This window comes from Hemicordylus capensis, chromosome 1, assembly GCF_027244095.1.
Source record: "Hemicordylus capensis ecotype Gifberg chromosome 1, rHemCap1.1.pri, whole genome shotgun sequence".
Classification (NCBI taxonomy): domain Eukaryota; kingdom Metazoa; phylum Chordata; class Lepidosauria; order Squamata; family Cordylidae; genus Hemicordylus; species Hemicordylus capensis.
The window spans coordinates 97,467,188-97,584,094 of NC_069657.1; the positions used below are offsets into that span (position 1 = coordinate 97,467,188).

At 42.0% G+C, this 116,907-nt stretch overlaps 2 protein-coding genes across 2 annotated transcripts; both read left to right on the top strand.

The window, feature by feature from the left end:
* The first annotated feature begins 1,679 nt into the window (after positions 1–1,679).
* LOC128327795 (guanylyl cyclase-activating protein 2-like) lies at positions 1,680–11,036 on the top strand. Its single transcript, XM_053257053.1, has 4 exons — positions 1,680–5,358; positions 5,533–5,682; positions 7,227–7,335; positions 10,766–11,036. Exons 1-4 carry the CDS (start codon positions 5,164–5,166, stop codon positions 10,924–10,926), a joined length of 615 nt encoding a protein of 204 aa, XP_053113028.1. The 5' UTR covers positions 1,680–5,163; the 3' UTR covers positions 10,927–11,036.
* A 3,365-nt stretch (positions 11,037–14,401) lies between these two features.
* LOC128327785 (golgin subfamily B member 1-like) lies at positions 14,402–113,031 on the top strand. Its single transcript, XM_053257042.1, is given in 30 exon segments — positions 14,402–14,540; positions 21,220–21,277; positions 22,820–22,963; positions 23,425–23,571; positions 23,960–24,082; positions 27,164–27,331; positions 27,589–27,774; positions 28,301–28,423; positions 29,591–29,704; positions 30,767–31,088; positions 31,193–31,302; positions 32,530–32,647; positions 34,163–34,254; positions 34,972–35,123; positions 45,346–45,499; positions 45,746–45,869; positions 47,162–47,292; positions 55,176–55,285; positions 57,151–57,319; positions 74,613–74,717; positions 75,157–83,524; positions 83,527–86,072; positions 86,299–86,450; positions 93,956–94,109; positions 94,724–94,876; positions 96,614–96,778; positions 97,900–97,997; positions 98,602–98,736; positions 107,448–107,562; positions 112,342–113,031. Coding segments are annotated over 29 exon segments (14,682 nt in total). The 5' UTR covers positions 14,402–14,540; positions 21,220–21,232; the 3' UTR covers positions 112,501–113,031.
* The last annotated feature ends 3,876 nt before the right edge of the window (positions 113,032–116,907 follow it).

Below are 116,907 nucleotides of genomic sequence, written 5' to 3' on the forward strand. Positions count from 1 at the left end.
TGGCATGATCCCATCCAGAACAGGCAGGTCAAAATCATCTCCTGAGTTCCGACCCCACACAATAAGTACCTCGGATTGGCCTGATTTGAGCTCAAGTCGATTCGACTTGACTTGATTTGCACACCTCTAGTGACCTGGTATTTTTTTTGTCTGACTCAACATGCAAGGTAGATCACAAGAATTGCTTCAGATGCCTATAAGAACATAATGGGGTTCGACAACATATTCAAAAGTATTTTGCCAGAAGAGGATCACACAAAGAATACCTCACATTATATGTGCTGCCCTTCCAAAAAATCACGGCCATTGATCCTAGAAATGTTACAAAAACACCGATTTATTTATTTATTTATTTATTTAAAAATTCTTGTTTACCGCCTCCTCCAAAGACTCTAGATGGTGAACAATAACAATAGCAATAATTTAAATAAAAAAGGGCAAAAACCTGGTGAAAAGGGCCCTGAGAAGGACCTTAAAAACCACTAAGTAGAGAACTGAATGAATTGGGTGGGGAAGGGTATTCCAAAGAAGAGGGGCGGCCACAGAGCAGGCCCTCCTAGCACTACACCAGGGCCCAGAACACTAAGGAGGACCAACTGAGAAAACCTCACCGGACGGTATACAACTGGTCGAGAGAGGTCAATAAAAGGAGCGAAGTCAATAAAAGGAGTGAGGAGAGGGCTTGCTGGGAAGCTGGGGTCTGTTCTTTAACCAGTAGAAGTTCCCCTTGTTTGAGCTGAGAAGTTTGCAGAGCTGTCTCTCCCTCCTTCTGGCCTTGAGTAACAGAGTATCACCGTCTGCTGATCCTGTGCTGGCTGCAGCCATGGTCTGATTGCCCTGACAAGCTGCAGCTGTGTGGGGGCCATTCAACTGGTCTTGTGGTAGCAAGCATGACTTGTCCCCTTAGCTAAGCAGGATCCACCCTGGTTGCATATGAAAGGGAGACTAGAAGTATGAGCACTGTAAGATATTCCCCTCAGGGGATGGAGTCGCTTTGGGAAGAGCAGAAGGTTCCAAGTTCCCTCCCTGGCATCTCCAAGATAGGGCTGAGAGAGATTCCTGCCTGCAACCTTGGAGAAGCCGCTGCCAGTCTGTGAAGACAATACTGAGCTAGATAGACCAATGGTCTGACTCAGTATATGGCAGTTTCCTATGTTCCTATTCCAGCTGCCAGGCTTCAGAAGCCCTCTTGAGAGGTGGGGTCTGGGGGCTTTTTGGCTTTAAAAAGGACCAGGGCTACCTGGAGGCACAGCCTGCCTGCAGGCAGCCACTGAAGCCTGCTGCCAAAGTGGGGTGGCAGCTTTCAGGGGTGGGACTGAGGCCAACTTATTGTTTTGGATCATTGGAAGGAAGAGTCCTGCTCACTTCATTGTTGCTTAGTTTTTAGTTAGATTTGATACAGGTATGTGTCTTGGGTTGAACAGAGATGGGGAGGTGGGGACGACCTCCCCCACCACTATACTAGTGGTGGTGGGGAATCAACAAAGATATGGTGTTGGTAGGCCAGCGGGTTATTATAGAGGAAGGGAATTCAGAAATTTAATTGCTGTTGCCTCTTCTGGCAGGCCTACCACCTCTTTGACCTTGGAGAGCAATGCCAACCAATCACAGAACCTCACCTTATTACTCTGAAATGCCAGGCCGGTTCACAATAAATCTGAGGTAATGCATTACTTGATCATGGATGAAGGAGCTGACTTGGTATGTATCACAGAGACCTGGTTGGGAGAGGCTAGTGGTCCAGTTTGGTCCCAGTTTCCCCCAGAGGGTTACTCTATGGTGGAGCAGGTGAGAGGATGTGGGTAGGGAGGTGGGGTAGCTGTGGTCTATAAGAATACCATCTCCCTTACCAGGATCCCTGTCAGGGATTTGGGCTATATTGAATGTGTGTACCTAAGTCTAGGGACCAGGGATAAAATGGGACTTCTGCTGGTGTACCGATCACCCCGCTACCCAGTGGACTCCCTGACGGACCTGTTTGCTGAAATGGCATTGGAGTGGCCCAGGTTGTTGTTGGTGTTCAATGTTCAGTTTGGGCCTGGGTTGTTGGGAGTGGCCATGACAATTCTGGGCCTATCATAATTGGTCTCTGGACCAACAGATGATGCTGGTCATAAGCTCAGTTTGGTCTTTTGCTCTGATCAGGGCAGTGCTCCATGAGTGGGGACTCCTGTCATCTCCCCCATGTCATGGACGGATCACCATCTGGTTAAGGTAGAATTTACCTCTGCAGGGGTGACCTACCTCTGCAGGGGTGAAGGAGCTGTTAGATTGGTCCACCTGAGAAGGTTATTGGATCGGATAGGATTCCAAGAAGCCTTAGAAGGCTTAGGGTTGGCTCTGCTAGTGATTCTGTTGATGCTCTGGTGCAAACATGGAATAATGAACTGACTAGAGCAGTAGACGCAATTGCATCTAAGCATCCTCCAACTTGCTTTAAAGACAGCCCTGTGGTATTTGGATGAACTACGGGAGCTGAAGCGGCGAGGTAGATGACTAGAGCACAACTGGAGGAAGACTTGGCATGAGTCTGATCGGGTACAATACAGAGCACATTTGAAGACCTGTGCTCTGGCACTGTGGGCGGCAAAGAAGCAGTCCTTTTCTGTTCATATTGCTTCCACAAATTCATGTCCATCTGAGTTGTCTATGGTTGTGAGGGGGCTAGTATGTACCCCTCTCCCTTGAATTCAAACTTGGAACCATCGGTTACTCACTGTGACATTTTTAACAACTTCTTTGCAGATAAAATCTCTCACATTCGGGCCAAGCTGGATTCCACAGCTACTACAGAGTGTACGGTGGAGGTTTCCAGCAACTCCTTTTATGGGATTAGATTGGATCATTTTCAGTTTGTGACTCCTGAGGAAGTGAACAAACTGCATTGGACTGTGCGTCCTACAACCTGTTCTCTTGACCTTGCCCAACTTGGCTGATCTCATCTAATAATCATATTATCAGAGAGGGTCTGGTAAATATTATAAATGCTTCTTTGAAGGAAGGCAGGATGCCTCATCTTAAGGAGGCTATTATTAGATCACTTTTGAAGAAACCCTCGGAGTTAGCTAATTATAGACATGTTTCTAACTCTCCATGGTTGGGCAAGGTGATTTTGATTGATACAGATTATCTAGACCCATTTTAAACTGGCTTTCGTGTGGGCTATGGAGTTGAGACTGCCTTGGTAGGCCTAATGGATGATCTCCAACTGGCTAGCGACAGAGGAAGTGTGACTCTGATGGTTCTTTTGGATCTCTGTGGCTTTTGATACCATCAACCATGGTATCCTTCTGGATTGCCTAAGGGAGGTGGGATTGGGTGGCACTGTTATACAGTGGTTTTGCTTCTACCTCTCTGGTAGATTCCAGATGGTGTCACTTGGAGACTGTTGCTCTGCAAAGCAAGAACTAAAGTATGGAGTTCCACAAGGCTCCATACTGTCTCCAATGCTCTTTAACATCTACATGAAACCACTGGGAAAGATCATCAGGAGGTTTGGTGCTGGGTGTTATCAATATGCTGACGACACCTAGATTTACTTCTCCATGTCGACCTCATGAGGAAATGACATATCTTCCCTAAATGCCTGCCTAGAGGCAGTAATGAGCTGGATGAAGGATAACAAACTGAAGTTGCATCCAAATGAGATGGAGGTACTGACTGTGGGGGGTCAGGACCCAAGAGATGGTTTAGATCTGCCTATTACAGTCTCCCTGAAAGATCAGGTACATAGCTTGGGAGTGCTCCTGGACCCAAAGGTCTCCCTGGTTTCTCAGGTTCAGGCGGTGGCCAGGAGCACTTTTTATCATCTTTGGCTGATATGTCAGCTATGTCCATTTCTATAGGTAAATGACCTTAAAACAGTGGTACATATGCTGGTAACCTCCAGGCTTGACTACTGTAATGTGCTCTATGTGGGGCTGCCTTTGTACATAGTCCAGAAACTACTATTGGTACAGAATGTGGAAGCCAGATTGGTCTCTGGGATAACACAAAGTGATCATATAACACCAATTTTGAAAGAACTGCACTGGCTGCCAATATGTTTCTGGGTGAAATACACAGTGCTGGTTATAACCCTATAAAGCCCTTAATGGCTTGGGTCCAGGCTATTTAAGAGAGCACCTCCTTTGTCATGAAACCTGCCACCTTTTACGATCTTCTGGAGAGGTCTGGTTATGGTTGCCACCAGTTCGTCTGGTGGTGACCCAGGCTTTCTGTGTGGCTGACCCAGGGCTCTTATGCTCCCTGCTGAAATTAGAGCATCTCCTTCTCTGTTTGTTTTCAGAAAGACCCTCAAGTCTTTCCTGTTCTTGCAAGCTTTTAATTAGTATTAATTTTTAATAATTTTAATAATTTGTTTTATATCATTTGTATTGAGTTTTATGTATTTTAATCCATGATTTATAATAAAATTTGTACACCACCTAGAAATGTGTATATCAGGTGGTATAAAAATAATAAAACTCACATTTCTTTACCTTTTTTAACAATTAGTACATCCTTGTACTAAATCCTTGCACTGCGTAGACTAAGGAGACAACACTCTGTACAGTGGTTTTACAATAAAAATGGAGATATTTCCTGAAGATCTTTGATACAAACACTGGTCTCATTTATTTATTTCTCTATGTAAACCGCTTTGGTAACTTCTGTTGAAAAGTGATATATAAATGTTATTAATAGGTGTAGTTTTGTTACTGGGCTAGTCCTCTTACTGGTTTTGTTTGTTTACCTTTGCTCAGTTTACTTTCCATTTTTTCCAGTTGACAAGTAGTATAATTGAACAGACTTGTCCTGCTTTCCAGGTGTAGGACACAGAATAGCCAAATTGTTGCAAATGTTTGTGGTGCTGTGTTGCACTTCTCCACAGGACAAATATGTACGTAATGGGGTCGACATGAGTGTGTGTGATTACTAAAAGCTATTCTCATCAAAATGGTTTTGCAAGCTATTCTCATTAGAAAATGCTTTTGATTGTCTAGACACAATAAGACATCCATTGTGTTTGGATTACAGATGTGGCTCATTGTTCTTGTCTAAAGCTGAAGCAGTTCTTTGAGACAAATCCTTGTTGAATAACTTAGCCATGGGTGTGATGTTTTTATGGCAGAATATTTAAATGGCATTAGAAACCTCCTAAAGACATACAATTCTTAGATAATGGGGCAATATCTTACCTGTGACACGAAAGGAATTGAGGTAGCAGAATTACAGGAAATGTACAAGAAGTTTGTTCTAGAATGTCCCAGTGGATGTCTCTACTTGCATGAATTTAAGCAGTTTTTTGACATCACCAGCCAGAGCGAAGCATCTGAATATGCTGAGCGTGCATTTCGATCCTTTGACAGGAATGGGGTGAGTTTTATTTCAATATATAATTATAGGTAGTTCATGTGTGCATGCAATTAACTCTGTATAAAAGCTTATTGTCATTAGAAGTGCTATGCAAGAACTGTGTTGTTTGTTCTTCAGATTTTGGATCTGTTTTTAAAAGGCTATGCTTCTCATTGCTTTCTTTTAACATTTCAGGATAATGTGATAGACTTCTTGGAGTATGTAGCAGTTTTAAATCTGGTTTTAAGAGGGAAACTTGAGCACAAGCTGAAGTGGTCCTTTAAATTGTATGACACAGATGGGAATGGCTTTCTTGACAAGGCTGAACTAAGGAAAATGTTGAAGGTAAGAACTGATTGTTAAACAGGTGTTCCCAGTAATTTGCCATGGCAGACTTACATCAACAGATTGGTTGAGCTTCTTCAAATATAATTAAAAGAAATCAAAGCTAAATTAGCTGCTAGGCCATCTTTTTGCCCTAGGCCCAGGGTCAGATGAATAAATTATAAGAAAAAGAGAAGGACCTCATGACATGCTTTGAGATGCTAGATTGTTCCACAGGGGCCATAGAGAAGGGAGGAACATGAGAAAAATAGTTTTATTGACATTGTCAATGATACCTAAGTAGGAAGCCACACTTCTGCCCAGCTATGCTGACTGGGACATGGGAAGAAAGGCATTGATCCATGTTCTGCAACACAGTCCAAACTCTGTGTCGTGATATAGATATAAATATAAATTCTGGGCTGGAAAGTTAGCAAAAAGGAACTCCCATATCTTTTGGCACCTGACTGCAATTTCATAGACTGGCTGCCTGATTTTGAGAATTCTGATTGTAGAGAAGACCTTCAGAGTCACCATTTTTGGCCTGAACTTAATTGTCCCTTTAAAATTGTCCCCTGCTAACTTGGCAAAGAGGCACCTTTTAACATCGTGATTCTCTTTATTTAGCAGGGGGAGAGTAACTGGCCTTTTCCACCCCCAGCACAGTACCTCCAGTGATGGTTGCTGGTGTCTTATCTTAAGTTTCTTTTTAGATTGTGAGCCCTTTTGGGGACAGGGATCCATGTTGTTTATTTGTTATTTCTCTGTGTCAACTGCCTTGAGCCATTTTTGGAAGGGTGGTATAGAAATCAAATAAATAAATAAGAAATAAATAATTTAAAAAACCAAGGAGTATGTGAGATATATTGCTAAATTCTTCCCTTAGTTCATACTTGCTATTTATTATTATTTTTAAAACGGTGGATCTGTTATTTAGTATTATCTGAGCATCTAAAAGTCCCATTGAGGTCACTCAGAGTTTTTTAGAATGAGGTTGAAGAGAAAAATTAGTACCTTAACAGCTGTTCAAAAGATATTGATTTGTGGTTACTAAGATATGTGAGCATCATAAGCAGCTGTTTAGAATAATTACCTTTAATTTAAGGCTGCCCACAATGACACATACATCACATTGAATTCAGTGGATTTACTTGGGAGCCAGCATGGTGTAGTGGCTAGAGTGCTGGACTAGGACCGGGGAGACCTGGGTTCAAATCCCCATTCAGCCATGAAACTAGCTGGGTGACTCTGGGCCAGTCACTTCTCTCTCAGCCTAACCTACTTCACAGGGTGGTTGTGAAAGAGAAACTCAAGTATGTAGTACACCGCTCTGGGCTCCTTGGAGGAAGAGCGGGATATAAATGTAATAATAATAATAAACATCTTAGAATCATGCTGCATGTGCACAAATACACAAACGATTAGTCATAAAGCAAATCTATTTAAAATATTCTTTAATTTTGTGTAGTAAAATGAAGGAAGTTTGCAAACTAAACTGCATATAGCTAAAATTCTGGATGAACTAGTACTCCTTTAAGAAACAGAGATGACTGTCATGTTTTTAGTGTGTCTATACAGTCAAACAAGGATGGGCAAGAAATATGGATACTCTGATGTCAAACCCAGAGGAAGTGTGTGACCGAATATTTCAACGAATGGATGAAAACAATGATGGTAAATGTATTCATTGCATTCTCTGTGGATTTCTGAAAGTTCTTTAATATCTATGTCTGAATAAATATGTCACTGTACACTGACATCTATCTATGTTGCCAGCCAATCAGAAACAAATGACCTAGTGCCATAAAAGCAAAAGGCTTGGTGCCATAAAAGCAAAAGGCAAGGCCATTTCTGTGTTACTTGTGCTTTTTAGCTGTACATCTCAAGCAAAACAGAGTGCTTTTTAAAGAACAAATGGACACACAAAAGTTCTGACCATAATCACCCCAGGTCCTGCTCAGGTACCAAGAGTGGGCAACCTTGGCACTGTTTATGAAGACATATTTTTCCATACTGTACAGTAATAGTGGTTTTCAGACATAGCTCTTGAATGCTGCTCTTGCTGTGACACACAATAAGGTTGTTCACATGACCATTACTGGAGCGGAGGGGGAGGCAGGGGTGCACCTCTCGTCCACCTAGACAAGCATTCATTTTCTGTATGGTGCGCAGCTCACACACCCACACAATCCATGCTGCTTTGAGTGTGTGGATCTCTAGAGGCTGGTAAAATGAAGCCCAGCCTCCAGATATCCCTAAATGCACCACACGAGGAGCACAGTGCACTGAAGGATTTCCCCTCAAGCTGGACAATCTAGATGCCCACCTCTGTGTCCAGCAGCCTGAGCATACACATGACCACGGGCCTGGGTAAAAGGGCATACCTGCATCCTTTCCCCCAGATAAAAGTCTGGAGGAAGTTCCGTGGTTACCCAGGGAGGCAGCACTGGGATTGACCTCAATCCGTTGATCCTGGTGCTTCACATGAGCAGCACTACCCAGGTAGGGCTGCCCAGTTCTGGGTAGGGCTGCTCGGGTAAACAGCCTCAATATGATTTAAGTTCAACTGCTCGATATTTCAAGCAACATTTGTTCAGTTTACAGATAGTAAATTGTAACATTATTCGGCTTGCTTTTGTGTGCATAAGGATATGCTACCAGTCTCACAGGACTTAAACTAGCCAGGATAGAAGTCAGGAATTAGTGTTGCCACAACAGATAGAAGCCAGGGGGCTACTGTTTCCAAAAGCCCCTCTTTCCCCTGCAGCTTCCCATTTTAGCATAGCAGTTTAGAGAGAGCTGGTTTAGAGAGAGCTGTAACACTACGTCTCTGCTGGTGGAGAAATGTGCACCTTACTTTGCCTACTGCTAGATCTTCTCCCTCCCTGAAACTGTTCACCTCTGGCTGGAGGGACACACCACAGTTTGAGTGCCATTGGTGTAGCCCCATCCTGTGTTCCAGCTCTTGGTCACACTAGAGTGTGACAGAACCTTGGGAATTGGCTTTAGGTATATAAATAGTAGCTACTAGACTGGAATCAACCTGGAGTTAATGTGTCAGCATGAACTATATTTGGAGTGCGAAGGCAAGCAAAATCTGACCTTTGTATACAAACTACAAAATGCCTCCTTCATGGCTACATTATTTGATATTAGGTTAGAGTAAGCTCAGTTCTGTGTTCTTCCAGATCCAAAACGCTGAACAAATTTTGTACAAGTACAAAAATATCCTGCTTCCTAATGTCTGTGATTTGTCTTCACACCACTATGCAGAATGTAATTAATTCAGAGGATTATGATGGCTGATTTCCAGTCTTGTAAGACTGTTTTGACATTTAGGGAAGGATGGCCTGTCTGAGTCATGTGGAGAAGTCAGCTAAGCATTCCTGATAATACCTCAGCTGTTCGCCATGCTATATAAACAATAGAGCTTATCCAAAACAGACTTTTGCAGGAAATCTCCTTAGTTGCATAACTGCTTGTGGAGAAAGAACAACACAACTGCTAGTGCCTCACTGAATAGGCTCTTAGGAGCTTAAACATCAAAGCTGCAAGGAAAAAATTTTTTTCACTCAGATGCAAATAGTTGTTATGAAGTATAATGATTTTTTAAGGAAGTCAGTAGCCCTAGCATCAGGAAACTGCAAGTTCAGCATGTGTCTGTATACCTGCTGCTGTTCTTCCAGAGCCCTGCTCTTCTAGGACTGATAACCTGTTCAGTGGTCATGAGGGAAAAGTGGTGTAAAGAAAAAATATGCACCTGTTCCTCCCCTCCATTTCCATGCAATAGGGGGTCAGGCCTGTCAACCTGAGAACTGCATACATGTGCATTTTTTAAAATGGAGAAATGATGTATGGTTTCTTCAAACCACTAAATCTCATCTTATCTCCATCAATATGATGGAGACATATTGTCCACCATATGGGCATTATGCTGAATATACCATCATCATATTGTCAAAATCCAAATCAAAACACGTCAGGGTTCAATAAAACCAATCAACATAAAGCACCAAACTAAAATCTTTTATATAACTGATTATCATTGTCATTTAATGTGATAAAGTGTATATTAATATAAATCATTATCAATCCCTATTCTAATACAAATATACAAAATATTTAAAACCCACCATAAAAAGTACAAATACCCATGCATAATAAACATCTACATTCAATCGTATGCTAATAAAAATATGCATGCAATATGCTTGATGTAGTAAAAGCAGGAAAGCGCTACTGTATCTTCCTGTATACGTCTTCAGGAACCAATCTGCAAAATAAATAAGCAAGATACTATGAAAAGTACATATGTAGTGGGATCACAAGCCCAATCATTCATTTAAGATCTCAGTCTTGTATGTCAGATGTAATCTAGATGTTAGCTTCGTGAAACATCCTGTGCAGCTGAGTCAGTTTCTCCAAATGATGATCTGGGAGTTGCTGATGAAAGCCAAATGCATTTCAACCCTTCATTGGTCTTCTTCAGTGGCAGTAGTACAAAACTCCTTGTACTGCATCCAATAAAGACTGTATGTAAAAACACACCATATTGTTTGTTTCCAATATGTATCAATGCATATAAACCAAGCCTATAATAAAGAGACATTAGAAAAAACATCAATTTGAAACCAAACAAATATGTTATTCCTTTTGCTTTAGGAAGCTCTCTTTCTTTGAACATTTATAGCAACAGTAGGATAACAAATTGCTGCATCATAGAGAAAGTGTATTTCTTTCTGTACTGAATAACCCCAGCAAGAGCCAAGCCATCTGGGATTAGGTAGAAAGGTACAGCTCCCTGCCAAGTCTGCGTTCTCTTTAAAAGTTAACCATTTTGCAGTAGGTACAACTGCTGAATCAGCCTTTCTATCCTGCTAAGGGCATTGAGGAGGATGGTTCAGACCTTTGTGTGGAATGTGCCAGGAGTGCCGCAGTCTGTACTGGGATTCCTAAGAATCAATCCCCTGGCATGTGTTTGTTACCCCTGTTTTAAAGCAGGCTCATTGATTTTCTCTGAGGTATATGGTTTGATGACTGCAGTGGTAAACAGCTTCAGTATTTGGCAGAACCTCTAAACCATCAGTTTTCTTTATTTTTCCAGGAAAGCTCTCACTGAAGGAATTTCTTGATGGAGTGCAAAAAGATGACTGGATAAGGAAAATGCTACATCTAGACATAAATCCGACAGAATGGATTCTTGAACAGAAGAAGAAAAGGAAGGCAGATGTATCTGACAAAATACCAAAGAAAAAAGATACATGATCATGCCAACACTAGCACTGTAATGACATCAATTATTTTCTCAGAGAAGCAGTTTAGTTTCAGGAAATGAAAAGTTAAAAAAAATTAAAGCCTTTTTCTGAACCACATTATATTGATGAAAGATGGCAAGCCTTTGATTTACACAGAATTCTTTATTGGAGAATATTAGCTTGAGGTATTAGCCCTAGATTGGTAATGAGGTCATTCACACAATCGAAAACTGTGTTCAACCTGGGTTTGGGAGCTGTGTGTACTCCCAATTTTTGATTGTGTGGAAGCAAGGTTAGAGGAAAACCTGGGTAGCTTTTTCTCCTACCTTGCTTCCACACAATCACTTCTACCCAGGTTTTCCTCTAACCTTGCTTCCACACAATCAAAAATTGGGAGTACACACAGTTCCCAAACCCAGTTTGAACATAGTTTCTGATTGTGTGAATGACCTCACTGTCATTTACTAATGCAGATACTTCTGGTTACGTTTGATAAAAATTGGGATTACCCAGCTTTTGAGGTGCTGGTCATAATCTGTAAAGTCCTAAGCAGTTTGGACCCAGGTGTCTTCAGGACCGCCTGCTACAGGAGGGGCTCTGCTTTGCATGTTGACACTTCCAAGGTTTGCTTCATTGGTCTGCATGTGGAACAGGACATTTCTATGTTTGTACCCAGGCTTTAATGTTCCATCCTGTAAGCATCTTGGGCTGCCCCTTTCCTTCTGGCTTTTCAGCAACTGGTTACGATGTGGCTCTTCCACCAGACTTTTGAGACTGTATTATTTGGAGAGAACCTCTGTGCTGTTTGCAATACTTTATCAATTATGGTTTTATCGGTTGTAACTGTTTTTGCTGTAATGGTTTTGTTGTGAACTTTAGGGCATAGGTAAGAGGTGGCAAACCAATTTACAAATAAATACCAATCAAATTCTGCTTAGGATGAGATCTGGCTGGGGGTGGGGTGGCCATGGCATGGCTGCAGTTCCAAGTACCAAAGTAGTTTGTGAGGATTCACTCTTATGCCCTGCAGGCTGGGCTCTCTGGTCTAACCTTCTCCTTTGGTGCTGTAGCAGAGACTGACGAGCAGATTGCAGTTTAGAAGCTAGACCTGTTCCTAACGATTTTATCTACATCCTCTTGACTTCCTTGGCTTTGTGTATCCATCGAGGGTCCAGTTAGTCTCAACTTTGCACTTGTATCAGAATAAAGAGATAGCCTGGAACATTATATTGCTAGGGTTTCCAACTTAGACTGAAGCTATTCCTGATTCCCTCACCCCCAATATTATTTATTTATTTAATCACATTTATAAACCGCCCCATCCAGAGGCTCTAGGTGGTGTACAATAACTTTTAAAAAGACATAAAACCCACAATTAAAACGATGCTAAAACAATATAAAAACAATTCAAAAATGATTAAAACAATTTAAAAACAATTAAAATACTTTTAAAAACAACAACACTTTATAAGCCTTGGAAGGCAAAATAAATAGGTTTTTAGGGCCCTCTTAAAGGCCGACAGAGAGCCTAAACTGCGGATATCTGCCGGGAGTGCATTCCATAGACCAGGAGCAGCTGCAGAAAAGGCCCGGTTACAAGTTGCCACCAGATGTACCGATAGCAACTGGAGACGGACCTCTCCAGATGACCTCAACGAGCGATGGGGATCATACCGAAGAAGGCGCTCTCTAAGGTAACCCGGACTCAAGCCATTCAGGGCTTTAAAGGTAATAACCAGCACTTTGTATTTCGTCCAGAAACATATTGGCAGCCAGTGCGGCTGTTTTAAGACAGGCATAATATGGTCTCTCCGGATTACCCCAGAGACCAATCTGGCTGCCGCATTTTGGACTAACTGAAGTTTCCGAACTATGTACAAAGGCAGCCCCACGTAGAGCGCATTGCACTAGTCAAGCCCAGAGGTTACCAGCTGATGCACCACTGTTTTGAGATCGTTCTCTTCAAGGAATGGACGCTGCTGTCGAATCAGCCGAAGCTGATAGAAAGCGCTCCTGGCCATAGCCTCCACCTGAGATACCAGGGTGAGGCCTCGATCCAAGAGCGCTCCCAAGCTGCACACCTGTTCCTTCTGGGGGAGTATAACCCCATCCAGTACAGGAAGATCTAACTCATCCCTTAAATTCCAATCCCCAACAATGAGCACATAAATTATAATAAATAAATGAGCACATTTATTTTTCACATAAAGCCATTTAACTCTCCAAGATGGTTTTTCAGTATCAGTCTGGAGATTGATGCTGATTTCTGGAAACATCACCAGGTCAGTCCTGGATGGTCGGCAACCCTACGTTGAGGTAAAAATGAAACTAACTATTATTTCTCTCCTCCAACCTTAGACTTTTTGCATAGTGTAACACAGTGGTCCTAATGTTTATACAGTTAATTCCACACTATCCACCAAAAGGAGAAACATTGGCACTGCATTCCTAAGCTCACTTAGTAGGCCACAAGTCCCATGAACCCATTGGGCTGAGCAAACATGTTTAGTATTACAGTGTGGAACAACCTGTTATTCCAAGCTATTTTTAAAAGTGAGCTGTCAAGCAGCTACTATCTCCTCCTCCCCTAATTTGTACAGAACTTACCAGTGCTCAGTTCTGGAACATGTTTTCAATAGGATGGATAAAAATCAATGATTAAAAAACAAAAAAGTGTTCCACCACAGTGGAGAATCTCTAGTTTCCTCGGGCTTGCTTGCTTCATTTTTTTTTTAAACCTGAGAGGACCTCTAGTGGTAGTTCTATACAAATCCACGGCTCAAGAAGAAGAAAGCATGGCATGGAGATGGTAGGAGAATAATAATTTCTCAGTACAGTAGCATAGCTCAAGATGTGTGAAAAGATACACAGATCATCACGGAACATGTCAGATGCACAGGTTTAACTCCAGGCAACACTATAAATGGCCAAATCCTGTCAAATGGTGAGCACCTCCACCTTTATTCTAACAGCATTGTTCACCTGTCTATATGAATTGGGTGACACAGTCTCATAAGAACATACGAACAGCCCTGCTGGATCAGGCTTTTCCAGCTCAAAATGGTGCAAAGTAAGCGGGGTGTGGGGGAAGATATTTATAAAAGAAAAATAGTGTGAGCCTTTGTGGCAGGGACCTGTATGCTTACTCTGTGTAAAGAATCATATATATGGATAGTGCTGTATAAATGGGCGGATGAAGAGGTAGTAAACGAACTCAGATGAGGCATCTTTAAAAAGAAAGAAAGAAAAGAATAAGCCCCTCAAACTGCAATGAGCCCGCACGGCCGCAAGAGGTCGCTCGTTCAGCAGGTGGGTAGAGATGTTTGGCTACCTAAACGCCGAGAGAGAGGGGGCGGGTTTAATGGCCTCAGCGCCGCCTGTTCGCCCATTGGCTACGCTCTGAGTTGCACACGTGCTGACGTCTGCGAGGCTGCCGCACACCGCCGCCGCTACAGCGAAAGTCCTGGTGCGGGTGCCATGTCGCTGGTGAGGGGATGACGATACCGGCAGGCTTATGGGCTGCCTGGAGCGGGTCGAGGAGGAGCCGGCGACGCGGCCTGTAAGGAAAGGCCTCCACACATAAACCCCGCCCCTTACCGCTCCGGCCCCCCCTCGCCACGCCAGGTGAGTGCGGCACTCGCCGACCTCTCCCTTCCCCCAGCCCCGAGGCCTCCTTGCTCAGAGAAAGAGGGGCGCCCCTGGCCTCAACCGGAAGTGGTCTGCTTTCAGCCCCGCCCCTTAAGGGGGTGCGTCGGACCTGGCCTCTACCTGGCCCAGCCACCCTTTTCTTTTAAAGGGCGACAGTTCTAAAAATTTCCGGAGCGTAGAGGCTGCGCTGAAAAAGCAGCAGGTTTTCTTTTCCTCGCTTCGCACCCGATAACTCATAGAGCTTTATGGGGAGAGAGAGCTTTACAGAAGGTTGGCCCCTTGCATGTTTACTTGGAAGTTCCATAGAGCTGGGTGGAGCTTGCTCCCAAATGAGCATACATAGACCATTGCAACTTGGCCGGGGCGCCTCAAGCATACTTGAAAACAAGCCAACTCTGCCCCCAACCTCTTATTCGTAAAGTTCATGTCTGGATTCATGTCTGGAACAGGAGAGAAACACTTGCCGGTTGATCCTAAGTATGTCTGCTCAGAAGCAAGTCGCACTTGTTCCACAGTAAATGTGCTTAGGATTGCTAACAACTATCATACAAGATAGTTTCTCTCAAATCTGCTGTTGTAAGTCTTAATGGTGGCTGTTGCCTTACTCATTGTTTCAGGATAGTATGGCAGAAGGTGGATGGTGTGACTTTGAATTTGTCACACATGATGGGTATCCTTTGTTGGAAGGGAGCTAAAAACCAACTAGGAAGAAGTGCTGTAGGTGCACCTCCTGGTGCAGAATGTGTTCACCTAATGAGGCTGGGTAGCTGGATGAGAAATTCTGTGCCAGCTTGATGGAACAGTCATCAATGTTTCGTCTATGAGTGTGTTGCTGTTAGGACTGGGGCTATATAAATTGCCTATATACCCAGCTGCAATATAGAAGTAAAAGAGAAGTGGGACAGAAGATGCTAGTGTTTTTTTTAAATCACAGCAAAAATGTAAATAAATTAGAATATGCAGTTTGTTTTGGGAAATGATACCAAGACTTCTGTCTTGTGTAGGTTTTAACGTATACAGTGATCAAGTTGAGTTCATAGAGAGACATAGTAGAGCAGGCACATTTCTTTTTGGTTTTGTTTTGGTAGCAGAAGCAGAAGAGTTTAAAGAGGGGTTTCTACTTGGGAGGAGACAGTTGGCTTGCAGATTATGGAGTTCAGGGTAAAGCATTGCCCATCTGTGGCTTTAGTTTTCAAATACCATGCATGCGCTTGGGTATTATAAATAGTTCTGAGGCTTTGACATTGGTAATCTGAAGAGGAATCCATAATTGACAAAAAGTGACAAGTATTTCTCATCATGAGTTATTCTCCCCCACTCAGCCCCCCCCCCCTTTTTTAAGTTAAAGGAGCATTCCCATTGTCTGTTTCCTGTATAATGTTCAATTGAACTGACTGTGACTGTACAGTGTGGAAAAAGTTACTTTCCCCCATCTCCGCATTTTGGTTTATGTATATTAATAGATTAAAGTGGAGGGAATATTGTGAAGCTGTTGTCACGAGGCTGTTAGTTGCTCAAAACAACATCTCAAATGAATAACTGTTGCACTAGTAATAAGCTTAAATACAAACACAACTCTTAAATTGTCTTTTTTCTTCTCTACCAGATTTGCAAGTCTGGACCTTGATTCTTGCTTTTCAAAGCTGATGTAATCAGAACTTGTTTAGGACATTTTTAAGTAGTTAGAATTTAACATCTCTGAATCTTTATTCAGCTCTGTGCAGCCCAATCCTATTTATATTTACTTAGAAACAGGTCCCGCTTGCTGATATCCTGCCTATGGAAGCACTTGCAGAATGATATTGCACTAGAACAAAGCGATTGTCCTATCTACTTGAACTAAAATCTGGCCCTTGAATTCCAGATTAATGTTGTGCTACCTCAAGCATGCTACTTCTTTAAAAATTGCAAGCTTCATGTACAGATTTGCGCTGAACTGGTTTGGATGAGGTCTGAACTGGTTTGGTAGAGAGGAGAGTGGTGAATGGGATCTTTTAAAAAAAGGAGAGCAGATCCATGTGAATGCAGGTGCTGCATGCATGTACTTGGGACAAGTGCTGCCACAGCAGAAAGCTACATGCCTTGGTGGAGAGCAGGTAAGGACTTACTCTCCTTTTTTAAAAAGATCCCACTCGCTGCTCCCCTCCCCATGGTGCTGAACTGGTTCGAATCTCATCTGAACCAGTTTGCTGCTGAACCTCTGCACAAACCTCAGTGCACCTCAGTTCATGCACGTTCTTAACCACTATTTGATAATGGGCAGGTTTGGATAATACTTTCCCCCTAGAACCAACCCACATGATTAAAAGTTGGATGCACTGAGAATACACCCATCATGACATCTTTTACAGATGCTCCAATATTTTTCCAGCATGTTTCTTTATCACATGGGTCCCCCCCCCCCACCCACAACTGCCTCCTACATGCACTCATTGATGCGTATGTGGAACAGTGGTCTGGATAATTCCCCTTCCACCACACATTAAAGTAATGCACCAAGAGGATGTTGCAACATTCACAAAATATGCCACATGGGCTGGAAAAATATAGTCCAGAGTGGCCCAAATTCTGCTTTTCATGGTAAAATTGCATGCATCAGACTGAGTAACAAGAATATTATAAACTGTACATTGGAAGGGAAAATATGGCTATTTCTTTATATGTGGTTCAAAGAGATGTACAGTATGCACTTCACTCTGCTTGAGTGAAGCATTGGTGGACAACTGTTAACTCTTCCACTTGCAACAGATATTCTAATTATTAAATATACCTATCAATTATTAAATAAGCCTATCATGCAAAGTTGATATAATTGAATATTGTTGATTGCAGTGGTTAAAGTGTTGGACTAGGACCGGGGAGACTGGTCCATTTCCATTCAGCCATGAAACTCATTGGGTGACTCTGGGCCAGTTGCTTATCTCTCTGCCTAACCTATCTCACAGGGTTGTTGTGAGGATAAACATAACCATGTACACCACTCTGGGTTCTTCAGAAGAAAAAGTGGGGTATAAATTTTTAAAAATAAAAAGGCAGTTATCTATCCCTTTGGCACGAGATACCTGTTCCCCGTTGATGGTAAAGATAAAACTTCTTTAAAATAATTCCAGTAACATTGGGCGTATAGAGTTTCCTGCTTGTTTTGCAACAGTTGCCCATCCTGAAAAGTCAGTTTTATTATTAACATTTCTTGTCTAGCTAATAAGAGATACACAAGTGCTTGATTGGAGAGATTTTTCGGCTGGGAGATTCACTGAACCTGACTAAAGCTGGGTGTGGCAAGAGCTGTGCATTCTCTGGAGGTTTTAAGTTTCTTTTTCAGCAGCTCCTCACTGCTGCATAAAAAGCTGCTTCTGAAATTGTTGGAAGCAGCATTCCATGAAATATGGGAGAGCTGTTGTGTACAAAAGAAAGCTGAACGCGCTGCTGTATTCCTGTAAGCCTGTGTTCATCTTTAATGAGCCTCACAGGATTAGGGCCATTGTGAGAGAGTAAGCCATACTGGAATCATTGGAACATAATTTCATGTAATTGCATTTAGACGGAGTCTGAGGATTTGTACAGGCAAGCATGTAAACAGTAGTTGCTGTGGGGGGTTTTCTTTTGTGAGATGAGCTTTGCTTCCATCTGCCTTCATTCCTCAGATTACACATGTGTTTGACTCTGAATCCAACACTGAATCCAGTGTTGCTTGCCTCTGTATCCAACACTTTGCCTCTCTTGCTATGATTGAGAGGGGCTGTCCACTTTTCATTTTTTTAAAAAGTGCCTTACATATTGTGCATTTGGCAGTGTATTTATCTCCCATCCATTTTTAAAAAAACTGCTCTGGCAAAGAAGTGGCTTCTTGGTGTCACATGCACCAGCCAACCAGTGTTGAGCACAGTGAGCTTCTGCTAAAAACTAACAGAACCAGTTTCTCCTGAGGTTGATTGTGCAGGGAAGATTGCATGTCTGACCAGAATGGGATGAGTGCAGTTCCATAGCCAGTTCATCACCGTAGTTATATATGTTGCTCTCTGAGAGGGAAAAGTGTGATTTTTGCTGACATGGGGACAGCTAAGTATTTTGGGACAGATGAAGCTGGGTGCTTTACTCGTTCACCACCTTCCTCTTTTCCACATGAAACCTCCAGCCATTTTCTCTCCACGTCATAGCAAACGTGTCTGGAACCCCTGATGGAAAAGCAGCAAGGGGCAGGGTTTTGCAGGAAGAAAGACAGATGGAAGAAGGATTAAGCATTACATGATGCAGTGGGGAAATGACTTGAATAGCAAGCCAGAGGTTGCCGGTTTGAATCCCCACTGGTATGTTTCCCAGAACATAGGTAACACCTATATCGGGCAGCAGTGATATAGGAAGATGCTGAAAGGCATCATCTTAAACTGCGTGGGAGATGGCAAGGGTAGACCCCTTCTACCAAAGACAACACAGGGCTCTATGGTCAACACCGACTCGAGGGCACACTTTACCTTACCCACTAGTCACATCTCTTTCCCCGTTACTCCACCTCTTCAGTTATCAGCAGAGACTCAGGCCTCTGCACAGTGCTTAGTTCCAGCCTGTCCTGATTGATCATGACTTTCCAGCCCAACTCCTTGGTGAAATTTTTAACAAGATCCCCAGGCTTCAGTCTGGGGCATTAGATTGTTAAAACATATTTTCTGTTGCTGAGATGTTAAATAGTCTCCTTGACTAGATTCGACATATTTAACCAAGATAGTAACACTTTCTCTTTAAAATGGTTCTAAAAGCTATATATGGTTTTGTGATGCCGGAGGAAAGATACAAGATGGAGAGGAGAGCTGGTCTTGTGGTAGCAAGCATGAATTGTCTTCTTAGCTAAGCAGGGTCCACCCTGGTTGCATTTGAATAGGAGACTAGAAGTGTGAGCACTGTAAGATATTCCCCTCAGGGGATGGAGCCACTCTGGGAAGAGCAGAAGGTTCCGAGTTCCCTCCCTGGCTTCTCCAAGAAAGGGCTGAGAGAGATTCCTGCCTGCAACCTTGGAGAAGCTGCTGCCTTTCTGTGAAGACAATACTGAGCTAGATAGACCAATGGTCTCATTCAGTATATGGCAGCTTTCTATGTTCCTATGTTCCTAATGTAAGCCATATATACTCTCTGTGCCTGATTCTTAGACTGTTCAAGGCTTGAAGCAGGGCTTTACAAATCTGAGGTGCCAGGGAGCCATTGCACCTTGAAATTTAACTATGGCACCTGAATATTCAGAGGCTGAATTATTTAATAAAATCCTAATTTATCCCAGGCTGTTCTGTTTCTGTTCTAAGGATGTTTCTTGTAAATGAGATAAAGAAATGCCCATTTATCTTCTCCCTCCACCGTGTCATTAAGTCTGGTAATGTTGTTGCCTGTCCATTGTTTGGTTCCTAAATGTATGTTCTGCCTCCTAGATCAAAGAAAACTTGTAAAGATCTGAGCAAGGGTTATAACTGATGGAGATGCAGTGTTTCAGTTAATTTTGCTTCAAAGTGTAGGAATCTATTTTCTTCCTACCTGGCAGAATTAAGCTACATTATTTCAACAAAACAAAACAGCATTTTCCTAATCATATCAAATGGGCAGCTTCAGTTTTTTTGAGTTTGAAGTACAATTTCAGCACATTGAAGTTGATCGAGTCTGGGACTTCTTATTGGCAGCAGGTTATCTTGAGTCTAATTGTCAAAAGTACCCCTAGGTTTCTAAAAGGCTGTTGAGTTTTTGATTTCCTATGAATAACCAGTCAGTAATGCATTGCACTGAATTTTGACAGAAATGATCAGATTTTTTGAGATGCAGCATAAGTAACTGTGCTTTCTATAACTGTTCCGTTTGATCCTGTTTTGTTGTTCAATTCTCAGGAGATGGCAGTGGTAAGGACTGCATTTTCCAGCATGGCCTAATTAACCAGCTGTGCTCCTTTCTCTGCTTAAGATTTGGCTTCAGTTAGCAGTTCTGGAGTAATCTCCCATCTAGATTACTACAGTGCACTCTGCATATGGCTGCCTTTGAAGACTGCTCAGAAGCTGCAAGTGATGTTGAATGCAGAAGCCTGCTGGTTAATGGGAGTGGGACACAGAGAGCTTATGCCTCTGATCCTGGCTCTTCTACACTAGTTGCCTCTTTTGCTTCTGGGAATAGTTCAGAGTACTGTTCTTCACCTTTAAAGCCCAAACAGTCGAACACTATATACCTTCTATACTTGCTCCTATATGCCCTTCCTCATGGTTAGATCTTCAGGAGAGCTTTGTTCCATGTCCCATCCTTTGCAAACCTGAGGTCAGTGAGCTTACAGGTTCGGCTTTCTTGAGGAACATACTTCCTTGGTGTCTGTCTCCCTGCTCTATTGTCATTTGTCTCCCTTCTCTATTGTCAATTGCTCTATTGTCATTTGTTTCCCTGCTCTATTGTCATTTCCCTTCCCCATTCTTTAGGTCATTTCTCTTTTTCTGTCTGCTCCTTCATTTATCTAGCTGTGATATTTAAGCAGGGATTTTAGGTTATGTTGTTTTATGCATTTTTAATTACTGTTTTATATGGCTTCATTGCCTTGTTGTGTTCTTTTGGCAGAAAAATGTGGCTTAAAATGATTGAAATAAATAACTGACACTGAAATGACTGATGTAAAATAATACTTATATATACTCTTTTATAGCCATCTTAAAACTATGTGGAAATGGGGCAATGGTGATGATTTAACCCCTAGATCTGGAGTAAGTATCTTTTTGAAAAAAGCTTTCTTTTCAAATGTTATAAATTGCAATGTGCAGCTTTACAATAAACGCTTTTACTAGTTGTTTTGTAGACTATGACAAATGAAATGTTTCTGTGCAATTGGTATTTCATTCTCAGCATCAAAGGAAATAGCATTGGTCTGTTTAGATTGTCTTTGTATATTTTAAAGTAAAAAGCACAGTCTCCCTATCATATTTATATGGAAGCTGGCTTTCATCCATGTTTCCCTAGCTGAGTGGGTAGTTGTGTGCGTTAATTGGTGTTGCACACATGATTCCACTTCCTGATTCAACAACTGGGACAACACATGCATATTCCTCAAAAGAAAGCTGAAATATTGCCAAATGGCTGCTTGGGGCTGGATCTACATAACTGATTAGTAGAGTTTCAGCTTTCTAAAAGGTATGCATAGTCACCTTGAGCATTGCAAACTTTGTTGCACCAGACCCAGAAATAATTAATGTTGAATGTAGCTTTTTGAATAGTAGGTTGATGCAAAAAAATGTGTGTTGCATGTTTTGAGCTATATGCTTTTCATCAGAGGAAAATAATTAAGAATTAAGCAAGATACCAAGGCAAGAGGTATCTTTTGGAACACGATTATTTCTTAATTCTTTCCCCCCGATGAAGCTCATATAGTTTGAAATGCATTGGGATTCTGCAATAAATGCACATTTTTCTGCACCAATCCTACTATTCCTCCTTTTTTGACTCAGTTTTTGTTTTTCCTGTGTGACTTTTTGAATGCTAGCAAATTGCTTCAAGGTGCATCAAGAAAACTGTCCAAAATATTTAGACTTAAACTGTAGATTCTAGAAAGGGGAATGACTTAAGAATTGTCAGTGATATATTTTGCAGCGAAACACACATGGTAGAGCACCTGCCCACACTACTTTGTGTGTGTAACCACCACTGGGACTGCTGCAGAAAAGCACACTTCTGCTTTGATGTAAAGGTGCACAAATGCCGTTGTGTGACACACATAATTTCCAGTGGGCATTGTGTTGCTCAGCTGCGTTTGAGCAACTTTAAGTCAAAGCAGAATTGCTTTGTTCTGCAACAGCCCCGATGGCGCTTACACACACACACACACACACACACACACACACACACATATATATATATATATATATATATATATATATATATATATATACCAGCACAGGTGCATGCACCACTGCCTGCATTGTGCTGCTCAGTACATGAACCACTAAGTGTACTACTAGCTCTCATTTTTGTAGAGTAGGCAGATCTGTGAGCCCAAAGGAATGTGTGTGTATAGCTGTTTTCTCTATTGAAGTCAATAGGACAGCCCAGACTGGCAGTAGATCTTACTGTATATATTGCTCTTCCTTCAGAAAATTGCTGGATTGGGGCACTTACATTGAAGAATTGGGGAGGTTTATCCTGCAGTTCTCTTGTTATATTGAAAGTTGGGATATTTTATGTTCCAAGAATATATGAATATTGTTTTGCCTTCATTATTTTGGTTGTTGAGAAATGAACTCTCATATCTCTAGGCTCATGGGATTTCCCAAGCAGCAAGCATGTCAGTGGCCGATTTAACTGAACAGCTGGCTCAAACAGAACAGCTGGTAACACAGCTCAAGGAACTTGTCAAGGAAAAGGATAATGAGTTACGCAATAAACAGCAACAATTAAAGGTATTGTGTGTGTTCATCAAGATTGTGTCTTTACAAATGAAAATGAACTTCTCAGTTGCCCTGTGTGCTAGCTGCTTTTCCTGAATACTGGTTTCTAAAATTTATTTCAGAATAAGGCCTCAAACAGAAACTATAATTAACAGGTGCAGCTATCTTCTAGTTTATTTTAAGTTTCTGTAACTTGCCAGATTTGGTTGTCACTCAAAATGCAAATGTTTTTCAAGTATGGACAGATGCTGTTGATAAACCCAGGGTTAAAATTATACATTACATTCTGAACTGGTAACTGTAGCATACAACTCAGGCCCAAGGCCACCTGTCTTGGAATAATAGTCTTCTAATGCCAATTAGCTTTGTATTTGGATATTTTTATATACTTAGGTCTTGATATATTTTTAATAGTTATACATTTTATGTGTAGATTGCATTTTGGTTAAAAACAAACTCTAAATAATTTGTAGGAAGAAAAAGAAGCTTCTGAAACTAAGATTTCTAAATTAAAACTACAAAACAAAGCCAGAGTAACATCATTAACTTCACAATTAGAGGAACTTAAGAAGCAAATACCAGGAACTGGAACACAGGAAGGAAAATCTGAGCAAAAAAGAGTGAGTTCTATCCTTATGAATTCAAATGGTAAATTTCTTCAGAGCAAGTAAATAATATGTTTTAAAATTCTGCTCCTTTTACTTCCACAGGCCACATACCAGTATTATTCAAGGAGAAATTAGTGAATATTTTCAGGATTTTAAATGAACTGTTTTCCTGCCTACTATAGTATAGGACCAAACCATAACCTTTCATTTTGAATTGTTCTTGTTTATACTTAAGTCAAATTCTGCAACTCATTTATTTTATTGTCTTTTGGATGAATCCCTCAGGTCTTGAAAAGATCTCTAAAACACACATGGTTTCTCTGACTGGGAAACATAAAAAAAAAAAACCCAGCTATCCTATAGTATTGTCTGTCTCTGATTTTCAGGTTTTCATTTTTAGGTCTGTAAAGATGGTGATCGGGACAATGCTGCTGCAAATCGTGGAAAAATATTGGTACTTAAAAAGAAAGTTGAAGAACTAGAAATGCAGAATGCCCAAAAAAATGAAGAGCTACAGAAAAAGGTACAAAAGCATGTACTGTGATGATTTTTTGTTTATCTTTACTGTTGCAGACTGTCTGGTAATGTAATGGAGGGTTGACACATTCATTTTCTCTTTGTTAGAAATAGAGTGAAATAGAATGACCTTCTAATTTTTGTCCAAATGTTGCTTAATTTTTTTAATTTTCTGGACTTTTGCATGTATTCTACAATAGTACGTGGAAACGACAGTTGCTGATTTACAGCCGATTACGTAATATTTGGTAATAATTTATTTGGTAATACTTTACCAACTATTTGGTAATACAAGGGAGATATTTTTCACTCCCTTGGAACAGAAGTATGCATACAACTGGAGCATTATTAGTGTGTTTTTAGATATTCTGAGGCAAGACCTCAGATGTGCGTATTCTTACTGACTATAGAATATTAAGAACTTCTGAAGTGAAAGACCAGGTTCATAGCTTAGGGATGCTTCTGCACTCAACTCTGTCCTGGCACAGGTGGCAGCAGTGTGCAGGTGTGCCTTTTACCAGCTATAGCTGGTACAGCAGCAGAAACCCTACTTGGAGAAGTCAGACCTGACCTCAGTCACTTATGTACTGGTAACATCCAGATTGGATTACTGCGATGCACACAACGTGGGGCTGCTCTTGAGGATGGTTTGGAAGCTTCAGCTGGTCCAGAATGCTGCTGCAAGGATGCATGTGGGTGCTATTCACTCCTCAAGCATCACAGCCATCTTACATCAGCTTCACTGGCTGCCAGTTTGCTTCCAGGCTGGATTCAGTGTGCTGGCTTTGATCTTTAAAGCCCTACTTGGCTTTAGGCCAGGGTCTCTGTTGGGCATTCACCCATAAGAATCTGCCAGGGCCCCTAGCTTATCATTTTGAGTTCTGCTTGTGGCCCTGCTTTTGACTTAGATTTGGTTGGCAGTGACAAGAGGCAGGGCCTTTTTGGTTGTAGTCTCTCGGTTATAATACCCTCCCAGAAGAATTTCACCATGTTCTCTTCCTCAGGTTTTTAAAAAAAGTTCTTAAAACCCACCTATTTAGAGAGGCTTTTAAAAAGTCTTTTAACTATGTTCAGATTGATTTTTAATTGAATTTGTTTCAATTTATTCTGTGCTTTGTTTTATTGTTTTAAATTTTATGTCACTTCTATTGTGAGCCACCTCGAGCAGTATTGTACTGGAGGGTGGGATATAAATATTTAAATATTTTAAATAAATAAATAATAAATGAAGTGTTCATGGTATTGATATTCCAAGGAAGAAGTGTGGTATCAATTCCAAGGCAATCAATACCTGACTTATTTATACTAAATTGTGACCAGCCATAAACGTTATCTTATAGTTATCAAAACTGAAGACACAACTGTCACTTCCAGTTAACTGAAAATTATTCAGTCAACTCCTGATAGGGATATGCGAATGAATTCGGGTACAAATCTAACTGATTGGGGTGATTTAGAGACAGAACAAATCGCTCCTGTGGTCCATTGTCTAGATTCGAATCCAAATTGAATCCTGCCAGATTAGATTCAAATCGTTTTGAGATTTGGATTCCTCCTATTAATTTCCTCAGATTCCCAGCTTTCATTTAAAAAGAAAGAAAAAGAAAATAGCTAAGATCTAGCCCTTGTAGAAGTGAAGTTATGGAGCAAAATGTGTAGTCACTATTTTTCAAGTGTTTGGATTCTTTGGTGCAAAGAACCTTTCCTCAGTGAATGCCTATGAGGATTCATTACACACCTTGATTTCTTCTATTCATTTTGACTGTCTTTGGACAGTACCAACTGTCAACTGCCATGTGGCAACTACACCTGCCTCCCACCTGCAAGGCAGTGGGGTACTACTCAGTTTAAGTTCTAGGATTTTTTTCAATTTTTTCAAGACTCCTTGGCTTCCAATAACCTTTCCTTATAATGAATCATTATGAGGATTCATTACACACCAAAGAATCTAAACACCTCAAAAATTCCTAAAATATAAACTGAGTACCCCAGAGTGTGTGTGTGTGTGTGGGGGGGGGGGTGTAGTTGACACATGGCACTTGGCAGTTGGCACTGTCCAATGACAATAAACATGAATAGAAGAAATGAAGGCATATAATGAATCCTCATAGGGATTCAGTTGTGAGGAAAGTTTATTAGACACCAAAGAATCTAAATGCTTCAATATTCCTAAAAATTAAACTGAGTACCCCACTGCCTTGCAGGTGTGTGTGTGTGGAGGGGGTGTAGTTGCCACCTGGCAGTTGGCACTGTCCAATGACAGTCAAAATGAACAGAAGAAATGAAGATGTGCAATGAATCCTCATAGGGATTCATTATGAGGAAAAGTTATTATCCACCAAAGAATCCAAACACTTGAAAAATAGTGACCACACATTTTTCTAGATAAATCCACTTCTAGAAGGGCTAGAGCATAGCTTAAAAAAAATTAAAGCAGGGATCCATGTTAGGGTTAAGATATGATTTCTTTGAATCCCCATTATTTCCTATGGCAGAAATATACAAACTCAGTAAAAACTAAAATAAATCAACCAAGTGCCCCCCTGCCTTGAAATTTGGGTGGTAGGTGTCACCAATGGGTACTTACCCACCAACCAAATTTGGTGCCCTTAGGTCCTTTATAAGTGGTCTGAATAAATCCAAATCAAATCAAATCCAAATTGATCTGGGGTGATTCGGGGGGACAGATTTGGACACAAAACAAATCAGAGGTGATTCGATTTGTGCACAAATGGAATAAAAAAAATCAGTTCATGCACATCCCTACTTTCTGAAGTGATACCAGTAAGGTTGAGCCTTGTTAGTAAGACTCAAATACCTCACATAAGTGGTAAAAACAAGAGTTGCTCATCATATCCAAAGCAGCTGTCAGGTGAAAGGCACTCAGCCATTTTAGCTCACTGAAATTGGAAAAAGAAAACTCCTAAAAGGAGTTTGATGTCTTTACAGAATGGGGGGGAAAGGAAGACAATGGTGATAAATGAAGGAGGCTTTTGTGCATTAGTTACCTAGTGAGAGAACAATAAATAAAAGAGTAATCAAAGTTGTTGGTAAACGATTTCTGATGAAGGCTTGATTTTGTTTCCAGATTGCTGAATTAGATGCTGCACATCAGCGGGGAGCGGAAATGGATGCCATGCTTGCTGAGAAGCAAAAAAAACTAGCTGAAAAAGAAGCCTACATAATTGACTTACAGCTAGCCTGTGGATCAGCAAATGATGCCAAAGAAGTACTAGTCAGTAACAGTGAATTAAAGGTGTGCTTTGTGAGCCTATAGATACAAGTGCTATCTCTCCCTCCCCTAGAGTTGTTCATCTATGGATGTGGCAACTTCTGCAGCATGCTGAGCCGTGTGAACAAAAGTGCAAGCCTTTAATTGCTGCTGATAGTAAAGTAATACTTTTGCTGTTGCTTTTCCAGTAAACCTGATAAATATTTAGTTGTGCATGCCATTAATCCTAACTGCATGGTTCTCATGCTAGTCTTTTAATTGTCCTTTCATGAACTTCAAAGAATCAGCTTTCTGCAAAGGATACTTCATTGCAGAGCATGCAGATCCTAGTACAAAATCTTACGAAGAAAGTTGGGGACAGCGAAGAAAGATGTAGCCTTCTCCAAGAACAAATTGAAAATCTTAAAAGCATTCAGAGCAAAGAGAAGGACCATTTCCAGGAAAGAGAAGCCATGTATACACAAAATGTAAGTAAGTCTAACCTGCTTTTTGTCATTGATCCCTGAAGTGGCTTTTACAGTATTGGAGAAAAAAAGGAATAAACACATTAACCTTTCACTTAAACAAAACAAAGCACCACCATAATACCAGCTACCTCTCAGGACATTTGGTGTTGGATGGCTCTGTGGCCAGGAAGTGGACAGTCTAGCGGGAGTAGCCATCTAATGTGTCCACCCTTCCTCCCTTTCTGTTTCTTTCCTTTCCTTTTTTTTGCTTGCTTGCAAGACACTGTTAAAAATGTTACATACTTTCAAATGTAAAGTGGGCATTATTAAAATACTCTGTATTGTAGAGTTCTCTGGAGTAGATAGCAGTTTGTTTCCAACCAAAATGCCTGAAACTCAACTGGAACTTTACTGGCTGCCCATTGGTACAGTTTAGAATTCAGTCTTCGCATGATGTACAAGCATGTTCAGTCAAAGCAGCATAACTTTAATGGTGTTGCTATATATGGGGCAATTTTATGGAGTTTCTTTTTGTTTTGTTTTTTAGATCCGTATGTTTCAGAATATTATTCAGGAAAAAGAAAAAGAGCTGATGGGATTGGCCCAGAAACATGAACAAGAACTCTTTAAGCTGGCTGCCAAATCTGATGCTAGTGCTGATTTAGAACAGGTAAGGGGAAAAGCACTGTAGTTCATGAGATGATGGCTGACATGATATGCAGTGTACTGCGGGCAGTTCTTTACCACCTGTGCTGTTAGTGGCATCTAAAACAATGCCGTTGTGCAAGAGTGCTCTTGCACTAGTACGTAAAATTGCACAATTGTGCTTGTGTATTGCTAGGCCATTGGGGAAAATAGCCATAGTGTTGCATAAGTGGGTTTGTCCAATTTTAGGTTGCGCACAAGAACACTTGTGCACAACAACACAGGTAGTGTAGAACTGCCTGAAGGACTCTGCACATCATGTTAGCTACTGAGTTTGATTCCAAGCACCCCCATTTAAAGCATGCTGTATGCTGTTTGTTTTCATGCTGTGATTTAATTTGGCTAGGACTCTTGCAGTCTTTCAGATACATTTATGTGCATCCTCTGAGTTACACCAAGAGCCATAGAGGTATTTCTTCCTTCAGCAAAGTGGAGCAAGGAGCAGTTCCAGTTCTCTTTTCTGGAAAGACAAAATGGTGTGTGATGTGATAACACCTATATTCTTTTTTGCCCTCCTCACCCCACCCTCACCCCATTATCCCTAAGTGGCCATAGTAACTTCTAGGTTAATATTTAAATTCTGGTGGAGCTCTTTCCAGGGTCATCCTCCGAAAGCCTTCTGTCATCACCTGTGATGCTCTGCTGGCTACTAAGAGAAAAGCCCAGTCCAGGTTATCTCTGTTCCAAAGGACAGAGCAGGACAGGAATGATAGCAACATGGGGCAAAATTAATAGGGACATTGTAGGATGCATAGAGGGCTAAGTGGGAATAGGACAGGGTTATACAACTTTGGCCTTTCTACAGATGTTGGACTACAACTCCTATAGTCCCTGACTGTTGGCCTCTGTGGCTGGGGATGATGGGAACTGTAGTCCAAAAACAGTTGTAAGGCTGAAGTGCATTTCTGAAATAGGGAGATGGTCTTTTGTGGCTTGAGTGCTTGAGACTCCCCACCTCTGAGACTCTGTAAACGAATAGTGTTCATAATACATCTGAGCTAGATGAGTAATTCAGCTGAGTTAATATGAAGTTGCTCCTTATATCCTGCAGATGTGATATTATAGGGTAATGGAAATCCATAATTCTAGAGAGAAATATGTTCACAAAATGAAAATCTTACATTTTCAACAGTTACTGAAGGCCTTGAAACAGAAGCTACATGAAAAAGAGGAAGTCATGCTTGGAAGAACACAGGTGATTAATATGTTGCAGCAAGAACTGGATGGCAAAGACCAGCAGCTAAAAGTAAGGAACAGGATATAAGGACTAGTAACCTTTAATATGATGCCTATGCCATTTTGTTACTGTGCTTATTAGGCTGTTACAAAATAAAGCATTTGTTTACATAAAGCAAGTGCTGGTTAAGTGTGATTAAACAAAATGGTCTCCTGCCTCCCCATGTCATGTGAAATTTTAGATCATTTTATTTGTTGGAAATATTTAATTATTACAGAAAAATCTTTTATGGCTGAATGATCCCCTGCTGTGGTGCTCCTATATTCCTTTTAAAATAGTTGAAATGTCTGCAAATTCCTCTCCTCTCCGTTGTAGTGCCATTTTGTTAAACCATTTAAATGTTTCTGTATTTTTTACATTTGAATCTTGTGTTTTTCATCTCTCCAGTGCTGTTGGGCAGATCTCTCCTATTGTAACTGAAGTGTAACAATAGCAAAGAGGCTCTCTCTGTGCATCAGAATTTCTCTATTAGTCTCTGACATGGGGGCAGTATGTTACATCACTGGTGTTGGGGCTTAGTGTTACGATAGTGCTAAAAATTAGGCTTGGCAGCATTTTTTGGTCATCTGAAAATGACCCAAGTGGTACAGAATGATGCAGCATTGGAATGGTTCAGTTGCTCTCTTCATGAAAATTGAAGTTGATCCTGGAATCTGGAGTGTATTCCACAGTCCTCTCTGGGCTTGCACAAAGAGGTTTAGTATGCTTTTTTTACATGCTCCAGGGCCTCTGACCTAGGGAAGGGAAGGTGGTATCTCCATCAGAAGGCTCAGGATATATAAGGTGAGGATCTTCTGTGGCGTTGGGCTGGCCTTCAGTTATTTTTGGAATAGATTCACTACAGGCCCAGTTGGCTCTAGGATTTTGGCCTGAATGCTTGCTGGAATAGAATCTGGTGACATCTCTAAGTGCAATTCTTACCTGAGAGTATAGGACCTTGGGTATTTTCATGGCAGAGCTATTTGATACTGATGACTTCTGAGTGTGTGTGTCTGTTTGTAAGGGAAACCCTTTTCATGCAATAAAAAAGGGAATTGCATCTCTGTTTATTTGAAATATCATTTGATCCAGGAAATTGATGAACAATTGAAACGCCTTCAGTTGGAGAAAGATAACCTCCAGTCCAAACTGGATGCGGAAAAGCATGTAATGCGAGCTCAACTGAAAGACATGATGGAGAAACATGAGATCGAAATGAAAAAAGTCAAAGAGAAACATAATGCTGACATGCAAGAGATCCAAGAGAAACATGAAACTGAGCTTCAGGAAAAAGATCATACCCTGATTCAGCTTCAGAATAAAGTGGCAAAATTAAGTACCTATGGACAAAGTGATTTGGAGCAAACTGTTGATATAGATGCTGTAATTAAACAAAAGATGGAACAACTAGAAGGTATCCTACTAAAACTACCTATCCTGAGGCTAGCCTTCAATGCTTCTTATAAAAGCATTTTTGCAATAATTCTGAATGATAACCGAGATGCTTGTTTGTTTAAGCTCAAGCAAAACTGAAAACAGAAGAGGCCAGCAAATCAGAAGCTAGGTTCCTTAAGATAAAAGCTTGGTCCAAATCAAAAATCAAGCAGCTTGAAGATGAGCTAAAAAAAGTGCGTAAAACCTTTACAGTTCAGTTCTTTGCATCTATAAGCTTCTAGTTGGGAAGGGCTTCTTCAGATACATTCACAGGGAAGGCTCATGCTGATCTTAGAACTCCTGGTGCCTCCAGTTATTCTGTTTAGTGGAGGCGGGTGGGTGGTATATTCACCACAGCCTAATGTATCACCCCTGATTCCTCCTTGATTGCCCATCTTGCCTGCGCACTCAGTTGTGGGGTGGGAAGGAGGTTAGCTGCACTTGCTCCTCCTTCATTCCCTCAAGGCTAAGCCCTTGCTCTGCTCCCAGGGTGCTACTATCCTACTCTTGACTGTGTTGGCCTTTAAACAGGCAAACTGTGCACACTCTTTGGACTGGTTCTCATTATCAAAGTGTCCCTGAAATTTGGGAGAAGGGGGTGTGCACACTCTCTATACTCGATCATCTGGGTGGTGAAAATGTTGGGTGAAGGACTGAGAAGTGATCATGTGTGAGAAGTGAATCGTTGGTCAGTGCAGGCAACTGACATCGGTGATCTTAGATATGTTCTAGGGTGGCGGAGGTTAGCTGCCTGCGTTGACCAATGACAATTGCCCTTAGCACATGATCACTTCCCGGTCCACCGCCCAACATTTTCACTGCCCAGATAACTGAGTATCAAGAGCACGCGTGCCTTCTCTGCCCAACTTTTGGTGGGAGTTTGAGAGTGACAACCAGCCCTTTGTTCTTACGGGGAAGCTCCATGAGACATCTGGCCCTTCTTGGGCATGGCATTTTTCTGCTGTCATGGTGATGGAGCAGCACCAGCCCACTCTTTTGCTCTTTCCTGGGACAGCTGCCTCCTCCTTGGCTGCCATGGCTTGGTGCCCTCCAGATTAAACTTGTTGGGGCAGGGCTGAATCAGGGTATGGCATAATAGATGACCATCACTACCACATAGCATGTGGTTCTGTAATGCTGAAATGTGATGCCAAAGTGCCTACTTAAAATAGACACACAGAAATATATTTAAAATGTACTTGATATACTATAAGTAATTGAATGCTTTAGTGTAGTATAGTTTATTAAACTTGTGAAATGCCTAGCATAATTAACAGTATACCATTGCAATTTAGAAATGCTGTTACTCCAGAATGGTATATTGTATTAGACATTCTTAGATTTTTGGATTCAATTTGCCTTAATTGGCACACCTACAGTATCTATTGTAAAGAATTATCCATTCTTCTTTTTGTGTGTAGGTTACATCAAAGAATAATGATATAACTGCCTTACACAAACAGATTTCAGAATTGGAACAGGAAAAAGAAGACCTACAGTCTACATTGCAATCATTTTCTGAACTTAAGTCTCAGAATGGTAAATAGTGATAAGATTTCTCTGTCTTATTTGATTTTGAAGAGAGGGTGTATCCTGACATAATGTGGAAAAAGAAAATTCAGGGTTTCAATTTAATTGTTCATTTCTCCATGTAATAAGACTTCAAACAACAAGTTAGCACTACCAGTAAGCAAATAAAAGTGTGCAGGATATGTGAAATTCAATTTAAACAACTATCAGGTGGAAATCATGTGTTGAATGAGCTTTTGTTAGTTCATAAGGGTGTAAAATGGCTATTATATTTTTCTTTTGCCAACATGGAGGTCCTGTGTAGGAAATGGTGCCACACATTGATTCTGTGTATATAGCCCTATTCACACATTATTTTCCACACAAAATAGGATTCCGATGTTAAATTCTTATCCAATTTGCCCTCTGTACACTTCTCCATTGCCTTCCTTTTTGCTAGCTTACTACAGTGGTGGGAGGGAGTCTCATCAGGAGCTGCAGTAGGTCTCCCAGTGCAATGGGTACTACATTTATTCATACAACTATGGACACTGCAGGCTCATATTGGGTGCTGTGATAAGGTCTGGTGCATTCCAGACCCACGTTGGTTCTGAGAGATTGTTACTTGATTTCCCCTCATCCCACCCCAAACCATGCCATCCATAGTTTTCTTTCTCTCAAAACTAAGTTAAACTGAAGATGGCCTAGTATGATTAAGTTTACAAAGGAAGATGACAAGGAGAAAACAGTGTCAGTGATGTCTTATCTTGTGAAGCAGACACCTTCATTAAACATTCTTATTTGGCTTCATATGAATATAATGCTTTGGTATTTTTATTTGCCGTATGATCTGAACCATGTTTACATGAATATTAAGTTCAGTTTATTTTATTGGTACTTGTAAGTAAATTTGGCTAGGATACAAGTCTAATCTTTTTCTCTCCCTTTAATTCAAAGGTGCATACAAGACAATTATCTGAAGAAGCACCCAAGCAGGAGTGCTACACATATAACTGATGTTTAAACTTCCCCATGTTTACAAGCAGTTTGTGATGCAGTACATGGTGCTGTTTGGTCAGCAAAAGATTAAAAGTCCAGCTGTGCACATCTGTGTCCTTAATGAGGCCATTAAGGATTAGAGGACGCAACCAGTAATGCGAGGATCATGCTGAAAGTGACTGATGTACTGTGCAAGAGTACGTCAGCTTAGTAATGTTGTGTTCATGCATTTTGTGTAAGCTGCACAGATGGTGCCACACAAGAGTAAGCGCATGTGAAAGAATGGTCTTACTGCTGTTTAACACAAATTGCGCAAACACAACGTTGCCAGGCTGAAGTACTCTTGCACAGTATGTCAGCCACTATTTCTTGTGATACAGATAAATCTATTTGGATATACTTTTCTAGTGCTGAGTTGCATTGACTTCTGGAGAGCATGCTTACACCAAATATTTCTGTAATCGGAGTTTGAACTTAGATTTTCCCTACATTACACTTGTCGTACTGAATATTTTCTGGTAAACAACCAAGTAATTGCCTTTGCAGAAGAATTGCTGACTAAACTGGAAGTCTATGAAGAACAGCAGCGGAAATTGCAAGCTGATCTTGAACAAGTTACGAAGAGGGCAGCTTCACAGGTCTGGTGCTGTTGTGGTTAACTGAACTTTTATTAGCAGAAATACTTAAATTTAGTATAATACAGCACTGAGAAACCATTTAAAACGTGTTATGCTGAAAATTATTTGAAGAGTTTTGCTATTCTGTATCTAATATTATGCTGAGCCCTTGTTTGTCATGCCTAGTGCTGCTCAGCTTCCAAATCAGAAGAAAGCCTATTCTAAACAGTTCAATTTACACTCTCTTACAATTCATCTGAACCAATTAGCTGGAGTGTTTCAAGATGTGTGGGCTCCTGTATCTATCTTCAGTTCCTTTTTAATTTTTAAAACTTTAATTTTAATTTTTTAATTTTTAATTTTTAGTTTTTAAAAATGGATCACAAATGGATGTAGCAGATAATTACAAGTGGGTTTTTAAAGACAGACTGTGGTTACTACTGGGGACCATGTAGCATGAAACCATACTTCGTGGTGGTTTTTATCTGTCCATGATTGTTTGAAGACAAATTTGCCCTCAAATTGTAATAGATTTACAATTTAATTTTAGAATATCCTCTAATTTCAATTTTTCTTTCCTTCCTAAACTGAATATTTTATGTAAAATATATTTCTTGATCTTCTAAGTATGTATAAGAGAACTTCATTCAGACAGAGCTGCTGATTACCAGGTTACTCTGCTTTCAAAAGGCTTTAATAAATTATAGTATTTTCATGTCCCAACTTCACTTGTTTCAGACTAGTGAATCCGGCAGCGTGGATGAACTGCAGAGTCAGCTTTTGGAATGGCAAGATCTTATAACTGAATCTGAGGATACACACAATCAAATCAGAGAGGAGAAATCTGCTATGGCTCTCAGAATGGCACAAATTGAAGAGGAGAGAGAAGGTGAGCGAATGCATTTGAGATGACGCAAGACCATTTCCTTAGCTTGTCAAATACTGGAAACAAATTGACAATTTCATGCAAAAATTATATCCTCTATAACTTATTCTTACAATCAAGTGAGAGTCATGCACATGGATATCTAGCAGCACTTGATTGTTGCTGTTGCCTTATTCAGGAGTGGACATTAAGTAGTTCAAGACTATTGGTAGCTCCTGGACTTGTATGAAGTAGCTTTGCAGGTTTTAGAGCCTGCTTCTCCCTCCTTTCCTTTCCAGTCAGTACTGCAAATCTGATTGGAATGACAATACCATTTTAAATCTCTCTCTGTCTTCGAATTTTTAGGTTTGCCTTTACTTTCTCCCCCATTAATTTCTCTCCAATTTCTTCCCCCACAAAGCAATGTCTCTTGCTCCCCTCCTGCCCTGTAGCAAAGTTCTCCTGGAATTCAGGGGGCTGATGTGAAAATTCCACAGTCTGTAGATTTTTTGTACAAGCTGCCATTTTGTGACTGGCTCTGTCTCCCCAAGCCGCCATGTTATCTGGTAGCTCCCAAGGCCTCTGGGCACACACAAAAATAAATATAATTCTTCCCACCCCTGGCCTGCTTTATTGGACAATCTGATCCTAAGACTTAGATTTAACTCCGCTTTCTCCTAACTCTGCAGCTAAAATGACTTATGGTGGATGGTAAGTGGAGTGAGCTTTCAGTCTGCCTATAGGGCTACCAAAAAGAAGTTAAATTCCACTGCATTTTACAAATGTTGGGTGCAGGAGGTCCAGAGCCATTCCAGTCTTCCTTATGATCTAGTGCAAAGGATTTTTTTGCAGTCCCTGTGGCAGTTCCATTCTGAATTAGTCCATTATGCTTTGCTCTGAATAAGTCCACTGTGTAATGCTATGCAGGTGCTGGGAAGGGAGACTGCCACAAGGACACTATATCTATTTCATAATTAGAATGTAGGATTTAACCTCCTGGCATTAGGGATATGTTCAGGAATATCATATGAATTTCCATAATTATACATGGTTTTCAGACATCTGGCATATTATTTTGGACTAAATGCTCATGATTAGGATCATTATTTGGAATTATGTTAAAGGCTTTATTTGAACAGCTGAGTTGCAGTAGTGAGAACAGTAGCCTAGACCTTGAGCATACTGAAATTCTGAGTTGGTTATTTATATTTACTGATAGTTTGAAAGTGTTTGAAAAGCTGCAACATTGGACAGATGTTGTTAAAGGACAGGAAACGTTGCAGAGCAAGCTTTACATGCATTCTGGAGCTTCTCATTGAATGCTGCTGTTATCCAGACAGATTTATAGGTTTAAAATGAAATAAATGAAGTACATAACTCCCACATTTATCTTGTGAATATTCAAGGTTTTTCCACGTGAAAAATCTAAGCAAGGACTAATTATGTAATATATAGGGACACTGCAAACCCATAAACTTGTGAAGACATAGATTGCCATATTTCTGATCTCCATTCCTGATCATTAGATAAATGCTATTTAGCTATTTTTGCATTTTATTTCATGCTCATTAAATAGATCCAAAAACTCTCATCATATACAATTTATTTTCTTAGTGGGTGAGAATTTATATATATGGGGTCCAAATGGTTGGACTTCATGAGTATGCATTAATCTGCTGTATGCATATACTGTACTATATATTGCACCTTTGGCCAGAACTCATCTACATTCAGACTGTGATGGCCAACTAAGGGAGTTTGGATTCTGAAATGTTAGTAGGCATCCAGACTAAGTTGGTCATGACTAAGTTCCATTGAGATTAACAGTAGTTAAGTTACTCTTGATTTACTTTTCTAATTGACTTCAGTGTTATTTAGTCAAGACTGACTAGTTGGGATGTTGCCCTATATTCTGTTTGATCCCATATGCATTAATGTAGTCAAATGTTGAACTTCCTGTGAAGTCTGATCAGTATTTAATTTTGCATTTTTGACTTGGGTTCAGCATGACCTTTCTGTTTGTTTTCTCCCCCTTTTGCGGTTAAATCTGATGAGTACTTGTTGTCCCTTCCCCCTCCACTCCTAACCTACACTGCGATTTGGTCAGCCACTAAGAACATAGTTTCCCATCAGTTTTGTGCATGCAGGATTCTGCAGCCACAACAGCTCATAATGTACTGTTGCTGATTTTCCTCTATAAATGCTGTTTGGGGGGAATCTACAGCAGTATATCATAGCAGCTGTTTGGTGCTGTGTGGTTTTTGTTTTATTTTTTTAGATGCATATGTAACAAATGCTGTGTGTTAACTATTTTCTTCCTCTTTGCAATGCCTCTTTTTTCATTTGTCTTTACTTGAACCATTGTCTTCATCCTTTTTTGTACTAATAGCTGACTCCATATTTACCTGGCAACTGCAGTTTATAACCAGTCATATTTTCACTGTTAAAAATGAGATTATTCCCTTACTTTTTCTTTGGAGATTATTTTCTGAATGAAAAATAAATGGAGTTATTGAAGAAGCAAATTAACACTTGGGGAGCAGAAACTTGAATCAATATTAGGCTAAGGGCCAGTTCAGATGTCACACAGAACCATAGTCCCATGCAATATCTTTGAGCCTTGGGAGTGTGTGCCCCTTCATCCCCTGATCATGTGGGCATCTTCCAGTTTAGGTTACCAAAAGGTCATGATGTTGGAACTGACTGATCTTGGTTCATTCTAATCTAATTACTTGAAATAAATGGCAATTTATAATCAAGATTTAAAGTCAGTTACAGATCATAGTTTATTTCAAGTAAGTAATTGAGAATAAACCAAGATCTGTTGCTTTGGATGTCTCTTCTCATCTTGGTTTATTGTAACCAGTTGGAAATATACACTTGTGTAGGGATGGGGGTGGGAATATGTGCTCCTGAGGTTCGGGGATATCACACTTTAACCCTGGTTCCATGTGATGTCTGAACTGGCCCAATACATCTCAAAAAATCATTCATATTAAAAGGGTATCAGACATAATTTTTATTATTTTCTGAGAACAACTCAACCTGCCATTTTAGGATGTGGTCCTGCAATGAAAATTATTAATATGTACCCTTCTGCAAAGCTCTTAGAATAGGGCTTAATGTAAGTGTAAGGTCTGTGTCATTGGGTCTAGTAGCAAACTCGGGGCATTAATCCTATGAAAGTTGAGCATTTTTAGAATGCATTTTGTTCCAAAGCCAGAAACTTAACTCTGGAAACAATATTTAAAAGAGAGTTTAACATGTTTTGAAAAAGGGATTGCTGTTCATGGTATGTACACTCATGCTACTTTTGCCTCTGGCTTTGTGTTGTTTCCAAAATTTGCAGAAGCTGTGGGACAAAAGAAGTGAGTGTGTGCATGCACACACATGCACACGTATGTCCCATTGGAAGTGAAGTCTCTCCCAAACCACTTTCAACTCTCTTTTAAAATGTTGCATCTTGAACCTAGCTAAGCTTTCCCAATAAAATCAATGAAACAAAAGTGCTTAACCTTTACTGGATCATGCCCAGAGTTTGTTACAGTAGGGCACTATTTGATATAAACCAAGAGATCGCATGTTTCATCTATCACAGCTCTAAGTTTATATATCTTATATATCAGATATCTGTTGATAGATATCTGATGTGATAAAGGTTACATGCATAAGTGAAATGATTGATTCAAAACCTTAAAATGATCCGATCTGGATTGAGATCCATTGAGAGAGATCCGTGGTAGAATGCTGCAGCTCGTTGAGGCGACCGAGCCCCACCCCCATGCTTATAGCATGCTATTTAAAGGCAGACTGGGCGCCCTGTTCTTCAGTTCTTTTCCAACCGCTGTTGCGTTCAGTCCTTGGGCTGTCACTTGTCGGTAAAGTTCTTCCTTCTGAGTTCATATGTAAAATAAAATATAACAGACTGTTTGTCTGTTTTTTTACTTGTAAACGGCTTCTGGACTTCTCTGGTGTTTTTTCTAATTTGGAAACGGACTTTGACTATGATTTTGGATATCCCTAAAATAACTGCAGAGAAACGGAGCTTCAGGAGTTACACGGGCTGTAATACCAAGCTTCCCTCAAAAGATCTCCATGAACTATGCTTAATCTGCCTGGGAGATGAGCACAGAGTCTCATCTTGCAAGATATTCTTAACTTTTTCAAAGCAGACAAGAAAAAATGAGGCCTTGCAGCTTCGTGCTGCCATTTATGATGAAGTGTGAAGCCCTTCAACATCGGGGGAACCCCGCCCTGCAACCTCATCATCTACTTTGAAAGCTTCTATGTTGGCATCTAAGCCTCCTCCTTCAAGACCAAAGCCATCAACATCGAGCTTGACATTGACATTGTTTCAAATCCTAAAGATCTCTTCGAAGTCCGCTCCCCCTTCAACACTTTGGGCTTCAGGTCCATGTACTTTGGTTTCACCACAACTTTGGTTTCTATCGGTCTTCTGCCCGAATGTGGACTGCCAATGCCTGTGTTTAGTGCTCCCAGATTAGGTTCTACGCTCGCTTACCTGGTGATCGACTGGCATGAATTTGCTGGAAGGGGTTCCTTTTCAATCTGGTTAACCACAGACACTTCTCTTCTAGGCTGGGGGACTCACTGCGAGGAACATCAGATTCAGGGCAAGTGGACCCTTCAACAAGCACAATTTCATATCAGTTTTCTGGAACTGCTGGCTGTCTTCCAGGTGATGAAAGCCTTCCTACCACTTCTACAGGGGGAAGTTATACAAGTACAGTTAGACAATACCACTGCCCTAGCCTACACAAACTGTCAGGGAGGGACAGTTGCTCGGTCCTTTTGTGTGCTCAGCTTACAACTATGGCATTGGAACATCAGATCTACCCGATAGCCATCCATATAAAGGGCCTGGACAACATCCTGGCAGATGAATTAAGTCGAGTTTTACAACAACAACAACACGAATGAGAACTCAGGACAAAATACATTACACCTCTCTTCACAAGTTGGATAAGACTGATTATGGATCCCTTTGCCACCTCGGGGAACACAAAATGCACTCGTTTCTGCTCCAGGGCAGGTCATGATCCACTAAGGCGTCACTTGGGGACGCCTTCCAGCTGGACTGGCAGCAGGAGATCCTGTATATGTTTCTTCTATGACTGCTGATCAACCAAGTGGTTGCTCGTCTTCTGACTGCCCCAACATCGGGTATCCTGGTGACTCCATGGTGGTTAAGACAACCATGGTTTCCACAGGTACTCAAACTGTCAGGAAACTGCTACCAGAGGCTACCACAAAAGGTAGATCTCTTAACACTGGACAATGGCAGCATACTGCATCCAGATGTTCTCACACGTCACCTAACAGCATGGTGAATCGGCTTTTGAGTAAGATCCTTCTAAGCCAAAGGAAGTCATCCACCAGGTGTAACTATAAGGGCAAATGGCTCTGATTCAAATCCTACACAATGATGCATGGTTTCCATCCTATCTAGGCCACAATCAAGGAAGTGCTGCTCTACCTGACTGATCGCAAGGGCTGGCAAATGTATTTTTGAAGGTGCATCTAGCAGCGCGATCTTCAAAAGATCTGGCCTATGATGAAAAGACTCTCTCTTCACACATGGATAGTAAGGCTTTCCTAAAAGGCCTTGTGAATTTGTATCCACCCATCCGCACACCCATCAAACCATGGAGCATATCCGTGGTCCTTTAAACTTTGACGGAGGATCCATTTGAACCTATGGGTTCTGCCTCTAACAAGCTAGTAACTTTGAAAACTGCCTTCCTACTCGCCCTAAATATGGCTAAACGCATTAGTGAATTGACAGATTTGCAGATAGATTTGCCATACTCCAGAATTTATTCTGATAAAATGCTAATACGTATGGATCCGGACTTTCTACCCAAGGTGGTGTCTGACTTCCACCTCAGCCAGTACATTGTTCTCCCTATGTTCTTCAGGAGTCCATCTACCCCTTTAGAACGTGCAGTGCACTCCTTGGATGTGCGGAGGATGCTTTTATATTACCTGGATCGCACTGAGGACTTCAGAACCACCAATTGCTTGTTAGTAACCCATGAGGGCCCTGTGAGAGGCTCCTGCATTTCCAGACAAAGAATGTCTAGATGGCTAGTTTTGCTCATCATGCTGTCTACAAGATACAGAATAGACAACCACCTGAAGCAATCAAGGCACACTCTACTCGTGCCTACACTTCATCAGCTGCACACCTATCGGGGTAGCCTTCACAGACATCTGTAAAGCAGCAACATTATCTACTGAGTTAACTTTCGTCAGGCACTATGCCATAGATGTGTGCTCTGCTGTTGAGGCAAGCTTTGGGAGAAGTGTTTTGAAGTGGGTGTTACAATAGCTACTACTGCACCCTCCTCCTTTTGGGAGCTAGCTAAACACCCATTCTTATGGATCTCAACGGATTTCAATCCAGATAAACAGGTTGTTCACCTGTAACGTTTGATCTGGTAGATATCCGGTGACATCCATAAGACCTTCTCGGACCACCCCTCTGCAGTAGTGCTGCGCTATGTGCATACTGAATGTGCATGCTATTCCCCTGCGATGCTAATGAACTCACCTATTCTGAATGATTGTCTTCCACGGTGGTCGTCCAAGAACTGAAGAATAGGGTGCCTGGTCCGCCTATAAATAGCACGCTGTAGGCGTTGGGGCGGGCTCAGTCAACTTGACGAGCTGTGGCATTCTACCATGAGGGTCCTGCACAGGCACAGTACCCATTCTTATGGATGTCGACTGATCTCTACTAGATCAAAAGTTACAGGTGAGCAACCTTTTTTCCCCACCAGAAGATTTTGAAAGTGAAAGTTTAGAGCATGTAACAAAATAATCATAACTTGAGGAGGCAAATTCCTATCTCACACATTTTTTAAAATGCTGTAACGCTTGGCGAATAGTTATCTATTCTTCCAAATTGTTTTCTGTGGCCTATACCCAGTTATGCGCAGGGAAGGCTTCTGCATGCACAAAGAGAGGATGAATGATTTTTAGTGATCCTCCCTTCCCTCTGCAGCCACCTGTAAGGTAAAGTGTGCCGTCAAGTCCATTTCGACTCCTGGCGCCTACAGAGCCCTGTGATTTTCCTTGGTAGAAAACAGGAGGGATTTACCATTGTCTCCTCCCACGCAGTATGAGATGATGCCTTTCAGCATCTTCCTATATCACTGCTGCCAGATATAGTACCCGTGGGGATCCGAACCGGCAACCTTTTGCTTGTAAGTCAAGTATTGCCTCGCTGGAGCCACCTGTACCTCCTGAAAATATATCCCAGAGGAGGCACAGGGGGCTGTGTAAGAAAGGAGTGGTAACAACAACAACAGAAATTACTTCTCTCTGTGTGCTCCCCATATCCAGTTCTTAGTTGGAATGTAGACCAATAATTTCTAATAGAGCAGCTATTTCATTCACCTTTAGGCTGTGTGAACATGTTTAAATTTGCAAGTGCTGAAACATGAAAACATTTAGAAGACAACTAAAATCTGTATATGGGATACTTCATAAATATGAAAAGATTTTTAGAACTTGTTTACTTTTGAATAAGCCATCATAAAGCATCTTCTTATAAACTGGTGGTAATAGCAGGAATCTCTTAAAACTCATTCGTGAACAAAAGCTGTGATCACGCGATGAAGCACTGTGCATGCAAGTCATGCTTTCCAAGTGTCAGATATTAAAGCACTGGTACAGCTCTGTCTGCCATAATGGGAGCTCCAGCTCTGGGTTATTGCCAAGGACCTCATAGAATGTCCACGTTTGCAGCATTGGCTGCTTTGGTTCTTCCTCTTTTGTTTTTCTTTATTTGGAGGTATTTCTGTTTTGTTGTTGCTTTTATATTCTTGTTTTTCTGTATTTTTATGTGAGTTACCTTCAGCTGTGGAGAGGTAGCTTGTGCTGAATAGATGAGTTAAATATTTCCCTTCTGTGGTGAAGACATATCTGTGCATTCAAAGGACCGCATATGTTTCAGCACCTGCAGAGCAACCACAGACAACCTAAAGATGAATTAACCAACATCTTATTAGAGGCTGCAGTGACTGAAGAACAGATATGGCCATATGCCAATAAATTGCACTGGAGTGCCTGCGTGCCGAAAGGTGCTGGTTCAGGCTAAGGTATTCTAGAGCTACCCATTTAAAAATACTTAAAATTTGAAGCCATGTTAATGAATTAAAATCTTTCAGGCCCAGATGTTACTTTCCAGTTCCAGTATTTGTAAAGGCTGAGAAAACAATGTTGTGTTTCAGTTGACAGATGTAGAAAGAGGGTGTCCTGCAGTCTCGACAGAAACTGGCGGACATGATGTGCAGTCCCCTCTCGCTAGTAAGGAGCCACTGGGGTTGCTGTACAACTTCAAAGGCAGCCCCTACTGGATAGCAATGGGGCTGCTGCAGAATAACTTTAAGCCACTTCTAGGAAGCTTTGCAGTGCGTCTTTCCATTGTTTCAAGTGAAAAGGAGTGCTGCGCTGCTGCTCAGGAGCCCTTTAAAGTCATTCTGCAGCAGCCCCTTTGTTACGCCATTGGGGCTGCCTTTGAAGTTGCACAGCAGCCCCAGCAAGTTCTTACAGTCTAAGGGACACTTCACATCATCTTGGCTACTAATTTTAAGTATGGACAGTTTTTCAAATGTTGTGCAGCAGTAAACCAGTTTTGCCTCCATCTGTATAGATAACAAGCCATCACAGCCAGTCCTTATCTCTGAGGCCATTTCTACAAAATGCATTTTCAAACACCTCATTTGTCACATTCAGAACTTGCACTCTTAGGTGGACGCCTTAAAAATGTATGAGGAGACACTGACTGACACCCAGTGCAGCTTAACATGGACATGCCTCTAACAGGGAGCTGCTCCACACTCTACCTGAAACACAGGAGGGCTTAGTGTTTACGTTTACTTACTTTTGGGAGATTGCTTGCACTCCAGAAGTGCTCTGTTAGAGTGGAAGCATGTTGCTGATAGCCACATGTTTCCATTCTGACAGAGCACTCTGGAGCACAGGGGAGCTCTGAAGAGCAGCCAACATTCTGCGCAGTCCAAGCTTGTCATTTGCAGGCTACTGCCTATGTAAAAGGCTGCACTGGGAAACAATGGAAGCAGCACTAAGCAAGGGCCCATGTGCTGGTTTAAGGAGTTTTGCAACAGCCCCAGGGCTACCTTTTTACATGTGTGGGAGCTCGAGCAACTTGCTAATGCCGAGATTGAACTTCACAGAATGTTGCTCACAATTTGCACTATTGTGTAAGACTCTCTCCATGCTTTAGGAAGAGCGCAGAGTAGCACCGGGATCAGCAATGTAGTGCCTCTGTTAGGCTGCCCTGGATGTCAGTCACCAATCCCCTCATAAATATATGGAAGGTACACTGAACCTGCTCCATTCTTATCCACATTCTAGTGTAGTTAATGAAATTTAGATTGGGGCAGATTTGGTTTCCACCACACTAATTCAGGTGTTAAATCTGTTTTTGAATACAGAATGTTAATTTGTTGAAGGTGAACATTTGCAATTGGGTTAATTCTTTAGCAATTAATAAAGTATGGAGCCAACTTTGCCTTCATTTCTTCATGCTGACTTTTGTCTGCTTTACATGAAATATCTCGCATATACATGCTTTGTTGATCACAAAACAGATGGGAATGCCCTTTAAAATTAAAACAATAATAATCATGTCTTGCTGCAATTGTCTATATTCATTTTAAGCTGCTGTATTCTGAAAGTACTGTGTGTTATTGACAAATGAGTCTTTATTAATTAATACCAAATGATACGGCTTGATGCCAGTTTGCATCAAGCCTGTGATACAGGCTTGTGACTTCCTCGTATTACATGTAACATGATATCACTTTAATATTAAAAATATAAGCAAGGCTTGTTTCGTTTTCATAAAAATTTATGTTTAACCGAATAAGCTGAAGTGATGTATATCACACACATCAGCTGTATTTGAACATGATAAACTTAATTTTGGCTTAATTTGGTTATATAAGTGGCTGCCCTCTTTGTCAGTATCCATATAAAAATTATTTTTTATTTGAAAAATTGTGCCTTTTACCTTACATGGCTTCATGTTTCTGTATGCTCTAGAGGTGGAAATCACAAGGTGAATGATGATATGGAGTGCACCTCTAACTTTTATTCCTTCCAGTCCTTCATACTCTTGTCTGTATCACTGATCCCTATTGTGAATGTATACAATATGTTTGTCTGATTGTGTGATTGCTTTCCTGTGGCACAAAACTGATTGAGGATGACTGGTTCTTTCCTGGCTGCTCTGATCCAGCCATAGTCTCAGGGCAGCAGGAGCTGGAGGAGGAACTGGCCACAGGTCAAAGGACTGGAAGGATGCAGCCGGAAAGAAGGAAGAGTGTCCAGTCCAGCAGGAAGCTCCAGGTAGGTTGGTTGCATTAAGAATCCACATTTTAAGCATTATCATAAGCAGCAAGACTTCATATTGTATTCTATATATATGGTGTCTTAATGTGAGGAGAGGGGCACTGAAGGTAGCTATGGCAATTTTTGTCCTAATAGTATTGAAGACTTGTTTTCATTAATCTGAGGAGACTTCCAAGCATAGTGTGTTACTGGTCTTAGATCTTACAATGTGTTTTTTATGGGTTGTTAATTTCTCGCATATAGGGAGATTATGGCTTCGATGGAAAACCTTGCTATGAAGAGCTGAATGTCACCTTGGATAGCACTGATTCAGCTGAAGGAGAAAATATGGGAGGTTGGTGGCCAGAGTACACTTCGCCTAGTGCAGGTGTGGCAACCGCTAGACAGTTTATTAAAGCATGCACAGCATCTGTTTTGTCGTATTTTTGTTTTCCAAATTCAACTAACAAACCATGTTGTGTTGCTGTGTTTGTATCTATGTTGAATATTTTTTTCCCTTTGGCTTGTCTTTTTGTTTCATTTTGAAGCATGTGCGTGCTGAATGAACTGTCTAGTTTTGGTTCAAAACTAGAATTTGATCGTGGTATATATCTTGGGCTCTCCCATCTGAGTAGAGGTTATTGTCATTCATGGTAAGATTTATTTTTAAGTTTTATTAGTCCTGTCATTCCTGTGTAAGTACCTCCATGTCTTGTACCACAACCAACCATTGTTTTCCAATTCTGTTTTGTGTTTTGTTTATTAAGATAGTTTAGTTTATATCTGCAGAGAAGGCTGCACTTGTATCTCAAGGAGAGTGATGTAGTAAAAACTGTAAATTTTAGCTGCATAGCTGCTCATGAATACTGCTCATGAGTTCCTTGGAGGCTTGTGCAAACAAAGCAGTGGGGAAGCATGTGCTCCCAAGGTGTGGGGATGTCAGATGGAGCCAAGCTTTAACTGTGATTCTGCATGATGTATAAACTGGCTCTATATGTGAGATGTATAATGTTGGACAATAAAAGTTGGAGTTGAGGTATTCAGTTGATTAATTGGTTAGATTAACTGATTAAAAGGCTTTTAACCAAAGGAAAAACGTTGTCCTGATTAATCAGACAAATTTTATTAAAAATGTGTTCTTAATACAGTTGTTCACAAAAAGATACAGATAACAAGGCTCCACCTTTGAGATATTCATCATCCTGTTCCATACAGGAAGGAACATCTCTTTAAAGATGTGCCTGTGACATTCATGGTCACATATAAAAACAAAACACTTATTCAGAACTATTGCTTGCCCTATATGCACATTTGTGCAGATTTAATTTATTATTCCATTAAATCATATTGGCTGACATCCAGAGTAATGAAGTCTGCTGTAGTTAATGCTGTGTGCACACTTCAGGCAAGGAGCAATCTTTGTCAATCTGCCCTTCCCATTGAAGCTGATTGTGATTCCTGAAAATATGTCCCTGAAGGCTGCGCAACCCTCAGGGCATATTTTGGGATTCACAGTTGGCTTCAGAGGGAAAGGCAGATTGATGAAAACTGACCCTTTCTTGAAGCACGCACACAGTGTCACTGCACTAGAGCTTTCTTTCGAAGTCAGCCACTATTCATTGACTAATATTTTTATATTGGGTGATGTCCCTAATAAAACGTGTACTTTGAATTAAATAGGTTTAAGGACTGTAGTGGAAGAGTTGGAATTAGAAAGGAATCAGTTGCAAGAACAAATTCTCTTCTTGGAGGAACGTTGTCAGGACCTTGAAGATAGATTGCAGCTCCAGGGCAGAATGGAAGCTCTGCAGGTATGTGTTAGAACTGGAGGTAACACTGGGAAAAGACTTCAAATGTGCTGTAGTGTTATTGAGGAGGTTTTATACCAGGAAGATATGCAAAAAGGGCAGAATTTTAACTTGCTAAAAGCAAAAGGTTTGCGCTGTCTTATTGGATCTGCATAAAGCTGTATCAGTTTTGGTTTTCCAAAAGTAATTAATAATACTGCATGTTGTTTTTGTTGTTAAATCTTTAAAAGATAATGGATAACACTCACAGTTGACTTTAGTCTGGAACAGGTGTTCTTAACGCTGGAGCAAGGAGCCCTTATTCTGAAGCAAGCCCTCCTGTTCCAGACTAAGGACAGCTAAGTGTGGATGATATCGAATGGATATACTACATGAGTTGTAACAATGGGAGGAAAGTATTTGAAGTAGAGAATTTTTGACTTTGTGAAAACAATATGGAGTTTTGTCGCCAGGAACTTCTTGGCATGTACATGAATGTCTAGAGATTAGGTGTGTGGTGTTATCAATATGCTGATAATACCATTTCTCTTGGATCTGGGTCGAGATCCATAAAAAGTGGGTTCTGCGCCTGCACAGGGACCATGTGGTAGCTATGCTGAAGCTTGTCGAAGTGTCCTGACCACACCCCGTGCGTGCTATTTAAAGGCGGGCAGAACACACATTCCTCAGTTCTTCTACCACCTCAGCGCTTAGACCTTCGGTTTGCCACTAGTCGGGAAGTTCCTCTTAGTTTTTTCGTGAGCTTATATGGTTATCTGACTTGGACTGGCTGACGGACTACACTCTCCTTTGACCCGAACCGGCTGTCATGTTTTTCTCCTTCACTTTTGACCTTGGAACGACTGACGGACTACGTTAGAAATTAACTCGGACTGCCTGACTATCCTCTCTTTTTTTGTGATGGCTGAAGAAAAGAAATCCTTTAAGAGGTGCGAGCGCTGTAAAGCCAAACTCCCCTCTAAGGATTTACATGATCTTTGCCTTCTCTGCTTGGGCGAACAACATAATGTCACCACATGTAAGATCTGTTTATGGTTTTCCAAGCAGACTTGGAAAAACAGGGTGCTCCGCCTTCGCGTGGTGATCTATGATGACATGCTGAGCCCTTCGACTCTGGGCACGCCAGGTCCCTCAGTATCGAGGACAAAGACTCATCTGAGATCTTCCTCGACTCTGTCTTCTAACTTCGACTTCCCTTAAGTCGAGAACACAACTGAGGTCGAGATCTAGCACAGAGCATTCCTTGAAAGGCGGCTCGAAAAAGTCTGAGAAATGGGTCTCGACATCGACCGTGGCCTCCTCTGCAGCAGCGGACAAAGACGACACCTTGAAAAAGACTGAGAAGCAGTCCTCGATGTCAACCACGACCACTTCTTCGACATCAAGCCCGATACCATCAGGGAAGTCCCCATCAATGCCAATGCCTACGGCTGAGTCAACCTCAACACGTCGTGAAAAAGATCATTTGTCGACCTCGACATCGAAGCAGCTGCCTGCCACTGAATCCACGTCGACATGCAGGGAAAGGGCTCATTCGTTGACATTGACATCAAAGCCACTTCCATATTCAGGGGACTACGAGCGGTTTGTCAACGTCGACACCTCAGAAGCGCCACAGCTCGGATTGTCCTTCAACGCTGAGTTAGAAACGTCAACAACTCATTGACCTGACGGTGGATCGCACTCCTTCCCCGTCGGACATGCAGTTAATCTCTCCAGCTGCCCTCCCGGCTCCTGTGGCTATCGAGCTTTCAAAGTTGACTAGGATGTTGATGAACCTGCATTCGACATCCACCGTCATGGTGTCGAGGGCCCGCTCTTTGTCACTGGCCCAAACACCGATCTTGTCTTCCCCACCTTCCACACCGATGGTAACTGGCCAATCTCTTTCAGTGCTGCATACCCCAGTGATCTCCATTTCCAGGCAAGTTTCTCCTTGATGTCGACCACCACCTCCGTCCTTCGACATCGAGGATGGGGACAATGCTGATGCAGCTTCAATTCTTATTCCAGGGGAAACAGATGCACTCCTCAAGTTGCTGACTCACACTTGAGCACTCCATCGACGTCAACATTTTTGGGATTTCTCCCATCAGAAACAAGACCATAGACAGCCTCGTCGTCCTTTGTCCATCCATCTCCTGCTTTGTCAGCCGCCCATCTGCAGAACCCTCTTATGTGGCACACGTGTAACTTCTCCCACGCGGCATCAGCATGACCAGCGGGCTCTTCTCCACCATTAACAGCCTGCATTAATGAATCCAATAGGACATGGGAGCCGGTGTCTCAACACCCACCTGCACCATTACCCATTACACCACGTCCACAAGGTGTCACTGTTGCTACCCAGACCTTTTCTGCATCTCTGCAACACCAAGCATCCCAGACTAAGTCTGCCACAACACGTTCAGTTGCTACCCAAACTCAAACACCAACACAAGCACAAGGCGTAACGGCGGGGACTCAGACTACAGTTCCTCCTTCACTGTCTGCCTCATGCTCTGACCACTTTGGTTCATCCGACTTTGAGTCTGACCAGGAGGAGGAGGAGGAAGTCGTTGTGGAGCCACCAACTGATGTTGCCCCTACTACTTACATATCGCCTAACGAAGAGCTCAAGGCATACCATAAACATGTCCGGGCCATGGCTGCAGCACTGGGTTTGGAGCTCCGCTAGAGTTAGCAACCATAGACGATGGTTCCCTCTCTGGCTTCTCCAAGATAGGGCTGAGAGAGATTCCTGCCTGCAACCTTGGAGAAGCCGCTGCCAGTCTGTGAAAACAATACTGAACTAGATAGACCAATGGTCTGACTCAGTATGTGGCTGCTTCCTGTGTTCCTACAATCTGGTCTATAATTTCATGTTAAAGACCCAAACGACATCTCCAGTGACTTTGCTAATGTTGCCAGTTATTACACGAGCGGCCAAGTGCACCTGGGAGGTTCTCCACACTTCCACTCCGACGTCAAAGCACCTCGAGAGCCTATACCGTGTCCAAGACAAGGAGAATGCCTATCTTCTTAAACATCCTGTGCCAAACAGTCTGGTGATTGATTGCGCTTCCACATCGAAAGAAGGGAAGCATTACACAGTACCACCAGACAAAGAGAGTCGAAAGCTGGATTTCATAGGGAGAAAAGTGTATTCAACCTCGTGCCTCTCAATCAAGGTGGCTAACTACTCTGCCTGTACAGCAATGTACAGCTATAGTATCTGGGAAGACTTGCTGACAGACCTGGACACATTGCCTCCAGATGACTTTTGGAAAAGGTTCGCTCAGACACTTGAAAAGTCTGGCGACCTGACCAGACAACTACTTAGCATTGCCAAGCATTTGGCTAATAGTGAATCTCGCGCAATGACAGCGATGATCACCTTAGGTAGACACGCATGGTTGTGCTCTACTAATCTGCAACCCAACATGCGTGATAAGATAGAGGGTCTAGACGGCACTGGCCTGTTTAGTGAAGCAACAGACTCAACAATGGAACAGTTAAAGAAATCTAAATTTACAGCTAGGACTTTCACGAGTCAAACTTCCACATCATCGTCATACCAGCAGAAGTACTGTTCCACCTTTCAGAGGCAGCGACCACCATCCCGGCGTCAAGATCGTTGGGAATACCAGAAACTCTATTCCACATACCACAGGCGACCATATCAGGCCAAGTCAAAGTTGGGGTAGTCTCAATTCAAGGCCACCGACTCTCAAAAGCGTCCCTGAGACATCAGTCTGCTCACCGACACCATCCTTTTCCCCATTCCCGCCTGCGGGGGCTCTACTACCATCTCCGCCATCTCATTTCATCAGATTGTCCAGCCATGCTCCTGCATGGCACCATATAACATCAGACCATTGGGTCCTGAAGATCATATCAGTGGGATACGCCCTCGAATTCAGGACAGTACCACGATTCATCGGAATGAGATCCACTCCTTCAACAGATGCTCTACAATGAAGTGAAGGAGCTATTGGAGAAGGGGGCAATAGCTCCGGTGTCATGGGCAGACAGGTGGAATGGCTTCTACTCCTGCTACTTTCAAATCCCAAAGCCGGACAGGGGGATTCGCCCCATCATGGACTTCCGCCATTTGAACAAGTTTGTGAACGTCAGGAAGTTTCGAATGATGGCATTGCAACAAATTCTTCCACTTCTGCAAGGAGAAAAGTGGCTTGCGACACTGGACCTGAAAGACGCCTACTTTCATGTGAGCATCAGACCACAGCACCGAAAATACCTACGATTCACTGTAGGAAGCCAAGCATACCAATACAATGTATTGCCTGTTGGGTTGTCCACCGACCCAAGGGTCTTTACAAAGTGCATGGCTCCAGTGATTGCCCATCTAAGGATGCTGGGGATTACAGTTTACCCGCATTTACACGATTGGCTCTTGACTTCAAAGAACAAAAAAGAGTTACTTTCACATGTCCACTGTGTGTTGGACCTTCTGAAAGACTTGGGCATCCAGGTGAATTGGACAAAGTCGCACCTGGACCCAGTTCCAGTGACCACTTACATAGGGGCTGTCTTGGACACAGAGCACCAAAGGGCATACTTGCCAGAAAAGTGATTTCTCCACATTCAAGACCTAGTGAACTTCTGCCAACATTCTCCAGTCCAAACGGTGTATACAACCCAATGTCTTTTAGGCCTCATGGCCTCCTGCAATGCAGTCATCCGCTTTGCACGATTAAAAATGAGGAAGTTACAGCTGTGGTTTCTGACAGTTTTTCAACCAACCAGACACAGCCAAAGGAGGCTCCTGGAGATTCCACCACAGGTCCTGGACTCACTCTCCTGGTGGAAACAGCGAAACAACCTCCTCGAAGAGATCCCCTTTCAAGTTCAAATCCCGATGGTATGGCTAACAATGGACGCCTCCCTTCAAGGTTGGGGAGCTTATTGCGGCCGCCACCAAACTCAAGGCAGGTGAACGCCACAACAGGCCCAACTACAGATCAATTTCCTGGAATTACTGGCTGTTTTTCTTGCACTACAAGCTTTTCTGCCACTTATCCAGGGCTCATCCGTTCACATCCAACTGGACAACACAACAGCTCTGGTTTACATCAGCCGCCAGGGTACGACAATGTCTCACAGCCTTTTCGCCCTGGCAGTTCAGATATGGAATTGGTGCATTTGGCACCAAGTCTCGCTGATAGCTGTCCACATCAAGGGACCAGGGGTGGGGAACCTTGGCGCTCCAGCTGTTGTTGAACTACAACTCCCACCATCCCCAGCCATAATAATTGTGGCTGGGGATGATGGGAGTTGTAGTTCAACAACAGCTGGAGGGCCAAGGTTCCCCACCCCTGGACTAGACAGTGTCCTGGCGGACAACCTCAGCTGAGTCTTCCCCCAAGACAGGCATCACGAGTGGGACCTCAAGTCGGAGTATATCACTCCCTTTTTCAGTCAGTGGATTCAGCCAACAGTAGACCTGTTTGTGACCTCCTTGAACACCAAATGTGCCCGTTTCTGTTCCAGAGCAGAACACGACCCTCTATCCCTAGGGGATGCGTTCCAACTGGATTGGACCCAGGAAGTACCATACATGTCCCCCCCCACACACACACACAATCAATAATTGCCATATATCAGGTTCTACCAAGACAAGGTCCTTATGCGTATGGACCCAACCTTCCAACCTAAGATTGTGTCCAGCTTTCATCTGAACTAGGACATTGTCCTCCTGTCGTCCTTCAGGAACCCATCGTCAGCACTGGAAAGATCTTTGCACTCACTCGACATGCGCAGAGCACTCCTTTATTACCTGGCACGGACAAAAGACTTTCACATCACAGTGAGACTATTTGTGGCCTATGTGGGTTCTTCCAAGGGCACCTGCATCTCAAGCCAACGCATATCCAGGTGGTTAGTGGAACTCATATGCCTGGCATAACAGCTGCAGAACAAGACTCCACCAGAAGCCATCTAGGCCCATTCAACCAGGGCACACACTTCCTTGGCTGCACACCTCTCCGGGGTGACCTTTGCAGACATCTGCAAGGCAGCAACCTGGTCTTCCGAGGCCCTCTTTGTGAAACATTATGCCATAGACATACACTTTGCAGCAGAGGCTACCTTTGGGAGGAGTGTATTAAAGCGGGTGTTGCCCTAACTACTACTGCACCCTCCTCTATTTGGAGCTAGCTAAACACCCACTTCTTATGAATCTCGACGGATCTCGATCCAGATAAACAGGTTGATCACCTGTAACTTATGATCTGGTAGAGATCCATCGACATCCATAAGACCCTCCCTCCCTATCCCTTTGCAGTAGTGTGGTTCTATGGCTGTATGTTTAGGTGTGCAGGCCTTTTCACTGTGGTGTTGGTCTGCTCACTCGTCACTGTTTCAAGGAAAAAACTCACAGTCTTACCTGGGTGATCATCCTCCTCAGTGGTCATCCAAGAACTGAGGAATGCGTGTCTTGCCCACCTTTAAATAGCACTCACGGGGCATGGGGGCGTAGTCAGGACACCTTGACAAGCTTCGGCATAGCTACCGCATGGTCCCTGATCAGGCGCAGAACCCACTTCTTGTGGATGTCGATGGATCTCTACCAGATCATAAGTTACAGGTGAGCAACCTGTTTTTTTCCTATTTTGCATCAGATCCAAGTGCAGCACTGTCTAGGGTTGGGGTCATAATGGATTGTATGAGATCTAATAAAAATAAAGTTGGAGCCAGACATGACAGAGATTGTAGTTAGCATTATGTCTGATCTAGGGGGATGGGTTTACTCCGATCATACTCTCCTTGAAAAAATAAGTTTATAATCTGGGATTTGCTCCTTGGCCCTGTTTTTGTTCCCTTATCTGCTCCTCCCTGCCTGTGGGTTGCAAGAGCACTGGCTTCACCTTATGGAATTGAGCACTCCCTAGCCATTGGTTGAGCTATTGAGATGGTCATGAATGTTATTGTAATGTAGTTGAATTGACAGCACAGAAGTCCTGTGCTTAGAAGGGATGTATAATCTTGATGGGAGGGAATTCAAATAAGTGAGGAGGTAGCATTGTCACAGCAGTGATCAGTTGCTAGTGTGTGTGTTACTGTGAATAGAGACAATTTACTACAGCCCACATTGATGAATTTTGATGAGTTATCACTTAAGACAAGTGAGACACACAGTAAGCTTGGGTTTCTAAGCTGCATTTAAATGAAATGCAATTTTAAATACTGGTCTGCTAGTCTAAGTGTGTGACTAATAGTTCCCTTAACATACTAAAAATGCATGAGTGTAAAGATGGGCCATTTACAAACCTTTTCTCAAGCAGCAGCAGACAGCAACATGTCAATGTATATGTGAGTTATAACAAAGCCTTTCAATACAGGTGGCATTTGGTGTAGAGGAAGAAGGGCAGCTATTGAGGGCTATACAGGTGTGTCCTGCCCCTTTCCAAGTGATAGCTTATTTTTCTTAGAAGTGATACTTACTATGTTGTTTGACCTACCCAGCATCTGATGGCAACTTCATATGTTTTTATGAGCTGCTTCTGCTTATGATTGCTGTTGTTTGCAGTTTAACCTTGCATGCTAGTGCTATGAAGCTGGGTAGACTTAACATATTTAGACTGCATAACAAATTTGCTGTGTCAATGGAGCTTACTTCATTGGCTTTGGCATTGCATTCCTCAACCTCTCCAATAATCATTGGTTGATTTTTGACAAGTTCATAGGAAAACAAATTAATATGGCAGAATTCAATCTGAATCAGTTACTTTTGAATTAAGATTGTTGAACAAATACATTCTTGTGTTAGCCATTTCCTTTTGAGAAGTAAGCTGCTCCCACACAGTTTGTGTGTGCATGGTGTGTTTTGGTATGAAATTTTGTATGGCAGCCAAGTGACAATCATGTACACCATTTTTTTGCAGAATGAAAATGACCGTTTGCAGTCCCAGCTCACGCAGCTGCGCAATCAGCAGGCACGTGATGCAGAAAAACACCAAGATTTGGTTTCCAGTTTGAATGAACAACTTAAAGGGTAAACATCAAATGCTTTTAAAAATAAAAATAAAACAACCCTTCACCGAGATCTAGTTATTGCTGTATATATATTTAAACGTCTTTGAACATTTACATCTGCAGCAAATAATGGAGGGAGACAAAAAGTCTTCAAATTTTTGAAGGTTAGATTGTTAATATGAATTTATTAATATGAACCTGTTGGTTCTGCTGGACCTCTCGGCGGCGTTCGATACCATTGACCATGGTATCCTTCTGGGCCGCCTCTCGAGTATGGGAATCGGAGGTACTGCGTTGCAGTGGTTCCAGTCCTTTCTTGGAGGGAGGGTCCAGAAGGTGGTGCTGGGGGGACTACTGCTCGGCTCCATGGCCGTTGGCCTGTGGGGTCCCGCAGGGTTCGGTCTTGTCCCCCATGCTGTTCAACATTTACATGAAACCATTGGGAGAGGTCATCTGGAGACTTGGACTGAGTTGTCAGCAATATGCGGATGACACTCAGCTCTATCTCTCCTTGTCACCTGATCCTAGGGAGGCAGTGGATGTCCTGAATCGGGGGCTGGAGGCCGTGATGGGTTGGATGTGGGCTAATAAACTGAAATTGAATCCGGACAAGATGAAGGTAATGTTGGTCAGTAGGAGAGCCAATCGGGATGAGGAGATTTTACTGGTTCTGGATGGGGTTGCACTTTCCTTGAAGGAGCAAGTACGCAGCTTGGGGGTATTACTGGATCCGGCTCTGCTTTTGGAAGCTCAGGTGGAGGCGGTGGCCAGATGTACCTTTGCACGGCTTCGGCTAGTGCTCCAGCTGCGTCCCTTTCTTGAGAAGGCAGATCTGGCCACAGTTACCCATTCCTTAGTCACGTCAAGGCTGGATTACTGTAATGCGCTCTACGTGGGGCTGCCCTTGAAGAATATCTGGAAACTGCAGCTAGTGCAAAATGCGGCAGCTAGGGTTTTATCTGGAGCTGCCCGGTGGGAGCACATCACACTCATTTTGAAAGAGCTGCACTGGCTACCAGTTTGTTTCCAGGTCCAATTCAAGGTGCTGGTTTTGACCTTTAAAGCCCTTAACGGTTTTGGCCCGGGATACCTGAAGGACCGCCTGTTCCCAAGGGCTGCTGCCCACTTGACGCGGTCATCTGAGGGGGCTCTGCTCTGGGTGCCGACAATGAGGGAGGCTTGGCTGTCATGCACGTGGGACAGGGCCTTCTCTGTTGCTGCCCCCAGACTCTGGAATGCTCTCCCAGTGGCGATTCACTCCTTGGTCTCCATCACAACTTTTAGAAAAAGTGTAAAATCTTGGCTTTTTGCTCAGGCATTTATTTGATTCTCTGCTGCTGCTCTTTATAGTTTCTACTGCTTTTATGCCTTTGTTTTAAATTTTTAAATCAGATTTGTTTAATTTTTTTTTCTATTAATATTTTAATTGTGTCTTTTTTACCATCTTGTGTTTAATTTTTTTGCTGTAAACCGCCTTGGGATTGCTTTAATGAAAGGCAGTATATAAATAACAATAAAATAAATAAAATAAACTTCATTGGTGATTTCTAAGCAGGTTGCTTTCATCAGTTATTTTGATGGACATTTATAGAAATGTTTGTCTCACCTGGGTATATAGAGACAGCTTTTAATTCAACTTTTTCAGATATATCCTCATCTTCATCTCATCATCCTGTATGGGACAGGATGATTTTACAGGGCATTGTGCTGGAGGGGATGTTATGTGTGAGTGTATAGCATGGATAAAAGAAACAAAAACAGATGTAAAACAAAGCACAGGTACAACAAACACTCCAGAATCATATTTTTGAGGCAGATAGCATGTCTTTTGAATATTTTTTCCGAGACTACTTGAATCCAAATCTCAATTTGTTTTACTGGCAGATTGAATGAAAGAAATGGTTTGCTTGAAATTTTGCTTGGAGAGAAAGAACAAAAGCTTTCAAGTATAGAAGAAAAAGTAGAACGGATAGAAGACCTGAGAAATTTACTTCAAGAGAGAGACCTTCTCAACAAGGAACTCAGTGAAAAGCTTTTGCAAACTGAACAGAAGGTGAGTTGCAATGTGAACTGAGTCGGCCAAGTAGAAATAAACTTTTTGTTTAGACATGTTCAGACTTCTATAAGTCACATTTTAAAATAGCAATTTTTCACTGATTCCCATCCCTTTTTTCTGCAGCTCTTGTGTCTTCCAAACATATGTTCTCAAAGGTCCCCCTCACCTTCAGGTTTCCAAGGACATATTTTCAGGGGTTATTGGGTGCAGCACTAAGAAGGGGGTAGGTGAAAAATCACACAAACCCCTGCACGAACTGAATTTAGATTCCTAAACATTAGTCTGGGTGCTGCCCATCTAACAAGTTAGATAATAAGAACAGTTACAGTTAATAAGAATAGTTAGAATATTTCACACTAGCTGGCCTGGGCGCAGAGTATTTGCGCCTTTAGTTCTCCCCCCTCCTTCCCCCACTTCCTCTCGGCTCTCCCCCCATTCTCAGCCCCCACCGGCTGCCACCCATTCTCAGCTTTCTCTACCGCGGCCTCCATTTTCTCCCTCACAGCCACCGTTTTCTCCCCCCGCCACTGTTTTCTTTCTCCCGCTGCCTGCATGCCTGTCTGCTGCTGCTTTTCTCTGCCCCTCCTGGCAGCTTGCTCACGAACTCTTGTGAGAGCTGCCACACATGGGATTAGCGATAGGTACGTCTTAGAGAATTAGATAGATAGATAGATAGATAGATACTTCAACTTACTAATTCTTATGATAACTCTGTTGATCTGGATCGTGATCTGTTGCATTAATAAGGAATGGGTTCTGCACCTGCGCAGGGACCTCACGGGTAGACTGACTAGCTTGTCGTGACGACCACTCTGCCCTGCACATGCTCTGTGCTTTCATTGAAATTAGCAGTTGGGGGTGCTATTTTCTCCGTTTCTATTAGATCGCCATAGCTTCAAAACCTTGTTGCTGTCTCCTTGGATTATCTAGAAACAAACAGAAAAGAAAGAGGAAGACTGATATTTTGGGCTTCATTGACCATAGGATTGTTTTGAGACCATTCTTTGCTTAATGGATTGAATTTGTTAAACATTTTATTTTTGCTGTCACGGGGTGAAGGTCTCGGGTTATCCCTAGTCGACATGGAATCACAAAAAACTTAGAGATGTGTAGACTGCCGTAAAAGCTACCATCTATGGACTATCATGACTTGTATTTGCTGTGTTTGGGAGAACAGCACAACACTGCAGCATGTAAAATTTGCTGCTCATTTTCAAAACAAACAAGAACAGAGCACTCTGCCTTCATTCAGTGCTGTACAATGAGGAGTTCTGACCGCCAACACCGAGATCCCTTTGACATTGGGTTCGCAGTCAGGCTCAGTGTGGAGTGTGCAGGAATCAGCGGGTGTGCAGTCTAAAACCGCTGCTGAGGAAGTAGAGCCTGTTTTTAAAAGACCGGAGGTCTCGAAATCGGCTCACTGTCATAAAGACAAGCACAAATACTCTTCAGATAAGGAAAGTGAATCCCTGCCACATAAGAAGCACCGTAGCAAAGCAAAGGGTGGTACACCATCCCTGACTTCGATACAAGTGTACAGCCCACCTTCAGTGTAGGGAGTGACTCGATCAACATTGAGGTAACAACATTAGACAATGTGGTCTATTCCAAAGACTCCTACTTCGACATCCACCTCTACTGAAATCTCGGACCTAATGACGGCATCAACATCGACTTCGATGTCAATGTCGATATCGACTTCCATGTCAATGCAGCCTTCGGCATTGGCAACAAGAGCGATGGCTTCGCTTCTAGCAGCGGTACCACCTCGAAGACTACTCCTGTTGTCTCCAGCACAAACATGAGTACAATCCCCCATCTACTCCCCAACATGAGAATGTGGGGGGTGGGGGTGGATTTCTTGGATCTGGCAGTGGAGCATGAACAAGAGGATGATGTCTCCTTAGACCAGAACACTGCTGCTACTTTACTGGCAAAGTTGGATTCCTCGACAAACACCCCTTCGGGTTCAGCTTTTCATAGTTTCCTTAGTAGTGGCCTCGACATGAACAAGATTTCGAGGAGGTACTGGTGTCTCGTCCAGAAACTCCTTCAGTGTCACCACTACACATCACTAACTACATATGCAGTGCCATTCCAAATGATGTTGCTCCAGTTACGCGCACTGTCCCTGTATTATCGAGACTAATGGCGCCAGCTACGATACAAGCTTTTGTGCCCCTCACATGGAAGTCCCCTATGCAGTATGCAAGAACTCAGGGATTCCTGCAGCACAACATTCAAGGACTTCAAAGTCAAAGAGCTTACGTATTATTGTGGTTTGTAGCATTCAGCACCGCCTAATCTACCATGATTATGCAGAATATCTCCATTGGAAGGCATAACGCATAATTCAACAGTCTGTCATGATTGTTCCAGAAAGATTGAACCTCCAAACTACGGGAGATGTGTTTCAACATCAGTGGAACAAGGGCCTCCTATATCTGTTTCCACCACAACCGTTAGTCAATTGTGTGCTAGTGCAGATCAAGAGGGACAACTTAACCTGCATTCTGGTGATGCCATGTGGCCATGGCAACCCTGGTTTGCACCACTACTCAAACTCTTGAGGAGGAGTTATCAAAGGTTCCCACCTCGGCCAGACCTTCTGGTACAGGAAGGTGGAAAGGTGCACACTCAGATGTGAAGACTCTGTGAATGACAGCGTGGAGAATCGGGTTTTAAAAAACATTTTACTCAATAATCGAAGACTGTCAACAAGAAAAAATAAGAGCAAATGGAGAAAGTTAGCAATATATGCACATAAGCATGGTTACATCCCTAGAAGGGCCACTTTAAAACAGGTGTTGCTATACATGACCTCATTGAAGCTTAGTGGCTTAGCAAATGTATCCCTAAGGGTGGATCAACAGAATTCTCCCATCCTGACTGCAAAAGATTTTTAAAAGGAATTAACTATTTATATTCACCAATAAGGAAACCAATGGAACAATGGAGCTTGTCCTTGTTATTGTTGTCTTTAACTGAAGGCCCCTCTGAGCCAACGAAGGAGGTGACTCCCAAAATAGTCACTTGAAAAACCTCGTTCCTAATTGCCATCACTACTGCCAGGCGTGTGAGCGAGATGACAGTGTTTCGTACGGATAGCCCGTACACACAATTCTATCCTCATAAAGTGGTCATGAGACTGGACCCCAGTTGCCGACCAAAGGTAGTGATGGAGTTTCCTCTAAATCAAGAAATAACTCTACCAACCTTTTTTCAAAATCCAGAGACAACATTGGAGCATAAGCATTCTTTGGATGTACGTCGCTCACTGTTATATTACTTGGAAAAGACCAAAACAATAAGGAAGACAAAGAAACTTTTTGTAGCTTACAAAGGAAAAGGCAAGGGCCAACCAATCTTGAGACAGAGACTAGTGGATCGGTTGGTGGAGCTGATTGTGCAGACTTACAAACAACAGGGTGTGGATCCCCTACGCATGATAAGAGTGCATTCAACGAGAGCATATGCTGCTTTGGCAGCACATTTGTCGAGGATTAGAATGGCAGATATTTGTGTGGTTTCTCAGCAGCCATTTGTAAAAGCTTATGCCCTTGACCTGCGATTGATTGAGCAGGCCGGGTTTGGGAAGAGTGTGTTGAAAAGAGTGTTGCCATAGGCTTCTGGGTCTACTGTGCCCTCCACCATATTTAGAAGCTGGCTAATCAGCCATTCCTTATGAGTGCAACAGATCATGATCCATATAAACAGATTGCTCACCTCTAACTTATGATCTGGTAGTGATCCTTTGTATTCATAAGACCTTCCCAAACCTCCCCGCAACAGTACTTAAAAACCCAAACCAAAAACCTTGGAGGGTCACAAGATCGTCAGAATATGGCAATCTGCAAGAAACTGAGAAAATGACGCCCTCTTTGCCGGTTTCAATGGAAGCACAGAGCCCGTGCAGGGCAGAGTGGTTGTCATGAGGAGCTAGTGAGTATATCCGCGAGGTCCCTGCACAGGTGCAGAACACATTCCTTATGAATACAATGGATCACTACCAGATAATAATTTACAGCTGAGAAACCTGTTTTTACAATGATCCTGTGAGCTAAAAATAAGTTATATCTATATCCTCTGGGGGGTGCATATCATGGGGCTGAAAGACTCCCCAAATAGGAATGTTTCAAAAGGAAAGGAAAAATAACTAGAGGTGTACATGAAACAGATTTTGTGTTTTGTTTTGTGCTCAAAATGCAAAATCCTTGAAACATTTCATCAAAAAACTTGAAACGTTTTGAGTCCATTTAGAGTCTTTTGGCCATAGGGAACAATGGGGAACTCGAAACACTCCATTGTTCCCCATGGGTAGGTCCTAAGGAAACCAAAGTGGGTCAAAATTGGCAAGTGGGTGATTAAAAAAAAACCAAACCAAAATATCTGTCCCCTAAACCCCCATAGGATCCTAAGGGGAAAGACTAAACTTTGTTTAAAATCGTCCACTTGCCCATTTTTCTTGTGGATTGGCTGGTAGCTAGCACCCATCATGCCTTACTGCCCAACACACTTTGGTGTCCCCAGGGCCTAGCCATAGAGAACAATGGGTTGTTTTCGAGTTCCCCATTGTTTCCTACGGCCAATTTTGCAACCTTGCCTTGAAAAACACTGCAAGTAAACAGGAATCTGTCCCTCCCGACAAAGAATACATATTTCAAAGACAATCCAAAATGGCCAAAAAAGAATCACTTACCCAAAATCCACTGCTAGCCGCAGTGTCCTTACTGCAGTAACTTCATTGACACAAGTTTCTCTCTCACACACAATTATGATTCCTTATTTCCTAGCATTGCAACAGCTATCACAGCACAGCAGCACCCTTAGCAGCAGTAAGTGTAACCATAAGCTACATCAACTACTGCAATGTCTCAGCCACATTTTGACCGAGTACACCTTGTAATGCAGATTGCAGAGCAGACCAGAGCAGTGAGTTAAGCACAAGTTAGTATCAAGGCCAGAAATGGAATTTATCTCAGCAATCACCCAGAATATGTTACACACAGAGAGAACTGAGCTACCATTGTCCATTTCTCACCACAACACTATCTCACAAAAAAAACAAACCACAACTCAGCCAGACATCCAAGTTCGGCCTTTGTCAATCTGAGATCCAGCTAAACCAGATAGTTATAGCAGCAATATCACAACAAGCATATTATACTTATATAGGGAAAAGAGCTGGTCTTGTGGTACCAAGCATGACTTGTCTCCTTAGCTAAGCAGGGTCCACCCTGGTTGCATATGAATGGGAGACTACATGTGAGGACTGTAAGATATTCCCCTCAGGGGATGGAGCCACTCTGGGAAGAGCATCTAGGTTCCATGTTCCCTCCCTGGCATCTCCAGGATAGGGCTCGGAGAGATTCCTGCCTGCAACCTTGGAGAAGCCGCTGCCAGTCTGTGAAGACAATACTGAGCTAGATGGACCAATGGTCTGACTCAGTATATGGCAGCTTCCTATGTTCCTATGTTCCTACTGACTCGGTGCTGAAAAAACAAAAAAGACCCAAACCTTCCATCCTGCCTGTCACAGAAAGACAGGAGGATAGAGCCGTCATGACCTGCTGGAACAATGGTCTGACAAGAAACAAAGCTTCTATACTCTTACCATGAGAAGAACTCTTCTTTCTTCTCTTCTTTTCTCGCGTACATCCCTGCTACCTGTGTCTGCATAACACCATAACCTCAGATTGGTGCTGGGCCCTGACTGACAGCCCAACATATGGGTTAGGGATGTAGTCCATTTCATCATTGGTCATGGCAATGGTGTGTCTGCATGTGGCAGCAGCACTAATGGGCAGACACATCTGGATCTGTAACATGATTCATTGCCATTCATAAATCTGGGTTCTGTACCTGCACAGGGCCTTGCGGGTAGATTTTTAGGTACCTTGTGGCACTCATGCTCTGCCTCTCGCACTCAGCTCAACCGTTAGGGCACCACTTCAGTTCCTTTCTGAATGCCATAGCATACACCTTGTTCGGTTTATGCTCCTTGGTTTGTTTATTATTTATTATTTTTAACATTTCTATCCCGCTCTTCCTCTGAGGAGCTCAGAGTGGTGTACATGCTTGTTTTTATCTTCAGAACAACCCTGTGAGGTAGGCTAGGCTGAGAGATACATGACTGGCCCAGAGTCACCCAGTGAGTTTCATGGTTAAATGGTGATTCCAACTCGGGTCTTCCTGGTCCTAGTCCAACACTCTAACCACTACACTATGTTGGTTATTATGGTAGTTACGTTCTACAAGTAAGAGAAAAATGAATCATTATTGTATGATTGGCTTTGACTTGGACTGTTTCCTGACTACTCTTTGCTAACTGGATGTTGGAATTTAGGGGGTATTTTTGTTGCGTGCTGACTTGCACCGCAAATGAACATTAAAAAAACATTTAAGAAATGAACTGAGTCTGGCGGCAAATTACCATCTATGGACTGCCTCAACTCTTGCCTTTTGTCTCTGGGCGAGAAGCATAATAAAATGACCTGTAAATCTGTATGTTGTTTTGTCACCAAACTCTGAAAAATAGAGCTCTCAGGCTTCGCGCGGCACTCTTAGAGAATGTTCTACGAGAACGTTCTACGAGAACATTCTTCAACCACTGACGCCAATGCCTCTATCTCCATCTTTCTTGATGGTGATGTCAATGTTGGGGACTGCAGCAGCTGCTCAGTTGGCATCGAGTGGTGAACATGTCTTTAAGTGTTCTGCAAATATGTCTAAATGATCATCTTCATTGACACATCACCAAAAACATAAGGAGAAATGAAAGGCTTCGGAAGAGGAGTTATTTGGCTCTCCTTCTGCGAAAAGGCACAGGGATTGGAACACTGCCTCGCCCTTGATGTTGTGGGAAGGCACTTCATCTCTTACTGGTCTACAGGATCCAAGTGTTCCCTGCTTCAACATTGAGGTTGATCTCGACGCAGAAAGATTCTGCAGCCCTACAGTTGACAACAAAAGTGTGTGTTCCTGCTTCGACACTGAAGTTAACATTGATGCAGAAAGACTCTGCAGCCCTACAGTCGACAGCAAGGGTGCAGTATGAGAGTTCAACTTCTTTGTCAATCGAACCAGTGACACCTTGCCAGTCATCTTCAATGTCTGCAGTGGTACACCTCAGCAACCTTTGATGTCGAGGGAGGGCACTCCTCGACGCCCAAAGCCTGTGAGGTCTTGAGATCGAAGATCAGATAGCCGTTAGATTAGAAGGTTTAGATGCACTGCACTTTAGACCCAGTGGCAGCAAGATCCCTGATATCCCTGATTTGATGGAGAGGAGAGCTGGTCTTGTGATAGCAAGCATGACTTGTCCCTTAGCTAAGCAGGGTCCACCCTGGTTACATATGAATGGGAGACTTGATGTGTAAGCACTGTAAGATAGTCACCTTAGGGGATGGAGCCGCTCTAGGAAGAGCAGAAGGTTCCAGGTTCCCTCCCTGGCATCTGCAGGATAGAGAGATTGCTGCCCGCAACCTTGGAGAAGCCACTGCCAGTCTGTGTAGACAATACTGGATTAGATGGATCTATGGTCTGACTCAGTATTTGGCAGCTTCCTGTGTACTCCATCAGCTTCCACATTTAAAGGCTTTCTCAGTCAAGGACTTGGATGAGGAGGAGGTTGTATCAGTACCAAAGACACACTCTATGTCTTCTGCAAGATTTTACACTCCTAAACCAGGCACTCAAGCTAGAAGTGTGATTCAGGAAGGCAATACAGGGAGGGAATACTCCCAAACTCTGTCTCATTGTAAATGCTCCAGGCATTGGAGGTCACCAGTAAGATATGACTGCTCCCATGATCTGATGGCACCTAGAAGCTGGGGCGTTTGTAGGGAGTACTGCTGTATAACATCTCCGGGACTTCCATACGACTGTGAGGAATACTACTTGTGGAAGGTACAGCAGGTGTCATCTATGGAGAGAATGAGACACATACATTTCCAATCTGTGGACCAGTCACAGCACAGAGCCTCTCTCTCCTCAGAGCCTCGACTTCAATAGCAGGTTCCTCTAGTATGACTCGCACCAGCCGCAATGTTGGTCTCCTCACAGTTGACATTGGTGCCAGTGCTTGTGCTTGTGACTACACAGAAACATCTTGCTAATGTTGACACACTTGTCTCTACAGCCTCAGTAACTTCTACACAATCAGTGGAGGGGTGAGACAGGCCCTCATCAGAGGATGACTATGGCTCCTCATCAGACTCGGAGGCTGAGTCTGGGGGTACTTTATACCCTTTAGATTCCTCACCAGTGGAGAATGTACATCCTACACCATCCATATCTTTTAATGAGGAATCGAAGGTGCATCGTATACAAATAACAGAAATGGCTGAGGCTTTAGGTCTCAAAATTAAAAACAAACTATAGGACTACATGATTTCATGGCTACTCCCCTATCTGCACAGCCAGTAGTGCTACCAGTGTTGCCAGTGATATCCAGTGATATCCAAAGCAGCACAATCTGCATGGGACGTGCTCCAGAGCTCAATACCAACCTCTAAACAGATTGGAGATATCCTTTTGGAGCTCCTCACAAACTGGCAAATGCAGTTTAATGTAAGCAAGTGTAAAGTGATCCATATTGGGACAAAAATCCCCAACTTCACATATACATATATGGGGTCTGAGCTGTCAGTGACTGGCTAGAAGAGAGGATTGGGGTTGTAGTGAACAGCTAATTGAAAGTGTTCCACAACAGCTGTGAAAAAAGGCTAATTCTATGCTAGGGAATGTTAGGAAGAGGGTTGAAAATAAAAATGCTAATATTATAATGGTGTGGCCACATTTGGAGTACCACGTGCAGTTCTGGTCACTGTATCTTAAGAAGGACATTGTAAAATTGGAAAAGGTACAGAAGAGGGGAACCGAGATGATCTGGGGCCTTTTAGTTTAAAAAAGAGGTGACTACAGGGGGACATGATAGAGGTGTATAAAATTATGCATGGAGTAGACAGAGAGAGAGTAGACAGAGAATTTCCTCCTCTCCCTCACAACACTAGAACCAAGAGTCATCCCATGAAACTGAAGGCTAGGAAATGTAGGACCAGCAAGAGGAAGTACTTTTTCACACCGCATAATTTATGGAATTATCTGCCACAGGATGTGGTGATTGCCACTAGCTTGGATAGATTTAAAAGGGGCTTAGACAAATTCATGGAGGACAGGGCTATCAATGGCTACTCATCTGGTGGCTATAGGCCACCTCTTGGGCCTTATCCAGCAGGGCTGTTCTTATGAGCAAACCAATACAAAGAGCAGCCTGGCATCCAGAGGTTGTTGGGGCTTATGGCCTTGTGCAGTACTACAGTACAATATGCCCATTGGAGGATGTGCCTACTCCAAATGTGGTTCCTCTCTGTGTTCTGGCCCAACATAGACAGCCAACAGATGAACCTTCAAATTCCCATTTCAGTTCTGAACTCGCTAAATTGGTGGCCTATAGTCAAAAACCTGCAGGAGAAAATTCCATTCCAGGTTCTGTCTCCTACAGCATGGGTCACCACTGATGCATCTCTCTCAGGATGGGGTGCACACTGGGGGGAATGTCAGACACAAGGTTTATGGACAGTACAACAAAGACAGCTTCATATAAATTTCCTGGAGCTGTTGGCTGTATTTCAGGCTCTAAAATAGTTCCTGCCCACACTACAGGGGAGAGTAGTGCAGATAGAGCTTAACAATACCACAGCTATTGCCTACTTGAACAGACAAAGAGGGATGGTCTCATGGTCCCCATGTGCACTCAGTATCCAGTTGTGGAACTGGTGCATTGCTCATCCCATTTACCCAATTGCCCTGTACGTCAAAGTGACAGAGAATACTTTGGCGGATGATTTGAGCACATCAGCAGTGGGCAGCACTACCACGAATGGGAGGTCTATCCAAAATACATAACCAAGATATTTAGTTCCTGGGGGACTCCATCATTGGATATGTTTGCAACAGAAGAGAAAGAGCCCCAAGTACTGCTCCAGAGCAAGTCAAGGGAAACATTCCATGGGGGATGTGTTCCAGTGAAGTTGCAGAAACGGACTCCGGTACTATTCTCCATGCCCATTGTTGGGCAGAGTAGTAGCCAAGGTTCTCCAAGAGAACATCGCTTGCATTCTGCTGCCCCCCTGATGGTCATGCCAACCATGGTTTCCACTTCTCAGACAGACGAGACGTGGATACTGGCATCTATCACAATGCCCACGTCTTCTGTCACAGGACTGGGGGAAATATTACATTCCAATTTAGAGACTCTGAAGCTAACTACGTGGAGAGGTGTCTTCTAGATAAAAGACTATCAAATGAACTGAAAACTTCAGTAGGCATAATTATGCTTACAAATGGAAGCGCTTGTATGCAACTATATAGGGCTTTAATCCTGAGGATGCCACTATTAGACAAGTACTTATATATACTGGGCAACATTGAAAAGCTGTAGTTTAGCTAACGTTTTGCTAAATGTCCATTTAGCAGTGATCTCTTCAAAACACACAGGTTGGGGTGGCAGAACTGTATTTTCCCATCCTGGTTGCAAGAGATTTCTGAAGGGCATAAATAATCTGTACCCTCCAGTGAGATAAGCAGTTGAACAATGGAGTTTGTCTCTATTACTTTCCACTCTGACTGAGAAACCTTTTGAGCCAATGGCAACAGCCACTTTCAAGTTAGTTGCTCTGAAAACGGTTTTTCTTGTTGCCATAACTACAGCAAGAAGAGTTTGTGAGTTAACAGCTTTAAGAATAGACACACTTTATACTGTGTTCTACTCTGATAAGGTGCTCATGCAGATGGATCCATTGTTCTGTCCTAAAGTAGTATTCCATTTCTACCTGAATCAGGATATAGTGCTGCTTACTTTCTTTAGAAACTCAGCCATGCCTCTAAAGGTGTCTTTGCATGCGTTGGATGTAAGGAAATCAGTCCTGTTTTACTTAAAGAGAACTAAGGACTTCTGTAAATGCAAGCAACTATTTGTGGCTTATAAGGGTAAAGCCAAGGGCCAATCTGTCTCTAGACACATCTATCTCACTGGCTAGTGGAGTTAATTTCATTAGCTTACAAACTACAAAATATAGAACCTCTACGTACTATAAGAGCCCATTCCACCAGGGCTTATGCAGCATCAGCAGCACATCTATCAGACGACACAAGCGGAAGAAATCTGTAAGGTGGCCACTTGGTTGTCAGAGTTAGCATTTGTAAAGCACTATGCTATTGATCTTGGCTCTACTTTGGAGGTAAATTTTGGGAGGAGTGTCTGAAAGAGTGTCTTAAAATAACTGTGCCTTCCTCCTGGGAAAGTTCGCTGAATACCCAGGCTTATGAATGGCAATGGATCACTATACAGATAAACAGTTTGCTCACCTGCTGATGATCTGTAAGTAGTCTATTGACATTCATAAGACCCTCCCATCCTCCCCATAGCAGTAAGCTGAAAGTAAAAAAGAAACAACAAAAACAAAAAACCCAGAAAGCACTTACTTATTACAAGAACTTACGGGATGATCATCACTCAAGGGCAGTCGTCCAGGAACTGAAGAAGTGGCACCCTAACCACCAAAACAAACTTGCTCAGAACACAGGCTTATGCAACTGATCACTTACAGATCATCAGTTATAAGTGAGCAAGTAATTTTTTTTTGTGGGAGGAGGTTGGCCAGGGTTGGGCAAACTGCCAGTGCTGTTGCAGGGGATGGGGGTTACCATGAGTCATTTATCCTCCATGACCAGCTCTGGATAGCTCAGGGGGAGGTTGGCCTTTGGGAAGATCACCAAGTCAGCATCCCAGCATGCATGGTGGGGTTTCACCACGTCCCCGCCATGGAGAACATCCTCTCACTCTGGACACTGGTTGGTGGATACGAGATTAACCATTTGGCAACTGTCGCCAAGTCCAGTCAGACTCTTGGACCAGGAGGTCCATCCACCTGGGCAGCAATTCTGGAGTGACTGCTTTGCCCTTCATTTTTATGTCACAGGCAGTTCAAAACGTGCTGCCGCATGTTCCCAAGAGTTTCCTGAGCCGCTTCCCCACTCAAATTCTCAGCCGACCTGCCAAGGCGATTTCTTCCTAAGTGGAGCTCACCCATCGTCATCTTGAGGAGAAGAGCGGCGGGCAAAGCCTGGCTCAGCATTGCTGTCTCATCACACAGGTCATTCGTGGCAACAAAGAATGGCTTGAGTGCCAAGACTACCTTGGAAATGAGTACCCTTTTCTGGTTGAATAGGTTGCATATGTCCAAGCCATGCCTCCTTGCTAGGGTGTGGATGGCCAGCTCTTGCTCCTGCAGGCACTGGGACAAGAGAAAAGTGCTGTTCCACTGGGTCAGAATATCCTGATGGATCAGGTGTTCAGGTCAAGTTCAAGCTGCCTCTCCTTGAGCATCCACCTACCCTTTTTGCTCTGGTGGAAGAAAGCTGCTATCTTGCCATGACTGCTCTTGTGGGCAAATGCCACAACAGCAGAGTGGTGCCCAGCACCTCCAGCCTGGCTGCAGCCCCAGAAGGGCCAGGTGCATCCCGCATGATCAGGTTCAGCATGTGTGCCACACAACAGATGGACACAAACTGAAGCCGTGCAGCTGCCCTTCTTATATTCACAGCACTGTCTGTCACTGTGAACCCTTGGCAAAGGTTTGGCTGTCCGGACAGCCATCCCTCCACCTGGCAATCCATGGCTACTGTCAGCTCATCTCACGTATTATTAGTGCCCAGCACCTGCAGCACAGCCCACCTGTGATTTACTGCATGGGAGGGGCTTGCCGCGCCACCAGCAGCAGATGTCCCTTCACTCTCCTGCACCCACCAGTGCTCTGTAAGGGACAGGAAAGAAAAGTGCCTTCCACTATGGCTGGTCCACAGATCCACAGTGAAGTGTGCACTGGTGCCATGCGCTGCTGCATGCAGCAGCCCCGTCATGGCCTCCCTGCATGCCAGGTACAAGGAATGAAGGTGCTGAAGGTGGTGTATGAGGGGATTTTATAGTTGGGGCTAAGCAGTAGGAGCACCCGGCAGAAGCTGGCATTCTCCACCTCCTGGAATGGCTGGTCATCCAAAGCGATCATCTTGGCAATGGTCCAGGTGATGAGATGAGGCTCTGAGCAACCAGACCACTTGCCCACTGACCGCACCCACCACACAGGCAACTTCCCCTGCTTGGGTAGGAGCAGCTGCCTTGCTGCCACTAGTCTTTTCTTTCTTTTTCTTTTTTCCACTGGGGCATGATCTGTTATAAGTATAGGTGCAATTTCTCCTCGCTGAAATTGATTTTAAAAGCTTTTGGAAGCCCATATATAATCTGTCCTGGAATGAGATTGATGTCTGCCCGAAAAAAAAGTAAATCCTCTAGCTGAAGGATTCATAACTCCCCATGTATCTACTAGCTCATTCGATTGCATTAGTTTCTGGAGATTCTTATAAAGATTGTTTTTTGGAAATCATTTTGGTTCTCCCAGTTAGCACTGTTGCATCAACATTTAAATCTCCTCCTAAAATTATATTTCCCCCACCAAATTTACTTAATTGTTTCATAGTTTTCTGTATAAATCCAATCTGGCCCTGGTTAGAGGCATATATAGAAACTAACATTATATATTTAATATCTAATCCCCCCTTAATAAATATAAACCTCCCATCACTGGCCTTCTGAATCTTTTTAACCTTAAATTGTAAGGTCGTTTTAAATAAAATAGCCACCCCTCTTGACTTGCTGGTCCCTGTCACAAAAAATTGCTGACCAAAATACCTCTTTGACGATATCTGTCTTAAAGGTTTCTTGTAACATAACCAGAGATGGATTTAAAGATTTTATATATTTACTAATTCTAGCTCTCTTAATAGGATCACCTAGCCCTCTAACATTCAATGAAATCACAATACAGTGATCACCCATTCAAATCTCTTAAGGTCTACAGAATAATTAAACACAGCTTCCAAAACCAACAGTTTCACCAAACAGCCTAATGTATCTTGGGTTACTTTATACTTAATTTAAAAATAAATTTAAATTTTACTGTTCTTTCACATATTTTATATCCCCTCCCTCCGTTGCCCCCCCCAACCCCTGTCCATATTCCCTCCCTCCCCAACTTGCTTGCATAGCAAGCTCTCACAGAGGATCCTAAACAAAAGGAAATCCTTTTCAAGGTCCGGGGAGAGGGGCAGCATACCAAACTAAAGCTTCCCCTCCTCCCGAGCCCAGTGCATTAATACAATATCCCAAATCACTTAGCCAATCTCTATTCATTATCCTAGGAAACTTTCCTTCCACTAATACCACTGTTATTATTATCTACTTGTACACATAACACTCATCGCAAAGACCTTTACTTTCACATACTGCAGGGGTGAAAAAACAACTCCCTTGTCATATCTTCTAACAACTATCCAGTCTCTTCCCAGCTTCCAAGGCCGCTGTCTTAATTGCCTCCAGATGTGCCTCTTACGTTCAGCCAAGACCTTCTTCATATGACTCAGTCTTGAAACAATCTCTCTTCCTTGTGACTTAAAGATGATTAACTTAAAAGGGAACCCCCCTTTAGAACAAATTCCCTTTTTTACTCATTGTTCCGTGAGTGGTTTAAAGTCTCTCATCTTCTGAAGGGTAGCCATGCTAATGTATTGGAAAAAATTGACTTTGCTTCCGTCCCAATTAATCTCTTCCACCTCACTTGTCTTTTATGCCAGCATTAACAGATCTTACAATAATGTCTCTTGGTTGCTGCAACAGCCTAGGAGAAAACACTCAATGAGCTCATTCAGTATCTTGGTTCACAATCTTTAGGTCCGGCAATAGAAGATTAAACTTCTTAAGCTGCCACTAGTCGAGGGCACACGAGGCCTATTGCTGCCAGCAGGAACGGGGGCCTCCAGGTGATGCCACTGCAGGTGCAGCAGCATCCCCAAGGTCATAAGATGCTTGGGGTCCTTCCTCCTACAGACCTGTGCCCCACAGACAGCATGGGTTGGCTCACCATGGAGGAGCTCAAAGTGTTCCCACTCCATACTGCCATCGGTTCAGGACTGTTTAGGTGTTGGCGGTACTACTGGGGCTGCTGATTCCTTCTGGGGGCCACTTCTGCCCTTGGTCTGGGGCTGAGAAGGTCCAGGAAGTGGAAGTACTTACTCTTGCTCCTCTTTTAGCTCAAATGGTGGGGGATGCATTGCCAGTGGGGATTGAGGAGGATGGAGAGAGTGATCTGGCTGGGCTAGCAGCTGACAACACCTCCTCTGCTGCCACAGGAAGAGCTTCTTCCCCAACAGGGGAGGACCTCTCCTTTAATTCTATCTCAGCCGCCACTGAGGGAGGGGAAAAGAAAAAGCAATTGTTGTCACCGCAAATTAAAAGGAGAGAGAGAGAGAAGCCACAGACACTCTCTGTCTCTCTCCACTGGGCCAGTCAGGCCCCAGGCATGCTACCACTCTGCCCTCCTCTGCTTCTGTGCTGAAATCTCTCTCCTCCCTCTTCTGATGTATCCTTCCTCTTCAAAAGGCACTGGCACACTGTAAGGGCTCTCTGCCTCCCAGGTCCTTACATACATTTGAAACGCCGTCATTTGGCCTCCCTCCTGCCTCCTCCCAACCAATGGGGGCACAGTTGCCCGTGACAACACTTGATTTGTATGATAGCAAGGAGATCTCAAGCCAATTGGAAGCCAGTGCCAGCAAGCAAAAAACTGCCCTCCAAAATGGTGCTTGAAACACACAAAACAATTTGAGCTTGAAACGTAGTTTCATTTCAAGCTTGAAACAAGCCCTTCATTTTAAGGACATTTGGTTTCTAACTTGAAACACTCAAAAAGCCTTTTCAAGCTCAGATTGTTTCGAACCTGAATTGTTTTCACATCCCTAAAAATAACATCTTTTCCTGTTCTCCAGAACCACTTCTTCAAGGGCTATATAGCAATTAAAAACTTTGAAACTAGCAGAGCAGGAAGAAAACTTCAAGGCACTGTGAAAAGGGTGGGAGGGGAGTGTCCTTTCCTTCCTCTTGAATGCTCTTTACCCACAAGGCCTGAACAGCACTGTTAGGCTTCTATACCCAGCTGGTTATATCCCTGGAACTTTCCTCTTAGGGGCAGGGGCAGGCCTCACCGAAGACCCATCAGTGCCTGTATTGCCTGTATTGTGAATCAATACAGTGCCTGTATTGGGAACCCCATGGCACACTTGGTGTGCCTTGCTTCAGAAGGTCCCCTGAGCAACCTTGGGGGCAACCTTCCCCACACCTCCGTGCCTAAACAGACATTCTCACTAGCCTCCACCTACCTTTCCCACTCCCCTGCATGACTTTCTGTCCTCCTCAGCAAGCTCCTGCATATTCCTTACCTGATGGTAGCAGCTGTTTCTCCTCTCTATGTGTTCTGCTCTCCCTACCATTTGAAAAGGCAGGGGCTAAGACATGAAGTGGAAGGATGTCCGTGTAGGACCTCATACTTTGTTTCTCTCCATAGCCCATCCTTTTCCTTGGGAGAGGCAGCAGAGGCACTGTTGATTCTGAAAGGGGCAGTGGCAGGACAGGAAGGAGATCCTGGTCTTGTGGTAGCAAGCGTGAATTGTTTCCTTTGCTAAGCAGGGTCCACCCTGATTTGCATTTGAATGGGAGACTGTGTGTGAGCACTGTAAGATATTCTCCTTAGGGGATGGGGCTACCCCGGCAAGAGCACCTGCATGCTTGCATGAAGAAGGTCCCAAGTTCCCTTCCTGGCATCTCCAAGATAGGGCTGATGCCTGCCTGCCTCTAACCTTGGAGGAGGTGCTACCAGTCTGGGTAGGCAATACTGAACGAGATGGAGTCTGACTCGGTATAAAGCAGCTTTCTCTGTTCCTAAGAGGAAGCAACAGATGCACCACCTGAGGCTGCTACCTCACTACAATTCATTTGTTGGCTAGCCCTGGGCTGCACTGAAGTTTGCTCTCAGACAGAGACTGAAACTAGTTTCTAGTCCTGCTGCCAGTTTCTAGTTTGAGAACATGAGTGGAATTGTACAAGCCATTGCATAATGCAGCATCCAAATTGAGTCAAATAGTAGTGAACACCTGAGTGGAATACAAGCATTTTTCACTCACTGCTACTTTCTGCTGGATGTAGTTTGTTTATATATTGTCATAATGGAATAATTTACGTAACTTGGGTCACTTTAGGGTAGATTAAGTGTGTTGTTATTAATCATGAAGTGAACTTAGTTGAAGTAGTCTATCTTATAAAGATCAATATAGTTTTATTGGCTACTTTGTCATTTTGTCATAACTGCATACATCATTAATTTCTTTTTCCTGAATCTAGCTGGAAGATGATTTGAAGAAGTGCAGTGCATATGAAGCAGAGTGTGCAGAACAGAAAATACTCATTAGTGACCTTACAGAGAAAATGGCTGTCTTTAAAGAAAAGGTAAAATTATAATTAAATATTATTTGAATGGGAAATTGTGGCTTGGTGTATAGTTTTCTATTTAGTCATATATGTAATATATGAACAATGACATATCTTTTTGTTTGTGATGGTAACTACAGACTAGAACGAAGAACCATAAAACTAGCTCCATGAGTCCAAGGGGGTGCAAGGCTTACTTTTCTTGAACAGAAGCTCCATCTGCCACATGGCAAATATCTTTTGAAACGGAAGTGGTTTCAAAAACAATATGGCATGTGGGGGTAGGAAGTCAATTGTCCAAAACAAAAAAACAAAACAAAACCCTCCTTTGGGGTAGCACCAAATCCTTTGGATGAGCCTAAGCAGTTTTTTGGGAGTCACTATTGAATCCTGTTGTTGAGTGAATGCTTTATTTTAGGCACTCATAATAAAAACACTTATTTATTTTTGTGTTTAGACCTTGAAGCAGGATGCTGCCGTAGAATTAATGCGACTGGACCTTGAACAGACGAATGAAGAACTTGACAGATTGAACACAAGCCATCTGGAAGAGAGATCGCAACTTATTCAAGATCTCCAGAGACGTGAAAGAGAAATTGACAGCCTCAAAGAACTTTTAGCAGAGAAAGACAAAGAAATTTCTACTATTGCTTCCAGTATGACTGAGTATTCGGAACAGATTAATATTCTGAAATTCCAGATCAAGTGTAAAGAAGATGAAATGCGAGATATGGAAAATGCACTTTCTAAGGCTGAAAGGGAAGTCCAGTTGCTAAAAGATGTACAATCAGCAGATGTGAAAGATGCAAGCATGAAGATTTCAGAACTTTCTGAGCAATTAAATACAATAGAATCAGAGTTGGCAAATGTGAAAGTTAAGAATGAGGGCAAAACCAAAGAAAATGAAGAACTGGTCAGGCAAATCAAAGAGACCAGCAAAACAATTAAACAACTTCATTCTGAAATCAAAACCCGTGATATAACACACAACAACAAGCTCATGGAGTGTGAGTCACAAATTAAACTTCTTACTGAACAAATAAGTAAATCGGCTGAAAAGCTGCAAGAATCTGAGAAAAAATGTAGGGAAGAAATAGAATATCTCAAATCCCAGCTTGATGAACATATCTCTGCAAAGGAGAAACTGAATAGCTTGCTGATAGAGAGGGAGAACAAAGAACAACATTTTGTAAATGAACTGAAATCAGTGAAAGACTTATACAATCAACTAATTCTAGAAAGTGCTAAAAAAGATGAAGAAATGGCTAATTTATCTAGACAGCTTGCAGAAAATACTGAGCATCTAGAAATTGCCAAAAAGTCATTACAAGAAAAATCAGAGATAATAAATTCATTAAAAGGCAACCTTGGAGTTTTGGAGCAGCAAAGAATAAAGGAAAAACTTCAGTTAGCTGGAGAACTGGACACCAAAGAAATGAAGTGTAAAGAACTTAATAAAGAGCTATATGAAAAACAAGAAATAATTAATAAGATGGAAACAGAAAGACAAACGAATGCCTTAACTAAAACGCAGTTGCAGACAGCTCTTGAGCAAAAAGAAAAAGATTTTGCGGGTCAGCTTAAAGCTAATGAAGGTCTTAAAACTGAATTGCATACCATGAAGAAGGAAAAACAACAGCTGATTAGTGAGAATGAGAGTTTGTCCAAATTACTGGATGTAAAGGAGTGTGAACTATTGAAGCGTTCCCAATCCATGACAGAGATGGAGAGCAAGATGTCTGCCAGTGTCATGGAATATGAAAAAAGGCTTTCAGAGGCTATTTGTGATAAAGAGACTCTAAGAAACAAGGTTGAAGAAGTCTCAGGTCTAGTAAAGCAAAGAGAAAATTCAGTTATGGTGCAGCTGCTGGAGAAGGAAAAGGAATGCAGTTTATTAGCCAATCAGCTCTCCAAAAGCAAGGAGATGACAAAACAGTTGCATGAAGAAACAAAATCATTTAGCACTCAGCTGAAGGATGCAAAAGACAGAGAGCTGGAAAAAGAAATAATGCTAAATCAGAAATTGTCAGAGTATAATAAAATGGTCCAACAGCTCAGTCAAAGAGAAGAAGAGCTATTGGCATTACAGAAACAAGTACAAGACGCAGAAATTGAGCTTAAAGGAACAAGCAAATCTCTAGAAGAAAAAACCAAGCATAATGATGCCTTACTTAAACAGGTAGAAGAAAAACAAGTAAACATAACAGTGTTGCAAAAAGAAGTAGAAAGACTTCAAGATGATGGCATACGGTTATCTCAACAGAGTGAAGAAAAAAATTCTGTTCTACTATCTCAAGGGCGAGAGATTGAGGATCTTCACCAGCAGGTTACCAAGAAAACTGAAGAGTATGCAGTGTTAAATAGTCAACTGACACTATTAGGGAAAGAATTGGATGTTTTGAAATATGAAAAAGACAGTGCTTTGTCTATTTGCAGTGCAAAGTCCAGTGAATGTGATTCTCTTCAGCATCAGTTAACACAGCATCAGTGTGAAATTGTATCAGTGAAACATGAAGCTCATATGTTGAACTTAGAAAATAAAAAACTGAAAACTGACATTGAAACAATCACTGCTACATTAATGAAAAAATGTGAGGAAATAGTTCCTTTAAATACATCATTGTCTCAGCAGGGTCATAATATTTTTGCCTTAGGAGACCAATTTGATATCCTGATCACTGAAACAAAAACTTTAAAAAGTAGTTTGCAGGATAAAGAAGCTCTCCTTTCTCAGAAGGAAACTTTGATTGAGCAAATGAAAGAAAATAAAGATTCAGGTGAAAAGCAGTATTTGCAGTTGATTTCAGATTTGCAAAGCCAGGTAACGGCTTTAGATTGTGCAGCTGGTCAGCTTAGGCAGGAAGTGCAAGAAAAAGAAAAAGGATTGAAAAAGCAAGCCCAAGAGTTAAAATTGCTTAAAGATAAATCGGAGGAGTCAGATTTGCTTAGAGTTCAACTGTCTGAGAACATTGAAATAATTTCTGACCTTCAGTGTCAGCTTAAAACTATGACAGAAAAGACAGAAGAATTAAATAAGTCAATTTCACAGAAAGATGGCCTTTTAAAGCAAAAGGAGGAGGAATATGTTGATTTGCAAGCTCACATTTCTGAGTCTTCCTTTACACAGCAGAAATGGGTAGCATCATTGAGCTCTGAAGTAGAACAATTCAAAGCAGTCGCTGCTGAGAAGGAGTTGGCAGTGAAGAATATTTCACTGCTTAACAGTCAGCTGAAGACTGAACTTCAAGACAAAGAGAGTGAATGTGAGATTTTGAAGAAGCAAGCTACAGATTTAGAAGAAGTGAACTTGAGTCTAAAAAGGGAAATAAGTGATCAGAAAGAAATAATAAATGATATTAGCCAGAAACTGACAGAAAAAGAGGGTTCTCTTTCAAATAGTGCTGATTTGGTGGTGAAACTAAGAGAGGAAATAAAATTAAATGAAGATAAATTGCAGTTAGTTTCTCAACTTCATAGACAAATTAGTGAACTGACCCAAGAAATCCAAAAGTTAAAAGACCTAGCACAGGAAAAAGAAGATGCTTTCCTATCTTTGCAGGACAAATTTGCTGCTCAATTTGAACAAAGGGATGAACTCAGTGCTACTCTGAGTAAAAAGGAAGAGTATATTGCTGGATTACTTAATTCTTTAGATCAGAAAGACGTAAGCATGCAACTAGCAGAAAGCAATGTTCATGCTCTTACTAATGAGATTGAGCTGCTTCAAGAAGAACTAGACAGAAGTGCTGCTACTTTAAAAAAACATTTGGAAGAGAAGGATGAAATCACTGCCATTGGCCAGAAGACGATAGACTCTTTGACAGTTGAACTCAAATCTGCAAAATCAGAGTACCAGAAAGCATTGGAGCAAGTTGCCCTGTGGAAGGAATATGTGCAACAGAGAGATGTAGCTCTTCAGGCTTTACAAGAAAAATGCACTGAGCAGACTAAGAGCATTGAATTTTTAAATTCTGAACTCAGCATTGCAAATTCTAAATTTTCTCAAGAATGCCACAAACAAACACTTTCAGTAGAAACATTACAACAGCAGGTAGAGTCTTTACTTAAGGATAAAACTCTTTTACAGGAGAACATTGATAAGCTGAGTGTAGAAAACAAAGAGCTGGTTAAGTATCAGAGCCAATTACAGCAGAAATCAAAAGAACTACAAAAGGTTCATGACAAATTAGAAGCCAGCGCAAATGAATCACGAACACAACTAGATGCCGTCATTTTGCAGATGAAGAATGAGAGAGATCAGTTGCAGAATCAGGTTAGTGTTAAGGGTGAGGAAGTTGATGATTTAAAGTTTAAGGTTAAAGAGCTAGAACAAAGTCTCCTTGAGTCAGAAAACAGATGGGTGACAGACCTTGATAGGGCAACTCAGCTAAATGCAACTAATATTGAGCAACTGAGCAATTTAGAAAGGGAAATGAATTCAAAAGATGCTCAGATTCAGTCTTTGCAGGAAGAACAGGACCTTATTAAAAAAGAGCTGTCTGAACATATATCTGCATTGTCAAGTAACAGGTATTTCATCAAAGACAGTGATAGTGATCCTGATCAACAAGTAACTGACAGTAAGACTTTATTGGACAATTTCTCTACTCTAATAGCTAGCATTCTCAGCAAAGATGCTGAAGCAATGGCACTGCAACAGACTCTTTTAGAGAGAGAGAAAGAACTAGATTACTTGAAAAATCAGCTGGAAATTATGCAGTCCCTGCAGGAAAAAAAGTTGATGTGTAATGATTTTGAGAAGGTCAAAGATACTCACCGATCTGAAATTGAATGTCTTTCGAATGAATTGAGTACTGTTAAGGAGGCATTATGCAAGCAGCAGGCTGTCTTTGAAGAAAGGGAAAACACATTTATAAATATGAAAGAACAGGTTGCTCTTCTCCAAAAAAGGATACATACACTGGAGAATGAACGTGAAAACAGTTGCAAGACATTGAATGTTGAATGTCAGAAAACAGCAAAACTTTTAGAAGAAGTGGAGCACAAAAACCAGATGCTAGAAGACTTAAATTCCCAAGCTAACCAAGAGAAGGATTTGATTTCCTTTCTAAGCCAGCAGTTAAAAGAGAAGGATTACTCGGTTACTCAAGTCATGGAATCCATGTCTACTGAAATGGTAAAATATTCAGAAGAGAAGGCTGTACTTGTCACTAAACTGCAGCAACTGGAATCCATTCAGAAGAGCGCAACAGAAGAAGCAAGTGTGTTGTCACAGCAGCTCAAAGAATGTAAGAAAGAACTTGACCACAGTCAGATTGCACTGACCAACCAAGAAGCTACTCTTAAAGACGTACTTAGTGAAAAGGAACAGATAAATGTTACTGTAGTAAAACTAAGCCAGGAAAAAGAGAATCTGAAAAAGAAGCTCCAGGCTGCTTTGATCATAAGGAAGGACTTAATTCAGAAAATTGGGAAACTTGAAAAGAGTGGGCAGGAAGATATGGAAAGAGAACATAAAAGAACAGAAGATTTACTGAAGCAAATGGATGAATTTACAAAACAGATTAAATGTACTGAAATTCAAAACAAAGATCTTGAATCCCAGCTTGAAAGACTGAAAAAACAATTATTAGGAAAAGATGTTAAGATAAATAACATGCATGAAGCATTATCTGCTAAGGCAACGTGTCTAGAACAGCTGCAGAAGTCAGTTACAGAACTTAAAGATACAATTGCTGAACAAAAAAGTATATCTGATAAGAATGTAATGTTTTTGCAGGAGAAAGATTCTCTGCTTGCGCAAATGCATTCTGTGCTCCATGAGAGAGAACAAACATATGAAATAGAGCATTCTCAACTTCTCTTAACCATTGAAAATCTCAATGCTGAAATAGCAAAGAGAGACGAGACATTTAATGAAACAAATACAGCACATGCTACCTTAAATACAGAAGACTCTTGCAATAACACTAAGCATCTCCCCAGTGAGAGTAATCAAGTAACGCTATTGCAAAGAGAGAAGGAAATCCTGAAAAAGAAACTTCAGGCATTGCTTATTGACCGTAAGGAAAGCACTAAAAAAAATCAGAAAGAGAAAGAAGAACATGCTAAGCTACTAGCAAATTTTGATCAACAAACTAAAGACTTTGAGCTCCTAAAAAAGGAACATCAAGAACTCCAGGAGATTCATCAGATAAAATGTGAAGAATTGGACTCTAACCTTTTGGTTTTATATTCTCTGCAGAAAAAGTTAGAGTCCCATGCAGCTCTTTATCACAATGAAAATGGTAAGCAAAAAGCAGTAGAGTCAGGAGGGCTAAATGCCAAGACTGATGTGATGGTAGAAGAATCAGAAAATATGGGAAGTGACATAGCGAAGAGAGAAGCTGAGATGGCAAAAATCAATGATAACTATGCTAGACTTATGGAAGAAAAAGAAAAGCTTAAGGGAGAGTTAAGAGAGAAGTCACTTGAACTTGACAGGAAAGTACAAGATATAATAAAACTAAAAATCTCTGAACAGCACTACAAGCAAGACAAAGACAATATGCTGACTGAGATAGGTCAGCTTCAGCAACAACTGGAAATATATGAAAATGAACTTGTAGATGTGAAAACTATGATTGAAAGTCTGAATAATGAAAAAGACATTCTCCTTAAAAAAAGTGATGAAGATCACTTGATCAGTCTGGAAGAAATTGAAAGTCTGAAGCACAATATTCAACAAGCCAACATACAAGTTTCAGAAAAAAATGAAGAGATCAAATATTTACATCATTCTGTTCAAGAACTTAAAGGAAAGTTTGATCATGGAAAGGAAATAATGAAAGAAGTTTCACAGTTACAACAAAATTTACAGGAACATCAGGAAGAAGCAAAACATTTTAAAACCGTGGTGGAAAAATTGAGCCAAGAGAAAGAAGAGTTTATCAGCAATTTAGAGAAATCAAATACAGAATTAGTAAATATGAAAGACGAGTTGAGACATGCCAGCGAAGAAAACAAGACACTATTAATGGAGTTAAACATGCTACGTGAGAAGGTTTTACCAGTTTCAAATGCAGACAAAAATACATCATTTTGTGTGAAAACTAGAGGAGAAGATAACATGGACACAGAAACTGTGTGGCTGCTGCATTCAGGTGCTGTGCTACAGAACAAAGTTCAAGACAAAGATGTATCTTGTCAGTTGCTAGATATCATGCACACAAGGAGAACATTAACAGAGAGAACAGCTGATCAAGATCAGTCACCAGCAGAAATGACTCCAGGACAGATGAGAAAAACCATAAATGGAGGTGACTATAAACTCCAGGAGCAGCCATATACTGCTGAAGAAAAAATCAAAGAATGTCTTCAAAGAAAGCTCCAGGCTGCTTTAATATCACGTAAAGAAGCTCTGAAAGAAAACAAAATTATTAAAGGCCAAATGGACTTGCTTATGTTGGAAAACAAAGAATTGGTTGATAAGGCTCAAAGCCTTGGACATCTGGTGTCTGAACTGAGCAGAGAAAAACAAGACTCAGATGCTACATTGTGTAAAGAGAGGGAGATACTTGCAACAGAAAATGCTAGATTGTTAATTGAAAATGAAAATTTAACTGCTGCATGTGAAAGTCTGAAGTCTACCATGGAGACTATCGTCCAGGAGAAGGAAGCCTTTTCTTTCCAGTTGAATACCTTAAAAGATTCTCAGACAGTTGAATTAACAGATTGGAAAGCGAAACACAGTGAATTAAAGCAGGAATATGAGTCACTGCTTCAAGCCTATGAAAACATTAGTAGTAAAATAGCAGAAATGAGGCAAATTATTGATGTCATTAGAAAAGAGAAGCAAGAGGCTCTTCACAGAGCAAATCAGAAAGAATCTGAAAAACAGGAACTTGAGAAGCTGCTTCAAAAAGCAACTGATGAAAATGCACACACAAATGAACTAAAACAGTTAGTTGAATGTAAACAGAAGGAAATTAGTCAATTGCAGATTAAAGCAGAAAGGCAGGCATCTGAGCACAAACTATCTTTGGAAGAATATAAAAAATGTGTTGATGAATCTACTCTTGAGAACAGGCAACTAATAGAGAAAAATGAGCAATTAAAAGAAATTTCTGATACCTTAAAGCAGACCCTAGAGAAAACTCAGAAGGAAAATGAGGTCCTTTCTAAGGATTTTAGTTTAACACAATCTGCTCTGAGTGAACTCCAAACTCAGCTGGAATTGGACAAGTCTGATGTGCAATCTAAGTTCAGTGGTACGCTCAGTGAGAGAGAGTCATTATTAAAGCACATTCATTTGTTAAATGAAGGGATCTCAGAAAAGGAGAAAAGTGTGCTTACCTTAAAGCAAGAGAACAAAGTTATGTCAGAAAGGTTAAAAGATGCTGAAGAATCTCTATATCAGAAAAAAAGCTCATTGTCAAAATTAGAAAATGATTGTAAAAATCTTAATCAGGAAATAGTAAGTCTTGGGGAGAAAATTAAGATATTAGAAGATGACAAATGCCTGTTACAGGAAGAATTAGAAAATGTTCAAGAAACATCTTCTAAAGTGAAGAATGAGAGAGAATTTTTGGAGACAGAGTTGCTCAACCACATTAAAAAATTGGATCAAATGACAGAAAAACTGAAAGCCATTCAGGTAGAGAACAGCTTGCTTTTGCAGCAGTTGGAAGGCTTAAAAGCAGAGAAATGTAATGTGATTAGAGAAAAAGAACAGCAGCAGCTGCATCTGGTCAGAGTATTTGAAGAAAAAGTGAAATCTGCTCAGAGAGACAACAGTGGAACAAAGAACAAAACTAAAGAATTGCAAGAACTTTTAAAAGAAAAACAACAAGAGATCAATCATTTGCAAAAAGATTCAATTAAATACAGGAGATTATCTTGGACTTGGAAAAATCTGTCAAATTGTCACTATCAAAAAGTGAAAAATATGAGAGAGAGGTAAACGATGCAGCAGAGAAACTTACCAAATCAAATGAAGAGATGCGAAAGCTAACTGAAGAGTTCTCTTCTCAGAAAACTTTGTTGGACTTATCTAAGGCTGAACTAGAACGACTAGCAACTGAGAACCTAAATATTAAAAAGGAACTTAAAAAAAGAGAGAACCAAATATTAAATCAAAAGAAAGAATATGAGAAGCAACTGGAGTTTGACCTTCAACATCCACAAACATTGTGCCAGAAAGAATGGCTGAATTTAGAAGAAAAGTATAGTGCACTTCAAAGAGAGAAACAGAGAATCCTTGGTGAGCATGATCAGTTGCAAAAAGAAATTTGCATTAGGGACAATCAGATTAAGAAACTTCAGACTGAACTGAACAATGCCTTAGCCAGACTAGCAGCTTTCTCTAAGTGTATGTCTTCCCTTCAAAATGACCGAGACAGGGTCATTGGTGAAATGAAAACCTGGGAAATACAGTTCAGAGAAGCGATCGAAAACAAACAACGACAGATAGAGGCTAGTGATAGTACAATAACTTTCTTACAAGAAGAAATAAAGGCAAAAATGATTCAAATTCAAGAACTAGAGCACAGAAGTTCCATGCTGAAGGACCCTAAGAATGCAATGCAGGCCTCTGCAGATGCACATTATTTCAATGAGCTTTTCCAAATAAAGGCAGAAAATGTCATTCTTCAGACCAAACAGCATGAACTGGCAACTGCTCTGCTGTCCAAAGAATATTCTTTACAGGCACTGATGAAAGAAAAGCAATCTCTTAACCATCTCATAAAGAGTAATAATACTGTAGAAAAAGTGGTGGAGACTTTGAAAAGCACTTTGACACAAAAAGAACATGAAATACAACAACTTTTGCTGGAGGGTAGTGAAATGCAAGCTGAGCTGGAAAAACAAATTGCCATTTCTGAACAAGTGAAGATTATGCTGGATAAAAAAGATAAAGAGATTTCTCTTTTAATTTCATTGAAAGACACAGAAATTTCTGGATATCTTGCTCAAATACAAGCTCAGCATAGAAAGCAGGTCACCGAATATGATCAGCAGTTAAAGACTTTGCAGATAGCAAAAGAACTATCTGATGAATCGTGTCAGAAAATGCGGAATGAATTGAAAAATCTTCAGATGAAAGCTGACAAAGCAGTTGAAGAGAGGGCTGAGCTTGCCAGTGAAATTGATGCCTTTAAAAAGTCAATGTCATCTCTTCAGAATGACAGAGATTCTCTGCTTTCTAAACATAAAAATCTAGAGCGTGAACATAGAGTTGTTCTAAGTGAGAAGGAAAACCTTCTAGCTGATAGCATTAATGAAAACAGAACACTGAAACAAGAAATGAGAAGGCTCCTGAATCAGATAGATGATCTTCATTCTGAAAATGCGCTGCTAACTGCACAACTTATAAAATACAGGGAAGATCTAAACCAGGTTTTATCTCTGAAAGATCATCAGTTGAAAGAATTACTTGCACAGAAATTGGAAAACATTAAGACTCTTGAACATGAAAAACTTGAACTTCAGAAAAAACTGAAAGAAGTGCAGTTAACTCTGAAAGTGTGGGAAGAAACTGTAGAATCTTTAAAACTAGAAAATACAAAGTTAATGGCAAAAAATCATGACTTAGAATTTCTGATTGCATCACTAAACAAAGAGAGACTAGCTTCAGAATCCAGAGAGAAATTCCTGAGTGGAGAAAGTGATAGATCTGATCAAAAGAAAGGACTGGTCAAACAACAACCTGAAGAAGATTTTGAGAAAAGATTACAAGAATTCCAGCAAATGATTGGCAAGAATACACAAGATACTGAAGATAAGTACCATACAGCAGTTTCAACTTTAGTATATAAACCTAGTTTACTAGAGAATGAAGCCGCTGAATCGGCAGAAAAGAGGCTGTTGGAAATAGAGTTCCAGAATAAAGTACTAAAATCTCAAATTGAATCTTTTGGGAAAGCTATGACAGCTCTGCAAGGTGATAGGGATCGATTGATTGACGACTTCAAGGTACTTCAGAGCAAATATACTTCTGAACTCAAGTTGGAAAAAGGAAGAGCAGACAAACTTGAAACTGAACTTGGTGACTTCAAATCAAATGTTTTCAGCATTTTCAAAGAAAATGCCCTTTTGAATCGGGCATTGCTGGAAGCTAAGAACAAGATCACAGTTGACCAGCTTACTAATGAACTTGAAAATGTGTTCAAGATGTTAAATACCCGAGGCCTTGAAATTAGCAGGCTCTCGTCTGAGTGTGAGAATTATGCTCAGCAGATAGATGCCTTTTCCAAGGCTATGGCCAGCCTTCAAGATGACAGAGACAGACTCCTGCAGGAGCTCAGCAAGCTGAGGGTAGTTAATGAAGCTAAACAGGGCACAAGTTCAATTGCCATACCTTCTGGCTACATCAATGAGATTAGTTCTCTTAAGCATAATTTGGAGGCTCTTCAGATGAATAGGGAGAGACTGGTAAGTTCCATTAGGTGTGTTGTCCTAAAATATTAATAGAAAAGTAAAGGCTTAATATCTGTCTCCCCCCCCCCCGCCCCGGAGAGCTTTAATGTTAAAAGTTATAGGTTGAATAAATAAGAGTGCAAATATGTCAATGCATAAAATTGCAGAAAATTATACAAACCATACTTGTTAAGATTTTGCTCTCTTATCCTTGTTTGCTTGACCACTTTCTCCTCTGTAGGTTAAAGAAGGAGCTAATCTTGCAACAGCTGAAATATCGAAACTAAAAACCAAAGTGGATGACCTTGAGAGAGTCTTGCATCATGCAAAAACCTTCCAAGAAGAGGCTGAGAAAGAGAGAGCCTCATACCAAAATGAACTATCTGGATTAAGGTAAAAAACATTTTAAGTTTAGGCTGTAAAAATCTTAGGAGTATTCCCTTTTTTAAAGTGTAGGTGGGGAGCTTTTTTACTTTTTTGCAGTTCATAAATATCAGGAGGCTAAGAACTGCTCAAGAGGGCAGAGGTTTGCCACTGCAATTGCAATGTTAACCATAAGAAATGAACATTGAAGGAGGAGACAGGTAATCTTGACATTTCTAATTTACACTTTGTTACTTATAAATACGTCTCCAAATTAGGTGTCTGAACTGGAATAGAAAATGAAAATATACTGCCTTATTTAGAGATATATTTGTTATATCTCACCAGCCCATCAAATCGTCATATAAATGATGTGTATTTTGTTTTGCTGGCTCAGTGTAACAAAGGCAGTTCTGAACTGCCTGTGTTGCTGCAGGCATTTAAAACAGTGCCTGCAGCATGCAGAACAGGACTAGTGTGCTGCTGCTTACAAATGTGTAATCGCAGTTCTGCAACACTACAGCCATTATTTCAAAATATTGTAGAATTGTGGAAGTGTGATTACGCACTATTAAGTTGTAGCACAGGAGTCCTGTTACACAACACAGCGGTGCAGGTGGTTCAGAACCACTTACGTTACACTGTGCAAAACGCCAGCTGTTGTGTATGGAACTGCAGTATAACCGACAAAGATCTCGATCAACTCTAATGCTAAATGAGCCCCAGTGAACCCCAGGCTCTTGTGATCTTCCTTTTCCTCCTCTGTGCACAAAGGGAGTGCTTCTGATCTGGATCGAGATCCATAAGTATGGGATTCTGTGCCTGTGTAGGAACCACACGGTAGCGATGCTGCAGCTTGTCGAAGCATCCAAGCCCCGCCTCCACACCTACAGTGTGCTGTTTAAAGGTGGGCTGGATGCCATGTTCCTCAGTTCTTTTCTGCCCACCGTTGCATTTGGACCTCGGTCTGCTGCTTTTGGTCGGAATAGTTCTTCAGATTTATTCTTGGGAGTTCATCTATCTAAAAACAACAACAGATGGATATTAAGTTTTTGGCCTTTTTCTGGCTGACAGACTATGTTTGGTAGTAAATTGGACTGGCTTTGGCTGACAGATAACGACTGGCACTTTGACCCCGATATGGACTACTCCCCCCCCCGGGTTAGCAGAATGGCTGAAGAGGTAAAAACCTTTAAGAGGTGCAAGGGCTGTAAAGCCAAACTTCCTTCTAAGGATCTTCACGATTTGTACCTCATTTGTTTGGGTGAAGAACACAACATGTCCACTTGTAAGATCTGCCTGTCTTCTTCTAAACAGACTTGCAAGAATTGGACACTTCACCTTCGTGTGACAGAGTTCTGAGCCTTCAGTGCCAGGTGAGCCAGGCCCATCTTCCTCAGCGTTGAAGACACCACCAATGACACCTTCGATACCAAGGCAACAGAAGCCTAGGATGTCGACATCGCCTTCAATGTCGAAAGTGTCTAAGCCTCTGTCATTGACAGTTCAGAGTCAACACCCGCCTGCTGGAGGATCTGATTCGATGCGGAGGGCCTCAAAATCATCTGCTTCGGCTACTGAGGCTTACACTACAGCTCCTAACAAGAAGTTGAAGACAATTGACTTGACGTGGGAACACACTCTGTCCCCACCGGCTCTGTAGCACTTTCTGTCGACGCTGGCTTCAAGGTCGAAGACTTCCCTTGACATCATACCCCCAGCGAAATCTCCAATACCAATGGAGCCGCTCAACATCAATGCGGTCGACATTGAGGGTGCGTTCCATGTCTCTGGCACCGATGCTGATTTCTTCTTCAGCCCCTTCGACACCAAAGGTATGACAGGATGTTCCGTCGACATCGACCCTGCACACTCCAGTGCTATCGGCGTTGAAGCAGGTTTCTCCACGGTGCCAGCTGTCAATGCCGACCTTCAATGTCAATGAGGTGGGAGAAGATGCGGAGGGCAATACCGGCTTGTACTTGACCACTGCCACACACGCTTCTACCTATTTTGGATTCCTCATCGAGTACCCCATTCCATGTCAACTTTCAAGGGGTTTCTTCCCTCAAGTACTAAAGGTCAATTGAGCACATCAGCACCACCACCAGCCCTAACAACTACCCTGTCAGCAGAGCACTTGCCAGGTAGTCCTTCTACCTGGCATTCTTGTGGCTTTTCACATACCTCTGCTACGACTACCGCCCTCTCGGTGACTGCCATGGGTTCCTTTTCCCCGGGGCCACCATATAATCACCAGGTGGAGAAGACATGGAAGCCTTTTACACCAAGAGCGTATACTCTGCTTACTCCTTCTCTTACGCTGACCACCTTGCTTAACGCTATTACCCGGGCTGAGTCTGCAGCTTAGGCATCCAAGTCATCACAAACCCTACCACCACCTGCGATGTCACAAGCCATGCAGCACTCACCTTCTCTCTTCAGGGCAATAAGTACCCAAATATGAGCTCTGCCTCCTCCTCCTCCTCAAAACACTACTGTGGAGACCCAAACGTGTGTTCCATCTTCTCCGACTGGATCTACTTCGGAACACCATGGATCCTCTGATTTTGAGTCCAATCCAGAGGATGCAGACAGTTTAGTAGATCCTCCCACAGATTTGCCACCATCCACCTATGTCTCTCAAAATGAGGAAATGAAGGCCTACCATAAGCATGTACAGGCCAAACCCAGTGTATAATTTTATGATCAGATCTCAGGCCACTCAACCTGTGGCCTTGCCCGTTCTACCTGTGATTACCAGAGCAGCAAAATGTGCCTGGGGAGTGCTCCATATATCTACTCCCACATCTAAGAGGCTGAAAAGCCTGTATCGCATACAGGAGAAGGACAACACTAACTTTTTGAAGCACTCGTCTCCTAACTCTCTTGTGATCGATTGTGCCACCTCTTTTAAAATGGGAAGGCAGCACAACACACCCTCTGACAAAGTGGGGAGAAAATTGGACTTGTTAGGAAGGAAAGTTTACTCTACCTCATGCTTATCTATTAAAGTTGTGAATTACTCAGCATGCACGGCCAAGTACAACCATGGCCTGTAGGAATCCCTACAGGGGGATTTGTAAACCTTGTCCCATGAGGAATTAAAAAAGAAATTCCAGCGAACCCTAGAAAAATTGGCTGAAGTGACCAGGCAGCAGTTAAGCATTGCAAAACATCTCGCAAAGTCAGAGTCTTGCTCTTTGACCGCTGCTGTTGCTTTGCGGAGGCATGCATGGCTAAGGTCTACAAACCTCCAAAATGACACGTAAGAGAAGATTGAAAGTTTGGCCTTTGACAGAAACGGCTTCTTCAGTGAGATGACTGACTCCACCATGGAACAACTTAAAAAATCAAAGTTCACTGCGAAAACATTTACCTCTGCTTCATCTATGTCCACATTTACTCCTCAGTACCGTTCCTATTCTGGCAAACAGAGGCCTACTTATAGGTAACAAGATCGCTGGGACTACAAGAGGCAATACAATCCTTACCACAAGCATCCTTACCAGGGTAAGGGCAAAAACACTCAGTCCCAACATAAAAAGCAACCAGAATCGCAGAAGCATCTTTGAAGTTCAGGAATGCCCACCGACACTGGACTTCTCCCCAATCCCGTCTTCAGGGGCATTAACATCTTGGCAAGTGAGTTCCACCACCATTCTCACAATCCCAGCACTTCCACCATCACATGGGTCCATCAAGCTGGCATGGCATGCCCCTGCATGGCATCACATAACATCGGACCACTTAGTCCTGAAGATCATATCCTCAGGATACGCCATAGAATTCAAAACGACCCCTCACTTTATGGGAATGAAGTTCACTCTGCCATCCCTGTCCTTACAGGAAGAGGAGAAGGAGCTGTTGGAGAAGGGTGCAATCACCCCCGTGCAGTGGACACACAGGTGGGAGGGGTTTTACTCCTGTTACTTTCAGATCCCAAAGTGGGATGGGAGCATCCTCCCCATCATGGACCTGCACCATTTAAACAAACTGGTCCATGTCAGGAAATTTTGTATGATGGCGCTGCAGGAGATCTTACCACTTCTCTACCAAGAAAAGTGGCTTGCAACGCTGGATTTGAAAGATGTCTACTTTCATAAGGGAGCAACACAAGGAGTACCTACACTTCACCGTAGGCCACCAAGTGTATCAATACAATGTATTACCCTTTGGACTTTCCACCGCCCCAAGGGTGTTTACCAAAAGTATGGCCATAGTGATTTCCCATCTAAGGTGTTGCAATTTATCCGATATAGGAGCAGTGTTGAACACAGTAATCCGAAGGGCATACTTACCAGAAGAAAGGTTCAAATGCATCAAGGATCTGCCTACACAGCCAACTCAACTGATACAGCGACTTCTCGGACTTATGGCGTCCTGCAATACAGTGATACATCACGCATGACTGAAAATGCAGAAGCTACAACTGTGGTTTCTGTCAGTTTTCCATCCCAACCAAGACAGTCAATGGAAACATCTAAAACTACCACCACAAATAATACAATCACTATCGTGGTGGTCAGACAGCCGGGATCTCCTGGAGGGGGTTCCCTTCCAGACAGTCTCCGTCAATCTGGCTGACAACAGATGCATTACTGCTGAGGTGGGGCACCGATTGCGAGAACCATCAGATACAAGGCAAGTGGACCCCACACCAAGCCCAATTGCATATCAACTTCCTGGAGTTGCTAGCCCTCTTCCAGGCACTGACGGCCTTCTTGCTACTGCTACAAAGCAAGGTTGTCCAAATTCAATTGGACAATACCACAGCCAAGGCATACATCAATCGTCAAGGGGCGACCGTATCTCTAACCTTTTGTGCCCTCAGTGTACAACTATGGCACTGGTGCATCCAGCATCAAGTGTTCCCGATGGCCATCCATATCAAAGGCCTTGAGAATGTCCTAGCGGATGACCTCAGCCGTGTGTTTCCACAACACCAACAACACAAATGGGAGCTCAAGACAGAATACATTGCTCCCCTCTTCAACCACTGGATAAACCATCCATAGACCTGTTTGCAACTTCAATAAACACGAAGTGTGCCCGCTTCTGCTCGAGGGCAGGACATGACCAACAGTCTCTGGGGGACACTTTTCAGCTGGATTGGTTTCAAGAAACACCGTACATGTTTCCTCCATGTCCCTTGATAAGTCGAGTAGTAGCTCATCTCTTGGCCTCTCCAACGTCATGCATTCTGGTGACCCCATGGTGGCCCAGGCTGTTGAAGAGCCGTTACCATCATCTGCCTCGAGCTAGATCTCCTGTCCCAGGACAACAGACATGTCCTCCACCTGGATGTACTCACACTCCGTCTGACTGCATGGCGAATCGTATTTTAAAGAATATCTTGCTTAACCAAAGGAAGGCTTCTACTAGGCATAATTACTTGGGGAAATGGCTTCGATTCAAGACCTATGCCAGGGCACATGGATTTCTACCAAAACATGCTACTATTAGAGGTGTACTCCTCTATTTAACTATGTTAAAGATGCGAGGTTTGGCTAACGTGTCCCTGAAAGTCCACTTGGCCGCACTCTCATTAAAACACCCCAGGTGTGATGGCAAGATTCTTTTCTCTCACCTGGATAGTAAAGCCTTCCTCAAAGGACTTACGGACGAATACCCTCCCATTCTACCCTCCAGTAGAACCCTGGAGCTCTCTTCATTAACTCAAGCTCCATTTGAACCGATGGCTACTACTTCCATCAGACTTGTGACCTTAAAGACAGCCTTTTACTCACCTTTACCACCTCAAGGTGTGTAAGTGAGCTAACAGCCTTAAGGATAGATTCTCCCTATACAAGAATTTAACCTGACAAAGTACTGATGCATTTGGACCCTGATGTTTTGCCCAAGATAGTGTCCACCTTCCACCTGAACATTGTGCTTCTAACATTCTACCTGGCTCATACAAAGGACTTCAGGTCCTCTAAGTGTTTATTCATAGCCTACAAAGGCCCTGCCAAGGGCTCCATCATATCCAGGCAAGGGCTGTCCAACTGGCTGGTTAAACTCATCTTGCTCACCTACAAGTTGCAAAACAAGAATCCACCAGAGGCAATCAAGGCACACTCCACTTGGGCCTACACTTCATCGGTGGCACACCTCTTGGGGGTAACTTTCATGGACACCTGCAAGGCAACTACATGGTCCACAGAATTGCCCTTTATTAAACGCCATTGATGTGCGCTGTGCTGCGGAGCGAGCTTTGGGAGAAGTGTTCTGAAACAGGTGCTGCACCCTCCTCTAGGGAGAGCTTACTAAACACCCATACTTCGGGATCTCAATTCAGATAAACAGGTTGCTCACCTGTAACTTATGATCTGGAAAAGATCCGGTGACATCCATAAGACCCTCCCAGACCACCCCTCTGCAGTAGTGCTCTGCTATGTGCGTACCTGTGTGCATGCCTTTTTTTCTCTGCTGATGCTGATGAACTCACTGGCTTATCCGGATGATCATCCTTCACGGTGATCATCCAAGAACTGAGGAACATGGCACCCAGCCTGCCTTTAAATAGCACACTGTAGGCATGGAGGTGAGGCTTGGACGCCTCAACAAGCTGTGGCATTACTACTGTGTGGTTCCTGCGCAGACGCAGATTCCCGTACTTATGGATGTCGGCGGATCTCTTCCAGATCATAAGTTACGGGTAAGCAACCTGTTTCCCCCCCAGTTTTGACTAAATTACAGTGTCCTGTTATGTATTCTAATTCTAGTTAACAACTCAGGATAAATCAGTGTTTGATTCTGGTTTGTTTTAACTAACTAGAGTTGGAATAAGTCACGGTTTCCCTGAATTGTATACGGTAGGCTGATTCAGACATCACGTGGAACCTCTATTAAAACTGGACTCCGCATTATGTCTCTGTGCCGCGAGAGCTTGCTATTCTCCCTCTCATCTCTGAGCCAAGTGTCCACTTTCCATCTAAGTTAAATAAACCAAGATAGGTTGTGACATCCAAACCCACCAATTTTGGTTTAGTCTAAACTACTTTCTTAAAATAAGCCAAGATGTGTCTCTTACCTCAAACCCTGGGCACAGATCTTGGCTTATTTGAAATAAGGCTAGAATAAAACAAGATCAATGGATTCAGATGCCACAGCCTATCTTGGTTCACCTAGATTTGAAGTGGATGCTCAAATGGGGATGATAGGGGGAAATCGCATGATTCTGAGGCACAGAGACCGCAAGCAGAGCCTTGCTTTAACTGAGGTTCCATGTGATGTCTGAACCAGCCCAGTAGAAAGCTAGTCTACTTAAAAGTGAAAATGAAAGCTGTCATTCTCCTCCCCTTGCATGCAGAGAATGAGGAGAATGAAAGGGGAATATGTGAATCTGAGACTTGTTGTAGTTTCTGAACCAGCCTTCGTGTTGCATTTTTGCATTACCTACTGCACTGAATACTTCTGCATTATTTGAATTCCTCAAAATTGTTCTGAACCGTACTAATTTAAAAAACAAACTGTTTGAACATTAATAACCTAAGAACGTATATAACACAATCTTAATTTTATTTATCTAGAATGGAAAAAAATCTTCTACTGGCAGAATCTGAAGCTCTCCAGAATCAGTTCCAGGCAACTATTGCAGAAAAAGAGCGACAGCTTGTAGAATTTCAGAGAGTGCCTCGTGAAATAGTAACTCAGGGATCTGGATCTAGCACTTATCCAACCAAGGTAAAATAGCCTCTTCAAGAACCTAGTCAAATAACATTTTTAACATATCCAGAACACATTTCATTCTTGAATTAAAAGTTGAATTGACATCCACGTGACTTTGCAAGTGTCACAAACTCTATGACACTTGACATACACAAGCATAGCATCAGTGAAAGGCACCAGGGTGCCACTGCTTCAGAGATGGAAGCAGTGGCACCACAGTTGCTGACTGGCTGCTGCGCAACCAGCATTCATGTTTCTCCTGTTGGGGTGAAGCATCTACCACATTATCCAAAGCATTAGTCTAGTAATATGTTACCAAAATGCTATTTGGGCCAGGTAAACTCTCCAGTCTGGCTAATGAGAATGAAAACTGGCCTTCAGTAAAAAATTGTGAGGACAAAATACCCTTCTGAACTCCTTGGCGGGAGGGCAGGATATAGATGTGCAAATAAACAGTGAGGCATGTTGCACCATGTGCACCCCCAAATTAACATATCCTGTGTTGTTATCTAGGCCGCAACGGTCAGTCTAAAAGTGTCAGACAAAATTGTGTTTTTTTAATTGCAATGGAAGTATTGAAAGTCCACATAGCATTGCCAGTTCCCATAGCCTTTGTTGTTTTGTCTTAGGGATTAGAAACTGTTGCTCTTGTTGGAAGCACAGATGTCCCTGAGCAAGTGAACCATTTGTTGGCTGAGAGGAGCCAGCTTCAACGTGAGCTCCAGCGCTGCCTTCAGGAGATGCACCAGAGGGAGCTGCGATTCCAGGAAATAAATTCAAAGGTAAAAAAGAAACTGGAAATAGTTATTGCTAGATAATCATAGGGCATAGTATATAGTAACACTGGCTCTCCCCCCACCCCACTCCCTGTTATTTTCCTTCTGAAAGCTTAACTGCATAGAAAATGTACCCATGCTTTGCCATTTTCTTCTGGCAGGAACCAGTGAGTAAGAGGCATGCAATTTTTTTAAACCTTCTTGTCCTACTCAGAGTTGGAATGGAGCCATGCAATCTTCTCCCCTAGGTTAGGTTTTGATGACCAGAATTAAATTTGGGGTGGAGATAAGGTGGAATTCTATATTTTGTATGGTTTAAATTGTCTCTTTTAAAATGCAGCAGTCCATAAATGAATTTTAAAAACATGGGGAGAAAACTGCTGCCATAAAATTATCTGTATGTTAGAATTTAGTAGGTGTCTCCCCTTCCGGCTGTCCTGCCAGCTCTTTGACCTCGAGGAGCACTGCCAACAACCCACATAACCTTACCCTGCTCCTCTGTAATGCCAGGTCAGTCCAAAATAAACCTGAACTCATCCATAATTTGATCATGGATGAAGGGGCAGACCTGGTATGTATTACCGAGACTTGGTTGTGGGAGGCCAGTTTGGTCCCAGCTTCTTCCTCCAGGATATTTTGTAGAGGAGCAGGTGAGGGGACATGGGCGGGGAAGTAGAGTGGCTGTGGTCTATACGGATAACATCTCCCTTACCAGAGTCTCTGTTAGGGTATCAGACCATATTGAATGTGTGTACTTGAGTCTGGGGACCAGACATAGATTGAGACTTCTGTTGGTGTACTGATCGCCCCGCTGCCAAGCGGAATCCCTTACTGAGCTCACGGACTTGGTTGCGGAACTCGCGTTGGAGTTTCCCAGACTCTTGGTGCTGGGGGACTTCAATGTTCATTTCAGGACCAATCTGTCCGGGGTAGCTCAGGAGTAGCGGCCATGACAACTATGGGCCTATCCCAAGTGGTCTCTGGACCGACGCATATTGCAGGTCACACGCTTGATTTGGTCTTTTACTCTGCTCAAGGTGGTGTTCCGTGGGTGGGGACTCCTGTGATTTCCCCATTGTCATGGACAGACCACCATCTAGTTAAGGTTGAACTTACAACCACTTCCCACCTAAGCAGGGGTGAGGGGCCTATTAGAAAGCTCCGCCCGAAGAGTTTATTGGATCCAGGAAGATTCCAAGAAGCCTTGGAAGGGTTCAGTGTTGGCTTTGCTGGTGATCCTATTGATGCCCTGGTTGAGAATTGGAACAACATGCTCACTAGGGCAGTAGACACGATTGCTCCCAAGCGTCCCCTCTGACCCACTTCAAAATTGGCCCCTTGGTATACAGAAGATCTACAGGGGCTGAAACGGCAAGGTAGGCGACTGGAGCACAAGTGGAGGAAGACTCAACTCGAATCTGACAGATTGCAACACAGAGCACATCTATGCTCAGGCAATACGTGCGGCAAAGTGGCGGTTCTTTTCTGCCCGTATTGCCTCTGCGAGTTCACGTCCAGCGGAGTTGTTCAGGGTTGTGAGGGGCAAAATCTTTTTAAAGTTGGTACAGTTTCACGATTACTTGATTTACATAATTTAATCTAAGCACAGGACTTCAGTTTCTGTTGAGTTCTGTTTAGACACCTTTGGCATGTCTTTAAACAACCTTGTGAAGGAGAAGTCAGATAATTGCTTAGGGGAAATCTGTTGGTTGATGGTGTTTTACTTAATTCAAATTATTGCAGATGATGCTATCAGTAGAAGAAAATACTGCATTGTCTGCCCAGCTGAAAACTGTGTCCCAGACTTTGCAGGATAACCAGCTCCGTTATACTGACCTGCAGAATCGTTACTTGCGGCTTGAAAGGGAATATCAAGTCCAAGTTGCTTCTGTTCCAGGTTCTATTCAGGTAGGAAAGCAGAGACTTTTGTTATTATTTCTCATTGTGGGGTAGTCTGTATGAAGTGTTGCCTTAGGTATGGTTCATCTCAATTCTTGAAGACCTGAAGATCTCTCAGAGATGGCTAGACTGTTATCAAGGGGTAAAGGATTCCATGCAAACTATTTTAAAAGAACTTAAATGCTAAATATTTGGAGTGGATTTAGAGGGAGAGACATGGAGAAGACAAGAATCTTGCTCTAGCTTTCCCAAGCAGAATGAATAGTATTGCTGGATGAGGTTTAGTGAGAAGCTTGTCCTCTGCATACTCCAGCTTTGCTCCCATATGTCTAGAGTGCTTGCCAAAGGACACTAGGAATATATTTTAGTGTTATATATTAGACACATATTTGTGTCTAAGTAAATATGATATATATTTGACTGTTTCCCCTACCTGCTTAAATCATGGTTAATCACAGTTAAGGCTAATTGTGTCCTGATTAACCAAAATTCTTGACCAGGGCTTCCAGATGGTTAGTAGACTCTAGTTAAATGGAAACCTAGTTAACTAAAATCAGAGCCAATGTAACATTTAGCCATGTTTTACAGCAGGCAGAGGGAATTAACACAAGAGATTGGAAAGCTTGGGGCTCTGAAGGGAAGACCTCGTTATTATTTCATTCATTCGTTCATTCATTCAATTTTTATTGAATGAATAAACGTCCAAAGCTGTCTCAGGGCAGTTTACAAATAAAACAAAGACAGTTAAAATCAATCAACAATTAAAAATATAAAATACTATAAAACAAACAATAAAAAAGTTTAAAGACCTGAAAAACAGGTACATTAAAAACGCTTTATAACAATTAAAAAACCCTGGAAGGCCAGGCCAAACAGATAGCTCTTTCATATAAGCACACCATGTCTACCTCTTCATCTCTGGTGTTTTTGCTTGTGAAAGACCTTATAATAGTTGTAGATATGTTTTTCTGCCTCCCTAGTGTATTAATTTATTGTGGATTTAATATAAAGGGCTAAATGGCAGCATTTATGTGCAGTACGATGAAACGAGCAAACTTTGCTTGAAGAACAAACTTTTTAATTATGAACAGTTTCTTTATGCATGTTATATCAGAATATGTTATATTTAGGGTGAAGCTCAAGCAGAAGTTCCTCCAGGAGCACCCCAAGAGAGAGCTGCAGTTATTGTTGAGATAGACAATATGGAACTCGATGAACTCAGGAAAAGGTCAGGATTGTTTGCTTGCTTTTTTGCAAAGCATTTTTGTTGACTTTGATTGATTGATTTGGCGGTTTATACTCTGCCTTTCAACTATATGATCCTCATTCAGTAATAATAGTTAAATTAACAATGGATTGCAGTAATAATAATTTTAGAAATGCACATGTAAAACTCAACAGCCCATAGCCCTCTGGCTAAGGACAGGGGATGATTCCCTTTGCTTCTGCCATTCCTGGACAACTGACAGTTGGAACAGTATTCTTTCCTGGCAGACAGAGGAAATGCTGGCTGTGGCCGCTCATTCCCTGTCCGGTGGATGGGGCCAGGCTTGTTCTCCCCTTGCCACAATGTTCTTCCTGTGAGGCAGTGGCCCTTAGCCTTCCAGCTAAGAGTGTCCCTCCAGGGGCCAGAGGGTGTTTGCCATCTCCAGGCAAATGTAGTATACTTCTCTTGATATGGCATAGGACTTAAGAGGAAAGTTGTATATTTAAATTCTAACTATCTCTTAAAGGTATTCCTAAATTGGGGAATGTCTGTGCAGTGCCCTAACAGGTGTAAATTTCCACAAAGCAAAGATTGTCAGCCACTTCCAAATATGGTTTTCCTTTAGACTTGCGGAGACAGAGCTGCAACATGACTCAGTGCAACAGACTGTATCTCAATTAATGGAAACACTCTCCGAAGAGAGGAGTAGGCGACAAGCTGCAGAAGAGGCCCTGGGGCTCTCCGAGGAGCAAATTAAAAGGTAGCAACATACATAAATATTTTCCAGGCTAATCTAGAAGATCACCAACATTTATGTCACTGGAGCAACTTACTGATAAAGTGTATTCAACAGACAAACATGGCTGCTTCTTTGGAATATACTGACATGTCTAGCACTCTTATCTTGGACAGAAGTCCATAGCTGAGGATTATATGGAGGATCCAGATCCAACAAGTCTGACATGCAGTCTAACGCTGTGCTAGTGCAAACATGTTGCACTAGTACAAAGATGTCGCGCTAGCGAGTTCCGCTAAGTCGATAGCTTATGTTCCTAACTAGTGTTGCCCTGGTGCAGAAGGGTGCATGTGTGCAACATATTGTGTGCCTCATTCTTTAAAACAACATCTTCAGTTTATATGTTGCAGGCAATTCAAAGCTAATGCTTGTGCACGCATTGCACAAGTGAGATTGCGCAACTTTGAAAATCTGTTTAGCGACAGGACCTATGTATGTGTGAGTGGGGGGGGGGTATCTTTCTTTGTTGTATTAGTGCCGCGTTGGCCTGGATGTCAGTCCAAGTTTCATTTATTTTCTGTTTGTATATGCAGATTATGATTTACTGCAGTAGTTATCAAACATTTTTCATACATGAAATCCTTTTCCAGTGGATTTGTCTGCTGAAGAAATGCTGTATGGTGCAGAAGATTTATAGCTATATTCCAGGGCATTTGACACATGTAAAGCTTGGTGGCAGGTCACTGGGCCTCACAGTTGCCCCATGCAAACTGGGAATACACACATGAACCTCACATTAAACCAGCAGTTCAGCCAAGCTGTCAGAGCCCTGAGCATGTGCACAGGCCCTACTTCTGGTGTTGGGAAGGATATGACAAGTTTGGGCGTAGCATTTGAACCCCCATTATTGACATATTTTACCCTACTTGTGGTACAGAACCTGACATCTGAGGGACAGATGTTGAGGTCCATACCACAAGCAAGCTAGAATATGCCAACACAGGAAGTGGTTTTATACCGAGTCAGACCATTGGTCCATTTAGCTCAGTATTTTCTACACAGACTGGCTGCAGCATCTCCGAGGTTGCAGGCAGGAGTCTCTCTCAGCCTGGAGATGCCAGGGAGGGAAATTGGAACCTTCTTCATTCAGGATGCAGGTCAAGATTGAGCATGACATGTGAACCCACCAATCTTGGTTTATCCTTCCTGACTCTGGAAGCAAGGCGCACGCTTGGGCTCCGGAGGCTCAGATGAACCACCGGTTCAACATGACACATGAACCCGCCCTCAGTTGAGACTTCTCTGTTCAGAGGGGAGATTGGTAGCTGTGGGCATGATTGCAGACGAGCTTCCCTGAAAGATGTTACTAATAGCTTAATTGAAGAACCCTGCCCAGGTTCCAAACAACCCCCAGGCTTGTCTAGAGCATAAATTGAAAACTATTTGTTTACTGAGTGGATATTCTGCATTTTTTAATTCTCTGAAATCATTTGTTAAATATGTTGAATAACCAAGACATAGTACAGGTTATGTTTGACTGAAAAGTAATGACTTTTTATATGTCACTCCACTCTGTCATTTTCAGAATAGCTGAGCTTTGTCCTGTCCCATCTCAACCAATCTACCCTGTATCTTTCCTCATGTTTCTCCACATGTTGGCCAAATTGACGGAGGCAGCATGAGCTCTTCAGCCAGTTAGTATAGGCCTAAACTCCAGCGGCTGTTGCTGGTGTCTATCTTACATTTCTTTTAAGATTGTGAGCCCTTTGGGGACAGGGACCCATCTTTATTTATTTATTCATTTTTATTTCTCTATATAAACAGCTTTGGGCACTTTTGTTGTAAAGCAGTACAGGAGAACCCCCTTGTCTGTGTGGGTTGTGTTCCATCGGGTGGGGGGCAGATAATGAAACCGCGGATAACAGGGCATTAAGACTATTGCCATTAGGGCAATAGCGGGAGTTAGGTTCCTGAGGCAGCGGTGCAAAGGGGCTGCCGAAAATGGGGTGGAAAACGGGCTGAAAGTGTGGAAAATTGATGGTGGGGGGAGTGCTGTACCCTGCTCTATGTGTCCCCAGCTGTCCAGCAATGCCCTCCAAAGTTTAAGAAATCTTTTTTTTTTTTGCAAAAACAAACCCAGCCACCCCTCTCTCTCTCTCTCTCCCCTCCCCCTCCCCCTCTCTCTTTTTAACAAAAGGAGCCACAAAATTGCTCCTGTCCTCAAAATGACCTAGGAGGTCATTTCTGCCCATCCCTGACCCCCAGATATGTGTGTCTTAACCCTTTAAATACCTTTCCCCCCACTTTTTCTGAGGTTGGGTGGCAATTACCTGACTGCATATACGCAAAATCACAGATGCTGGCTGTGCAGTTAATTAGTTCTTCTGTATATAAATATTCATAGTAGTAGTGGATACTCCACATATCTGTTTATTCCTGTGCCTTTTTAAAAACAAGACTGGCCTTGCTTTCATTATTTTGTATTCCTGATTAAGATTCCTTTTCTGCTCTATATAACTTGAAGGTATTTCAATTAAATTGTAATGAAATTGCCTGTCCTGTTTGAAGAGTAAATATAGAATCTGGATCGTGATCCGTTGACACTCATAAGCATGGGTTCTGCGCTCTCACAGACCATTCAGGTGGAATTGTTTAGTTCCTCGTGGTGCCAATAACCACCTCCTGTACCAGTGGCTGTGGCTCTTTGGAAAGTTATTTTAGTGTTGATTTGTGGTGAAAAATAAGGACATTACTACTCGGTTTAACCTTGGACTGTTTCTGACAACTCTTGACTATTTCTTTTTGGAATACTTTATTCCCCCATGGACTCTAATAAACCTCATAAAACTACTTTTAAAAGTAGCGTGGGGAGTGCAGGGGGAAATTCCCATCCACAGATAGTCACGATCTCTGCCTTCTTTGCCTCAGGGAAAATCATAATACTTTGTCGTGCAAGGTTTGCACCTCGTTCTCCTGCCAAACCTTAAAGAACTGGACAGCGCATTTGTGGATGACACTCTTGGAAGAGGCTCTTAGATCAGCACCTCTCATGCTTCAGTCACCAACGGCTTTGAGCTTGTTGTCAAAATCAACGTTGAGGGCAGCTTCTTCAACCACACAGTCTAAACCCTCAACGTCAGAGGCTTCCACATTGAGGGCTGATGTGTCATGTTAAAAACTGCTAGCCCCCGTAGAGGATACAGCCTCCCACTGGCATCTGCATTAATCTAAATGTAAATCCTCGGAAGGGGATGTGGCTGTGCTGCCACGCAAAAAGCATAAGGATAAGTGCTCCAAACTGCATCCTTCAAAATCAAGCGCATGCACCCCATCCCTGACAGGGCTTCAGTGACCGGTGGACTCTCCAACTCTGGCTTCAAGGTCAGTGACCCAGGCATTGAAGCAGAGTGTACTCTCGATGGCCTCAGCACCAAACACGATACTGATAACATCATTATTGAGTGAAGATTTGGCTCCACAAACGTCGAGGTCGATCCCTAACATCAAGCAGCATCCCTATCTCCTGCCACAACAATCACTGTCAACGCTGAGGCATTTGATTCACTCTCCAGTTATTTTCGATGCCAAGGTGGAAGCAGGAATATGGAGCCTATGTTAGACCCCAATACTGCTCAAAATCTGCTCTTATTGTTGGAGTCGAATGAAAGTACTCCTTCCACTGCAACTTTTAAAGGATTCATAAGCCAAGGACTAGATGAAGATATGCTGACCTGGTTGAAGCACCACTTTCTGTGCCAAAGATCCCGTCATTGTCACTGGCAAGGCCTCTACAGACTATACCTACAGTATCTACTTAATGTCAAGGCGCTTTATGCCTGATGCCATCCATGCAGACTACTACTTGGAAATGCCCAAGGGAATTCTCTGCTCAAGGGCTTATTCCTACAGGAGTCTGGGGTAATGCTACTTACTCCAGATCTTCTGAATCTCCCTGGTTTACCAGTGGACTATTATGAGTATAAAATGTGGAAAGCCCTCAAGAAGGCATCAAGCCAACTGGTGCAGGTGACCCTGCCGAGTCTTCAAGACCAAGAGGTTAATGTTCAGGTTAATGTGGATGCAGTGCAAAATGAATGACCTGTGTCAAAGTCTTTCATGGCAGTTGCTACTCAGACACATGCTCCTATTCCTGAACCACGTCCTGTGGCTGCTACTAGCACTCAGAATGTGTCTTTGCCTAGGGCTTTGTCATCCAAACCTCTCGACAACATCAGCCCACACTACCTCTTAGAGGATTATTACAATTTTGATATATCAGAGAATGCCTCGGATTCAACAGGGCATCATTCTGATCCAAATCCTGATTTACCAACTGTGCCATCAATTTTTCCTATAGAGGAAATGAGATCCTATCACCTGCAAACTGCAGAGATGACTTCGGTTTTGGGATTAGAATTAAAAAAGAAGACACATGAGTTGGATGATCCGGTTTATAATTTTTATGCACACCTTTTCTGCATTTCAGCCTGTTTTCCTGCCAATGTGGCAAAGTCAGCATGGGAAGTCCTCCCGATGTCCACTTCTACCTCCAAGCATTTGGAGGGTGTATACAGAATACAAGAAGAGGAAAATGAGTATTTAATGAAGCATCCCACTCCAAATTCATTGGTTATTGATTGTGCTTCTTCATCAAAGACTGGCTGGCTGACAAAGAGGGACGCAAATTAGATGTGCTAGGCTGGAAGGCCTATGCTGCTGCCTGTCTCTCACTGAAAATTACAAATTATATGGCTTAATTCACCCATTAGTACACCCATTCTTTGTGGGATTCCTTATTTCAAGATCAATCCAAACTGTCACCTGAGGAATTTCAGAAAACATTTGTAGAAACCTACACAAAAACTACAGCAGTCACGCGCCAACAACTTGGCAATGCTAAGCATCATTGAAGAGACAGAGTCTCGCACTCTGACCACTGCTATCACTATCCGGAGACATGCATGGTTGCACTTTTCAAAGCTCCAGAAAGATATGAAGGAGAAAATAAAGGCACTGCCATTTGATGGTAAGGGCCTATTCTATGAGATGCAACAATGGAAAACAGATGTGACAAGGGGATTTTTTTTTTAAAAAAATCAAAGTATACTGCAAAGACATTCATCTCTACTACATCTTCATACTCTGGATTGTGATATTGTCCATGCAACCATCAACAGAATGCCTGTCGACCAACTGATAAAAAGATTACAGGAAGCCTTCTCAAAGATTCAACTGTAAGCCTTATAACTCATGGCAATCATGGCTCCCATAATAAGGCTGCTGACTAGGTCAGACAACATATTTGAATGTGTGTCTGTCTACCTATATCATCCAACAGCCCATTATTAACACCATCCATCAATTCTGCTCAATCCATCAAGTCCTGCATATGCATGTCACCACATAACATCAGACTGGTGGGTCTTACAGATAATTCAGATGGGTTATGCCATAGAGTTCAAGACATGTCTAGCTTTCACGGGGGTGAAATCTCCTCCTGCTATGCCTGCATTGATGGAAAATTCAAATAACTTTGCGAAGTATTCTGCCACTCTTTCATAGGGAGGGATGGATTGCAATGCAGGATACTTTCACATCAGGGTACAGGTGAACCAAAAGAAATATCTACATTTCACAGTCAGCTACAAGATTATATACACACACACATATATGTGTGCGCGCACACTTATATCCTGCTCTTCCTCCAAGGAGCCCAGAGTGGTGTACATGGTTATGTTTATCCTCACAACAACCCTGTGAGGCAGGTTAGGCTGAGAGATATGTGACTGGCCCAGAGTTACCCAGTGAGTTTCATGGCTGAATGGGGATTTGAACTCAGGTCTCCCCTGTCTTAGTCCAACACTCTAACCACTACAATGTACTACCATTTGGATGGGCAACTGCACCCAGAGTATTCATGAAATACATGGCTGTGGTAATACACAACTGCACACTCAGGGGGTGACTATCTTTCTGTACTGGACTGGTCTCCTGGCGGCGAAGAATGAAAGAGAGTTACACACTCAGATCTTGTATGTAGTAAATCTCTATGATCTAGGATTCAGGTGAACTGGAAAAAGTCTCATCTAACACCTATGAAGAAATTACAGTACATAGGGGCTGTAATAGATACGGAACTTCAGAAAGCTTTCCTTCCTATAGATCTCTATCAATGGATAGTGACGTTAATAATGTCACTCCAAGCACATACAATCCAGGTTTTGCTAGGTGTGATGGCCTCCTGTATGTTAACTATCAGACATGCACAACTATGGATGTGGAGGTTACAGCTTTGGTACCTGTCAGTGTTCCACTCTAACGTGGACAGCCCTCACATGCTTTTGACAATTCTCAGATCCATCTTGGAATCTTTGAACTGGTGAACACTCCAACCAAATTGCATTGGGGGCATTCCATTCAGGACGCCAGTACCCACATCTTGGGTAACTACCGATGCCTCCTTACAGGGTTGGGGGGCACAAGGGCTTTGGTCTCCGCAACAGAGGCATTTATGCAACGATTTCCTGGAACTGCTGGCATTGTATCTTGCACTCAAGTCTTTTCAACCTCAGCTGAGCGGACATGTAGTCCAAGTTTAACTGGACAACACAACTGCCATCACCTACATCAACAAGCAAGGCGAGGCAGTTTCAAGGATGCTATGCAATCTGAGTTTACAAATTTGGAACTGGTGCATTGCACACTAGATATTTTTAGTTGTAATCCATATAAAAAGAATGGACAACACATTGGCAGATGTGCTGAGCAGGTCACAAGGGCTGCTGCAACAGCACAAGTGGGAGTTGCCTCTCAAATACCTGTTACCCTTATTCAAGCTCTGGAGGACACCTGCGGTGGACTTCTTTGCCACGCAGTCAAACAGAAAAAGCAAACAGTATTGCCCGAGAACAAGAATCAGAATGTATTCCATGGATTCCAGTATAGATGGACTCAGGATTTCTTTTACTTGTTCCCGTCATACCCTCTACTGATCAGAGTGGTGGCCAGAATTCTGCAGGATATGCCCCACTGTACTCTAATATCGCCATGGTGGCCAAGACAGCGTTACCAGTGTTTGCCTCAACATGCAGATTTCCTTACTCGGGAACAGGATCAGGTAATGCGTCTGAATCTACACACACTGCAACCGACAGCCTGGAAGAAAGGCTATGCCAAACTATGGCTTCCAAGACAGCCTGGAAGATAGGCTTCAGCCAAACTTTGGCTGTAAATGGACAATATCAGCACTGTAGGGAGTATGCACTACAACATAAATTTACTTCCATCTCTGCCACAATATGACAGGTGCTGCTGTATTTGATGGGGCTGAAGTTGAAAGGCTTAGCCAACGTTTCTTTGAAAGTGTATTTGGTAGCAATCTCCTCTCAGCACAGTGGCTGGGATGGAAAGACAGTTTTCACTTGCCCAGACAGCAAGAGATTTTAAAAAAGGAATTAACAGTTTATATTCACCTGTGCATAAGCCAGTGGACAAATGGAGCTTATCCTTAGTTTTGACAGCTCTGACAGAAAAACCCTTTGAATCAATGTCTACAGCATTTATGAAAACTGTGTCTCTGAAAACAGCATTTTGGTGGCAATAACAATGGCTCAAAAGGTCAGTGAACTTACAGCTTTACGCATTGATGAGCCATATACAAAATTCTTTCAACATAAGGTCATCTTGCAGTTGGACCCAGACTTCCACACGAAGGTTGTTACTGTGTTTCACTTAAACCAAGATATAATATTGCCAACTTTTTTTAGGAACCTTTCATCGCCATTAGAGAAGGTAATGCATTCTCTGGATGTGCACAGCTCTCTACAATTTTATTTAAAAAGAACTCTCAACTTCTGACGGAAAAAAAATTTTTTGTGGCACATAAGGACACGATGAATGGCCAACTTTCACATTGGTTGGTCAAATTGATATAGCTTACCTATAAGCTTCAAAAGGTGGATCTCTGGAAGGCTGTTAAAGCCCATTCAACAAGAGAATATGCTACCTCTGAAGCACATTTTCTGGAATAAAATTTAAGGACATCTGTTTGGCTGCAACTTGGTCTTCTCAGCAGACATTTGTGAAGCATTATGCACTAGATTTTTGCTGTGCTGTAGAGGCGAACTTTTGGGAGGAGCATTTTGAAAAGGGTGCTTCAATAGCTTCCTGAACCCCCACCAGTAGATTCAGTAGCTCATTAATCACCCATGCTTATGAATGTCAATGGATCACAATAGAGATAAACAGGTTGCTTACCTGTAACAGATTATCTGATAGTGATCCGTTGACATTCATAAGACCCTCCCAACCACCCCACTGCAGTAAGCTGGATCTACAGTGCTGATATTTTAAAAAATAATAAAAATAAAACACTTACCTTTTACAGTTAAAGAGACTGCCTCTTCATTGTCGGCCATCAAGGAACTGAGGGAAATAGTGCCAAATGGCTGGAAATAACGGATGCTAGGCATGTGCACGAGGCAGTTATCAGCGCCACAAGGAGCTAGACAATTCCACCTGAATTGTCTGCACAGGTGCAGAACCCATGCTTGTGAATGTCAATGGATGACCAACAGGAAGCAACCTGTTTATCTGACAGAGTTGGGAAAAGCTCAGAGTTGAGTTCTGATTCATTTCAAAAGGGCAAGTTGTCAGATATCCAAATTTTGAATCAAAGAAAAAGATAAATGGACAAGTAGATAATCTGATAAACTGTCTTTCATTCCCTTTTTTAGGCTTGAAATGAGTAGTTATAGGACTACATCTAGAGATTATACTGTTCAGATGGAGTCTGATGAGGAAAGAGAGGCTCTGATCATCAACACTAGTGAACATATTATAGTACGAAAGGTAAGTCTAACATCTTAAAAGTGAAGCAGAGATGCAAAGCACTTCTGCATGCATACAGGGTACGGGGTGATGACAGCTTTGTCTTTGACTGTCATGTATTTCCATGACACAGGAATGACTGCCCTGGACCTTAGAGCTATAGTAGTTAGTGTCCTCATTGCCATAGGGATGGAGATGTGATTGACTTCCTTCCTCTGCCTTCCCATGCTCCCTGTTGTTGTTGGACACTTGCCTTGGTCACCATATGGAGAAAAAAGGCCCACCTATACTCACACTATACTCAGGCATGACTGTACCATGCATTTGGCTCATCCAAACCCCAACACCCTGTGTGCTCATGGCAGTTTGAATCCCAGCCAGTGTGGCTCTATAAAAGTGAATTGTCTGATTCTTGAGTTCTACCACAAAAAACAGATGTGTGTTTCCACTCAATCATGAGGTTAGAGAGTGAGGCAAAGGCATTGCATCTTGGCCTAATTCTTAATTAGACCAGAAACGCGATGCAACATAGGGACTTCAAACTAATATGTTAAAATTTTAAAATACCATTGGCTTTTCTTTCTCTTTCTTTCTTTGTCACATTTATATACTACCCTATATAAAATCTCGGGACTGTTTACAATCCACCAAAGAACAACCAAAACCTAAAAACCCTATTAAAAAGATTGAAATTACCATAAATAAAACTTTAAAACATCATAACTAAAAACAACAACTTCACATTCCAAGTGACTGTTGCAAACTCTCAATGTGGTGCTGATGTATTGTGTGGTAAATGCTTCTCAATGTTATGGTGTAGATGAGCATCACTTGCCCTGTGAAAATAGTAAAGACACAACTATTTATTTCTTATTATGCCACTAGGCCATTGGACTATGGGGTGGCGCATGGTTCTATTTTGACTCCCATACTGTTTAACATTTTCGTGGGGAATCCTCATGAAGATGCTTAACATCTTCATGGATCATCTGGAAGATGAAGATGTTTAACCCGGAAACATCTTCATTGCCTTGAGAAGGAAATGCGAAGACCTTGGTGATCTTCGCATTTCGTGAGAAGGAAATGTGAAGAACTTCATTGGCCGTGATGGCGTAGATGAAGATGTTTAACATCTTCATGGGCCATCCATAGGTATGGGCCACGGTGTCATCAATATGCTGATCATACCCAGCTCTACCTGTTATTTAAGTCAGCCAGGGAGGCAGTGGATATCTGGATTGTTCTGGCTGGCTGTTCCGGATTGGATGGGGCAAACAAACTTAATACAACTAAGACGGAAGTGCTCTGGGTCAGTAACTGATTATCCGAGTTAGTTCGTTAATAATACATTTGTATGCCGCTCTACACAAAAAGGTCCCTGGGTGGTTCATAACATAAAAACCATTAAAGCATTAACATAATTAAAACAATTTAAAGTGCAATAAAAACTCTAAAGAAGTTTTCCCCCCAAGGATTTATTATTTTTGCAATAAAAAAGTATAAAACATGATTACCAGTTGAATTTCCAGAATACAGAGATTATATATGGTATTACAAATAATTAAAAAAGAAAAGAAAAAGAATAGACAGAACCTTTTACTTCTGATTACCATCTTCCCAATGATTAATCATGTAATAGAAACGATACAATATTCAAAGAATATTCAAAGAGTCCTGTCCATAGATGAAAAGGCATCAGCACAATCAAAAAGTATGAGTAATGGCTTAAGAGGGATATATGATAGTAACAACTTATAAGGGAAACCTAAATGGTAGTTTGTTCATGTAAGAGTATTGGAAGATATTCATAAAAATACCAAAGCCAGTTGCCTGCTAGAATATGCTGTAGTATATAACTAAAACAGTGCTAATTATATCCAGTTAATATTTCCTAAACCGTTACATCAAAAAAAGAAAATTGTTATATAAAAATTAGATTAGACAGCTATTAACTACTTGACAGACAAACCAAGTTCAAATGATTTTAACATGCTTTATCTCTGTGGTTAATAATTATTGCTATATAGAAGAAAAGAAGAAAAGAAATTTTATAACTCTGCTGTGGAGTTAAATTCTGTCATACTGGTTATTTCACTTGTTATTTTACTCATCGGGAATTACAAACAGAAGGAAAAAGAAAAGACAAAAATAAAACCCATAATTAGCCATTTTGTGAAGACTAGCTTGGTAACACAACTTCCCTAAATAGGTATTAACCACTAAACAAAATAATATTCCAATATCACATTATTCAGTATATAAAGGAATAAATCTCTCATGTAATGATTATTTAAAACTGCACAGTACCAATGTAGGGTAAAAGTAATATAAAGGTAACATAACCTGATTATGGAAAAGGTCCAAAATTAGAAATAAGACCTTCTGAATTTCTGAAGTTAAAAGTACTTTCAAGAACAAAAGAATTTAAGACAAAGAGAAAAAGAAAAAGATTAGAACCCTCTGTAATTTTAATCCTTCAGATTTCAGTAACTTTAAAATCTCCATTAAGCTAACGGGTTCTTATCTGTTAGCTTTGGGGTGGGGGGGACATGAAAGGAAAGGATTCTTCCAAAAAATTCATCAGTTGGTTTAAGAGGATCAATCAGCTACCGGCATCATGGGGAGCACCAGGGCTCAAAACAAATCTGTGAGACCATCCTTCAGAATAACCTCGAGCCAAAAAAGCAGGACCCACATATATTTGAATCTGCTCCTGTAATATAAGGCAATTTTGTCATTCAGCAAAAGGTTTCCTGGAGTTAAAGCTCTCTGATCTCTTCATCTACCAACGTTATCTTCATAATGCCAAGAAAGCTTATTTCTCCGTCCTGTCTGGTGTAGAATCCGTAAATTTCTTGGATAGAAGAATCCAGGATTTGTGAAAAGGGAAACTTCGTCTTGATATTCCATGATCGCTTGTCAGAGAACACTTCGAATCGAGACGAGGGTTCTGGTTCTTGCAAACAGATCACTTTCTCTCCAGACAGACCAGATCCCAAATCCATATCAGATTTTGGAATAGACACGCTCAAATTATCTCATTTTGTCACAATCCGCGTACAAAATTTTTATAATTCTGCAAATACTGATAGTTGAAACACAGAAAGAGATAATGTCTCTGTTTGGGAGTACGATTCCATCATATTGGTTATTCCACTTGCTGTTTTGTTCTTCGGGGATTAAAAAGGGGAAAAGGGCGAAAAACAAGATCTGCGGTAAAAATCCCAGATTAAAAATTTAAGCTAAACTAGCTAGTTTGGGTTTAAAAAAAAAAAAAAATCAAAGTTAAAACTCGATTCTGAGTACATAGTACATATTGATAATCCCAGTGTTTTTATTTATAGAATTGCTAAATTGGTCTTAACTCAGTGGAAATACAATTTATGACTCTCTAACTTGATCTTAATTATGCTGTTGATAAAGGTGTTATGAAATAATGAAATCAATACATCATTAAAGAGAAAGCTTCAGATTGCTCACATAATTCAGTGTTGAAGAGTAGAGTACACTAAAATAATTAGATCTCTACAATTAAAACAAAAACACAGTTACCCTAAATAAAAATTAACCATTTAAACACAGAAAATAAAACTCCTAAATCACATAGTTTAAATAGTATAAAACTAGTTTATAGTTTAGAATTATAAACTAAAAGTCTGACTAAACAGGTATGTTTTTAGGTCCTTCTTAAAAACATTCAGAGAAGAGGAAACTCTAATCTCATTAAGAAGCATGTTCCAGAATCCCGGGGCAACTCTAGAAAAGACCTGGGGGATAATCTAAGGTAAATCTGGTCCCGGATGACTGAAAGACCAGGTTCACAGCTTGGGGTGTTTCTGGGACCCATCACTATCCTTGGAGGCACAGGTGGTGGTGTGCAGTAGTGCCTTTTACCAGCTATGGTTGGTACATCAGCTGCAACCTTACTTGGAGAAGTCAGACCTGACCTCAAACACGTATGCACTGGTAACAGATTGGATTACTGCAATGCACTCTATGTGGGGCTATCTTCAAGATGGTTTGGAAGCTTCAGCTGGTCTAGAATGCTGCTACAAGGATGCTTGTAAGTGTTAGTCGCTCCTCGAGGATCACACCTATCCTGTGGCAGCTTCACTGGTTACCACTCCAACCCAGTTGAGAGTGCTGGTTTTGACCTTTAAAGCCCTACGCGGCTTGAGGCTGGGGTATTTGTCGGACCGCATTCGCCCATACAAATCTGCCAGGGCTCTTCATTCAGCATTTTGAGCCCTGTTCATGGCCCCACCATTGACTGAGATTCGGTTGACAGGGACAAGAGACAGAACCTTCTTAGTTGTGGCCCCTCAGCTATGGAATTCTCTCCCAGAAAAACTTCAACACACTGCCCTCTCCCCAGGTTTTTTTTAAAAGATCTTAAAACCCATCTTCTAAAGAAGCTTCTAAAATATTTTAATGATAAATTGATTGACTTTTAATTTAATTTAATTTAATTTAATTTTTATTTGTTTTAATTGAGTTTGTTTAATTGATTTTATTCTATGCTGTATTCTTCTTGTTTTGTCGTTTTAAACTTTATATTACTTTTATTGTTGTGACCCACCCTGAGCAATATTGTACTAGAGGGGCGAGGTATAAATATTTTAAATAAATAAATATTATGCCACCTTTTAAAATCTTATCTAATTTCACCTTTTGTGTTTCCAGCCCTGGATTTGTTTCTAGGCCTTTATTTTTGAGGCCCTATTTGGAAAGTATATATGACTACCCAGCTTTAGTTTTTTTGTTTTTTTCCCTAAGACTATATGTTTATTTTCTGAACAGGTAAAAGGAGGAGCCCTTTCCTTCAGGAGATGGATTCGAGGACGAAGTCTTTACTGCTCCAAGTTGCTGACATCCAGGGCAAAATCTCGCTATTTCTTCCTCAGTTATTTAGTGGTCCTACATCTTCTTGTTTTCCTATGCCTCACGGGCATCTTATAAATGCACTGAACTTGCTGGGTGAATTATTTTCCTTCTAAATAATGGTGTGCCAATTTGAGATAGTGGACTTTTCACAAGCTGCTATTATGCTATGCACTGGACACAGCTGTATATATTTGAAGTATAATGTGTGACTTTTCGCCTACTTCTTTAACAAGAACTTTTAAATGTACATCACGGTTATTCCAAAGTTGATCTGAGTTGCTGTTTAACTATGGTATATTATATTTGCTAAAGAAAAAAATATTGTCTTATCAAAACACTACTAAGAAGCTGCTGCAATTGGGATATTTAATATACTTTGGGAATATATAATAATTGAATACTGCTGAATGGGTTGTAAATGTTATCTTTTCTATATAAATTTTATTTTAGCAGAGTTTAACTATAAATTTGGGGGAAACTATTCTCAACTATTTGCTTTCTCGGCTTCTTGATTAATAAGAAGCATACAGGGTGCAATACGGGGGGGAAGCTGGAATCATTATGAGTTTCTCAACTTTAAATAAAATCTTCAGAATTGAAAAAACATTTCTCTTACCTGTGTGGATATAATGTTGGGTATTTACCATGGTTTGTGTGTGAAGAGGTTGATACCAAAGGGACAGTAATGGCAGTTGCCATTGAAAAATGGCAAACATGATTGAACAAGGTGGACAAGGATCTTGTAGTTTTTGAAGGTGTCCATGGTTTATTCATATCATCATCAGTATGGAAATCTTACCTTGACCACTCTGTATTCTACCCTTGGATCTCTTGGTGAATCACTCCACTGACCGACATCCCTGGATTCACTCCATTCTCTCCAGCTGAGAGAAACTTGTCTCCTACTAGCTCTGTATCTGGGAGGGTTCTCTTTCTGAGCTTGGGCACCTTTTATTTACTACCATTCATGCCCAAGTTGTATGTATTACTCATTTTCTAACATTTACAGTAGGCATGAAAATTGCCCTGTCATGCTGCAGCTGAGTGTTCCTTCTGTGTAGGTTCAGACACATACTGTGCTGTTTGCACAGAATATAGTATAGGATTGTTGCATCAAGACCAGTGGGCCAGCAGGGAGCATCAGAGCATTGAAGCCCTTTCACCACTGCAGTAATTCTGTATTGTTCAGGCATTGGGTAATTACACATTGCACATTACAATACAGATTAAAGAGGCTTTGGAAACCAAATATAAAAGGTAACTGCTATACTATTTATTTGTTCCAGATGAATATTGCAAAATAAAAGCAACAAGAAATAGACCAATCCAACTAAGTTGGTATTATTTGAAAAGCCATAGCTATTATCAGAACAAACACAAATGCCACAATGCCAGGCCATTCCTCACTGGGCTGCTCTTAAGGAGGAGGAGGCTCACACTATGCCACCTGAGAGGTTTCTCCTAGCAATTGTCAGTTCAGAGGGACTTGCCTTGCATTTTGAAAACTGTGAGTCAAAAATGATTTGAAGTAATCACAGTGAAATTGTGGAAGAGACCATTCCAAACACCATTTCTAAAATTACCAAAATGCATTGTTCTATTTTCATAAAAGCATAGTTGTAAAGGTATTCATTACCAAAACAGGGGCAGCTCAAAGATCAAAAGTGTTTATATAATAATCACATATTGGAATGGAGAGAGATGCATGCACAAGCCTCTTTCCTTCTGTGTACTGGGCTGACACATGGCAAATTAACACCTGAAAAGCAAACCTAGGGGAAGAGGCAAGTGCACACATGGTGATTATTGAAATAGGAAGTGTCTAAAGGGATGTGACAGCTAAAGAGAACTGTTTGTTAGAACATATGTCACATAAAATGAAATGAATCGTCTGCTGAAGTTTGAAAGAAGCTGCTCGTATTTGAACTAGTAAGCCATTAAGTTGTCAGATAGGAACATGCAGAAGAAAACCTGTGAAGTGCTTACTTTGAAGTCTTCAACAGCTTTCCATTACATTAAAAAAATAAGACAACTTGGATGAGGGAATATATGAATGGTAGTTTCCATTTGAAGAGCAGATAAAGATTTGGCACGAGTGCTATCTAAAGTCAAAAGAGTTTTAGTAGTAGCTTGAAAATGCTGTGAGGCAGCTGCTTAGAATTTCAGCTAAAAATGGATATGTGTGCAGAAGCCTCTGCACTGTGGTGTAAGTCGTGTACAGTGGGTTGTGACAAGCGGAGTGTATTATCTTCAGCTTTGGTTTGGGGTTCTCTTTGTTTATGAGAAAAATGGAAATCTTGGGCACTTAGTAATGAATCCTGTTATCCTTCCTCTGAAGTGGACAGTCTTCATTGTTCACTAATGGGTTGCAATATTCACCCACAAGATGAGGTAAATAAATTCAAAGTCCTCAGATGTGGGAGAACTCCTAAATTCTTCAGTCATAGTGGAATGACTTGAACAATACTGTTGGACTAGCTGGCTGAATTGTGTGTGAGTGTGTGTGTATGTGTATGCATGCCATCATGGGCCAGCGTGGTATAGTGGTTAGAGTGCTGGACTAGGACTGGGGAGACCCGCGTTCAAATCCTCATTCAGCCAAATACTTGCTGGGTGACTCTGGGCCAGTCACTTCTCTCTTAGCCTAACCTACTTCACAGGGTTGTAGTGAGGAGAAAGTATGTAGTACAATGCTTTGGGCTCCTTGGAAGAAGAGTGAGATATGAAATGTAAGTAAGTAAGTAAGTAAATAAATAAATAAGATCATGCTGCCACATGATAATGAGGGGAACATTCAAGCCACCTCTTACCATTAGATTTAAAGGCTAGTATTTAAATTGCATGGTGGGAGGTAGTTTGATTATTCCATCCCACAGTAGGTTGAGGCAGTGGCCAGAGATGCCTTCGGCTGATACACCAGCTGCATCCATTTCTTGAGATAAATGACCTCAGAACAGTAGTACATCTGGTGGTCACATCCAGACTTGATTACTGCAATGCGCTCGATGTGGGGCTGCCTTTGTACATAGTCGGGAAACTGCAGTTGGTACAGAATGCGGTGGCCAGATTGGTCTCTGGGTCATCTAAGAGAAACCATCTCAGAGAAACTCCTATCTTAAAAGATCTACACTGGCTGTTGATAAGTTTCCAGGCAGAGTACAAGGTTGTGGTTATAACCTATAAAGCCCTAAACAGCGTAGGGGCTGGGTATTTAAGAGAATGTCTTCTTCATTATGAACCACACCACCCATTGAGATCATCTGGAGAGGTTCATCTGCAGTTAGTTGCCACTGGCTCATCTGGTGGCTATTCAGGGATGGGACTTCTCCATTGTTGCCCCAAGGCTTTGGAACACACTTCCTGCTGAAATAAGAGCCTCCCCATCTCTTACAACTTTTAAAAATGCAGTCAAGACACATTTGTTCACCCAGGCTTTTAGTTTGATATTGTTTTAATTGTATTTTTAAAAGTTTTAATGTTTTAAATTTTAATTGTTGTAATGTTATAATATTTTTATCTGGTTTTATTGTTTTATTGTTTCACCCAGAGACTTATGTTTTGGGCGGTATACAAATGTGTTAAATAAATAAATAAATAAATAAATAAGCAGCAGGTGTAGGGCAGGAATGTGCATGCACATGCTTCTCATAAAGCATTTGGATGGGTCAATTTGGCACTATTATTCAAACTGATCTACTGAGTCTCAAAGTAAAGTGGCTGGGACCTGAGAAATGGTTTAGATCTGCCTGTTCTGGATGGGGTTGCACTCCCCCTGAAAGATCAGGTACGTAGCTAGGGAGTGCTCCTGGACCCAAAGCTCTCCCTGGTTTCTCAGGTTCAGGCGGTGGCCAGGAGCGCTTTTTATCAGCTTTGGCTTTTTAAAAAAAAATTAATTCGATTTCTATACCGCCCTTCCAAAAATGGCTCTGGGCGGTTTACACAGAGTAATAATGAATAAATAAGATGGATCCCTGTCCCCAAAGGGCTCACAATCTAAAAAAGAAACATGATAGATACCAGCAACAGTCATTGGAGGTACTGTACTGGGGGTGGCTAGGGCCAGTTACTTTCCCCCTGCTAAATAAAGAGAATCACCACATTAAAAGGTGCCTCTTTGCCAAGTTAGTAGGGCTTATACATCAGCTACATCCATTTCTAGAGGTGAATAACCTTAAAACAGTGGTGCATATGCTGGTGACCTCCAGGCTTGACTACTGTAATGTGCTCCACATGGGGCTGTCTTTGTATGTAGTCTGGAAACTACAATTGGTACAGAATGCGGTGGCCAGATTGGTCTCTGGGACAACATAACACCGGTTTTAAAAGAACTGTGCTGGCTGCCGATATGTTTCCAGGTGAAATACAAAGTGCTGGTTATAAAGCCCTTAATGGCTTGGGTCCAGGCTATTTGAGAGAGCACTTCCTTTGTCATAATCCCTGTCTCCTGTTATGATCTTATGGCGAGGTCTGGTTACAGTTGCC

Coding starts and splice junctions, on each gene's coding strand:
- LOC128327795 (XM_053257053.1), top strand. CDS start 5,164: ATGGGGCAATATCTTACCTGTGACACGAAAGGAATTGAGGTAGCAGAA. Junction 5,359..5,532: donor GATCCTTTGACAGGAATGGG/GTGAGTTTTATT, acceptor TTAACATTTCAG/GATAATGTGATAGACTTCTT. Junction 5,683..7,226: donor AACTAAGGAAAATGTTGAAG/GTAAGAACTGAT, acceptor TCATGTTTTTAG/TGTGTCTATACAGTCAAACA.